This window comes from Triturus cristatus, chromosome 9, assembly GCF_964204655.1.
Source record: "Triturus cristatus chromosome 9, aTriCri1.1, whole genome shotgun sequence".
Taxonomy (NCBI): Eukaryota; Metazoa; Chordata; class Amphibia; order Caudata; family Salamandridae; genus Triturus; species Triturus cristatus.
This window is the reverse complement of record NC_140592.1, coordinates 324,498,001-324,642,179: the sequence shown is the minus strand read 5'-3', so window position 1 is coordinate 324,642,179 and position 144,179 is coordinate 324,498,001. Positions and strand designations below refer to the sequence as shown.

At 46.7% G+C, this 144,179-nt stretch overlaps 1 protein-coding gene across 1 annotated transcript; it reads left to right on the top strand.

Annotated features, from left to right (window-relative positions):
* The first annotated feature begins 53,527 nt into the window (after positions 1 to 53,527).
* On the top strand, positions 53,528 to 122,781 carry TCTA (T cell leukemia translocation altered). Its single transcript, XM_085625051.1, has 3 exons — positions 53,528 to 53,843; positions 72,033 to 72,087; positions 120,873 to 122,781. Exons 1-3 carry the CDS (start codon positions 53,633 to 53,635, stop codon positions 120,913 to 120,915), a joined length of 309 nt encoding a protein of 102 aa, XP_085481177.1. The 5' UTR covers positions 53,528 to 53,632; the 3' UTR covers positions 120,916 to 122,781.
* The last annotated feature ends 21,398 nt before the right edge of the window (positions 122,782 to 144,179 follow it).

Sequence of the window (144,179 nt, the reverse complement as noted above, 5' to 3'; positions counted from 1 at the left end):
TCTAATTGAAGCACAAAACACCTAGCACCAATAGACATTAACCGACGAAAAAACCCAAAAATCTACTGATGCGGTTTAGAAACGCTTTGATCCTGTAACGTTTTTGTTAAAATTTAGATAAGGCACCTACTGACATCGTACGAACTAGGGGGCAGTTTGTAAGAGGGCAGTGTGTGAGGGGGAATTGTATGAGGGCACAGTGCGAGTGTGTAAGGGTGCGGGCTGTGTGTGTGTGTGCGGGGTGTAAGGGTGCAGTGTGTGTGACCTAAAGTACTGTGAGTGGGTAATGTGTGAGAGCAGTGTATGTGGGGGCAGTGTGTCAAGGGGTCAGTGTGTGAGGAGGGGTCAGTGTGTGTGGTTTGTGTGAGAGGGGGGCAGTGTGTGTAATCTGTGTGAGGGGGCAGTGTGTGTGGTCTGTGTGAGGGGGGCAGTGTGTGTGGTCTGTGTGAGGGGGCAGTGTGTGTAGTCTGTGTGGGGGGGCAGTGTGTGTGGTCTGTGTGGAGGGGTAAGTGTGAGTGGTCTGTGTGGAGGGGTAAGTGTGTGTGGTATGTGTGAGGGGGGCAGTGTTTGTGGTCTGTGTGAGCGGGGGCAGTGTGAAGTTTGTTCATTTGTTAAATAAAGTTAAACAATAATTCTAATTTAAGCACAAAATACCTAGCAGCAATAGACATTAACCGACGAAAAAACCCAAAAATCTACTGATGCGTTTTAGAAATGCTTTGATCCTGTAACGTTTGTGTTTTTGTTAAAATTTAGAAAAGGCACCTATTGATATCGTACAAAGTAGGGGGCAGTGTGTAAGAGGGCAGTGTGTGAGTGGGAACTTTGTTCATTTGTTAAATAAAGTTAAACAATAATTCTAATTGAAGCACAAAACACCTAGCACCAATATACATTAACCGACGAAAAAAACCAAAAATCTACTGATGCGGTTTAGAAACGCTTTGATCCTGTAACGTTTTTGTTAAAATTTAGAAAAGGCACCTACTGACATCGTACGAACTAGGGGGCAGTTTGTAAGAGGGCAGTGTGTGAGGGGGAATTGTATGAGGGCACAGTGTGAGTGTGTAAGGGTGTAAGGGTGCAGTGTGTGTGACCTAAAGTTCTGTGAGTGGGTAATGTGTGAGAGCAGTGTATGTGGGGGCAGTGTGTCAAGGGGTCAGTGTGTGAGGAGGGGTCAGTGTGTGTGGTTTGTGTGAGAGGGGGGCAGTGTGTGTAGTCTGTGTGAGAGGGGGGCAGTGTGTGTAGTCTGTGTGAGGGGGCAGTGTGTGTGGTCTGTTTGAGGGGGCAGTGTGTGTGGTCTGTGTGAGGGGGCAGTGTGTGTGGTCTGTGTGAGGGGGCAGTGTGTGTGGTCTGTGTGGAGGTGTAAGTGTGAGTGGTCTGTGTGGAGGGGTAAGTGTGAGTGGTATGTGTGAGGGGGCAGTGTTTGTGGTCTGTGTGAGAGGGTGGCAGTGTGTGTGGTCTGTGTGAGGGGGCATTGTGTGTGGTCTGTGTGAGAAGGGGGCAGTGTTGGTTAGTGACTTGTCAGTAAACTGTATTTCTATTTTCTTTAAAGGCTGTTTTAGTATTGAAAACACAATCTGACAGTGGCTCACGTAAATGACTGCAGTGCCTTGGAAGTAAACTGTATTATTATTTCTTTGAGGGTGAGGGGGTGCAGAGTGTGAGGGGGCTAATGTGTGTAGGGCAGTGTGTGAGTTGGCATTTTGTGGGGTCTAATGTGTATAGGGTAGTGTGTGAGGTGGCAGTTTGGGGGGTCTAATGTGTGTAGGGCAGTGTGTGAGGTGGCATTTTGTGTGGTCTAATGTGTGTAGGGCATTGTGTGAGGCAAAACAGAAAAAAAGGATAAAAGTGCTGTTTGTAGAGAGAGTGACTTTTTGTTTGTTTTGCATGATAATGTAAGCAGGAAACTCAGACAAAAGCATACGTGTTTGGGTGCGTAAAGTTAAATTAAAAAAAAACATTCAAAGTAAATAAATATAATAGACGCATGCACAACTCATAGGCACAAGGTCAAGAAGTCAGTCGCACAAAGCCGAAAATCAGAAAAAGATGCGAGAAAGAAAAGGCGGAGGGGAACTACATGGAAGAGGAGAAATGCGTGGGTGGTTAAAACAAAAAAAACATTCAAAGTAAATAAATATAATAGACGCATGCAAAACTCATAGGCACGAGGTCAAGTAGTCAGTCACACAAATCCCCCCAAAAAAAAATGCGAGAAAGAGAAGGTGGGGCGGAACTACACGGAAGGGAAGAGACGCGTGGGCAGAGAGGAGCCTGTGAGAACATGCGGCGGAGATCAAAGAAAAGGCGTGCGACCATATGGAGAGTGAGGGGGTGTGCAGCCTGGTGAGCTGAATGCGTGTGGCAACAGAGGGAGAGCACGGCGCGCGCGCACAAAGTGTCTGGTAGAAAATGGAAGCTGTAAAGAATGCGCGTGGTTGTGGCAGTTGTTTTTGTTTTTTTTTGTCCTCATTCACCTCAGAAAAAGAGAAAGATGTCCATTTTTTCTGCCCTTATCGTTTATTTGGGTTACCAACCTCTTAACGGGCATACTCCAATAAACACCAACCTTTCTGCGGCTGTGTCTCATACCCGGTATTATACCGGTACTGCAAGAAAACAAAAGTTACAGGCCCTGAAGCAGTACAGGAGTGTTAGCCGGTGTAATCATTGGACGTGAAATCATACTAATATCGTAAAATATAGCCCCAACCATTTCTTCATTCACCTTCCAGCCAAACAGTTAATAGATTCCAGAAAGCCTTCTTTTTTGACATTTTCCCAGAGAGATCCATTCGAGACATATATGTTAGGGATTCCAACCAATCCGAATGCTGTGGGTTTATGTTGCTTACCCATTTACGACAGATTTCCCTTCTGGCCAATAATACAGCATACAACAACACATCTCTAGAAGTACCTGTTATCTCATCATCCACTCCAAAAATAACCAGAGAGAGGCTTACCTTTATTAGCCGACCCAAAATGCCTGTCATGGTTGTTTCTACTTTGCTCCAGAACTCTCTGATTTCTGGACATAAAAAGAACATATGGACATCGGCTGCCTTTTCCAACCCACATTTCGCACAACTGGATTGGATTCCTTTCCCCATCTTGGAAAGTTTCTCTGGTGATATGTAAGCCCTATGAAGTGAAAAAAGGTGGTTTCTTCTTAAAAAGGCGGGTTTAACTGTGTTATAAAGAGTGCGCATAGATACTTGCCAACTATTCTGTAACTGGTCGCCAGGCAAGTATTTTCCCCACAGCTTCTCCGCCAAAGTGAATTCTCCATCCATGCTGTCTTGAAGGTACCAATACCAGAGAGATATTTCTTTGCTTCCCGGTGGCTTACTTATTAGTTGATCTTCCAGGATGTTATTAGTACCCAATGTCGATGTCTTGCTTTGCGCCCAACTTTTTAATTGTAGATACTTAAATTTTGAGAGGGAGCCCATCATCAATCCATTTAAGTCATACCAAGATAACAAATGTCCATCTCTAAACAGGTCCCCCCAGATGTTTAATTTGGCTTCTCTGATTGATAGTGCCAATTTATCATTAAGACACTCAGGGGTCCCTGGGGAATCCCAGATCGGGGCAAAATAAGAATAATAATCCATTTTCAACGAGCGTCGTATATGATACCACATTGATGCCATCGAGTGCAGTACCTTCAATTTAACTTTTTTGAAGAATTTAGGATCTCCAAATTTAAAAAGAAAGCCATCAGGTTTAAATTTTTGCTCTTTTAGCATAGCTGTAAACATTGAACCTATTACAGATCTATCGGGGGTCTTCAGAAGCACTCTGGAGTTTTTTAATTGGAAGGCCCACGCATACAGTTGAATGTCGGGTAAAGTTAAACCCCCCTTCTCCCTTCTTCTGCGTAGCTTCTTCCAAGAAATCCTAATCCCTTTATTAGCCCAAATAAAAGAATTAATTGCTTGCTGGATACTGTGTATAGTAGCATTGTTAAAATGTAACGGTAATGAATTAAATATGAAAGTGATTTTTGGCAGGATACACATTTTTACCAGGCTGACTCTCCCTAAAATAGTTAATGGGAGATATATCCAGTTTTTCATTAATTGTGCAATCTCTTTGGACACTCTTCTTAAGTTTGTTTCAGCAATTTGATTAATATCCTGGACAATTCTAAGACCAAGATACCGTATCTCCTTTTTAACTAATGGATTAGAGCTAACCTGGTTCCATATCATAGCTTCGGTCTTAAGTTCGTTTACAGAGTACCCCGATATTCTTCCAAAGTCTGTCGCTATACGCATAATAATAGGCAGAGCAGCATCGAAATTAGATGAGTATGGCATGAGGTCATCAGCATATAGGGCGACTTTTTTAACTCAGTTACCCTGACAAAATGGTGGAATGTCAGCTGAATGTCTAATTCTAAAGGCCAAGGGTTCCATATATAAATTAAATAGAAGAGGAGAGAGGGGGCATCCCTGTCTTGTGCCTCTGAAGATCTTGAAGGCGGAAGATAATCTACCGTTAACTAATACTCTTGCCACTGGATCTTTGTATATGTGTTTTATAGCCTGACAGAAATTATCACCCAGATTATAACTTTTTAATACAGAGAACAGGTAAGACCATCGAACCTTATCGAATGCCTTAGAGGCATCCAAAGTTGTTATAGCTAACGGTGTATTAAGGCAAGTTGCAAAATCGATAGCCCCAACAAGCTCATAAGAAAGCTCATGTAGATATCTTCCTTTCACAAAACCTCTCTGGTCTTCATGGATGATATATCCCGCAATTTTGGCTAGTCTGTCAGCTAACATTTTAGTAAAAAGTTTATAATCTGAATTTAAGAGTGATATAGGCCTATAAGACTCACAAGATACAGGATTTTTACCCGGTTTCAAAATAAGGGTAATTGTCGCCTCATTCTATGATTTTGGTAATTGTATTCCTTGATCTAATATCTCATTTATCACTAATGTTAGGAGTGGGGATATCTCGTCGACTAAGATCTTATACATCTCTGTTGGAATGCCATCTGGCCCTGCCGCCTTGCCTCCTTTACTGGAATGAATTACTTTAGTTACTTCTTCCTTACTAACTGCTTGATTTAAAATTTTCTGTTGACTAATATCTATAGGACTAGTAGATTCATTGAGCCAATCCGCTACCTCAGTTCCTACAATATCCTCTTTTTCTTCTGTGTATAGATCACTAAAGAAGTCTTTAAAAGTCTCTCTTATCTCCGTTTCCCTGTTAAGTATGGCTCCAGATCGTTCTTCTTTGATCTCCTTAATCCTATTCCTGCTCCGATCTGACTTGACTTTCCAAGCTAAAAGTTTTCCCGCCCCCTCACCATACTCAAAGTGTGCCAACTTACTGGTCTCCCACCTTTTTTTTAACTCTTAACTGGAGAATCTCTAATAATTGATTTTTCTTAGATAGTAGCTGCTTCCCAAGCTCCTCTTGTTCTTCTGATTCAGATCCACTTATGTGTAGCTCTATGTTTTCCATCTCTTCCTCTAGTTGCGATATTTCACTTCTGTATTTTTTATTTGTATGGATCATTATACTGGAGATTTTACCCCTTAAAAAGGCCTTTAGACTGTCCCACACTATTCCATTTGATGCCGAGCCTATATTAATCTCTATGAATTCTCTAACGTCAGTTTTAAGCTTTTCCATTACTTCGGTATCCATTAATATAGTTCTATCCAATGTCCACCTAATCTCTTCACGCTCACTACTATTTTTTAGAGTTAAAAGTACTGCCGAGTGGTCTGATAAATGAGCCGCCTTATAATTGATGTCTAAAATATCTTCTCTAAGACCCCAGTCCACAAGAAAGTAGTCAATCCTTGACCTACTGCCATATTTTTTATTATGGAATGATATTCCCTGTTGAAACCCTGCTCTTTCTCTCCAAAGATCACATATTGTGTGTTGAGTCATCAAGTTTTTTAATAATGTACGTGAGTTTGGGGTTGGAATGGTTCTAGTTTTACTTGATTTATCCAATTTTAAATCTAGCACAACATTGAAATCCCCTCCCATAATTATCGGACCAGTGAAATCTAAGAGGTTAGAGAATAGGTTCGTCAAAGGTTCACAATCATCATAATTCGGTCCATAATAGCCTACTAGCGTCAATGATCTGTCGTCGATTTTAGCTTCTGCAATAATCCATCTACCCCCTTTATCTGTTTTTGTACGTGTTACCCAGACTTTTGTCTGTTTTTTTACTATTATGGCCACCCCCTGGTATTCCCGCTTTGGTCCGTGCAAAACACTTGTTGTACCCATCTTAATTTTCCAAAGATGTCTAAACACTCCTTTTTCAATAGATGCGTTTCTTGTAGGATCAATATTTGTGCGGGGGAGTCTTTTAGATATTGGAGTAGCTTAGCCCTTCGACCTTTCACCCGTAACCCATTTATATTCCAGGATAATATCTGTATGGACATAACTTTGATAATTTAATGCTAAATATAAGCACTAATACTGAGGTGTCTGAGGATTTTATTTTTATATTTTTACCCATATGCTCCCCACCCTGTGACCCCATACCCTCCCCCACCCTCCCCTGGAGAACCCACCCCTGCTTCTTCCTCTTGGACATGATGTTAGTCCAAGTTAGATTTTTGCTCCATTGGCCCCCCAGTCTCGCCAAGTCTCATTAAGTGTATGAAAATGCCTAAATTTTAGCAAAGAGAAAGAAAGAAAGAAAGAAAAAGGAACAAAAAAAAAAAAGAAGAGAGGGAATCGCCTCCTATATGTGTACCTATAGTGTATATTCAATATAAATGCCTAAAAAACCCAACTCTTCTTTCCTCCTCCCTTCTCCTCACTTCTCAGTTTCCTCCCCTACTCCCTCCGTCTCCATTCCCCCCCTTAATACTTCCTAGCAAGTCCTCATCCTCTCTTATGCTCCTAACCATATACATTTTGTTATTAAACATAACTCGTAGAGAGGCTGGGAATTTGAGCTGTACAGTTGCCCCCACTTTTTTAAAGTCGTCCATGCGCCTCCCAAGTTCCCACTGTCTATCTAATGTGGCTCGTGCTAAATCCGATCGTATTTCAAAAGAAAAATCGGGACCCCTTAGGGTTTTGAGTTTTAGCGCGGCTATCAATATTTTTTCTTTAAGAGCATACGTATGGAAGTTTATCAAGATCTTCCTTGCCTTTGTTCTCCCCGGGGCTCTTTTAAAGGGGTCCCTATGTATTCTTTGAATGTCTTTGGCAATCTCCATCTCGCTCTCCTCCACCTCAACTGCTGCTTTTATGAGAGCGACTACATAAGTTTTTAGGTCCTCCCTCTCTTTTCCTTCTGGAACGTTAAGTAACCTCAGATTGTTTTTTCTTGAGTTATTCTCCAACTGTTCAACCTTCTCCAAAAGCCCCTGTTCCTCTTTGCGCAATGCTTGGAGTTCCATTTTATTGTTGACGAGGTCCTTTTTTTTTAACTCTTCTACTGTGCCCTCCAGGATCTCGGTCCTGTCTGCTAATGTATCTAGTTTTTTCTCCAGAGATTCACAAAACCCGCGAATCTCACGCTGGTTTGCCTCTGACTTTGCAAATCCGCTCCTTATTTCCACCGATAAACTCCCCATCATTGTCTCTAGCGGGTTAACCAGAGGCATGCATGGCTGAATATCCAGATCTCTACTGCTAGGAGCTATATTGATTGCTGAATCGATGTCTGAGCTTGTAATGTACAGAATGTTAGTATCTTGCCCGTTTTCAACATTAACATTAACATGACCCCCATAGCTTATATTCGGGCTGTCAGTAGCGTTAATCACCTCATGAGGGGGTTCAGGTATTTCAGCATTTGTGAGGTCCTTATTTACAACATCCTCCTTGGGGCTCCCCTGTCCTGAATTAATACTGTTCTCCACACCACTCTTCATAACAACGGGAGTAGAATTAGTAGCCATGTTAACTCTAGTCGCTGCGGTTGTACTAGACCTTAATTTTAAATCTACTAATGTAGGTTGTGAAGGTCTTTTTAGGGCAAGTACTGAAGGCTGGACTTTAAAAAAAGAGCGTAAAGATGGTGTGATCTTAATTTTAGGCTCTATATAATCCCCTCTCTTCTTTTGTTTTTTGCCCTTTTTTTTAGTGTCTTGCTTTGCACTACCCTTGGGTAGCCCCTTCTGAGGGTATTCAGAAGTCGCAGTAGTCGCAGTAGTGAGGCTCGAGGAGGCTGAATCACATTCTAAGATCTGCCCACCTTTTTTCTCAGTACACTCACTTTGACTACTTTGATCCTCCTCTCCTCCCTCTGCTAAGGGGCCCTTTTTAGCATTGTTGCAAAACAATCTCTCCTCATTAGGTCGCCTACCTTCCGCATTCTGTAATTTTTCCACCTTGGTGCAGGAGATGGCCGATAACTGCCTCGAGGAAGCTCCAACTCCCAAGCGATTCAGATGTGTAACTGCTGGGTATGTGCTGACGCTGCCACTGCTGGTCCCGGGATAGCCTCGCGCTGCTGCCCTGCGGCTCTTCCTGAGCTCCAGGGCGGCTGAAAAACAACGCGGACCGCTGTCCGTATTCCGGAGGATACCGGGCGAAACAGGGCTCAAGGGACTCAGGTAAAACCCCCGTTCGAGGCGCATAGGAGCGGAAGGGTATACGAATATGCGGTAATTAAGTACGTTTTTTTTTTTTAGGCACAATGCATGGCTCGGCTCGACCGGGAGCTTCTGGAGCTATGACCTACGTGCTTACGTGGCCGCCATGTTCCCCCAGGCGGAGGGGAACTACATGGAAGAGGAGAAATGCGTGGGTGGTTAAAACAAAAAAAACATTCAAAGTAAATAAATATAATAGACGCATGCAAAACTCATAGGCACGAGGTCAAGTAGTCAGTCACACAAAGCCCCCCCAAAAAAAAATGCGAGAAAGAGAAGGTGGGGCGGAACTACACGGAAGGGAAGAGACGCGTGGGCAGAGAGGAGCCTGTGAGAACGTGCGGCGGAGATCAAAGAAAAGGCGTGCGACCATATGGAGAGTGAGGGGGTGTGCAGCCTGGTGAGCTGAATGCGTGTGGCAACAGAGGGAGAGCACGGCGCGCGCGCACAAAGTGTCTGGTAGAAAATGGAAGCTGTAAAGAATGCGCGTGGTTGTGGCAGTTGTTGACAATGCGCGTGATTGTGTTCACATGAACTGTAAGCGATCCGCAGCTAGGTAGACTTTTCGGACTGCTTACTATAATTTCGCCTATCCATCCCTGCGGGATAGAATAGGCGAGACCTAAAAAGGCTTGGGCACAGGGGTGGACGTCCTGGATATTCAGGAGTGGTATTCTCTTTATGTAAGTGCTGCTGCACCTTGAATAAGGAGGAGCAAGGTCAGCACCCATAAACATATATCTGTCCCCCAGAGTACTCCCACCCATCCCTAGATCCTTGTATTTACCTGAAAGACAAGAGGGACGAGTGTAAATTCACCTGTTAGGTGTAGGATGAAGTACCGGAAGTAGCAGGGCTGTGAAACCACCCAGGAGGAAAGATTCTATAAAACCAAAATACATTATGATAGCATTAGGCGACCCTTGACCCTGCCACCAGGAATGTCGCTCCCCTCACCGCCACACAGCCCCCCTGTGTGCCCACTGCTGCTGCCGATAGCAATTAGGTTTGTGCCCCGTAATTGAATTGTGCCTGCTTTTGTATATCTCTTTGCTTCTGCTGCCTTGCCCCCATTTTGCTTTGTGTCTCCTCTGTGCCCCATTTTCACCTGTCCCCCGTTTTGCCTGTGTCCCCATTGCCTTCTGTGACCCCCACCCACTCCCCCCTCCGTGTTTCCCACCACTGCGTCCCCTGCGGCCCCGCCCACCTGCATTCCCATTCGCCACCCTGCTCCCGCTTCCCAGCTGCTCCCCCCTCCCACACCCCTCATATGGAGGCCGCGCAGCGATAGAGAGAGCGAACCTTGACCCTGCCACCAGGCAGGTCGCTCCCCTCACTGCCACACAGCCCCCCTGTGTGCCCACTGCTGCTGCCGATAGCAATTAGGTTTGTGCCCCGTAATTGAATTGTGCCTGCTTTTGTATATCTCTTTGCTTCTGCTGCCTTGTCCCCATTTTGCTTTGTGTCTCCTCTGTGCCCCATTTTCACCTGTCCCCCGTTTTGCCTGTGTCCCCATTGCCTTCTGTGACCCCCACCCACTCCCCCCTCCGTGTTTCCCACCACTGCGTCCCCTGCGGCCCCACCCACCTGCATTCCCATTCGCCACCCTGCTCCCGCTTCCCAGCTGCTCCTCCCTCCCACACCCCTCATATGGAGGCCGCGCAGCGATAGAGAGAGCGAACCTTGACCCTGCCACCAGGCAGGTCGCTCCCCTCACTGCCACACAGCCCCCCTGTGTGCCCGCTGCTGCTGCCGATAGCAATTACGTTTGTGCCCCTTAACTGAATTGTGCCTGCTTTTGTATATCTCTTTGCTTCTGCTGCCTTGCCCCCATTTTGCTTTGTGTCTCCTCTGTGCCCTATTTTCACCTGTCCCCCGTTTTGACTGTGTCCTCATTGCCTTCTGTGACCCCCACCCGCTCCCCCCTCCGTGTTTCCCGCCGCTGCGTCCCCTGCGGCCCCGCCCACCTGCATTCCCATTCGCCACCCCGCTCCCGCCTCCCAGCTGCTCCTCCCTCCCACACCCCTCATATGGAGGCCGTGAAGCGGTAGAGAGAGCGACCCTTGACCCTGCCACCAGGCTGGTCGCTCCCCTCAGCGCCACACAGCCCCCCTGTGTGCCCGCTGCTGCTGCCGATAGCAATTAGGTTTGTGTCCCGTAATTGAATTGTGCCTGCTTTTGTATATCTCTTTGCTTCTGCTGCCTTGCCCCCATTTTGCTTTGTGTCTCCTCTGTGCCCTATTTTCACCTGTCCCCCGTTTTGACTGTGTCCTCATTGCCTTCTGTGACCCCCACCCGCTCCCCCCTCCGTGTTTCCCGCCGCTGCGTCCCCTGCGGCCCCGCCCACCTGCATTCCCATTCGCCACCCCGCTCCCGCCTCCCAGCTGCTCCTCCCTCCCACACCCCTCATATGGAGGCCGCGAAGCGGTAGAGAGAGCGACCCTTGACCCTGCCACCAGGCTGGTCGCTCCCCTCACCGCCACACAGCCCCCCTGTGTGCCCGCTGCTGCTGCCGATAGCAATTAGGTTTGTGTCCCGTAATTGAATTGTGCCAGCTTTTGTATATCTCTTTGCTTCTGCTGCCTTGCCCCCATTTTGCTTTGTGTCTCCTCTGTGCCCCATTTTCACCTACTCCCCCCTCCATGTTTCCCACCACTGCGTCCCCTGCGGCCCGCCCACTTGCATTCCCATTCGCCACCCTGCTTCCGCCTCCCAGCTGCTCTTCCCTCCAACACCCCTATATGGAGGCCACGCAGCGGGCGTGCCGCTGGCGCGCCTAAGGCAAGCCCGTCTGCGCCTGTCCGAGCCTGGACCGCGCCCAGCGCCAGGACCCCTGGCCCCCGCGAACCCCACAACACCCGCCTCCGCTACGGCTCCAGCACCCTCCACGCACTCAACCCCGGAAGATCACGCACCTGCTGCCTGGCCACCCCGAAGCGCATCCAAGGCCCCTTCTCCTGCCGGGACTGCAGCTTCACCAGCATCCGACCCGTCAACCCACCCACCAAAGAACCTAACTTCCTCAGATGCATCCTGCTCAACACCCGCTCCGCCCGCAAACACGCGGTTGAACTCTGCGACCTACTCGACACCAACGCCCCAGACGTCGCTTTCCTGACGGAGACCTGGCTGAACCCCTCCTCGGCACCCGACATCGCCATAGCCATCCCGGAAGGCTACAAGATCACCCGCAAGGACCGCACCAACGGAGTAGGAGGAGGAATTGCCATCGGCCACAGAAACACTCTCAAAATCATGACTGACACTGACGACACCGTCAGCACCGCTGAACACCTGCACTTCCAGATCCACACCGACCCCAACACCATCCTCAGAGGCACCCTCATCTACAGACTGTAGGAAGGTGGATATCTGACTATGGTTACCCCCAACTTTTTGCCTAGTGTCTAGCTGGTTTTTCGACTTAGTTGGCCTGAGATCCTGCCATTCAGGGTCTCAGGCTGTCTGCTCTCTCTTTAAAATGGACTCCATGTACCCTAGGTACATTCCCAATTGGTAAGGATCACCTTATTGGACCCTGTACAGTGTACCCTAGATACCCAGGGCATAGGTGTACCCTAGGCCTCCCAGGGGCTGCAGCATGTATTATGCCACCCCTGGTCTGGCCTTCCAATCAGACACAACTGGCTGATCACTCAGCTGGGGCAAGGTCGTGTAATCACCCCTTGCTTAGATATAGTATACCTATATCTACCCTTAATATAGACACATGTGTACCTATCAGTCACTCCTATGGCAGGCCTTAACAATCCCGGAGGCAGAGTGCTTGGTAACATGTAAGATGGTGCTCTAGCATGAGCTGAGCCTGTCTGCAGCTTTCGGAACCATGTCCTTATAGCTGTTCTATGATATAGCCTACCATATACTCTTAAAGTGCCTTATAATCTTAAACGGTTATGGTAACTATGGCTTGGCTTTATCAAAACATGTCGTGTAAGGTGTCTAACACTTTGGAATAATACCCCCATACCATTTCTGGTGATGAGGATATTATTCCCCCCTTCTAGAGGGAGAGACATGTTAAAATCCTACTTTGCTGTGTAACTCTAACCAAAGCCTCAGCATCACAAAATGGATGCTGCTGCCACAGACACAAGTCTGACCTCCTGCTGCTGGGAGTGATCCCGGCAAGGGAGGCTTGGACAATAGGTTTCCTGCTTGGGGAGGTGCTAGCACCTCCCCTGACAGACTTTAGTGTATTGGGGCAGGGAGGGCTGAAAGGAATGAGACATGCCTGGGGCACACAAGGTGTCCCATGCATAGTCCAGTTCAAACCGGTGCTGGGGCACTGCAGCCCCAGTCCTGGCGCGAAACTGGACAAAGGGAAGGGGGTGTAACCACCCGCCTCCCAGGTCCCACCCATAAGGCGTGACCTAGCAGGCAACCCAGCCCCCCAGATTAGTATAAGAGTGGTAGCTGGGCCACAGGAGATTAGATTATCCTGAACCTGCAACTTGAACAGAAACTCTGGACCTTCGACATTCGACGAAAGAAGAAGACTGAAGAATCTCCCTTGTGGCCAAGGAGTGGCTACCCTGTGCAAACAGGCACCATCAAGAGACTACCCTTTGCTTTGCTGAAGTTCTAAGAGGGACCGACTGCAGAGCCCGACCAGAGCCTTGACTTCCAGACTTCTCCGACCCTGATCCACATCCACAGCCGAGCTGAGATCCGTGGAGGCGACGAGAGACGTGGGACCGGCTACCTGGGAAAAGTGGCTAGTATCTTCCAGCGCAGCTTCTGAGGCACCCTCGAAGTTGTGCACCGGGGATTGAGAAGCCCCAACCCCAAGCACCATCTGCACTGAAGATCAGCCCCCCACACTCCACGAGTCCTGCGTGGGGCCCTTCTGCATTTTCCTGCTTGCCGCGTCTGTCCGGTTGCTTGCCCGTTGGCTAGTGGCCTCTGTGACGACGCATCCTGAAATCTTCACTGCTGGTTTGGCTCCTCCAGACTGGCTCCCGCTTCCTTGCAAAGGAGAAGCACCCCAGACCTTCCTGGTCTGCACCAGAAGCAAGTCCTCCGTTCCTCGTGGGCTCCGCTTGCCAAGGCTTGGTGAGTCCTAGTTCAACTTCGACACCGCCGACAGCAAGAGCCTTCGTGGGACAGCTCGCCTCCTGGTCCTGGTCGTCCTCGACGTTTCCTGGTCCCCGTGGCTGCAGCGACAAGCTTCACCTTCACCTGCAATCTTCACGACATCGCCTGGTTCCTTCCTGGTTCCATGTGGTCACTGGCTAGTGACCTTGACTCTGTCCCTTCTTCTTGCAGGTATCCTCTCTTCTTGATCCCAGCCTTGGGATCCACCGGACACTCTTCACTGACTGCCTGTCAGCAACTTTCCTTCAGGCATCCATAGAAGTCCACGACGAAACCCGACGCAAGTTCACACCTATGCACCCGCAGTCCGTGGGCTAGGTAACTTGGGTACTTCGGTGCTCACAAGGGTAGTGACTATCCTAGGGTCTAGTTTCCGAGTCTCGACTCTCTAGCTGCTTCAGAAGTGTCCTTAAACTGTTCATTTCTAATTGTATCGACTTTTACGCATTACGCGTGAGTGTTTCCACTCTGCACCTGAATCCCGTGGGCCTCCCACTTCCTAACTGTTGCTAGTGTAGTGTAGCCCCAGCGTTTCCCTAGGCCTAGGCCTATCCTATTTCCGTGACAGTGGCCCTTATACCACTTCTTTAGTATATGGTTTGCGTGGCCCCTAGGGCCTAACTGTATTACTTACCTGTGTGACTTAATGTATGCTTAAATAAGACTGTGTTGTACTTACCTCTAATCTCATAAAGAGTGCTGAGGGTTGACTAGAATAAATACACTTTATTTTATATATATATCTGTTGTGGTGTCCTTTCATTTGGTATTCAAGGGATTATATATGGTATCACAGCTGGCTTCACATGCCATTCAGAGTTTAGCCTAAGACTGCTCTTGTCCATGCTACCACTAGGATAGCTGGTCTATAAGGTTGACTTTACAACCAATCACCATAAGGGTTGTTTGGACTGATATAAGGTGTACACTAGAACTAGTGACATCATACATCAGGCCAACTTCTCACACAGACCCCCCGGACCCTGACCGCAGTTCAGCGACTCCATTGCCGACTTCATCAGCATACACGCCCTCGCCTCCACGGACTACATCCTCCTCGGGGACCTGAACTTCCATCTCGAGAACAACGACTCCAACTCGTCCACCTTGATCGACAACCTCGCCAACCTCGGACTCAGACAACTCAGACAACTCGTCACAACACTCACCCAGAGTGGTACTTTACTTGAGAATATTTTTTGGCAGCCTACGCAGCAACCCTACACACATACCTACTCCCTGCTGACGAGAGGCAACTACCTCGAAACACGTGTCCAGGGATGGCTAACGCGACACTTATTTTCATTTTAAACTTTTGGCATAGGCGTACCCGCCGACGCTACTTCATGGACCACAATTCTTTGGGGTAACACGCTGGTAGGACTAGCAGCGTGCGGCCAATCGGATTTTTGTTTACATTCAGGCTTCCTTGAGCCGGTGGGGCTGACGAGCCCATGGCTACGCACCTGCGAGCCTTGAGTGTTACTTTACCTGAGAATATTTTTTGGCAGCCTACGCAGCAACCCTACACACATACCTACTCCCTGCTGACGAGAGGCAACTACCTCGAAACACGTGTCCAGGGATGGCTAACGCGACAACTTATTTTCATTTTAAACTTTTGGCATAGGCGTACCCGCCGACACTACTTCATGGACCACAATTCTTTGGGGTAACACGCTGGTAGGACTAGCAGAGTGCGGCCAATCGGATTTTTGTTTACATTCAGGCTTCCTTGAGCCGGTGGGGCTGACGAGCCCATGGCTACGCACCTGCGCGCCTTGAGTGGTACTTTACCTGAGAATATTTTATGGCAGCCTACGCAGCAACCCTACACACATACCTACTCCCTGCTGACGAGAGGCAACTACCTCGAAACACGTGTCCAGGGATGGCTAACGCGACACTTATTTTCATTTTAAACTTTTGGCATAGGCGTACCCGCCGACGCTACTTCATGGACCACAATTCTTTGGGGTAACACGCTGGTAGGACTAGCAGAGTGCGGCCAATCGGATTTTTGTTTACATTCAGGCTTCCTTGAGCCGGTGGGGCTGACGAGCCCATGGCTACGCACCTGCGCGCCTTGAGTGGTACTTTACCGGAGAATATTTTTTGCCAGCCTACGCAGCAACCCTACACACATACCTACTCCCTGCTGACGAGAGGCAACTACCTCGAAACACGTGTCCAGGGATGGCTAACGCGGCACTTATTTTCATTTTAAACTTTTGGCATAGGCGTACCCGCCGACGCTACTTCATGGACCACAATTCTTTGGGGTAACACGCTGGTAGGACTAGCAGAGTGCAGCCAATCGGATTTTCTTTTTTTTTTTTTTTTTTTCACAACACTCACCCACTCCGCCGGCCACACACTGGACCCCATCTTCTCAGCAAGCTCCCACGTCTTCTTCAACCGCATCACCGAACTCCACTGGACCGACCGCCGCTGCATTTACTTCACCTTCCGGAAACCCACCACACACCACCATACCCAGCAGATGTCTCGCTGCAGCTGGAGCAAGGTCACCGAGGACCAGCTAACCACCGCCCTCGCCCAGAGCCCACCCGCAGACCCGACCGACCCCGACGCCACAGCCCGCAACCTCAGACAATGGATTGACGACTGCGCCAATACCCTCGCCCGCTCAAGAAACCCCCCAACACCCATACCAGCAAGAGAGCCAGCTGGTTCACCGAAGACCTCCAGGCCTCCAAGCGAACCTGCCGAAAACTCGGAAAAAACTGGATCCGTGAACGAACACCGGCAAGCTACACAGCCCACAAGAACGCCACCCGCAGACACCACCACCTCATCAGATCCGCCAATAGGACCTCCTTCAAAGACCGCCTAGACAACAAAGCACACAACAGCAAAGAGCTCTTCAGCATCATGAAGGAACTCTCCAACCCCAGCTCCAACACCAATGACATCCCACCGTCACAAGACCTGTGTGACTCGCTGGCCACCTTCTTCCATCGCAAGATCGCAGACATCCACGACAGCTTTGATGCCGTCACCCCCCGGCAACAGGGGCGTAACAAACGCCCCCGCAGCCCCCGCGGTGCGGGGGGGCCCCCAGTCTTCGGTAGGTGAAGGGGGCCCCCTCAGCTCTTCAGTAAAGAGCTGTGAGTGAAATGCTTCCTCTAGAAAGCAGGTGCAGTCTGCAGCCTGCTCAGAGCTCCATCTCGCTGACCCAGGGCAGGACTGAAGAGAAACAAAGTAACAAGTTACATTGTTTCTCTTCAGTCAGAGCCGGCCGGAAAAAGGATGGGGCCCGCACTCTTCAGAAACACCGGGGATTTCAGGGAGAGAGGTTAGACTTGTAAAGAGCAGGACAGATAACATTCTGCAGCGTTGTCGGTAAGTCTAGCAGTTTTAATTGTGAGTTTTCATTGTGAGCTCCTTCAAAAAACATGCTATGTTGTGGGTTGATAACAAATGCCTGATATGTTTTAAAGTGCAGCATTTACATTTCTACAGATAGGTTATCTGGGACTTTAATTAGTCCCAGCTGTAAATATCCTCCTGTCGCTGACCCTTTTCTTTGTCTCACACCACTACAAGTGCAGGATATGTTACCTCCTGCCAGGCCCGGTTCTAGAGGGTGTTGTAATCCTCATTGGCTTATGTGACATTCCCCATAGACTGATTTATTGTCTCTGTATAATGCGTGCTGTTATGTAAAGTACTGTGACGCTATGAGTAGCGCTGTACAACAAATGGAATGGATATGAGAGAGGGGCAACGGAGAGATGAGGGGCACAAGTGGAGGGTGGCAGTGAGGGAATCCGAGGAAGAGGTCATGGGGTGGGGAGCTACGGAGAGATGAGGGGCGCTGGTGGAGGGTGGCAGTGAGGGAGTCAGAGGAGGAGGTCAACGGGGTGGGTGGAACTACAGAGAGATGAGGGGCACTAGTGGAGAGTGGCAGTGAGGGAAGCCGAGGAGGAGGTCCTGGAGTGGGGGTGGAGCTGCGGAAAGATGAGGGGCACTAGTGGAGGGTGGCATTGAGGGAAAACGAGGAAGAGGTAATGAATGGGGTGGGGAGCTACAGTGAGATGAGGAGCACTGGTTGAGGGTGGCAGTGAGGGAGTCAGAGGAGGTGGTCACGGGGTGGGGGGAACAGCAGAGAGATGAGGGGCACTAGTGGAGGGTGGCAGTGAGGGAATCCGAGGAGGAGGTCACAGGGTGGAGGGGAACTACAGAGAGATGAGGGGTACTGGTGGAGGGCGGCAGTGAAGAAATCTGAGGAGGAGGTCATGGGGTGGGGGGGAACTACAGAGAGATGAGGGGCGCTGGTGGAGGGAGCAGTGAGGGAATCTGAGGAGGAGGTCATGGGGTGGGGGGGCTATGTAGAAATGAGGGGCACTAGTGGAGGTTGGCAGTGAGGGAAGCGGAGGAGGAGGTCATGAGATGGGGGAACTACAGAGAGCTGAGGGGCACTAGTGGGGGGTGGCAGTGAGGGAATCCAAAGAGGTCACGGGTGGGGGGATCTACGGAGAGATGAGGGGTGCTGGTGGAGGGTGGCAGTGAAGGAATCTGAGGAGGATGTTATGGGGGTGGGGGGAATTATGGAGAAATGAGGGGCACTGGTGGAGGGTGGCAGTGAGGGAATCTGAGGAGGAGGTCAGGGGTGGGGGGGAACTGCAGAGAGATATGGGGTACTGGTGGAGGGTGGCAGTGAGGTAATCCGAGGAGGAGGTCATGGGGCTCGGGGGGAATTACAGAGAGATGAGGGGCGCTGGTTGAGGGAGCAGTGAGGGAATCTGAGGAGGAGGTCATGGGGTGGGGGGGCTACAGAGAAATGAGAGGCACTAGTGAAGGATGGCAGTGAGGGAAGCCAAGGAGGAGGTCATGGGGTGGGGGAACTATAGAGAGATGAGGGGCACTAGTGGAGGGTGGCAGTGAAGGAATCTGATGAGGGGGTCATGGGGGGGGAACTACAGAGAGATGAGGGGCACTGGTGGAGGGTGGCAGGGAATCCGAGGAGGAGGTCATGGAGTGGGGGGAAATACGAAGCTATGAGGGGCGCTGGTGGAGGGTGGCAGTGAGGGAATCTGAGGAGGAGGTCATGGGGTGTGGGGGAGCTACAGAAAGATGGGGGACACTGGTGGAGGGTGGTAGTTAGGGAGTCTGAGGAGGAGGCCATGAGGGGGAGTGGCTATGGCGAGATGAAGGGTACTGTTGGAGGGTGGTAGTTAAGCTATCTACAGAGAAAGAGGTCAAAAAAGAGGTCAAAAAGACGTTTGCACCAGCAATAAAGCCGGCCCTGTCATGGCCTTTCTGTTTTCATTTTATTTAATTAACAGTCAGGTGATTAGGACAACTGTGGAGCATACTTTATCATGCATGATAATTATTTTTACTGCTATATTCAATATTTCAAGTTTGAAGGTGATGTTACTATTGTTTTTTACTGGGAATAGTGAAAGTGGAACTGAATGGTGGCTGATATGGGGCTAGGGCCCAAGGTCAGGTGTGAGATAAGGTGTGATGGAGAAGGGTGGTAGAAAAGTAGATAATCAAGCCTGTAAGAGAGTGAGCTGCAGAGTCAGAGGTCAGGTGGAGGTAGTAATGAAGAGGGTTTCTCCCTGAAGGCTCGCACAGAGGAAGCCCGGGTAGTGTCACTTGCTTGATACTCCCACCTTAGAAACTTCCTCTTCCCATCAAAGGGACATTGCATGGAAGAAAAGCAGTTTTTGAGAGTGATAACATTTAGAAAGAGACTTTGAAAAGAGTGCGTTTTACTGGGCCTTGTAAGAGTAAGGAGAGATAAAGGAGGGCCCAGAAGCAGGCCTGGCTAGATATATAAGCGATAAATCGGGCCAGCAGTGGCCCACCCGAATGTACCCTTGGCCCACCCAAATAAAAATTCCTGGAGCCGGGCCTACCTCCTGCCCCCAATTTTACCATTCCCCGTCCCACCCTTCGTGTTAGTTGGCACTAGCTTGGTTTTATTTTACCTTTGCCAATGCTTGATTACTTGCTTCACAAGCATTGGCTGCCGCTGCATGGCTCCCACGTGCTGGCCTCACACTTCGGAGCTGAGGAGACCCGTCCCCTGTTGCTGTAGACGCCTCGGTGCTGTTGCTCCACCCTGGTGTAGGCTGCCAGCTCCTCACCCTGCTCTTAAACCTCTTACTCGTCAGCTCACAGCCTCACATATACCGGGGCACATGAGCTGAGCTACCGGGAGCCGTTTGTGTTGGTCTTGGCGCTGTTCTGTGGTATTGCTTGCTATGCTGGAAGGAGAGAGGGCTCCTTCCTGTCCACCTCTAAACAGGTCCGGGGACTACAGAGAAAGGGGGCCGGGATTGACAACCCTTGTTGCATGTGACAATAAATGACCTAGTATTACATTCTCTCTATAATGGTGAGTTCAAATCAGAACATGCCAAATGTGGCCCTCAGGGTAAACGCACTGCTACTGGGCGCCAGAGACACACAAAAATCACTATTCGGCTCCCGGGCATCGGCTAAGCTTTATCCAAACAGTTCTGAAGTGCTGCTCACATGGTATTAAGAAGTCTTTTCTTGCACTTTTTCGTCGAACAGCACGTCACAGAGACCGGTCTGTGTGCAACCCATTAATAAAACAAATTGTACCTCTGCCAGTGGCATAGTGTTAACTTTTGTTGAAATAGTGCCAAGAAACACGCTTATGCTGTTTGTGAGTGCTATAAAACACATAAATTGTACCTATTTCAGCTGCACGCAAGTTACCAACTGAAGCGTGTTACAATAGCGCTTAATGGAAGGTCCTTGCTCTTCATCTGATGTGTGCATAAAATGAAAAGCATGTCACGCTTTGTTAGCACTGGAGTCGTAGAAGAATATGGAAGGATTTGCTGTCTTCGTCTTTCTTTTCTCATCTTGGTCTCTTCCAATCTTACTTTCATTAATCTTGCACTTAATTTACTAACTTTTCCTACTTATGCCTACTGCTGATTTTTGTTTCTACTCATATGTTGCATACTTCCTCTTACTGTGCTACGTAACCTCTTAATTTTACCTTTCTCTTACACCTCATATTTGTTCCCACTCTTACGTTTTATTATTCCAACATACTCTTGCTTCCACTTACAATTTATTACGCCTATTTCCTCCTGCTCTTACTCATTTCTCCTCTTACTCCTATTACGTCTTCTAACTGCTATTCTTACTTTTGCTACTGTATTTACCAATGCCCTTATTACCATTAACTTAGTCCTACCTACTCCTACTTGCACTCTTACTCCTGGATACTCCTACTTGAACCTACCTTCCACTACTTTTACATCTAAATACTTCAGCTCTTCTGCTTAGCCCTTCGAATGCCTATTCTTACTCATACTTGGGAGAGGAGTTGGCCTAACGGCTAGGGCGGTCGACCTCGAATCTGGGGAACTGGGTTCGAGTTTCAACAATGACGCTGAACATCCTGTGATTCTGGGTAAATCACTTAATCTACCTGTGCCTAACAAATATGAATGTGTCCTCATGTAACGCAACTGGTGCTCATGTAAAGCGCTATGATACCCGATACGGGTCAAGTTCGAGCTATATAAAACTCCATAAAATAAATAAAAATAAAAAAAATGAACAGGATCTGCTCGGTCGCATTGGAAGGTAAACAAGCATTTGCAATGCAATTGGTCTTGCATTTGTGAGAGTTAGAGCTATTGACATTGTAAAGGACAGTGTATTTTACCTATGTGTTTTCTGCTTGGAGTGGAGTGAATGTGTGTGGTGTCAAGTGGACATATGTGGTTTGGATTGGAATTGTTAGTTGTGGAATTGTATTGTGTGGATTGGATCTGTGTAGCGAAATAATGTAATTATGTGGATAGTAATTGTGTGGTATTGAGTGTACTGGAATTATGTGGAGTGGGATTGTGTGTCATGGAGTGGGATTGTGTGTCTTGGAATGAGATTATCTGGAATGGTATTTTGCGTTGTGGAGTAGTATGTAGTGGAGTTTACTTATGTGGTGTGCTGTTAAATATTATAGCATGATGTGGAATTTTGTGGTGTAGATTGGATGTATGTGGTGTGTTATGTAATTCTGTTGTTGGTTTGAATTATGTAGTTTGTTGTTGAATTATGTGGTGTGGAATGGAAATGTGTAGAGTTGAAATGTGTGACGTGGAAGTGTTCGCTGCTGGGTGAAAATTATGTTGAGTGGTATTATGAGGCATGGTGTGAAGTGTAGTTATGTGGAATGTTGCTACGTGACAGACTGGATTTATGTGGAGTGTATTTATGCAATATGGATGAGAGCATAATTATGTGGAGGTTAATTATGTGGTGCTGAGTGGTATTATGTGGAGTAATTATGTGTGATGAATTGTGTGGGGATGAATTGTGGAATTGTGACGTGTGGAATTATGTGGCATGGTGTGGTGTATAATTATGCGGAGTGGAATTATGTAGCATTTTGCAGAGTTGTATTTTGTGGAGGGTAATTCTGTGTTTTGGAGTTGCGTGTAAATATGTTGTGTGACGTATAATTATATAGGTTGAAGTGGAATTATATGTACTTGAATTGTGTAGTGTGGAGTGTAATTATGTGGTTTGGAGTGCTATTAAGTTGTGTGGAATGTTATTATGTGATGTGGAATTATGAGGTATGGAGTGAAGTAGAAATATATGTTTTTTCATATTTAGGATTGTAATTATGTGGTATGGAATGTAGGGTTAACTTATTTATAGTTGAATAGTGTGGCATGGAATTATGAGAGGTTCAAATGTGCTGAGTTTGGTAGAATTAGGTAGCGTGGATTTGAGCAAGCTGTGCACGCTAAGGCTTTTATGTCATGGGGTCTAAAGTTGACGATTGTCTATTTTTCTTTGTAAAAATAATTTGGGCTGTTTCTTTACCTTCCGGTACATTTCTGAACAATTTGTTTAGCTAAATTGTAATGTTGCTTTGTGTGCGTATGCAGGAAAGAACAAGTGTATGTGGAATGTTGCTACGTGGCATAGACTAGATTTATGTGGAGTGTATTTATGCAATATGGATGAGAGCATAATTATGTGGAGGTTAATTATGTGGTGCTGAGTGGTATTATGTGGAGTAATTATGTGTGATGAATTGTGTGGGGATGAATTGTGGAATTGTGAGACATGTGGAATTATGTGGCATGGTGTGGTGTATAATTGTGCGGAGTGGAATTATGTAGCATGTTGCAGAGTTGTATTTTGTGGAGGGTAATTCTGTGTTTTTAAGTTGAGTGTAAATATGTTGTGTGACGTATAATTATATAGGTTGAAGTGGAATTATGTATACTTAAATTTTGTTGTGTGGAGTGTAATTATGTGGTTTGGAGTGCTATTAAGTTGTGTGGAATGTTATTATGTGATGTGGACTTATGTGGTATGGAGTGAAGTAGAAATATGTTTTTTCATTTTTAGGATTGTAATTATGTGGCATGGAATGTAGGGTTAAATTATTTATAGTTGAATTGTGTGGCATGGAATTATGAGATGTTCAAATGTGCTGAGTTTGGTAGAATTAGGTAGCGTGGATTTGAGCAAGCTGTGCACGCTAAGGCTTTTATGTCATGGGGTCTAAAGTTGACGATTGTCTATTTTTCTTTGTAAAAATAATTTGGGCTGTTTCTTTACTTTCCGGTACATTTCTGAACAATTTGTTTAGCTAAATTGTAATGTTGCTTTGTGTGCGCATGCAGGGAAGAACGAGTGTATGCAAAAAATCATCCTATGTCTCAGTATTAACTTCCACACCTCTAAACAATAATCCCAATCCTAGAATGAGTTATCCGTTTGCTTTGCAACAGTTAGTAAAACAAGGAAGTGCTTTGCGAGTCTGTAAGTAGCAAAGGTTTTAAAGGGACTTGTTTTTGTGCAAAGTATTGCTTTTCCCAGTTCAAGGAACGGATAAAAAAATATCTTCAGATAATAATAGGGGTGACAGGATGGTGCGATAGCAGAATATTGATTTGGGTGGATCTGGCGAGGACTGCGGGCAGCAAGTGCTTGATACGCTATTTGCATAAGAAAATACTATATTTTTTTTCCGTTATCCTCCATTAGTTATTAGTAAGGAAGGGGGAAGAGAAGCGTTCACCGACAGCATTCCGTTAGTCTTAGGGACACAAAGAATGCTGTGGTCTGTGGTAGATGGCGCCCAGAAGGCATAAGTATATGTATCAGGAGCTGCCAAAGAAAGGAAGTGGAAATGCGCTTTAGACGTTGCTGGTGTTGATGGCTACTGTGCGGTTGCAGACTTCACTGGGCTGACAGTTGGTGGGGAAATGCTACGTTGTCATTGTAGGTTTAATTCATGAATCACTCATTCTCTCTGGTGTTTGTCCTTGGGGTTCTTGTTGACTGGTGCTACATATGGGATCTGGTTTGCCTTTGACAGCAGGTATGGTTTAGTGGGGTACATAGTGTAAATTAATGTTGGCGTGAGGAAACAAAAATCTGACCCTTTGTACATTTGATATTATTGTGTGCATCATGCAGAGGATGAAAAGTAGCAGGAACGGCTTTGATGCCGTATAGGCTAGCAGGAAGAAATGTTTTGAGGTGGTCAGTTGCAGAGATTGTTCAACATTTTTAAAACTTCCATAGTGGCATTGGGGAGGCCAGCAGCTGAAAGGCTCTGTCTTTACTGGTAGGCAGTGGTTAGATGGTGACCGGTCATCAGTCTTTTTGTGGGTGATGGACAGGGGAGCAGTAGGCGGCGGTCACAGGTTTGCAGTGACATCCGAGGGGTGATTTTAAAGGCGGGCAGAAAAGCATAATTGCGGGTTTCATAGGGGTGAGAGTAGAGTGTAATGGATGCGTTAGTAGCAGGCACGATGGAAGTGATCTGAGTTTGGAGGTGGTTAACTGAGCAGGCTTTGCTTGAAGGTGGCTCATCAAGTAGGAGGATGTGTTTGCTGGGCCGGCTGGAGGCAGTGTTATGTAACTTTGCTGGAGGGCGCAGCAGCATTTACTGATGTATGTAAATCGCTCGATGAGAGGGCGGATGTGACCAATAGAGGAACCAGAATCCTTTTTTTATGGCTGGGGTGAGCCCCTGCAGTATGGCGGGTCGCTGGCCTGAGGGCTCTTGACTGGCGAGGAGAATGGGGGGCCCCCTCCATGTACTTTGCAGGGGGGCCCCCTCAAGTTTCGTTACGCCACTGCCCGGCAACCAACAAGACTCCTGCTCCCACAACGACCACCACCCACACCAACCGCCTGCTCACCTGGACCAACATCAACGACGACAACACCATCAAGTTCATGAACACCATCCACTCCGGATCCCCGAAAGACCGCTGCCCACACCACATCTTCAACAAAGCCAGCAGCACCATCGCACCCCATCTCCGGAAAACCATCAACATCTCCTTCGAGACAGCGACCTTCCCGGAGAGCTGGAAGCACGCAGAGATCAATGCCTTACTCAAGAAACCCAAGGCGGACCCCAAGGACCTCAAGAACTTCCGACCCATCTCCCTGCTCCCGTTCCCGGCAAAGGTCATCGAAAAGGCCGTCAACAAACAACTGACCAGCTTCCTCGAAGAGAACAACATCCTGGACCCATCCCAGTCCGGGTTCCGCAACAACCACAGCACCGAAACTGCCCTCATCGCCACCACCGACGACATCAGGACCCTGCTTGACAATGAAGAAACCACGGCCCTCATCCTCCTGGACCTGTCAGCCGCCTTCGACACGGTCTGCCACCGCACACTAAGAACACGCCTCCACGATGCCGGAATCCAAGAGAAGACCTTGGACTGGACCCCTGGCCCCCGCGAACCCCACGACGCCCGCCTCCGCTATGGCTCCAGCACCCTCCACGCACTCAACCCCGGACGATCATGCACCTGCTGCCTGGCCGCCTGAAGCGCATCCAAGGACCCTTCTCCTGCTGGGACTGCAGCTTCACCAGCATCCGAACCGCCAACCCACCCACCAAAGAAGCTAACTTCCTCAGATGCATCCTGCTCAACACCCGCTCCGCCCGCAAACACGCCGTCGAACTCTGGGACCTACTCGACACCAACGCCCCAGACGTCGCCTTCCTGATGGAGACCTGGCTGAACCCCTCCTCGGAACCCGACATCGCCATAGCCATCCCGGAAGGCTACAAGATCACCCGCAAGGACTGCACCAACAGAGTAGGAGGAGGAATTGCCATCGGCCACAGAAACACTCTCAAAATCTTGACTGACACCGACGACACCCTCAGCACCGCTGAACACCTGCACTTCCAGATCCACACCGACCCCAACACCACCCTCAGAGGCACCCTCATCTAGAGACCCCCCGGACCCTGACCGCAGTTCAGCGACTCCATTGCCGACTTCATCAGCATACACGCCCTCGCCTCCATGGACTACATGCTCCTCGGGGACCTGAACGTCCATCTCGAGAACAACAACGACTCCAACTCCTCCACCTTGATCGCCAACCTCGCCAACCTCGGACTCAGACAACTCGATACAACACTCACCCACTCTGCCGGCCACACACTGGACCCCATCTTCTCAGCAAGCTCCCACGACTTCTTCAACCGCACCACCAAACTGCACTGGTCCGGCCACCGCTGCATCTACTTCACCTTCCGGAAACCCACCACACACCACCGCTCAAGAAATCCCCCAACACCCATACCAGCAAGAGAGCCAGCTGGTTCACGAAGACCTCCAGGCCTCCAAGCGAACCTGCCGAAAACTCGGAAAAAACTGGATCCGTGAACGAACACCAGAAAGCTACACAGCCCACAAGAACGCCACCCGCAGACACCACCACCTCATCAGATCCGCCAAAAGGACCTCCTTCAAAGACCGCCTAGACAACAACGCACACAACAGCAAAGAGCTCTTCAGCATCATGAAGGAACTCTCCAACCCCAGCTCCAACACCAATGACATCCCACCGTCACAAGACCTGTGTGACTCGCTGGCCACCTTCTTCCATCGCAAGATCACAGACATCCACGACAGCTTCGATGCCGTCACCCCCCCGGCAACCACCAAGACTCCTGCTCCCTCGATGACCACCACCCACACCAACCGCCTGCTCACCTGGACCAACATCAACGACGACAACACCATCAAGTTCATGAACACCATCCACTACGGATACCCGGAAGACCCCTGCCCACACCACATCTTCAACAAAGCCAGCAGCACCATCGCACCCCATCTCCGGAAAACCATCAACATCTCCTTCGAGACAGCGACCTTCCCGGAGAGCTGGAAGCACGCAGAGATCAATGCCTTACTCAAGAAACCCAAGGCAGACCCCAAGGACCTCAAGAACTTCCGACCCAACTCCCTGCTCCCGTTCCCGGCAAAGGTCATCGAAAAGGCCGTCAACAAACAACTGACCAGCTTCCTCGAAGAGAACAACATCCTGGACCCGTCCCAGTCCGGGTTCCGCAGCAACCACAGCACAGAAACTGCCCTCATCGCCACCACCGAAGACATCAGGACCCTGCTTGACAATGAAGAAACCACGGCCCTCATCCTCCTGGACCTGTCAGCCGCCTTCGACACGGTCTGCCACCGCACACTAAGAACACGCCTCCACGATGCCGGAATCCAAGAGAAGACCTTGGACTGGACCACCTCCTTCCTCTCCGGCAGAACTCAGAGCGTCCGCCTCTCCCCCTTCCGCTCCAAAGCCACCAAGATCATCTGCGGCATACCCCAAGGCTCATCCCTCAGCCCAACGATGTTCAACGTCTACATGGCACTTCTCGCCCACGTCGCACGACGGCACGACCTCAACCTCATCTCATACGTCGACAACACCCAGCTGATCCTCTCCCTCACCAAAGATCCCACATCGCCAAAACAACCTCCACGAAGGAATGAAAGCCGTCACCGACTGGACGAGAAACAGCCGACTGAAGCTGAACTCCGACAAGATGGAGATCCTCATCCTCGGACCCACCCCCTCGGCCTAGGACGACTTCTGGTGGCCGACCGCACTAGGAGCACCCCCTACACCCACCGACCACGCACGCAACCTAGGGGTCATCCTCAACTCCATGCTCTCCATGACGAAGCAGGTCAACGCCGTCTCTTCCTCCTGCTTCAACACCCTCCGCATGCTTCGCAGGATCTTCCAGTGGATCCCCACCGAAACCAGAAGGATGGTCACCCAAGCCCTCGTCAGCAGTAGACTGGACTACGGCAACGCACTCTACGCAGGAGCCCCGGCCAAACTCCTGAAACGGCTCCAATGCATTCAGAACGCCTCCGCACGCCTGATCCTCGACATCCCTTGCCGCAGCCACATCACACCCCACTTGAGAGACCAGCACTGGCTCCCCATCAACAAGAGGTTAACCTTCAAGCTCTTCACCCACGTACACAAGGCACTCCACGACACCGGACCAGCGTATCTCAACAGCCGACTTAGCCTCTACACCCCCACCCACCAGCTCCGATCCGCAGACCGCGCCCTCGCCACCGTCTCCCACATCCGAAGAGTGACCGCCGGCGGCAGATCATTCTCCCACCTCACCGCCAAGACATGGAACACCCTCCCAATCCGCCTACGGCAGACCGAAGACCTTCTGACCTTCAGAAAACTTCTCAAGACCTGGCTCTTCGAACAGTAGCAGCGTCCCCCCCCCCCCCCCCCAAGCGCCTTGAGACCTTCATGGGTATGTAGTGCACATTATAAATGCTATGATTGTTTGATTGATAGGCACTTGGTCTTCCATTCACATACATTCAGACCACTGGGGACGTACCGAAGGATAATGACCTTGGTATGATAGTATTTCTTGTTAGTTCAGAAACCCAAAGTTGAGACTCAGTTAAGGCTTCACTGAGTGCTGTTCTTCCAAAGGCACCCAAATGTGTGTGCTTGTAGTTCATTGCTAAGGGTAAGTGAAGAGAAGTAGTGCAAGAGTGTGCTAGAATTGAGCTACAACCAATCACATCAATTGTGTATGCATTGATGTGTGTCTGTCTTTACGAAGCACACTTCCTGTGCGTTTTAGGGATAGTAAACAAACTGAACAGCATTCCTAGTGCTGCATTTAATAGCATTTGGAAATGTACAGAAATCGCCCCCCAAGCGTGTGTTTCCAAACAGCAAGGAAGTCTTGTAAACCACTCCATGCGCGTGATTAATAACCAAGTTGTGACTCAAACGTGCTCCATGCGCGTGATCAATGATAAACAAGCAGTGTTTCAAACGCGCTCCATGCGCGTGATCAATTACAAACAAGGAAGGTTTCAAACGCGCTCCATGCGCGTGGTCAATTATAAACAAGAAGAGTTTCAAACATGCTCCATGCACATGTTTAATATTGGTTATTAGGTTTCTTAAACATGCTACAAAAAACCCTGCAAAACTGGTAGCCATCTTTAAATGCCCATAGATATCGGTATGCCTCATTTCTTGAATCCTCCAGAACTTATAAAGGCACCACTTAAGGGGTCCCCGGTGAGAAGAATGCTCTATTCTCCACAATCAACCTTACCATGAACAACTGATAATCACAAATAATCATGCTTCTACAATTTGCATACCTTTTTCTACCATACAATTTTTTAAGATTGGTCAGAAGCACCATCCACGACTCTACACACCTGTGGAGGTACCTTCCTGCAATAAACAATTGACACAAAACTGGAACCCTCTGGCCATAATGCCTTCACTATTAAATACCCCCCAAACACCAATTACTCAAAACCCATCAAGAAACTCTTATCTAAAACCCCTACTTCTGCGCCAGCAAGGGAACTCTAAATAATGACCTCATCTTTTATACTAAAAGGAGAGCCCAATGGAGAAATGTCTTATTCTCCATGTTGCACATCACCGGCATCAGGAAAATATCCCATCGACTTAGACTATCCATCTCTCCCTCTCCATTCTGCAGGGTGAACGTTACCATATCTATATACAATAATGGGAACATTCTTATACAGTCTCGAATGAAAATCTGATTTTACTCTACAAGATCTTCCCTACCCTTAAAACTGGGGTGTACAATACGATCTATCTTCCCTCCCAAAATCGCCCTAACAATCTTGATGAAGCACTCTCAACCTCTTTAATGCCCATGGCTACTCCCATTTCAATCAGCCTACATCCTGTCACAAGTGATTACTTCCCAACCCTCTCTACCACCACTCCCACTCCAGAGGCAGCATGTCAGACATGGCTGGAGAATCACTCTAGGACCAGCCCATCCATCGCATCGGCTCCTCCCCCACTACTAGAGCAAGCATAGATTCCTCCATCACTGAACTTTTCCCCCCACATATATTCCTTCTTGCTTCCCCGTGGCTCCCCAGCGAGGTCCCCCCAGGCACTCCCACAGCGCTCCACTATGCATGGAACACCCACTTATACAAACCTATATCTCCACACCAAACTAACCTTAGGTCACCCAGATCCACTGTCCACCCCACAATACTCCTCTCCAACCCTCCTCCCCCCACATCCAGTTATCCTCACGCATACCCTCAACAAGATCTTTCAGACTCACAAGCATGCCAGGCCCCCATTAACGACCTCTCCTCTCAGCATGACGTCTCTTATTGATTCTCCCCTCTCCTGGACCTCCCCCCCAAACCATAACTACCTGTAAACATGATTATTGGGAAATGTGATTCAACAAGATCGATCGTAGCCTACTATGCCATCTTAAGGATGATCTCCAGAGACTCATATCCATCACATCAGAACTATGGCTCACTCATAGACCAAATAGCACCATGATGACTAGAACCGCTTTCCACGCAGATACGCTTCCATTCCATGTCCCACACATATCCAATCTCGGAGTGAAAACTCCACCATTCCCCAATGCCTCCTCTTGCCCGAGGAGAGCGAGTGAAGATCTATCGGACATCTACAAACACCTCCTCTCTTACCAGACCGAGAAAAATACTAACAAGACTGGTCCGAATCAAATCCAAACCATCCAGGCTAACCCATTCAAAGAACCAGGCTACAATCACAGAGATGTAATAATGACAACCTGAAGCGCGTTAATATATCCCGGACAGCCTCTCATGGTACTAATAATCATCTAAAGTGCCTGCTCCTCATTTGCAGATCGGCAAATAAACATGCGTCTGATATTTACGACCTCATCCTCTCACATAAGTTTGATATAGTTATCCTCACGGAAATGTGGTTAAACAGCTCCTCTCATCCCATTACAGACCTACAAGTCCCCTAGTCACAGAATCATTCGACTAGATAGACCTAAGAAATCTGGTGGGAGAATAGCATGCATCTACCCCAACACCCTCTCAGTATTCCAGTCTGAAACAATCACACTAACTACATGTGAATATCTCTGCATCAATATCTCTTGAAACAATAAACCCAGTTGTAAACTACACGCCTGCTATCACCCTTCTGGCGATAACTCACCATTCATCGAACAGATCATGGAAGTCATCACAACTAACGATAACCCTCAAGAGCCCCAGATCTTCCTTGGAGATTTTAACCTCCACTGGAATGACCTGAACGACCAGTCAGTGAACGGCCTAAAGGCCTTCCTATCAAAGCATGAGTTGACCCAAATCTGTGACAGTCCAACTCATAACAAGGTTGAGACTTTGGACCTTATAATTTCAAAGACGGACAAAATCAACTTGGAGTTCATTAGCCCCTGTGACTGGACAGACCATTACTGCATCACCTTCCTCGTCAACTTAATAGTGATCCCGAAGAGAGTGCAAACGAAGAAAACACAACAATGGTAGGCATCTTCGTAATATAAACCACAACAAACTAGCCACTCTCTGCAACAACACCTTGACTCCACAGACCAACATGGATGATGTCAATGACCTGACAGACTTCTACAATACATCCATATTGGAAGTCATGGACTCAGTCGCTCCTCTTTAGAAAACAAATATACCCAATAAAGACTCTCAAACCTGGTTCAATGACAACTTGAACTCTGTAAGACGCAATCTAAGATCAGCAGAAAGAGCATGGTAATCCTCTCCCTCCTTGGAACTTCTAAAATGCTTAAGATCAATGAGGAACACATACAGAAGAATAAGACAAGCAAAAGCCAATTTCTTCAGATCACAGTTTGACCAAGCAATAGGCCCAAAAAACTATTCAAAATAGTCAAGCAGCAGTAACGCAACATATCAAATCAGACCCAGCACTCTCCCAAACTGTGAAGAACTGGCTTCCTTCTTCATAGAAAAAGCCACAAAGATTGACAATGAACTACAATTAGCGAAGGAACTACTACCGGCTGCCTCACTCAGTTTTTCACACACCATCCAGTATATTGAAGGGAGTGATCCATCCAGGCACCTCTCAAAAAACTTGGCACACTTTCTCATCAATCAATGAGAGTGACATCTACAACATTCTGTCATCACAGAACCCATCTAATCACTTCACTGACCCTCTGTGGAAATGTGCTTTTTAATGAGCACACCGGTGCAGGGGTCACCCTTCTCTGTCCACGGGTCCTTAAACCAACAAAATAGAGATTGGCACTGAAGCTGGAATTCAAATAACCAGTTTATTAATCACTCATGAGTTGGACTACGTCCACACAGCACTCTCAAGTGCTGCCTGAGGTAGTACATTGAAGTCACACAACACAGGCCTTATAAACAGCTTTTTCTGCACTGGTAAGCATGTGGATACAAATAGAAGGTACAGGCCTACACAGGAATAGTTACCGACAAACATGAGCAGATGGGAGATCACTTAGTCAGCAAAGTGGGAGGGGGAGCAGGAGTGCTTATGGCAGCAGTAAGAGTCAGGAAGTGAATTAAAATAGATAGCACAGGCAGGGAAAAAGATGAGCAGCAGAGGATGGGAGAATTACAAAGCCAACAAAATGGATGCCACAACCAAGATGGCATCAGCTTATGCTAACAGAAATTATTCCAGATTTCCACAGACGACCTTTTTAGCATATGCTGAAGACATCTTCCTATGCTTTTGAGGGAGTACGGAAGCCATTGTGCACATCTATCTGCATTAATTCAGTAATTTCTTGGTCCATTGCCTAGCGAGCATTTACATTTGTGACATTTAATTTAGTCGGTATACATGAGGTACAAGTAGAAATACATAGGGAACAGAGCATTGGGCCCCATTGAATACATAGGCAACAAGTGAAAAGAATAGCAAAAATTATACATAGGGCTGACAATAATTTCCAGCCCCATACAGTAAACATGTTCCATAGCCACCCAGTCAAAGTCCATGTCCCTAAATCCTGGTGGATTTCAGTGGCTATTTTGTGCATCTTGGAAATTGCATCAACACCAGAAGGAGCGTGGTCAGGTATATAAACGCAGCAGCTACTTTCGATGATGCAACATGCTCCACCACGGTCAGCCAGGATGACATCAAGGACCATCCTATTTTGGAGTGTCACAATTCTCGCAATTTGTAGTTCTTCTGTGATATTTCCAAGCGCCATTGCTGTATGATTGGTTACAGCCTCTACAACACGTGTCAAGCGTCGGATCTTTCTGCTGTTTAAGGCCGCACCAACAAAGAAGAATAGTCCGAAATTAAAGTCAATATACTGCTGTAGTGCAGTATCAGTTTGATCCACCTCATCTTTGTTTCTTGTCCTCTTGAATCGACTCTTAGAAATGTCATTATACAGTTTATAGTCTTTATAGCAGGATGCAGGTGCCAAAAACACAGGTGAAAGCAAAAGGGACACGTAGCAGATGCCGGACCAACCAATAGGTAGATGATAATAACCTTTACTTCCGCAAATGAAATAGGTGTTGTGTGAGGACAAAAAACTGCTATTGCTCATTCCAGTAATATTTAACAACAAAGTACAGTCACGTTTTCCCACAGGAATATTGCCAATACTGCTCACACAGGAATCCGCTCGAGCTCTAGTAACAACAGTAATAACAGTAATAACAATAACAGTAATAATAATAGTAGTAACAGGAGGCCCATTTCCCTTGATGGTTCGAATGTTGGGGAAAACATAGTGTGTGGAGGAATTTCCTCGACGATACTTCTCCATTTCCCATACAGTTTCTTTGGCTTGTGGGTCCCCATCTTCATTGGGGTCACAGACTTTGTTCATTAGAGGCATATAGAAGTTTGAACCAAGCTGGGCATGAATCATTGTGAGAGAATGGCAGCCGTGACAATGGTATTCCTTTTATGTTCTGATGAGGAGGAATCTTGTCACAAACCCAACAGTTAGTAGCATTGCTTAGCTGGTGTGTCTGATGCAACATTTGAAGAAATGCACTGTTTCTCAGATTTTGCCGGTATCCCTTTTCATGTTGCGGCAAATCAAAATGATGTGCTTTTTGCAGCATATGATGTAACAATAATGTTAGGTAAGGATGCTCCAGGCATTACTTCCTCCACTACCCACATTACAGTAGCGATGATGGCAGTAGAGAAAGTCAGACCAAGGATGTAGATTCTACAGCCGTTGCACGTTGTCACAGCGATCTCCTTCTTCTTAGGCGAGGTCATTTTCATCGGCAAACAACAAAACAGATGGTGCCCTAAGGTCCTGGGCAGGCGTTGGCTTCTTCACTAACGTTGAGACGAATAGTCACTAAAAGACTACCCCCCTTTGTAGTCAGTCTTTAACCACCAAGGACAGTGGCTCAAACAGTCTCTTTCTGCGATGAAATGTCTTTCTTCCTGGATCAAAGCAGATATCTAGATGTCCCAGGGATCGTGTGGTCCGGGAACACTTCCTCAGGTCTTTAAGGTGACCCAGCTTGTCCTCTCTCGATGACCAAAATGTCGCAATGGCCTGTCAGCACAGCAGGGCTGACGAAGGAAGAGCTTCCTGTACCTGCTGATAAATAGAAGACAAGCTGTCAGTTAACTGGGACAAATAGTCACTCATCAACATGTCTGCGGTACCTAATACTGGTGCAAAACAAAGAGCTTGGCGTAACTGTTGGAAGGCGCTCTGGCACTCACTAGTCCATGGGAGGGGCATCGAAGTGTCTTTAGTCAAAAGGGCCAACAAGGGTTTAATAATGTACGAAAAACTAGGGATCCACTGCCTACAGAAAGAAGTAAGGCCAATCAATGCATGGACGTCCTTCTGAGTACGGGGCACAGGTGTGTCTAAAATGGTCAGAATGTGATCTGGTGTGAGTGCACGTCCCTCCTTAGACAGGAAGTGACCAAAATAGGTAACCTGATGTCTACAAAATTGCAATTTCTTCCGAGAGACTTTGTGATGATGAGAAGCAAGAAATGATCATAATTAGGGCTCCCGGTTTTATGGTATTTATTGTTTTGCCATTTCCGTCTGTATTTATCCATATTTATTTTTTGGGCATTTTATCTGTATTTATCCACATTTATTTTTGCCACAAGCAGAAGGCAACGCTGCAGCTAACTTTTACCACATTTATTTAAATTGACAATGCACACATGCATTCAGTTGTTATTGGTCAACACAATACATTCATCGGAAAACTTTGCCATTCGCAGAATGTCCCAAGTACGCTTAAAAGTGCTATCACAATCCATTTGTCACAGAGCCTTGCAGTTTCTGTCATCGGCACAGAGTGCTACATCCTCTTCCCCACTGAACACCAACCTGCCCCACTGAGAGAAACTCACACTCCCTTCAGCTACAACCCAATTGTTTCCCGCTATAAACACCTTGAAGCAACTCAATTCAAACTATGCACTAGAGAAGAGTAATTTGCTGCCTGAAAAAAGTAACAACATTCTGGCAAAATTAAACACTCATAGGGAATACAACTGAAAGCTTTTACACTCATTATTCAGAAAGCTAAGGACATGAAAAGAAAAGTAGCGCTTGACTGGCAAACTCTGTAAGGTGGCGCTATTGTGTTTGGGTGTGAATAAAACCAATCTGGGCACTTTGCAACTACTCTGTCTTGTTTTATTTAGTTATGTGTTTATTGTTCGTATTTTAAAACCTTTTTTCTCTCCTCCTGAGGATGTGTTTTTGGAATAGAAAAATGTCAGAAAACGACTTTTGTAAGACAAGTGTCCGCTTTATTTGGATCCATTTCACTGGGGAACAAATGACAGAAAGGAGAGGAAAGAACAGTCATGGTTTTCTGCAAGTGAGGAGGAGCACGACAAAGAGAGGGAGGAAGAGGAAGAAAGAGGGGGGGCAGCAGAATTGGACACTGTCCTGGTCTTGACCGGGCAAGAAGGAAAAGACAATAATGGTTATGGGCTATGCAGTCCGGTTACAAACTCTGCAAATAAATGTTTCTGAGTCTCACTTACACCCTCTTCACTGTGTGTGTCTGACTGAGCCCTGCCTTCCAGTGCAGCCCAGGCTGAAAATACAATGATTGGGTTTCTTCACGCCGCTGCCCACTCCCCCCTGTCCACCACAGGCGTGTCTGCGAGAGAGTGAGAGCGCAGCCCGAGCCAAGGGAAGGGAGGGCGGCTGAGAGAGTGATTCACCTTGCGGAGGTGGGGTGCTGAGAACAATGCAGGCCTCCTGGCGCTGGCAGCCGCAGATCGTCCGGGAGCTCAGGGCACCGCGCCCCCTGCCACGACCCCCCCATTGTGCAGGCACTTACTGGGCGCGAAAACAATGAACAGGAGTAGCAGGCATTGTGAGGGTGAGACAGAGGGAGGGGGGCTACACACAACACAATCCGACGAGCTGAACAGGACAAACAGCAGCGCTAGAGTGAATTATTTAGAAGTGGTCCCTGTGATTAAAATCGAATCTATGTGCCTCGGGCTCCGCTCTATGCGCTACCTATTGCTACATAGAGAAGGGGGTGGTGCTGCATAAATTACTGTGCTTGTGTTGTTTCAGCTGGCCGATCAGTGTTGGGTTTTCACTCTCAAATTTCCAGCAAAACTGAAGCTGGTGTTTCGCGTTCCTGAAGGCAGCCACAGCCCAAGAATCAGCAAGAGGGCGTGGCGAGGCAACTCTGCTGGAGCGCAGTAGCACGGCAAAATGTGCTAGTATTTTCCAGTTTTTACATATAAATACAGACAAAGGAAAACTTGTTTTCCGTCTGTATTTATATGTAAAAATCAGTTTAAATGGAAAACCGGGAGCCCTAATCATAATGACAGTGTTCCCGCTTTAGACTGTTCAGGGGTATCGGCAGCCAACATGATGTCATCGACATATTGAATAAGAGCCACCCCTTTCGGCACAGGAAAAGAATCAAGCTGCCTTTTTAATGCTTGACTATAAATGCTAGGACTCTCTGTATACCTTTGTGGAGCTCTACAGAATCTGTATGATCTATTACTCAAAGTGAAGCCGAACAAATAACGGCTATCAGGCTGAATAGGTATTGAAAAAAAAGCATTTTTCAAATCAATTACACTAAGGTGCCGATTCCGATCCTGTAAAACCCAGGTACGAATGGTCGTACAGAGCGTATTCTCCGTGCGACTCGTACCCGGGAAAACCACCTTACAAACCCGCAAGTACGATTCGTACAGAAATGCCATTTCCGTACGAGTCGTACAAAACACCGACCGGCTAAAAAATACCCACAATTCCGATCTGGGACATCGCATACATGACGTCCGGACGGAGTCAGGCAGCGTTTTACGGACCAGCAAGTACAATTCATGCCTACGTTACTCCGCAGGCAGCATTTTTTACGGGAGCCAAAAACTGACGTGAAATTGAGGACGACGCGAACAAGGAGCACCGGTACGCGACGGACAGCCATGGACCCAATCCTACGTGTCATCCCGGCCCTCCTAGCCTACGGCCTGGTGCACCAAAACCGACGCAGACGCCGCAGAAGGTCAGAAAAACACCCAGGGGCTAAGGGGTGGGGGGCGAGGGGCAGGAAATATAACCCCCCCCAAGTTAAAACATATATATCCTGCACATAACTTACCCCCATGGTCTGGTCACTTCGGGGGGCGTGTCCACCAATCCCACGTACCGCCACAACGGAAGTGCATGTGGAAGCGTACCAGTCACCACTACAATGGTGGTACGGCCCGTACCCACGCTCTGGGGGGTGTGGGTACGCGCCGTACCACCATTGTAGTGGTGATGGAGGTGTACGCGCCGTACCCACGCTGTGGGGGTGTGGGTACGGGCCATACCACCAGTGGAGTGGTGATGGAGGGGTACGCGCCGTACCCACGCTTTGAGGGCGTGGGTATGGCACGTACCCCTCCATCACCACTCCACTGGTGGTACGACCCGTACCCACACCCCCACAGCGTGGGTACGGCGCGTACACCTCCATCACCACCCCAATGGGGGTACGGCCCTTACCCATGCCCCCACAGCGTGGGTACGGCGCGTACACCTCCATCACCACCCCAATGGTGGTACAGCCCGTACCCACGCCCCCCAGAGCGTGGGTACGGCCGGTACCACCATTGTAGTGGTGATGGAGGTGTACGCGCCGTACCCATGCTGTGGGGGCGTGGGTACGGGCCGTACCACCATTGTAGTGGTGATGGAGGGGTATGCGCCGTACCCACACCCTCACAGCGTGAGTACGGCGCGTACCCCTCCATCACCATTCCACTGGTGGTACGGCCCGTACCCACGCCCCCACAGCGTGGGTACGGCACGTACACCTCCATCACCACCCCAATGGTGGTATGGCCCATACCCACGCCCCCACAGCGTGGGTACGGCGCGTACACCCTCCATCACCATTCCACCATTCCACTCCATGAATGCGGGGTTAGGGTCCGTCCCACCTGTACCCCTACGGCACCAGTACAGAATGGATACAAGGTGTACACACGCCACGAATGTTGGCATAGGGCCTGTTGTAGCATATAAGCAGTATATTGGTGTGTGTGTATGCACAGGACAGCAGTGTACTGTACCAAGGGGGCGGGTGGGTGGGTGGCTGGCTGCAGAGGACTCCCAGCAGTGGACAGAGACATGGGGGAGGGTGCATATCACTCCCAGGAGTGCCCAGACATATGAGGGGTGGGTGCAGAGGCATCCCAGCAGTGCCCAGACATATGAGTGGTGGGTGCATATCACTCCCAGCAGTGCCCAGACATATGAGGGGTGGGTGCAGAGGACTCCCAGCAGTGCCCAGACATATGAGGGGTGGGTGCATATCACTCCCAGCAGTGCCCAGACATATGAGGGGTGGGTGCAGAGGCCTCCCAGCAGTGCCCAGACATATGAGGGGTGGGTGCAGAGGCCTCCCAGCAGTGCTTAGACATATGAGGGGTGGGTGCCGAGGACTCCCAGCAGTGCCCAGACATATGAGGGGTGGGTGCATATCACTCCCAGCAGTGCCCAGACATATGAGGGGTGGGTGCAGAGGACTCCCAGCAGTGCCCAGACATATGAGGGGTGGGTGCAGAGGCCTCCCAGCAGTGCCCAGACATATGAGGGGTGGGTGCAGAGGACTCCCAGCAGTGCCCAGACATATGAGGGGTGGGTGCAGAGGACTCCCAGCAGTGCCCAGACATATGAGGGGTGGGTGCATATCACTCCCAGCAGTGCCCAGACATATGAGGAGTGGGTGCATCATCCTCAGATGACCACAACTCCATGGGTCCATGAACGCATCCCCAATGTGTGACTATGTTGAGAGTGCCATATCAACACATCACTGACAGCAGTGTCCCACTCCCATGAGGATGGATGTCATTCCCCCACTGCATGACACACCACATGTGGGTGCGATGACAAATGACACATGCATACCCACCCCTTGCGGAGACTGCACAATACACACACTGAGATCATGTCACAAGACTGTATAGTCATGTGAAACCCACTAAACTAAGAGAGCCAAAGGGAACACACACTGTCACGCACATTCCAGGACTGATAGGAATGTACAGGTGCTGGCACAGCCACCAAGTTGTTGTCTCCCATGGAAGGAATAGGGTGGACCACCCACAGATACAATGCCCACAATTGTCAGTCAGGTGACCAAATACCCTGCAGAACAAGTACAATATGTCTGCTAGGCTGGGAGTACACACATGCATAGTGTGGAAAAGGGACCATATCCCCATGGAGGCATGGCAACATACTCTATACACAAGTACAGTGACTACCAAGGATGGCACAGACGATGCAGCCGGACACATTGCTGAGCTGGCATGGACATAGTTGAAGGGATCCATCAGCCACCAAGGGAATGTAGACACAGGTCAGCACAACAATGGTGCAACTCCCTGCAGGGAAGATGTCAGGTGCCACAGAGGAAGGAACACTCCTTGGGACAATGTCTCAAAACACAAAGAGCATACACGACCAAAGATTCATTGCAGAGACTTTGTGATGCCATGCAGATACCAGGGTCCACCCCATGAGCAGCAGACTACTACATTTCCCAGATACCCAACACATGATCACCACCCCAACTCATGGAGCATCAGCACCAACATCAATACCTGAAAAGCAATTGTGTGCAAAGTAAAACAAAATGCTTTATTCAGCACGAAAACAAAAAGTAGAAAAGGACACTATTTACAAAGGCCATAGGCCAGTCCAGACACGAAGTCCTGGGGGGACACATGGCCATGCGTCTCCCCTAGCTTGCCTGCACATCAGATACCTCTGGTTGATCGACTGGGGTGGGGGCATCATGTGGGGAAGGACCAGGCACCGCAGGGACAGGAGGGGGTAGGGCAGGTGTTGGGGGTGCAGGGACGGACGACTCCACCACAGGGGGTGGGGCAGCGCCAAAGGTGGAGGTCAGTACTGCGCTGCACACGTCCGCAAGATCTTGCAGCGTCTCCCCTGCACCCGAAGGAACCACAGGCCTCAAGGAGGGGGGGGGGGGAGGTCGGAGGGATGGGTTGCAGTGCTACTGGGGGAGGTGGTGGACAGGGGGGGGGACTCTACTCCCCTATCCGTGGAGTGCCTTGCCCGTTTGTGCGCAGGTGAAACAGTGGGGCTGAGGCCCAGCACAGCCAAGTAGGTTTCCTTCTCAGACTGTGGGGCAGGGGAGCCGAGGGGAGTGACATTGGAGGGACTGGGGAGTGAGGCATGCGGACTCCTACTTTGGCTGCGTGTCCGCCTGTGTGCCCTAGACCCAGTGGGTGTGCCTTCTTCCCCCTGAGTGTGCGTGACAGGAGGTGTGCGCTTGCCCTTCCCTGTTGGTGTGCTGCCTGTGTCTGGTGTGGTGCCTGCCTGGGAAGGTGTGTGTGTGCTTGGGACAGGAATGGGAGTGGGAAGTGCGGATGGCGCAGGGGTAGGTGGGGGGACGGAGCGCTGCAGGAGACTCACTGCTGCCGTCAGTGACGAGTCCATGGACCTCAGCAACATCCGTTGGTCAGACATCGCTGATGACATGCCCTCCATGTACGACACCATCTGTGTCAGCAGTCTGGTGTGGCCATGGAGGACAGTCAGGATCGATGTCTGCCCAACCTGCAACTGCCGCTGAATGTCCACAGACTCGGCAGTGAGGGCAGCAGGGGAGACAGGTGCAGGAGGTGCGGTGCCTGGCACGAAGGAGACACGTTGTTGCCCTACATGGACGGAAGGGACCCGAGCAAGTGGGAGGGCGGTGATGGGAATGGAGGGGGCGGTGACAGTTGCAGTGCTGCTGCCAGCTGTTGGAGCAGCCTCCGCCCCCTCAGGGAGTTCAGCCTCGGACCCGTCTGCGTCGTAGTCGGTGGTGGTACTATCCAGGTCCTCCGCCGCACTCCCCTCGCCCTCCGTGCCACTTGATGCTGCCGACTCGCCAGGTGAAGTGGCACTGGTGCTGGATCCCACCTCCACGTCCGTGCAGGTGTCTCCCTCGGTGTCCCCCGATGATGCTGTGGGCAAGGTGAAGAGACAGGAAATAATCAGTCACCTGTGTACATCTGACACATGAGTCCAAACTAAATAGGTCACAGTGCATATCATGAAAAGCATCATGAGGAACATCTAGAATACCCAGCACATATGTAAGCCCTGCACTCCCCAGTTGGTTCACCCAACATGCCCCCTGAAATAATGAAAATCAGGACACCACAGCAAATAACTGGAAATCCAATTATACAGAGAAGCTAGTGTCTGTGAACAGTGGAGCACAGGCAGACCATGACGGCATGCCACCTCCTGGTCACTGTGAACGAAATAGTATTGGTGCACCCAATGCCAAATAACAGACGCCAATGCTAAAGGGGTCCCCACACTCATAGACCTGTGAGTACTGTAGAAAAGCAAATGTAATACTATCTGATCCATTGGGAAGCACAAAACTTTACACAATTGACATATTTGGAATGTGTGAATGTCCCACCTGTGGAACAGAACACACATGTGCATGAATATCAGAAGTCACACAAGGAGGTGCACACAAAACTACATTTACACAGTCATAGTATGAGCTGCCCGCATAATGGCAAGAAGCCAATGTTAAGAAGAAATGTGGTATCAGGAAGTACACATACATGGCACCACGGTGGTCGGGATGACTTGACACCGGTAAGTTGCCTTCAGCAACAACCAAGGACTAACCCAAATGCTAACACACTGTGGGAACATGGATATGTATAAATCCTAAACAACTTTTGGCCTGAAATGTGCCCATGTTCAAATTGTGCCAGCGTGTACCACAAAAGTGTAAAAGTGGTACTTGTGCACTCCCTTGGGAGACCTCTGTCATGCATGCACATCATTGTCCTTCACAAAAATCAAAGTGAAGCATATAAACTATTGGGACATGTTGACAAGTGTAGTGAGTGCCAGTGCACATGCCGTCTTGAATAACAACTTAAAACATGCCACCTGTCCCCAGCACTGGAAGGATGATTCTCCCCCTAGACTGTCTCCTTGGAAGAAGGCGTTGGACCGCTGTATGATTGCGGAAATCGCGGTCTTTCAGGCCCGGGGGTGCCCAGCGAAACACGGGAAAATTTGGTCCAGATGGGCTACATATAGAGGTATAGACCTGGCGTTGTTGGAACAGCCCGACTGGGGAGACCCCATAGAAAGATTGCTGAGAACCACGTAGCACAACTCGATCCAGGAGGTGTCTAAACCCTACAGTACTGTGGTAATTGTCATGTTGTGTAATGAGGAAGCAGCAGGTGTGGGCATGAGTTGGGAGGGGAGGGGGTGGGTTGGGTTGGGGGTCTGATGTTTGCATACCGGGGAAGTGGGAGGAAATTGCAGAAAAGGGGCTTATGTGTTCCACTCTATTACGAAGTCGCCTTTCTTGATTGACCATTGCACTGTACAAAACAATAAAATTTGTTGTTAAAAAAAAAAAAAAACATGCCACCTGTCACATGGCCATCCGTACAATGATGACACAGTTGGCAACACATCTGACACACTATCTGTCATGTGGAGTGGCACACATGTCCAGACACAGGACAATGCATTAGCAAATGGCCCTGAAATTGTGTTGGAATAAGGAGCACCTGCACTGAGGAGACACCCTGATGTGAACGAAGAATGTCCACACAGATGTCAGCACACACAGACCAAACCACATAGCATCTGGAGCACACACCCGTGCCAATAATGGATGAGCAGGAAACTTGTTTTTTAACTTGTGACACATGCTGCAAAGCACAAACATGACACCCTGCACAACATGCCTGGGTCACTGCACGTTGAGTGCCTGTCCAGACAATCATCACACACTGGTCAGACCTGGCAAGGAGACATAAGGTATGGACATGTAGTCCTTGCCCGCAAAAACAACCCATACCTGAGACAATGTGATTGAGACAGCTCAAAAAGTGACACCTCTCAATCTGGGTTTTCTAAAAAGTGCATCAGGAAATCCTAAATGTACTCCAAATCACCTTGTGAGGCTGCCAACACATATTTGTGACACAAAACCTCAACAGATTGTTGGACATAGACACACAGGCACTGGCCAGTGTGAGGATGCAGAAGCAAAATGGGGTCAGCCTGTACAATGGGCACATGTAGCACACTTTAGATAAATACAAATGAGGCCAGGGAACAATGCCACAGAGGCAAAACTATGCTGAACACATTGAGAATGGGCACAGTGTTGGATGACACACATGATACCGAGGCAAGGGTGTCTTAGGGTACTGAAGTGGGCACACTGCTCCATGGGCTTGGAATTATCTGACTGTAACATGAGCTACCGTCCCGGCACTATGCATATCTCCCACTCATGCACATCATGTCTGAGGCAACAACATCGGTCATGCATGCTGCAAGTCTGTTCATTTGAACACTCACACTCCTATGTTGAGACTCAGCATCAGTGCCAACTGATATGGACCCCCAAATGACTGAACAGGACAGGGCACAGGCAAGGTAACAACACATGTCTCCGACCCCACCCCCACATGATGCAGACAGCAATGTGCACTTGGATCAACCGCCAGCCTAGATGAGCATGTGCAATAGTGATTACACACAGACCAGGGAACACATGTCAAGGAGGGGAAAGGAGGAAGAACAGCAGCGGATGACTTTGGGAAACAGGAAATGCAATGCACATATTAACCCTGCCAGTGTATCGATGCGACTGGGCACTTCCCAAAGCTGGTGACACACAACAAACACATATGTACCTACCCCCTTGCTGCTGCTGCATCGCCTGTAACCGCCTATCCATGTCAGGGAAGACCACCGCCAGGACACGCTTCATTTGGTGGATCAGGCGCCGGCGCCCGCGGTTCTTGCCTTCTGGTGAGTCCCCCAGCATGAACCGGGCGATCCTCCTGGTCCAGCACCGGATGTCCTGCCAGCGTTTCCTCACCTGTGCCAGGCGCCGACTGCGACCCTCCACAGATCTCACGGCTCTGACGGCCCGCTTCCATATCTCCCCCTTCTCGTAGGCGGTTACCTGTGAGGATGACAGAGTGAGACAACATCACTACACCTGCTCCATGTCACAGAGACACACATTTGAACATCTTTGATATGTTGAACAGGGCATAGTATGCTGCCAACGAATAGCACCTTTGTCATAGGGACATTAGGCTCAGTGGAAGCCCCAATGCACTACATGGCATTGAAAGTACACAGGTGGCATGAGGGGTGCGACACACTCCCTGATCATGGCACACACTGGACATCACAAGCAACACAAAGCTGATGGCCGGCACCTCCAAGCAGTCACATGCCCCAGGCCACTGACCCAACAACAGCAGACTACACAGACACACACAGGCACAGATCATTCACCTGCCAGTGGCAACAGCCGATACAAACATCACTCTGCACATGTGCCACTTGCCTGGGGGGTGTTACAGGCGTGTGGCTAGCCAAGCAAGTCAGACACACAGCACGGCTTACTTCTCACATCAGATGGGTCGAACTGTTGCCTCCATGCAGCTGTGGTGCAACACTCCACATAGACACTCACCCACATGACAAGGAACATTCACACACATCAATGTCCAGATCATTTGGACACTCTCACCACAGCTCAACTCAACTCACACACATCTGTGGGTACAGTAACCTGTCACACGGGGGGAACACTGAATCCCCTTAGGACTATAGAACAAGAAGGGCCAAGAGGATAAGCTATGCTGAATGTGCCATGCAGCATGCAGTGAATGTCGCAGTAAGCACAATGCAAGTGAGGATTGCACATATGAACCACATCATGCTCTGCATGACAGACATAAGCCATTCCCCTGTGGTACTGTAAATTCTGGACCCATGCTATAAACATCGTCGTATCATGACGATTTTGGTATCAGCAGACCGGGAATGATTAGAATACCATGCACAAGCATTTTCGTCATATTCAGGTGACGAAATCACCCGAAAATCATAGTTTCCGTCCTGAACCCTCGGGTTCCATTTGGACGGCAGCCATTTTGTGATTGCCCTCACATAGGCCAATGTGACTAAAGCCAAACACGAGTCTTAAGGACACGTACACCTTTGCTGACTCCTCTGTGACCTGGGCAAGCTGACTCCACTGCCTGAAGCCAAACCTGTTCGGCCAGTTCCTTTCCCAGTGGCCGAATGAGATTAGTATCAAGGCACAACGTATCATAAAACCTTTCATCACACACAAAGCATGCCTAATCTTACACACACCTGTCCCTGTTCCTTTCTTTATGACTTGCTTTACGAGGAGGAGGTGCCCGTTTTTATTGGGGGTCCATCGATATCTGATGAAAGTACTAAGCCTCGCCGGGTAATTGATTGAGGGCTGGACAAACTGAAATATGGGCTTGTCATCATGACTCTGCTTTTTCTTTGTAGTGAAAATATGTGAGTGGTCAACTGTAAAATAAGGAATGTTTGCCTAAAGCATAATATTTTGTATAAAAAGAGAAGGCTGGCTTTGTAAGGTTGAGCAGTCTCCTGAGAATATACACCATGTTGTACTTCTAGGATACCTGTTACTGGCTGCAGCCAATAAATACGATCTTTGACTTCACCAAGAAGACTCTGTGTTTCTGTAGTCTGAAACAGGAAGTACTCGAAGACTTTGGGTGTGTTCCCTGGCACCGCTGGGTTCTGAAAAACCCAGTACTTCAGTTGGCGCCCAACGTTAGGCGATTTCAGCGGTACCGGTCCAAGCCAGAGGTTCGTGAGGAGCTTCGTGTGAAAATTCTGGAGGAAGGCCGCCACTTCATCGACCCCTGTATGTCGACGTGGTCCGAAAGTCTTTGCTGCGAGGTTCCCCGCTTCCCGACGGCTACGAAGGACTGCTGCCCTGACTATCGCCCTGTTTTGGACCCTTGATGATTGGTAGAGCGAAACGATAGACGAGTCTTCTGGTGACGTCATCGATACCTCAGTTAAGTATAAGTGGAGCGTCTCCCAGTCCTTAGTTTGGTTCTTAGTTTGGTATCCCCTTGGGATCTTTGATTTGGAACTTGCAAGTACCAAAGCCGAGGGACTCGTGTATTCACGAGACTATCGTATTCGATAATCCTTTGAAGTTTGAAGCTAGACTAGAGAGCGAAGATGCCTGGTCTTAGCAGACTTGGAAATTTGTTTTGTCTTGGTTGTAATAGGGATTCCCGATTGGAGGACTCGTGTCCGGTTCCTCCGATTGGAACTCCAACTTATGAACTATGTGTGAAACATGGCATAGGCCCCCTCGCATATAATGAAGTATGGATCCGGTACACCAGGAAAGATGGTGTTTTAAAATGGCCCCAATATGGTAGTTTTGATACAGAGATTCTGGATAATCTGGAGGTTAAACTTTTTAAGAAGAAAGCCCGGCCGGCAATGTTTGACTCTTTCCGCCTATGGCGTAAGGAAGCCAAACAGAAGGAAATTAAATTAGCAAAGAGAAATAAGAGAGAAAAGGGTATCACGATAATGCAAGCTGCTATGCAGTTTAAAGATAACGAAGAGGAACAGATGAGTGAGCAGTTGCACAGGCAGCGTAACATGGTGATCGATAAATGTTATCCAGTTTTGCCGCTTCTTCAGCAAGATGCAGCAAAATAAATTGAGAAAGATCCTTTAATGTCACACTTGTTGAGTTTGCCACCCCCTTATGCACAGAGTGCTACAGCACCTCTGCAACCTTTAGTTGTGCAGCCTCCGGTTATTTTGCCTCAGGTTCTTCCACAGCCGCCAGCTCCTCTTCAGTTGGCCCCTACTCCTATGGTGCAGCCCCCTCAAGGGCCGCCGATTTTGCTACCTGCTCCATCTGTACTTCCTACGACTTTGTCTACTACATCGACTGCCTCTTCTGCTGTTCTTTCAGATACTGCCTCTGCATCTGCATCTTTCTTGCCTCCCTTTGTTTTTCCTCCTTTTCTTTTGTCAACTTCTCCTTCTATCTGACAGAGAATGACTGATACTGTTGCTAGCCTTATATTTCCTCTCTTCGGGTCATCTGGTGTGTCTCCTGATTCGGAGCGTAAGCAGTCGCGTAGTCAACTGCCTAATTCTCGAGAGAGAGAAATGTTTGACCGTATGGCACGTAAATGGGTTACTTACCCTTCAAGATATGATGTGGAGTCTGTTATGGATGTCTTCCGCCAATGGGAAGCACCGAAACAAAGATACGTTTTTTAAAAAATGTGTGCTTTCCTTTGTGAGGAATTAGAGGATAATGATTTGGAAACAAATCCACAGGATTTGTGCCGTGTACGGTTTGAGTTTTCGAAGGGCACGATTGTGGGTTCCGATGTTGAGAAAGCAGTTGCGACGTTGTTGTCCTTTAGAAATGAGGATCCTTCTCAGTCACTGCTTGAACATGACTCCTCTGTTAAAAAAAATGTGCGACAGTTCCCAATGAGAGAAGTCCCTCCGGTATGGAAGGACGCCGTTGCGGCTGATGCCGCTAATCAAATTGCTGCTATTCCAGCTCATTTTCAGCGTGTTTGGGTACATGTTCCTTGGAAGCGAGCTGAAGTTTTAGCCCTTAAGCAGACTTTGCCTGACCCCCGTAAAAACCCTGCAGGGTATTATAAGGAATTATCACAGACTGCAGACTCATGCATCATGAATTTAGCCGACATAGACATGTTATTTGGGAATGTTGTTCCACAGCCTTTGTGGGGATTGATTCGCCATACAGATCATGCGCAAGAGTTAGGTGACTCATGGGCTAATATTAGTGCTGCAAATGATAGACAAGTTGGTGGTGCCAAGCCTGAGCCTTTGGTAGCAGAACTTCCTGCTAGGATCATCACTTACATGAAGACTTTAATGCCTGCGATGCGTGTGAATTGGGATAAATTGTCTGCGTGTAAGCAGAAGAAAGATGAAACAGTGTCTGATTTCTTCGCCAGGTTTGAGGAAACGTTTATCGACCACAGTGGTTAAGATATGAGTACAGAAGGTGGTCAACGGTTGTTCGTTGACAAATTTGTGCACAATTTGCTTCCCGAGCTGTGTAAGAAATTGAAAGATTCCGAGAGTTCTTGGGCCGTTTCCTCTTCAGCACAAATATTGGCTACTGCACAGTACTACGAAAATAGGGATAAAGATGAGAAGGATAGAGCAGACAAGAAAACTAAAGAATTAAAGACGAAGGTTCTTTTACAACAAGCGTATCCGCCACGTGGTGGTCAGAGTAACTATCAGCAACCTCAACAGTTTCAGAGAAACTCGCAAAGGTTCGAGTTTTCTCAACCACGTGTTCCTGTAGGTCCCAATCAGTGTTCATATTGTAAAGAAGAGGGTCATTTCAAGTATAGTTGTCCTATTTTGTTACAGCGTACAAATGGTGTTTCTGGAGCAAGAGGTCGAGGTGTTCAACAAGCTCCTAGAGGTAGAGGACGTGGAAGTCTCCCCCAGAACGCACGTTCCTTTCCGTCTCAAAATTCAATGAATAGTTTTGACCAACAAAATAACACGTCTGGTAGGACGGCTCAGTACTATGCTGACGACTACTATGCAGAAGATGAGAATACGGAAGGTAATAGTTGCTAGGACAGCCATAGACAAAGAGAGGGAGTTGTTTCAGTTCCAGTAGATCAGAGTGGACCTTATGTTAAGGTGATTACATCAGGTGTGTCAGACCCTTTTCTGTTAGATACTGGTGCTACAAAGAGTTCTATTATGCACTTAAAACTCCCTGGCGCACCTTTGTCTGGCAAGATGAATGTTTCAGTAGGTTTTTCTGGCGCCCCGGTTAGGAACCCGATTTCTAGTCCTATGTCCCTTTCTGTTGGACTTTGTGAATTGGAAGCACCCCTTATTCTGACGACAGGTTGTGCTGAAAACTTGTTAGGATTGGATTTGTTGAAAAGATTGTATGCGACATTATATTGTTCTCCTTCGGGAGTACAACTTACACTGGGTAGGAAAGTGATCTCTTCAATGTATTTGTCGAAGGATAAACTCCCGACCGAATTGTCGTTTCTTCCTGATACTCTTTGGGCTACTGGTCCTAATGATGTGGGTCTTTCCATGAGAAAGAGGGTTGTGCATTATCAGTGCTGACACAGTCTTTTGGAGACAAGCAGCGTCCATGTGCGTATTTTTCGTCGACTTTGGATCCGGTAGCTAAAGCATTGCCGAGTTGCTTGAGAGCCACAGCGGCAGCAGCTGTTTCTATTCGACAGTCTGCTGGGTTAGTGATGAATAATATGTTGATTGTGATGGTTCCACATGCAGTGGACACGTTGTTAAACAGGACCAAGACACAGCACTTAACTAGTGCTCGATTGTCAGGTTATGAGTTGACACTGTTAGCGAGTCATGTGCACATAAAGAGGTGCAATACGTTGAATCCAGCCACGTTATTGCCGATTTCAGTAGAGACAGATGATGTAGAACAGCATGATTGTTTTCTCAGAACAGAAGAAGAAACGAAAGGGAGAATAGATCTTAAAGATACTCCTCTTGTAAAGTGTGATGGTACCTTATGGGTGGATGGTTCATGCTTCAAGCTTCCGAATGGTGATACGACTGCAGCATATGCTGTCACGACCTTGCATACGATTGTTGAAGCTGCACGTATACCACATAATTCAGCTCAAGCAGCAGAGTTAATTGCACTTACGAGAGCGTGTGTGTTATTGAAAGGAATGAAAGTGACCATATATACCGACAGCCAGTATGCGTTTGGTGTGGCTCATAGTTTTGGACGATTGTGGAAAGAACGTGGGTTCCTGACTTCGCATGGAGCTAAGATTCAGCATGGTCAGTTGGTGAATGAGCTTCTTGAGTCACTGACCTTGCCGCTACAAGTCGCGATTGTGAAATGCAGTGCACACAAGAAGGTTACTGATGATGTTGGTCGTGGCAATGCATTCGCTGACGAAATCGCAAGAGAAACAGCTAAAGATGTGATGAATCGAATGTATGTTGCAGGCCCTGCAAGATGGGTTGGTGATGTTGGAATGTGCGAAGATACGATAGAGAGTGTGAAGTCTCTTCAAGCTGAAGCTTCAGAGAAAGAGTTGAGTGTGTGGAGAGAAAGTACGGGTAAATTGGATGAAAATGGTGGTTGGGTTGACTTGTCAGAACATCAGCGATGGTTGTTACCCGATGCGTATGTCCTTGCAGTGGTAACAATGGCTCATGGAATGGCCCATATCAGCGTGAAAGGGATTTGTAAGTTGTTGGCTCCAGTATGGCAAAATGCTGGAATTCCTAAATGTGCAGAGAATGTGGTCAAGAATTGCATGGTGTGTCTGAAATACAATCCTGGTAGGGGAACCCCAACTCCAGCTGGTCATTTTGCACCTCCAACGTATCCGTTCAAGGTTTTGCAGCTAGATTTCATCCACATGGAAAGGTGCAACAATTTGAAATACGTACTCGTTGTTGTTTGTGCCTTTTCAAGATGGGTAGAAGCATATCCCTTAAAAGACAACACTGCCTTATCCACAGCTAAAGCCCTTGCCAAAGAATTCTTCCCTAGGTTTGGAATGCCGAGAATGGTCTGGAGTGATAATGGGAGTGAATTTGTGGGTCGAGTGATGAAGAAAGTATGTGATGGGCTAGGAATCCAGCAAAAATTCCACGCAGCAAATCACCCCCAATCAGCTGGACTAGTAGAGTGCTATAATGGCACGTTAAAACCGAAATTGGCAAAGATTCAAGCGAGCTCTGGTCTTAAATGGCCTGACGCTCTGCCTCTAGCACTCCTATCAACAAGAATGACTGTGCATTCGCGAGTGGGACTTAGTCCTTATGAAATTGTGTTCGGCCGACCGGCCAACATATGGGGAGTGCCAAGGCCGACAAAATTCAGTGAGATCGAACACCCTGTACTGCTTGATTATTTGTATGAATTGACGGCTAAATTGCGTGTTTTACACCAACAGGTTCATGATACTCTGCCTCAGGTCTCTGAAACTCCAGGACATCTTATCGATCCTGGATCATGGGTGCTGGTCAAAAACTTCCAGCGGACAAGGAATGACCAGCCCCGTTGGACCGGCCCCCATCTCGTCCTTCTCTCAACAAGATCAGCTGTTCAAGTGGAAGGGAAAAAGAACTGGATCCACGGCGTACACTGCAAGAGGGTCCCTTTGCCTCTACCGTATGACCGGTGGGTCCAGGAGGGGATCGCCGACTTTGAGACTGAGACTGTGCCTCGTTTTCTGCCTTTTAGCGATGCACGTGTAAAAGGAACAATTTCTGAGCAAGAAAGTGACAATATTTTGCAAGAAGCTGTGCCATCGTCAATTCGATTGAACACTACAGAGCCTGAACTTTTGTTCCAGGACCAGACAGTACCTGGAATAAGCCGTTATAATTTTAGGCCGAGAACTATGGACAAATAAAAAAAAATTCTTTTTCTTCACTATTTTTGAAAGTGCAGCTCTCTCATCTGAGAAACTTTTTTATTTTTATTTTTCGAACCGCCATCCGGGTTCAGCTGTAGGGTCGTGGTTGCCCAAGTCTTTGGAGTGCAGCTGAAGACGTTAGGTCGACAGTTCTGGTCGGTCTAAGGGAGTTGCCCTGGACTGACAGACGCATTCCTTAGCATAGAACACCCTACCACCACGAGCAGCAATTAGAGAGGATGGAGTTTTTCGAGAATGAGAGACCTGCCAAACAGATGAACTTTAAAGCCAGAATGTGTATAATGATGACAAAGAAACGATTTTTGATATTATGTATTTTCATGTTGCTTAGTGGAATAACGTTTTTAATAGGATATGTTTTATTCTCTTTTCAAGTAACATTTGCACCCACTACACAGCCCATACCTCCTTCTACTGTTTCCTCGCATTCTTTTCACCCTCTGCCTGAACACGAGTCCGCTAGAAGATTAGAATTTGTCAATAATTCATTTATTCAGCTTCTACACCAACACCAATTAGTAGTGAACACAACTAACTGTTGGGTGTGTGGTCTTATGCCTCATACTACTGATAAAGGTATCCCTTATCTGATCCTGCCTTTCAGCCATAATGGTTCTGTGTGGGCATATAGAACGATGTTCATATACGCTCATGAGGTCCACCCCCTACGTTCTGTGAAAGATAATGCTAAGAATAGTGCTCTAGTTAAGGGTATAGTAAATATGATTAAGGAAGACATTTCCTATGAGACTATCCCGAGAGATGAGACACTAGCATATATTGGATGGAACATAACACTAAAAATGTATTTGAAAAAATAATAATACACGTTATAATCGCTGGTTGTCCCGGCTCATGGTCCATGATGCTAATTGTGCCAACGCAAAATAATCAAATACGTAGCATATAAAAATCTGCCTAGGGTTAAAAAAAAGTGCAAGGTGGTAAGCGGGCAGAAATATATAGATATCGTTCATTAATGTCGAAAACATATGCAAAATGTTGTTCCTGCAAGGGCCGAATTTCGAATTTTTGCGCACACGTACATTACAACCCAAGTTTCGCCCATCCGCCTAGAGAGGTTTTCCCTACAATGGCCTATTGTGGTCGATTACAGGAGCAGTAAGGCTAAACCTTTTCGCGAAATAGAAAAAGGACCAAACCAAACAAAGCCTCCTGAAAATAAGGAAATCTGGCGGGTGTTTTCAAATGTTTTGAGTTATCCCCAAAGCACAAAGATATTTTCCGAAACGGATATTTTTTCAAAGTGTACGGGAAGGTGGAATTTCCTTCCCGGACAAAGCAACACAAATGCAATTTACCAATGTCTAAATAGAAGAAGTAGTTACATTCATATTTTTCAGTCCGTCATGGTATGATGGTGCAAGCAAGGCAGACATCTTGGAATAGGACACTCTTTGTAAAATGCAAACGTAGCTCGATCAGAGCGCCTTAGTCATGATTACATCTGTTTTGATAGTTACATTTTCAAAAATGTTTACCAAGTGTTCATAGTACCTTTACATTTGTACAAACAAAAACAAAAATCAGCAAAATATTGTACTTATCCGCAGACACTGAGAAACAAGCCTGCATAATGTAGTTATCTATATGTATGTTTGTGTAGGTGTCTAGATAAATATTGTGGTTGTGTCAGTGCTACTCTTTCTTTCTATGGCAGTAATTCCACAGGTGAATTAGCAGTTTCTTTCACTCCTCTCTCAATGTATTTGCCATTGCCACGCTAGTCCTCTCTTTGTGTCTAGGACGAGGCACGGTTGCACAGATGGGTGTTCCACCGTAGCAGCTGGTGGATGGAAGTACTGGCTTGACAGCCGGTGCTGCTGGCAATGGAGGAGCCTTGGGATTTTGAGCTAGGATCAAGGATGCTGGAGTACCTGTCCTCACTGGGCACGGAGTTCCTACAAGACTGGGACCAGAATGATATGAGGGTTGCCATCTTCAAGTTGTTGCTGGGCTGGCTACTGCTCAGCCTGCTGGCCATTCACCTGGCTTGGAGGGTGTACGGCTCCACCGTCAACAACATGTACTACCGTCAAGGTGAGCAGGGGCAGTACCCAGGGCTGGGAAATTACAGCTTTCCACAGCAACACTCCTCTGAGGCATGTATTCTGCAGAGTATCCTTCTTGAGACGAGAGCTGTTTAAAGTACTGTCTGAATGTCTCAAAGTATTAGTTTAAAGTTTTAGGCTGTCGAACAGGGCTCCAGCTCCAAATCGGACAAGGCAGGGGCATGCTTCAGATTTAAAAAGGACACACAGTGATGCCAGAAGCTATTTTACAGGACTACTTTATGAATGTTCTGTACTCTGGGGGTCCACCCATGCAAACCAGGGTCTATAACTGTAGCTGGTGAGCCATGGAAGAGATAATCTACCTGTGGCCCGTGGGTCGGAGAGAGTTGAAGCTACATGTTTCAAAAAAGTTGGTAGATCGGGGAGAAAAATAGATAAATGACAGAAGAGTACAGCTCCGCGCATAGTGGTGTGGCTTTTCTTACTTTTGTAAAGTAATGCATTTTGTCTGCCCAATAGCACTTTAGGCTACTTCAAACATACAGAAATGCTAAAAAAGCGGTAAAAGTGAGCATAGTATAATAGGTCATTGAGCTGAGGGCATGCATCAACTTCCTTTATTCTTTACTTTGACAAATGGAAATTTATGTCAGGAAAAAACACCAGATCCATCTTATCTGCACGTTTTCTGGCCGAATTCAGAACCTGAAGACGATACTTGTTCTGTAGTTTTATTCTAGCAGTCCATGAACTGCAATTTTGTGAACTGAATCTTTTTTAAAGGTTTATCGTAGAAATAGCTGTAGCTCTTTACCCTACTCCTGTATTTCACATGTTTTTAAATGATGTGTTGGTCATGTGTGTTAATACTAAGAAATGTCATTGGATACCACACAACAACCATTTAGCACTTATTAGGCATAAAATTAAGGGTGCACACTAAACATTTAAGGACGCCAAAATTTGATTATAAATTTATCTCATTTCAGCAGTTGACCATACAAGGAAAAGGTCCTCCGTGTATGGTCTGTATGTAAATGTGTTTGCTTTTTTTAAAAAACGATGTGATTTGTACATGCCAATTGGCTGTTTATTATAACTAGCAGGGAAAACACAGGTCCTGAAGAAAGCCAATTGACCTTTCGGGACAGTTTATGGCTGAAACGCGGCGGATTAGACATTTTGGACCATTATATCCTAATATAGTGTCACTTTTAATACTTTTAATTTAGCCCCTAAACCTATGGCATTACCTAACTTTTTAGGTTTCAGAGGTTATTTTAAACTCGCCAAGGTCCCCTGCCTTCACTCATAGTTATCACAGAACTCCGCTTACAAAAGCGATGCGTCCACTCGCACACCTTATGTGTGTGAGTGAGGGTCCAATGATTATATATATATATATATATATATATATATATATATATATATACATACACACACACACACACTCTCACTCGTCTTTAACCTCACACAAGTCTGAGAGAAATGTAAGGTGAGCACCGATTTACCTGGGTGCCCTTACTTAACAGTCTCTGATAGACCATATACATGCGCTTTATGATATTCAAGATATTTCCTCCTTTAGTTTGTTGAAGCATTTTGTTTGGGAAGATGAGGATATATCTTCTGTGAAGATTTATCAATCCTTAAGTTTTGGTGGTGACAATTATTGTACAAACATGCTCCTACATAGTTAGGAGAAGGCAAGTTAATCTACTGTCTGCACAGATTCTGAGTTTAAATGTGGCTGCCAGGGGAAGCGCTTTAAAACATTTCCGTTATAATAGCTGTCGCAATCTTAATTTCTGGGGGTCTGCTGATAAGAATCCCCTCTTACTTAGCTAATACGATGTAGGACAGACTAGAAGGTCTGCTTATATAGCCCAATTAAAACGTTCTTCAGAATAATTGAACATGTAACATCCAATCAGATTGAATGTAATGCAACCCAAAGCTTCAATACTAAACCTAATCTGCATTGTGTGCAGGCTCTGTTCCCAGGAAACAATCTGTGAAGAAGCAGTGGATTTTCGTGTGATTGTAGTTACCATCTCTGTACCAAGGATTCCAGCATTCAGGAATGGCTGCTTTTACCACTACACCAGCCAATTCCCATCACAGACCCTCACTTCCGAGCATTGTTTATTCCCTGATCTAGATAGCCTGGCTTTTCACAAGCAAATACCACTCCTTTCTGCATCCAAAGTAAATTACTGAACTGTGGGTGCTCACTGCTAAACTGCTGGTACTGACAGACTAGTAGTGATAAGTTACCTTCCCTGGCAACGTGCAATCAATCCCCTGTGGATTGGGTTGCATCTCATTGATGGACAGATATAGCACCTTGTATTTTTTGTTTTTTTTCAAATAAACTTTGAGTTTGGTAGATAGCAAAATATTCATGATGCTCTTGTGAGCATTACAATAAAAAGCATAAAATGGCCAGACACACGGTAATTCCAGGATGTACATTATCGACACTGTCTTCAAGATTCAACTGATACAGCACATAATAAGGCAACACAAATGTAGCACCTTGTTGATTGTTGTACTGACCAGCATTTCGCATCATTTGCTTTATCATGCTTGAAAATTAAAGGGATGATATCATAAGGCTGAACCACTAACACTAACAATCAAAATCTCTAGCAAAACCACGATGAGAGAGAGAGAGACTGAGAGAGAGAGACTGACTCTCTGACTCTCTTCCCAGGAAACCATGGTCCATGGAAACCGAGATCCTGTGGGAACATGAGACAGTGGTATGGTCCCATAAGGCATACAGTGCCTGATGTGGTATCTTTTCTGGAGAAGATATGATGCAAGTATCGTCCTCTGGTACATTTTTTGGGGCGGAGGTTGAGGAGTCATTGTCTTCTGGACCTAGGTTGCCTACAGTAAAGGGAGGTGATGGCTGCAACGCTCAACAGCATTTGTGACGCCTACGCAAGACATAGATAGATAAGAGAGAACTCCGTCAGGATCTTTTTACCTCTTCTGAAAGAAGATGGGGAACGAAGGGATCCCTATAAACTAAAATATGAATTTATAGGGTGAGTTGATCAAATCCGCATGATCAATGGAACCTGCTCTGGATGCAAGGTGAAATTTAGCACAGTTCTCCATTTGAGAAATGGCTGCAAGTTGCCATGTTGGGGCGCTAACAAATGAATACAAGTAACTGCAATAATATATTCTATACATCCACACATAGATTCAAATCCATTTGCGAAGAAAAGTCACTTTTATATGGTTTAAGTGAAAAATGCTTTTCAATAGAGAGGTCAAAGTGCAATAAAGAATTAGATATACTTGTTTCCGACAGTAAATATTTAAGAATAATTCTACAGTTGGAGTTGCAAACTTGTTTAGATAGTATCCAGTGATGGATAGCTGATTTAAGAAATTTAAGAATCTCGGTATAACTTGATTCGTTCATCATCATCAAAGGAAACCACACGAGCGCTCTTTTATTCCTTTTTGAAGCGTTAATGTGTATAAAGGCATGCATATATGTTTAGTGATGGCAGTAAATAGTGATCACACAAGACTCCAAATAAGTCTGTTATGGTAGCGAACTTTTTCAACAAGTGAGTTTTTTGTTGAAGTAGTAGCAGTGTGTGGCCGACCAGTTGATAACATTCCCTTATGCAGAAAACTACCTACTTTATGGGTTTGCTTGCACACTGTCTTCCTTTTTGCTACTCAGCTCTCAACTTTGAAATTCATTGCCAAATCGGATAGTTTCAAAGGGATAACTAAGTATAAATCGGCTGTAAACATATGCACATTGTCAGATGAAGTTGTGCTACAAATGGATGGAAACGTCAATTAGTCAGTATGTTTATGTACCAAATATATTTATTGAAATGTGCAACTTACACATACGACAAGGCCAGCAGACAATACTGTCAGTCCCACTCATTGTGTCACAATATAGGAAATATAATTATAACATGAAGGCCAAAAGCTTCTTAAATACTTGTAGCAGAACCTACCTCTTGTACATTACTTTTTCTGGGATGAAAGTAGTGGCTTACTGGCAACAAAGTAATGCATCACCAAATCATGCCTTCTCCAAAAAGAGTACTCCAACTTCGGTTCCAGAAATAGGCTGTACAGAGGGCTGCCAAACAGAGGCCCGCAGCCATCTCCTCACCCATCTCTCTGTAGACCGTTCAAGTAACAATCTGCCGCTTCCACCTTGGCAACATAGAAACACTTTCACATCATTCACCACCCATAAGCATGCTGGGGATAGGATGGATTCCTCCATATGTAGTTTCATCAAGTGTATATGCACCGCTTCTAGTTTCTGTCTCTTGACAAAAGATCGTGGACATAAATCGGAGGATATTTAAAATTGGTTTCATTGGGAGAACACCTTTTTTATTTTTTCCCGAGATGTAGCCCTTCAAATAATTTCCTGCAGGTCTTCCTCTCGTAGTATTGGCAAGTATTGTGTGGTCTTTGCCTCCTCCATGCATTTCCCAGTGATGGGCCTCACTGCCTTTTCCAAGCACACAGACCCTGGTCATCTCAAACAACATTCAAGTGTATGCCGTAAGGTTTGGAAGTCCTCCTTAACTGACTAACCCAAGATTCTCAGATTATGTGAGCGGCAGGAATTTCCGAAGCATTCTATTTGTTTTTTCAAGGTCCAACGGAGTGGGCAGTGCACAGTTCTGTAACTCTGTGACCGAGAAGTATCCTCCATCATGTGCTGCAGGGTCATCAATAATTTCACCACCTTTTTTACGAGGGTTCAGTCTCAGCTCTGCCTACTTTCATTTGTGCCCCACTTGTTCATCTTTGGCCCCACCCAGTAGTCCACGGTTACTTCATCATGTTCTGATGTCCTTCTTCTAAAAATTAGTTCTGGAGGATGTGGGAGGGATTCCTTAAGTTGTTTTGTCAAGTTCCCACTCGCCCCCATGCTCCACTTCTTTGAGCTTTCTTTCATTGCCTTCATGCAAAGTAAAACTGACCCATCCGCAGGACCCTGTTGGAAGTCCAGTGTCACCCGCACCACTTTAGCGGAACACTGTTAAAATAGTAGGGCATCTGTATAGGAAGTTGTAAAGGGCTTACCCCTCCCTAGTTCCCTGTGTTCAATCTGCTCTCACAGGGTCAGCCCAGATTTCTGTTGTCCAGTATGGTTGTCATCTTGATCCTTGGCATACAAAGGGAGGGGGCCTCTTCCAACGCTTGTGTTCTCTGCTCATCCCAAGATACACACCTGATTCATGGCACACAAATGTATCCTCTACATTCCCAACAGTTGAACTGTAAAGACCCGGCCTGTAGCAGCAACTGGTCTTGAGAATGCTACCCCTCCGGGCTGTGCATGGTCATGCATCCTGGCCAGTATGTTTAAATACCCAACTAAACCATATGAGAGTACCTAGGATGGAATACAAGCACAGTAAACATTTTATCAAGATTCATTTCCTAAAGTAATAACAATTACGGAAGCTAATTTTAATTGAAATGGCTCAAATTAGACTCAAAAGAAACAAAAAATATAATAAGTCAGTCTTAAATTAAGTTCCTAAATGAAAGCATGTTTTCTTATTTGAGGACATTTGTTCATCTGTACCTCCCGAAAATCATTGTAAGAAATTGCAGTAGGAGTTGGAGTGCTGGTAATAATCACAATCTTTGTCCGGTTGAACCACAAAAGTCACTAAATGATCCTGTACTTACAGAGTCTAACCCTTTACGATTTGTCCACTGGTCTCTGAGTCCCTAGGAGTTACAGTGCTGAGCTATAAAAATACTGATTGAATTGAATTGTGTACCTTGCATGCAAGCCATATTATCAGAACAGGAACAATGTGAGTGGCTGACTCTATGAACGCAAATTGAGAAGTGTCCAGAAAGAACCCAAAATCTGTGAAACTGTCATTATCCCACTTACGTTCACCGTGATACCCATCAAAAATAAAACATAAGTGATGAATACAAATGTAAATAAATGCTATGTGCTCAAACAGGCTCTCGATAGCCTAAAAAACTACTGAAACCAGCATTCATCACTGTGAGCCAGTTGTAGAAATGTGAATACACTCACGATCAATGCGTCAAACAAATGTCTTTATATTAGATGCTGGGTTTAAAAATCCTTCAGGAATAAACAGGTGCTGTTGCGAGTGTTGAAAAACTTGACCTAAAATTAATTGATCGTGATTTAGAAACAGCAATTGGTAAGTGTACATGAGCTACAAATCTATGTGCTCAACCAGTGCGCGATGTACAGTAATGGAATACCTGAAACGCGAGTGACAATGTGATACAAACGTTCTGTATGCATGTGAGTGCCGAAACTGTTCTCAGTGGTTAGACAAGAGCCATGGCCAGCAGTGTTCTCATCAATCAATCTGGGATATTAAATAATAGCAAACAGAAAGGCAGGGGCACTCCAGTGTTAATGGATGGTCTGATCTGTTTTATCCGTTTTGATTGCGTGCAATAAGGTATCGTAGGTGTAATGAAAATATATAGCAGTGCGCTTCCCACACCGGGGAAAGCGTCTCCTAATCGCAACACTTCTATCCCAAACAAGGGATTTAGATAAGTTCATCAATGATTCCGTGAAAATTATTTCAATAGTTTCTCAAATATACTTTTTTTAAATTCATTTCAACAACGATGAAATTAAATGCAATCCAACTGATTCTGTTTACATGTAAATCAATATTTACATTTTCAGTCTTTTGAAAATCCCAATGCATTTCGAGCTGTATGCCCTTCTTCAGGGGATATAGCTGTATGTAAGGTAATAAAAAGGGGGTATTGAAAACTAAGCCTCAAGTGGGTCCAGGGGCTTTTATAATCAGTTCGGTGTAGTGAACATAACCTGCATCGTGTCATGATATTAACCGGATGGTAGAATATTGCTTGGGAACACGTGCATCAATAGGGACAGATAGTATGCGGTGAAAAGTACTGAAATAAATGAGTGATCCTAAGAATACAGTGCTGTTCCTATGCCTTCAAAGTTGTTAAGAAGTGCAGCTGTAAGCGCGACAGAGTAAAGAAACAGAAATAATAAATACAAAATAAAATTTGTGGTTGGGTGCACATGATATTGAAGTGCCTAAAGGACGCCTGTGGATACCAGGTGTATCTAAAGTATTGAATACTCATTCGCGTCCGGATACGTGATCGTGCTGCAAGTGATATAAATGAGTTTCCGATTAAACTTTCCAAAGTGCCAGACAAAATGTTGCTAACAATATCTAACAAGACTCCCAAAATGACATGCCTCTTACCATGTACGTTGTATGCGCAGAGTGTGAAACCTTGTCAAGCGTTCTGGTCGTTCGTCATGTTAAACAAGTGAGCCTGGGTGCCTTGTACAGTGAATATGTGATTTATAAGTCAATGACACTAATGAAGGACTAACAATAAATTAGCAAAATGGTTGCCGCCTTGATAGAATGGTGTCATCTTATATTGTGATTGTAGCACGTATGTGACATTCCTAAGAATCGAATGACAGGAATCAATGGAGTGTCGCCCAACATTCAGGTTTTTCAAAATACTTTAGAAAGGGTAATTTAGCAACATGGTGGTACTTTGAATCGTGTAAATTAATAAAATGTGATGGAATGGTGTCATCCAAAATTTGAAAGAATCAAGTAACAGGATGGTGGTGCAAACAATGGAAAGGATCAATCCAGTGTTGTTCAACATTCAAGTACTTGTAAATGCATTACAAGGGAGGTAGGTCAATAAGGTATCATCCGGCATGCAAGTACTTGCAGATCCATTGTATTCATGTCACTATTGATGGACTAAGTTCCTGTAGCAGTGAATATGATGAAGTGTCAGAATGATATATCCTCATGAGTAATGGAGAGGTCACCTGACATAAAAACATATACAGATGTAATCAAGTGTCTGAATGTAAGGCATGTTAGTGTGAGAATGAATGTGAATGCTGAAGTGTTTTTCTTAGTGATTCATGTTAAGCTAGTTGCACGGTGTGTCAGTAACCTCTCAGTATGATTTGCTATTATGTGTGCGGTGTATGAAACATCATTAAACGATGGGTTTATGGAGTATATCTGTCCAATTGAGGGCTGTGTCGTGTGTGCGGTGTTTACAAGAAACAGCAGAATTCATTACAATTATTTAGACCATTCGGGATTAATGTTTCTAGTCTCTAAATCCAATATGTTTCTCTTTGGAGTATTTCCTGTTGTGCACTTCATCTCAAGATGGTACCACTTATAGTACCATAAACTGCAGTTGTCAGATGTTGTGACCATGTGTCATAAATTATGAAGCCACAGTAGATTTGGTGTTTTTATTGCGATGCTACTTTTGTGTTCATTGACTCGGATTTTGATTTTGCGCTCTGTTTTCCCAATGTACACGAGGCCACGCGGGCACTTCAGTAAGTATACAACATTCTTTGATTCGCATCTGGCGGAAGTGTGTAGCTTGATTTTTGTACCTTTCAATGAGTGATTAACAAAGTTTCCTCATATGATGTAATTGCAGTTTAAGCAAGGGGTCGTTCCTTTGTATTCAAACTTGTCTTTGGAATTATCTTTGGCTTCTAGTAGCTCTTTGAGATTTTTCCCCTGTTCCTTTGAAAAAAACAGAGGCTCTGAGAAAATTCCCCTGAAGTCATTCTCTGTTTGGGACAGTATTTCAAGATAACTCTTTTGTGTTTTGCACTTCTGGTTGAAAATGTTGAAACATATGGCATACTCTTGGTTTCATTCTGAATGTATTTGAGTATCAATAGTTGTGATTGGGTTTTGATGCTGGCTCTCTTGATGACTTTGTTGAGGATAGCATCTGGGTAACCACAGAGTTTAAACCTTTACTTTAAATTGTCCTGCTTAGATATTATCCTTTTCACTCTCAGTAATTGTGAATATGGTTGATGAGCCTTGAGTGAATTCTGAATGAAGCTGTTAAAATGTAACAAATTGTTAGTCTGTACTCTTCCTGTATATGTTAGTCTCCAGTGAGTTATTTTTCCTAGTAACCAGTACATCCAGAAATGTAATGCTGTCTTCACTCATGTTGTAGGTAATGCCAATTCTGTTGTTTTATCTTATTCAGTTCTTCAATGAACCTTGTAAATTCAGTTTTCGACCCTTTCCATAAAATGAAAATGTCGTCATTGTACCTCAGATATATCATGAGATTGTTCTGCCATGCTTCTCTGGTAATAATGTTGTTTAATTCAAATTTATCCATGAAGAGATTTGCGTAGTGCCAGTACATTGCAGACAATATTCATTGTTCCAGGAAAAGTAACTGTGGTATAGTGTGAAATATAGGAGCACCAGTAAAAAAACTTTAAGTTCTTCATCAAGGTTTGTTTCCATAAGAAAATATTCCACCGCTTCAATACCAAGGTCATGGGGGATCAAGGTATATAGTGATCTTATGTCAATGGTAGAGTATCAGATTGCTATTTCCCTTAAGTCTAAGGTCCATGATTTTGTTCAAGAAATCCGTTGTCTTTTATATAAGTTTTCATTTTTTGGACTGATGGTTGCAAATGACGGTTAAGGTATTTCCCTAAAGGTTCGTCTTTGGATCCTCTGGTCGAAATTATAGGTCTAAAAGAAGGCGATCTTAGGTCCTTATGAATTTCAGGTAGCATGTGGATGCTTGGACTTTTGGGTGGTCTTGCATACAGTGCCATTCGTCCTCCTCTGTGATGGTTCCCCTGTTTGTGGCTGAGTCGGGGATGCTCTTCTAAAACTTACTAAATACACCACTGTTGTTGAGCTCAAGTTTCATATTAATGGAGGGGTCAAGAACATGGTTAGCGATTTTCTGAGTATAGAGTGAGGTGTCCGTGATCACTAACGCAGCCCCCTTGTCAGCTTTACAGCACATGATTTCAGGGTTTGTGGCAATTTGATTGATAATTCCCCTTTCTTTGTTGGTCATATTTAAGAGTTTAGTTCTCTTGGTCTTGAATATGTTAGTGATTTTCTTTTTTGATGATAACCACAAATTAATCCAATATCTTGTGGGTGGCATAAAAGAACTCTCGGGTTTCAATCCCATCAAGGTGCCTTCATTCTTGGGAGGTCGGTCCCGTACAATGTTTTCAAAGAAATTTCGAAGTCTGAGGGTTCTCATAAGTTTGAAGAAATTAACCTCCTGTTCCAAATCTTTAGAAGGATACGTAGGGACAGAAGAGGTCCCATTTTGCAACTTACCAATTTGAATATTTTGTGGGCGTTTGGATACGTTGATGACTAAGCATATTTTAGTTAGTCCTTCTGACTCCTGGTTACTCTCTTCGAAGTTGTTTCTTTTTCTGTTGGGACCGTGTCCCCTCCTGTTTCGTCTTTCGCAATTGGGCCCATTTCTAAAAAAAAAAATGAAACCCTCTGATGTTTGGCTGTGTGGTTTTCTTGTGTAGATGAGTTTGAAGGAGACTTGGAGGAGGGGAAGGTTCGTTCCTCAATTCTCTGACTGCGTTGTCCTCGTTCGCTGTCCAATGAGGGTGTTTTGATTTCAGAAGGTCTGGTGGGGGGGTTTGTTTTGTCGTTGTTTGGCATAGATTACTGCCCAATTGTAGACCTTTCCTAACTTGTATTCTTTGGTGTCCCTCTTCAATTTCCTTATTTTTTTTGTTTATTGATTTCTCTTGTGTAGTGCTCCAATTGAATGTTGATGTCAGGGAGTGTTTTTGTCAACTCTTCGCTTTCCATTTTGCTGGTTAGTGCTCTCTTTAACTGATTGACTTCACTGTCTAGTTCATCCAGTAGCTTCCATAACTCCTCAACTATGAGGAGGATCAGGTCTAATGAGCATTTACTTAAGATGGTGTACCACCTATCGATGAATTTGGATTTACCTGGTATCCATTGGCATCCTTCAAGCAGTTCAATATTGATTTTACCAAACCACGAATTTTATTTTGTATTGATTATTTATGTTTCTTCACACCATCGCGCTTAAAGCTGCACTTCTTAGCAACTTTTCCAGCACAGGGATGGCACTGTATTCTTTGGATCACTCAGTACTTTTCACCGCGCACTCTCTGTCCCTATTGATGCATGTGTTGCCAAGCACTATTCCACCACCCGGTTAATATCATGATTTTTGGATTGGATACAGACCTCTTGATCTGTAGTAATTCTCTTAATACATAGGAATTGTGAAAAATGTAAATGTTGTTTTAATGATGGAGGATGAAAACTACTAAAAAGTAAAGAATTGTTCGGCTCCGTAGATGTCCTGTGTACTCTTGTTGACAGACCCAATGATGATAAATCTAGTTAAACATCCAAATATGTGATGCTATGGTTGCTGATTGTGTACGTAAATTGTATCCTGGGATTCTTCTGGTTAAGTTCTTTGATGTTCTGCTCCAGCATAACTATAGGACCCTTCCAAATCAAGAAGATATCGTCAATATACCTGCGATGGATTACTTAATTCTCATGCCATATTTTAGAGGAGTAGACGTTTTGATCCTCAAAAGTAGCCATAAAAATAATGGCATAGCTTCGGGCTCCTGAAAAGCTCATAGAAGTGCCATTCGTCTGTGAATAAAAAGTACAGTTTCAAGAAAAATACTTATGATACAAACCGATGTGGAGTAATTCCAAAATGAAAATCTTATTGGTGCTAATATCATCTTGCTGTAGTAAATCCCATTCTACAGCCTCTATTCCCTCTTCATGTGGTATCAAGGTATAAATTGCTGTGACATCAATGGTACATAACCACCAAGAATTAGGTTCTTTGACTGATAGTTGTGCCAACTGTTTAAAACAATTGGTTGTATCTTGTATATAGATCCTCTGTTGTCCGTTTTGCCCTCCCTACTACAGCAATTAAAATAACTACATGGGTGCCAGAGACCAGGGGGCTTGCAGTAAAGCTGTTGTCAGTGGGAGACGGGCCTAAAATCCATATGCTTCTGCTCTCCTCTCTTTCCATGACGAAGTCACGTTCATGATGGACCACATTTAAACTGTTTACTGCCAGTGGTCATCTTTTAGTCAAGCTATGTTTGGATAGTATACCTTTTCAACATTCAGTTCCATAAATGACAAAAGAATGTAATTCAATCGGGGAAATTCATTTCCCAAAATGGCCTTGATTGTTTGTTTTTTTTAAACACCCAAAGACTTTGAAAAGTAAGCTAGCAAAACCTGCTCCTCTTGCTTATTTGACTTAAAATGTCATGTGACAGGGCAGCTTTATGTGTTATTCATGGGCAGAGTAATTGATTTGCACAGAATCGCCTGAGGTGATGAAACGCAATCCATAAATTCACCTTTCCTAATGAGAGCACTGTAGTGCCGTCTTAAGTCCTTAATTGATTGCTGTACAAGACTTTGAACAGCTTAGATTATCTGCTGACACCGTAGCCCCCTTTTTAGTTCTGTTACACTTTAACTTGTTTTGTGCTATTAGTATTTCCTTACAAATATAACATTGATGTAAGTTTATATTCATTTATCTTGAGCAACTTTACTGTTGAGGCCAAGGTTCACTGTATAGAAGACATAATTGAAGAGATTAGCTGGTCAGTTATCTCAGGCTCAGGAATATCACCCTTCTGTATGAAAGTAGATAAAAGTAGGCCTAAAGGGTGTGAGGTATACTTAATGAATATTAGGTTTGAATTGAAAGCTAAGTGTGAGTGAAATATTTAATTCCTCGCCTCCCCACCTGGTTGCTAACCCATATGTGATTCTGGGTTTAACAAGCCATATGGATCAATTCTTGGCTTTTGAGAAAGTAATACATGGGTCCTTCCTCAGAACAGTTTTAAATTTAGGATTTTACTAGGAGGAGAGCATTTCCGCAACTGCAATAAGACAGAAACTGTATCACTTCGTGAGCTACCTCTTCTACCCATAGAAGAAAAGTAATGAAACATTGTAATTTGTTTTTAAATTGGACCCCACATTATACAGTGTTGAGAAACAATACATTTGATGGAATTAATTACATTTTGGTTGGGTGAAATATTACAAGCAATGACCCAATACCTTAACACTCTCGTTATCACAGACGTGTTTCATGTCACAGTTGGAATTGACAGCCGTTACCTGGACATGCCGAGTTCATGGCCCTGGTTCCCCATCCAGTTAGCACGATAGCGGTTAGCTTAACACAATGGCGTGTTGCTGACTGTGTGCATCAGCTTGTGGCTTGCTTTTTATAGGCTGATGGGCACAGATAGTTCTTGATCAGTCAACAACGGTGGGTGGATAGAACATTCCGATGCGCCCCGTACTCTTAACACACTGGAGTGTTTAAATGGAAGTGCAGAATTGCAATTCCAGCCAAGTCTAAAAACAAAGTGCTCGGTGTAGTAGTTTTTCATTCACTAGAACAACCAGTAAACTTAAATTGAAAAGGCTGAAAGTCTAATGTGGCAGGAGGATGGCATGCTGGTGCACAGCAAGCTCTACATCCGACCATTTTGATTGATAGAACTTGTAGAATACACACAGTATGAACATGCAAAAATCTGGAGACGGAAATAACTGTAGGCTTTGTCAATAAACATGCTATACATTGGCTTGGTTTTACAACAGCTGCAACTGGTGCATTTGATTACTGAAACAACGGGTGTAGGACTCCGGGCTTAATTTGCAAAAGAATAAGGCTGGGGCCCAAAGTTCTAATCAGAAGTTTGCAGTTGGTGCTATTGATTTGATGGTGGGCCCAACACCAATGCTGTGTAGTCTAGATTCCACCACATGCCTCTTTAATCCGCCACCAGATACTACCTGCCCTTTTATTGTACTCTTGTGGGCTCCTGCCTTCTCTCCTTGTCACAGTTTTACCTCTTTCTCTTATTCCATTCCCCCTTCTATGTTTTTCGCTCTGTTTCTATGGGTCAAAGTCTGATGAGAAGAAAAAAGTGCCAGTCCCCAAAAATGAGTGCCGGGGGGCCCCACCTGCAACCATTGGCTCAAAATAAGCGCTGGTGTAGGTGAACATTTTTGGGGAAGACCAGCTATTTGAGTGAATCTGTTAAATGATTCATCTAGGCCAGGGACCAGCAGCAAATTGGGCACAAGCTCTGGACCCCTGTGTTCATCCTTTCTTGAACCAAAGCAAGTCCAGCAGAAAAGCTTGTGTCTTGAAATGTACAATTTAGGCCTCACAAAGGGTATGAAAAGTGATATATAAATACCAGCACAATGCAACCCATGAATAAGGCACTCTTGCCAAAGCTGCACACCTGAATAAATAGATGGATTACCTGCCTACTCCTCTCCACCATCACCTCTGTCTTACTCTGCTGAAGAAGCAAAGACCAGGTACAGCTCCCTATTTGACGGAAAAAGTTGGTCTGAAGTCAGTCAAAAACAAATCAGTGACCGTTCACTGTGACAGCTGTCTCCTGTGGAGCTGTATTTCATTTGAAGGAAATCTACATTTGAGTGATTGATTCCTGCAAAAAGCTTGGGACTATCTTTACATCTGAGTGCTCTGCTAGCTAGAGTTAATTTGCCTTTGAAGTATTAAGATTTAACTTTTAAACTTGGAAGAGCTCTTTAAACATGTCCAGAAACAGGCTGAGACCAGAGGCAGGAAATTTTGTCGGTCACCCTAGAAGTAACAGGGAACATGCTTATTGATTTGGGATAAGACTTTGCTGCTTAGGCTTCCCAAAGAAGAGAATAGACTGCCTGCAATGTAGATAACTTGTCTTAATTAGCCCAGAGCTTGAGCTCCGCTGTTGAGTGTGCTGCTTTGAGGAGCTTGGTGTTTCAGGGATTGCCAAGACCAAAGGCCTGTGGCAGTTGCCTCGTCTGACCAAGACTGCAGCCCTTGACTGACCTGCAGTGTTGGAAGAGAGTAAAGTAGCCATTTCCCCTTAGCCTCCATTTCTCCTGGTTTATGTGCAGACAAGGAGTTGCTGCCGGCAGCGACCTTTGTATAGTGCTTAATTTGAGCAGTTGGTATCTGCTGCACGGCAGCAGAACTCATTTTAGAGCACTGGGACTTCATTTAGGTACTTGGATACTTGATTGCGCTGACTCTACAGTGGCTAGAAACTTTGCAAGAAATAGCCAACAATTACTAATTGTGAGTGAGATGTAGCCAGATTTAGTTCAAGAGTGCGATAGCTACCACATAAAAGCAATGGCGACAAAGCCTCACAAGACCTCTCCCGGACTCCACTACACTCCCAAGCAGAGAGCAATTTTTGGCTAATTTACCCCGGCCAGCACACTCCTCCTTCTGTTTCCTGCTGGCACATTCACTGATGTGAGAGCCTCTGCTTGACCTGGCATTGGTGAAGGTCTAATTAGATATATTTTTAAACCCTAACCAAAAGTATCCACACAGCTTAAAGCTTGCTTTTAATGGCTATTAAAGGGGTCCAGTTGATTTCACATACTCCTAGTCATGCTCTCAAACCAGGAAATGAAAAGACACTGGCTACACTTTGGTTCATAGGTTTAACAAGCTGTTTTTCTTAAATCATGAACAAACACAGTGCATTACTGATCCTCCCAAAATCATTTGATATGAGAAAGTGTCTGAGGGCTCTTCAATCTGCCAAGAGTAAATGGGCAGCAACTCGTTAAGGTACTGAACTCAGAGAAATTGTTTGCTGGTGGAAAGGCAGCACCTGTTTGCATGGTTGAGGGCAATGCTTATGATGTACAATGATTCACCACACTAATCTGTGGTGGTAAATGAAATGGTGATGAGCTACTCTAACCAAGCATCACTGTCCTTTGCTTCCCTGCTTTTTATATTTGCTTTCCTGCTTTTTACATTTGCTTTGTAGCTTTAGTCAAAAATGTCGATTTGCCTCCATCTTGGAGAGAAAAAACTATTTTCACTTGCGTTTTTTTTTTTTAAATGGAAGTTATAGATTTTGGTCCAGAAAGCTGAAATGAAGTTACACGTTCTGTATATTCTTAAAAAATCTTTCTTATCTATCTCAAACAAAGCATCTCGTATGTTGAGCGAAGTATATACTTTACCATTGTAGCTTCACCACACAGTTCCAATGAAGAACTAGAATGCTAACATTCTAATTTCATGGCAGAGGGGAGGCACACTTGCACTCAATATTAATAAACCTTAAACTATGGAATACACTGCACTTGCTATTTGCAGACTGCCTTAATTTAGCCAAGTATGACATATAATTCTACCGTTTATTTCTGATGCAGGTTTGAACTGGCTATTAAAAAATGTGATGGGAAGTTTGTACATTTAGTGATTTATGTCTTTTAGTAGGATAACAATTGTTTGAGTGTACCCCACCTATTCCCAAATTCACATTTCTAAATTTTTTCATTCTAATCGCATTGCACCTTGCCTCTTAACTGTTAGATTTTGAATATTGGATCATTTTGTTACACAAAAAAGGAAAGGACCTTTTCACATTTATTTTAGAGTGGATAGTTTAGAGGTGTAGGAAACAGCATTAAGAATGACCCCGATGTATAACATGTACATTTTGTGGCAAAATATACATATGGACCAAAAAAATAAACCACATGTAGGAATTCCATTATCTTTATGTCTACAGTTTCCTTATTCATTTTTTTTAGTTTTTTTTTTTTATGCACCAGCTTGCATTAAAGTGCGTTGGTTTCAGTCATTTTTATTTAATTTAAAACGTATGCCAATGTGTATTATTACATTTAAAATGTATCTCTAAGCAAGTGTTTGTAAATATCCCATTATAAATTACTATGTTCAAAGTTATACAACTACTTTGAAATAATTAACAGGCTTTATCAAATAGGGATATTTAGATCATAGAAAAATCGCGCTCCAGCACTCATTGAAAATAATACTGCTTGTAGTAAGCCAATGGTATTGAGGCCCACTGTTGTTTTCTTTTCTATTTCTTCCATATACTGTACCTGCTGTAGTACACTTTGTTACACTACAGATTGGAGTTCATTCCATGATGTGGTTCTGGCTATGCTTTATTGTACAGTACTGAACGTATCTGAAAGAGCCAACAATGTTAAAAAAAATTATACAATTTGATAGATTACACAGTTTAAACACTTTTCTAATACTGTTAGCACTTTAAAAATATCAGACTAAATGATGCTAGGAGAAAGAACCCATTCTTTACTTAAAAAAAAAAAAAGCTGTTTTATTCTATATTCTACCAAGTTCAGGGAAGTGAGGGATTCTGAAGTTCTTAGCCAGCTGCACGTCTCCCAGTGCTGCAATATTCTGTGGCCTGGTTAGCACAATTGCCCTTGTAGATATGGAATACTAGAAGCAATCCTAATGCAGCATTGTGGAACTGTATTGTTTTCTAACTTACAATATTCAGTACGTAATAAAATGTTTGTGCCATGTTTATTCAGTAATGAAAAGAAGCATAGACAGTTTAATTCACAATTGAAAATAATGTGAGCTCTTTGTGCACTCTACAAAATAAATGAGGTTTGTTTTATTTCATAATGAAAAGAAATGTACTCTACAAAAAGACACATGAAAATGTGTGATGCCACACAACTGTCTTCAAGACGAAAATCTTAAAGTTGTCTTAGTTTGATTTCTCGTTGTAATATGGAGAACTAGGCAGGGACAGTGTTCAAACCCTCGAATACTGAATTTGTTATTTCTAGTTAACAAAACATATTCTAAATTTGGCAAAAATTATCCAAGCATGCATCTGGTCTGGGAGTTGTACAGCACGCAGTTTACTTCCAAGATGATGTTTGCTTTCATTATGAACGTTGAACTCCCATCATTTGTCTGGTTAATACTGTTTGATGAAATGGAATGAAATTGTCAGGAAATATAATACATCATTGTTTTTCTGGTATATTAGCTCTAGAATATCATCACAAGTGACCAGGAATTGACAACTTCTAAATGGTCCATTACACGTGTTTGAAAACCAAATTGCGGAAATATTGGTTGAATTGGTAATTGTGTAGTGCAGGTAAGTTTGCTTTATGGAGGTGATTTTAGGATGAACAGTCTCTTACCTAATTAGTTTTGTTCGTTCTTAAGCTAGGGGATTAATTGTTAATGAAAAATTGATTTAAGAAAAAAGGTTGAGCTGAAAGGTTCATAGTTAGATGTGTGTGTTCTGAATGGCTGGAGAAACTTCCCTTTAAAATGTGATCTGAGTTTGGCATGAGTTTGCAACTATCCTTAGCCATGGCAGCCATTCCATTTCAGCAACATCTTCCAGTCAGCACCAGTGGATTTGTGCTAACCTTTCTTCCTTCCTTTATATTTCCAGGTATGGGGGGACAGAATGGAGGGACCCCTGACTATACGACAAATTTTCCCATATGGTGAGCAGCACTGCATGCATTTCACATTGGCTACCTATGTGGCGGAATTGTGTGATGACTGACATGTTTTTTTACATTCTAATGTTTATTCATAATAAAATCATTACTGTTTCGTGTAATCTTTAAACTTTTTTGCTTCTTTCGAATAAGGCTATTACATAAAGGCAGTGTTGCCTAGAAGGTTCTTACAATTGTGTAAATCCTATTGTTCATAGTGTAGAAATGAGACCGGATGTACCAAACCTCTTACTGGAAGCATCAAAACACTCCTACTTAAGCCCCACTTATTCCATTTATTTATTTATTTTGTACCACAGTTTTGGCCTTATTCCAGAATATGGTAATTGACAGTTTTCTGCCTATATACAACAGAATTTGCTCTAGTCGTGTAGTCGGCTGATCTCAATTTGTTTAAGCTACATCTCAAATCACTTGCATTGTAGAAAAAGATGTTTCGCAAAACTCGTGCTAAGTGCTCGATATCAAGATTGAGTGCATCTTTCCTAGACATTCATCAATACTTAATGCCTCCTCAGATAGTTTTCTAAATGTTATGTGCTTTCAAAGACTGTGCCCATCTTCTCAGCCCAAGAGTGTTTGGACCACCTATAGTGGCATTCAGAATGCAATGTCCTTTCAAACCTAGAAGATTGAATTCCATGTATACTTGTTACAAACCTTGGCCAGCTACATGATTATGATTAAATCTAGGCTACAGAAGCTATATTCATTAATTATTTGGGCATAGGGCGAAGTAAGAAATGATGTAGGGCAAATACACCTCTATTCAAACTCCAAATGGTGGTGGACAACGTTAGATTTGAGCTCCACAAGACAGCAAAGAACACATTGCTATTGTACATGCCTCCAAGTCACCAAAGCACACCAATATCTCACCTAACGTGAGTACAGAGGCATTTCATAGAGACATATTAAAACTCAAGCACTTGCGTTGGTTCAGACTGCTCCGAATCAGTGCTGTAATGAGCTGAACGCTCTAACAACGTCTTTTGAATATATTGTAGAAATTGTTCAGAAAAGCAATGCTTCGTCAACCCATTGTTTCTCTTATAATGGACATTTCCTGGAAAACTTTTCTTTAAGAATCACAAAAAGATAAACAAAAACAAAAGGGCGACTGCTCTGACCGGTTGTATACCGAAAAATCATCAACAAAAATGCAGGTAATTTAAGAAAATATATAATAGAAAAATATATTAAAAGGTTATACCTTAGAAAAAAATATATTCTATTCTTTAAAGTCTTCACAATTATAATTAAAATAACATTTACAAATATTTAAACATGAATAATAAAAATGTATTGATTTAAAGATATGACAGCAAAATTATGAATACAAACATTATACTAAAGTAACTTTTAAAACTAAAACAAATATATTTAGTAAAACTAATCAAAACAAAAATTTCAGATAAAGTTGCACTTCAAGGGTTGACATTATAAAATATCTTTAAAATAATAAACATTCAATAACTATAAAACACATTTAATAAAATTATTACAAATAAAATTAAAATTATACTTAAATTTAAAATATTTTCAATTAAAACCCTTCGCACGTCACTACCATAAAAAACTAACTGACCATCAATATAAAAAATAAAATTATAAATTATTACATTAAAAATAAAATACAGAAGCAAGATGGCCGCCGTGGTGTAGGCTGTGCACAGCCCAGCTCCCTCTCCTCACTCTTGGAGAAAACCTCGGAAACCTCCGAACGGCGTTCAACTACCGAAAAAAGGACTGGAGGGATTTCCGTATGGGATTCCACATTTAAATAAACCTTCTATCTAAAAAATCAGCATTTGAACGTTTCTCGGCGTTTTTAAACCCTCCTTTGCCGCCAAAATCTGCAAAGGTTGGGGGGCGCCTACCGGTCGATGCTGGAGAGAACTATACGTTTGTCTCCCTACGGTTCGTGTGTGGCGTCTTCGCTGGACCTCTGCTGGTGAACGTGACAGTAGCACCCGGTTCAGGATGCCGCCAAAATCAACTCGGAGTGCGAAGGCTCAGGTAGGAGCCATGGAGAACTCTCTGTCAGGAGAGCTTACGGATGGTGTGGCGGGCACCCAGCGCCCCAGCAATCCACCTCAGAGGAAAGGAGAACGAGGTGCAGGAAAGGAGAAAGCCCGAGCAGGAAAGCACGGAGGATTGACACTGCCGGAGCTGTTCGGTAAACAGATGGCCAAAGGGGATACTTTGTTGCAGACCGAATCGAACGAACAGGCAGGTGAGACACATTTGTCTTCTTTTGATTCTGGCAACATTGTGTCCGATAATACCTCATTGTTGGTTGAATCGGCTGTTTCATCTTTATCTATCCTGGAGAAAACAGCGTTAGTGGTCGAACAATCCACAGCCGAAAACCAGACATTATCAGAACTTGGCAGGGGGGTTCTGGGAGTTGTAGGATCTGATATCCCTCCTTCTAAAGGCTCAACTGACGGCTCTGTCACTAGAATAGCTGAAACACCTGCAGCAGAGCAGAACAAGGAGGAATTATCACAGGCTAATACTGGCTCGCAAGAATTAACTGAGAATTTTTACTCCTTATCTGATTTATCATCAGACGAAAGCAGCAAGGAATGGTCTGAGGATGAGGCAGAATATAGCACGGATAAAGAAGCTGATTTAAGCAAGATTTCTCCGATTACTACGGTTAAAAAAACTAAAAAGGGGAAGGAAAGCCCTGCAAATGGCAGTATGTCTATAGGATCTACAAAAACTGGCCCAATTTTGGAAGAAAGTGCCATACAATCATCTGAGCAAATACCTGATCATGGGATAACACTGTCAACAATTTATAACACCATGCTGGATCATAGGGCCGAGATTAAAGCAGAGAATGTTCGTATGCAAGCAACTTGCAGGAAAGTGCAAAACTCTGTGCGACGTGTAATTAAGATTTGTTCGGACACAGCGTTAAGAGTGACTGAAACAGAGTCAAGAATATCGGCCCTAGAAGACATAGTAGCGGCACAGAAAACTGAAATCAGTACTATATCTGGTCATAAGGATGATGTAGTATCAAAACTGGCAGAATTAGAAAATCAGGCCAGGAGAAAGAATCTCCGTATTTTGGGCATTCCAGAGAAAAAAGAAGAAGGAGCTGATGTCCGAAAATTTGTTTGTGACTTATTTTCTGAAGCCTTTCCGGAACTCACCTCATGGGACTGGCCTATAGAGATCCAGAGGGCACATAGGGTTCCGTTTAATGTGAGGAAAGTGAGGCCGGGAGAGGCAGAGAAACCCCGTGCTATCCTGGTCCGGTTTAATAATTTTTTGGCTAGAGAGGCTGTCTTTGGCTTGGCTAGACCGGATAAGAAAAGACTGGCAAAAGACTGTTATTTTTTTGTCAGACCGGATTTTTGCAGAGAAACTGTGACAAGACGCTGGCATTTACGACAGTTGATATCTGGGTTTCAGGAGAAAGGTGCTGTCGTTTTTCTGCAAAACCCTGCTAAGCTTAAAGTCATACATAAAGGCCAAACTAGGTTTTTTTTCTCAGAGGTTATGGCCAGTGAATTTTTACATTCCTTGTAAACATACGATCTAATATGTGTGAGGGATTTGATTCCTATTAAGTTTCCCCTTGTAGCTGGGAGAGGGAAAGCGGTAGACCATCTTATTAGGGTTGCTCATCCCTATGCTTCATGTGGTGGTTTGGGTGGTTTGGGTGGGATGGGTGGGAGGGGTGGTATGTGGGGGGCGGAGGGGAAGTGTGGATTTTTTGAGTTGGGGGGGGGTGTTGAGTGTAGTGGGCACAGGGGGTGAAAAATCATCAATTGCCTGGTCACACGAATTCTTTGAGCTAGGAAACCTTAATTCTCATGTTAAGGATAGTAAGGAAAAAAAGGAATAAACAGTATATCATCTTAATCACTATCGCCAAGTATTATGTGAAGAGGTTGGTCCTTTTTTGGCTTTTCAAATTGGTCTCATGGCTAAGAAGATAAAAATTTGTTCACTCAATATTTGTGTTAAATCAGCAGAGGATAAATGGGGGCGTTGGGTGATTAGCTTATGCCAGATTGGGCAATGTAGATTTACAGTCTGTAATCTTTATGGCCCTAATCTGGACGATACGGAACTTATGCATTTTCTCAATCTTGAGCTTGCTCAATGGCCACAGCCCCTGGTGTTATGTGGGGACTTGAATATTCACCTCGATGCCAATTTTAATATCAGGACATCCTCATTATATAAGGGTAGGAAGCCCGGTTTGTTTACAGCACTAAGAGAGGTCATTATAGATCACGGCCTGTTTGATACCTGGAATGCAATTCATATGAATGATTTGGGATATACTTTTTACTCTGCTCCACACAGAAAATTTGTTAGACTAGATTATTTTTTTGTTTCTTTAGAATATCAAGGTAAAATTGAGTTAGAGATCTTACCTAAACTTATATCTGATCATAACCCACTAGTTCTGGGATTGTCACTTGATCCACAAACAGAGAATAGACAGCATTCATGGTCTTTTGAACGGAGCTTGATTGGGGATAAGGAATATCGTCAATTTATGATCAAAGTGATACAGGAGTTTTTCTTGCTCAATAAAGGTACAGCTTCTATACAAACTATATGGGATGCTTTTAAAGCAGTAGTCCGAGGGGAAACCCTTAGCTTCTCTCTATCACGACGTAAACTATTGTTAAGCAAATATAAAGAAGATTTTAGGTCGGTTATGCTATCCGAACAGAAATTGGCTGAGACAATTAGGCTGGGTAGGGATCTGGAAGGGGCCCAGAAAGAACTTGCTGTGAATAGGGCGAGGGTGTATTCTAATCTGGCAGATAAAATAGCCTTAAAATATAAGCAACACAAGGAGTTGGCATATGAATTTGGCGAAAAAACTGGAAAAATTTTGGCTAAAAGAATAAGGCAAAAAGCTGTATATAATGATATATCTAAAATTAGAGATGTAAATGGGGTTTTGCAAGAAACGAGAGAAGGGGTTCTGGGGGCTTTTCAAAGCTTTTACCAATCTCTTTACAAACCTCCGGCATCAGAGATTTTAGATCATGGGAAGGATTATCTGTTGGGAGTCCCTACCACAGGACTTACCGAGGCACAGGGAATAAGCTTAAAGGCTCCAATAACATGGGAGGAAGTTGAAAGAGCGATATTAGCTTTAGCTTTGGGTAAAGCTATGGGTCCAGATCAAATCCCCTTGGAGTTTTATCGTACGTTCAGGAACATGCTAAAAAATGACTTATTGTTAGTATGCCAACAAGCTTTTCTAGGCAATCCCCCGGCTTCTTGGTCAATGGCCACTATAGTAATTTTCTTGAAGAAAGGCAAGCTAGATACGGACATGGGATCTTATAGACCTATATCCCTACTTAATGTGGATAGCAAAATTTATTCCAAAGTTATTGCAAACAGATTAAATAGTTTTATGTCTTCTTTGGTATCTAAGAGACAACATGGGTTTATCTCAGGTCGGGATACGACAGATCATATTAAGAGGATTATCTCCTTATTAGATTGGGCACAGGCTACGAGCTCTTCTCTTGCAGTCGCTTTATTGGATGCTGAAAAAGCGTTTGATCGGGTATGCTGGAATTTTTTGTGGTCAACGCTAGTTTGGAAGGGCTTTCCGATGGAATTTATCGAGGCTATTCAGGCTTTATATAAAAACCCAAAAGCAACGCTTCGGATAGCAGGCCATTATTCTGGCAATATAATAATCACTAGGGGGACAAGGCAAGGCTGTCCTACATCGCCTCTGCTATTTGCGCTGTATATCGAGCCCTTCTTAAGTAGCTTGGATAATAATGCTGGAATAAAACCAGTCTGCATACATGACATAGCTTATAAAGTTTTTGCATACGCAGACGATATAGCTATTGTTACTTCAGATATTAAGTCCGCCCTTCCCAAGCTAATACAAGCTTCGGAGAATTTCGGCAAGCACTCTGGATATAAGCTTAACGTTGCTAAGACCCAATTGCTTCATTCAGAGTTCGGACGTCCACAAGACATGCATTTTGAGGTGGAATCTATGTATCTTGGGATCAAAATAACCGCGGATATTGATAAAATTGTCCAAATAAATACTGATACTGTAATAGTTTCTACTAATAAAATTTTGGAGAAATTGGATAATTTACATTTATCATTATATGGTCGTAGCAACGTCTTGAAAATGCTTATTTTTCCTAAGTTTTTGTATTTATTTAGAACTATTCCACTGCTATTCCCTATGTCCATATTCAATCGGATTGAAAGAACGTGCTCCAGGTTTCTCTGGAGCTATCATAGATCTAGAAGAGCTCTAAAAAAATGTACTTTATCTAGAGACAGAGGGGGCTGGGCAATTCCTAATTTCCAGTTATACTATTGGTCTATTTTTTTACAGAATATGGGTGTCTTATTGTTTAAAGAAGCTTATCTGGATGAGGCTATAAGACCTTCAATCTATGAGATGCTACTGGGACAGGAAGCTCGTCAATGTTTAGTTCGCATCATTGAGCCAAGTTATTACAAGAAAACGAAATTTAAAATTGTTTTAACCGTCTTTGAGATCTGGAAGAAAATTAAAAAGAAAATTGGATTTACTACTAATTTAAACTATTATACACCTCTAAGTAATTGCCCTTTGTTACCTGACATTTTTAAAGACCCTATTATGTATAGATGGCATCGGGCTGGGATAACCCAAGTGGGTGATTTGATGGAGGGCCAATATATAGGGTCTTTTTCGTTTTTACAACAAAAATATGGTCTTTTACGATCTGAATTTTTTAAGTTTTTACAAATTCGGAGTTTTCTAGATAGAAATTGTTTTGAAAGCCAAAATGTGCTTCAGAAGGTTAAAATCATTGAAGCACTTCGGAAACGACCAAGAATCGGCCATATTTACCAATTGCTGATGGAGCATTATCCAGATGATATTTTGATGTTAGAAGACAAATGGACAAAGAAACTTAACGTGCCAAGTTTAGACATGCATAGAGTTATAGATATTTCTGTTAAAACATTATATAATGGATCATTAATGAGCCAACATTTTATGTCTATATATGATTTATACTATACGCCTGCTAAATTGGCGAGATGGGCACCAGGCAAAGTGAACAAATGTAACCGCTGTGATTTAAATGCAGCAGATACGATACATATGTTTTTTTTGTGTCCAAAGCTAAGTCATTTCATTCGTGATATAGAGGATTTTTTGTCAACTTATTTAGGTGTCCAAACGCAAATTTCAGCAGAACTGGTTATCTTAGGTGTACAAACTAGCAGTGTTTGCTCAAGAACTGATTTGGAGGATAGATTCTTATTTATATGCATGTCTATTTTTCGTTGTTGTATTACTACACATTGGCTAGATGTTGAACCACCTGTTTTTAGTTATTGGCAAGCCAAATTATTGTTTGTTTATCATCTGGAAACTGCTGTTTATAAAACAAAGGGTAAGAGTAGAAGGGCACTTGGGTTAAAATTATGGTCTCCAGTTCTCAATTGGCTATGAATGGAATTTTACGTTTTTGTATTTCTTATGTTGTGATTTATTTGATGATATTACTAATTAGTCTATATGCTATATAATGTTTGTGTCCTGGCTTTTTGATGATATAAAATCAATAAAGAAAATTTAAAAAAAAAAAAAAAAAAAAATACAGGGGCGTGGCCAAAATGGTGGATGAATAGGACGTGCCTGCTTGCTGCTCCGTCCCACCATCTGGGCCCAGCTGAAATAGCCTTGAGAAGCAGGCTAGGAGGGGTGCCAAAGTCTGATATTTTACCCCACACAACCTCGGCGAGCGACTGGAATCCTCATTGACCATGCAGGACATCGGGAAGCCCTGAAAGTGGCACCCGCTTGAACGGCGCGGCGGAACCGAGAGGAGACAGGCTTGAAGCAAGGGAAGAGGCGGAGCTGCGTCCAGGCAGCGAGGGCGAGTGAGTCTGGCTCCGACCTCCCAGAGAGAGAAGGGAAGCGTCGGAGACATAGTGGTGCCCGAAGGGCACTGAGAGGGCTCTTGGAGACAGCGTCGGGGCGAAGAAAGGAAGAGGCCTAGCTATCAGAGGCGTGACCGACCCAGGGGACGAGTATCGGGATTTGAGTGCCCTGCAGAATGAGGCGCCCAGGACCCTTAAACCCGTAGAGAGCCTAAGCGAGGATCCAGATATCATGGGGGAGGTGAGTGTAGATTCCTCAACCTGATATTATAAGTATGGGCACCCGCCCAGGTAGGACCAGAGTCATCGCCCCCCCCCCCCCCTTTTGAAGCCTAGTCATATTGAGGCTTTGTCGTGTGGAGGAGCCGGGAGGCTGCGGGGAGAGGGGATCCCAACGGTGATAGGCACGATCAGCTCTTGGATCGGGGAGCAAGCGCTGAGCTCTGCACCACCTGAGATACCGCCACGACAGGAGTGAGAAGAGGCCCTCGTGGGGTGAGACGCGCCTGGCCCTTGAATCGAGGGACAAGCACTGGAATCCTCGGTGCTGCCAAGGGAAGAATACATACGCCATGACGCCCACTGAGAGACCTGACCGCAATCCAGACAACATGGAGTGAGTGGTGATCCCTCCCACTAAAGGCACATCTACACGCATCTGCTACGGGGGGGGCCCTGAAATCGCCAACACACAAGGCAACAGGCAAAGAAAGGTACGGGTGGCTCCTGTCTTCCGATACTGTAGAAGCAGCCGGACACCCGGCCCAGCAGCACCGTTGGGGCCCCAAAGCACGTCTATTCCGGAAAGCCCGAACTTTAGGCTAGGCCTCGCAGATCGATAGGCCTACACGAATGTTCCTGGCTAAAGCTCTTCCCTCTTACTGCAAACCCGGCCAAGCCCAGAAGCCCTGCAACCCCCTGGGCTGCCCGGCTAGCAAACTAATGGCCGCATAGGCAGATTTCGAACTGAGAGCGGGGGTCCAGGGGGAGACCAGGAGAAAGCATCTTCATCAGCCCAAGGCAAGTGATTCCAGCTTTGACGGAGAGGGGTGGCGAGACCTGGCTCATCGTGGATGCCGCTTAAACCCCGGTAGGAACTGGGACATTGCAGGGACACTAGGAGAACAAGTCTGAATTAGTGAAAAAAGTGTAAAGCAAAGTGAATCACTGTGTTTTAAAAGAACCCTCACTCACCAACCTAGTTGGTGACATGCTTCATCATTGGGTTCCCACCGGAGAGACCGAATGTCTCCCCGGTGTGCTACGACGCCTGATTTACAGCGGAGCTGGTTTTGTTGTGTGGAGACAGTGCAATCTGTGAAGGTGCTGGTTTAAAAAGTGCCACAATTTTAACCAAGAGGTAGCTTTAATGGTGGTAAACTGGACACTGTTAAAAGGAGTGAGGTGGACGTGTGAACTCTGGTGATAATTGGACCAGCTACGTCCTAATTAAGGTGCAAAAATGGTCAACATGTTTCTGCTTCTAACGGTATTACATGAAGCATTCTTCAGGACCTAATTGTGGACAACCACGGCGGTATACGCTCGCTAAGGCGCACCCTAACCAGTGGTGTCTAGAACCGCTAGCACTTACGGTTACCAAAATGGGGCCTTCAGGATTGCTGAAAGCTTTCAATTCTGTTGAAGCAAAAAAAGGGATGAGGAGACAAAACAAAACAAACAGTGATTCACAACATACATGTATAATAACAGAAAACAAGGCAAGGAAAAAGCTTTTGTGTATGAACACACATTATGTGCACAACAAAGTGAATTGCGTTTATACCTGGACAGGTGGGAATAAATGCTCGTATCAACCCATGCCGGTATAGTGAATTATCGTGGCACAATTTGTGGTGGTGCTGGTAAAACTAACAAAGAAGCTACTGAGCAAAGAGAGCTACACCCTATTTATCAGTGATTATTGCAGCGGTGAACATTTTTCACGTGGCGTGCGCTCTATGTAGGTTGGCCCTCAGACTAAGAATCAGCGACAAACTTTGGCTGACTGTAGGAGGCAAAGTGAAAACGCTTGGCTATAGAAATGGAGAAAAAGGATTATCACACTGATCCGCAAACACCAAAACGGAGCAATGAGTTTGGTGATTGGCGCTTACGTGATGTTCGATTAAACGTCACAGCATGAGTCCGGGTGGGGGGCGAGACTTATAGTCAAACTCTAGGTAGAGAAAAGGGAGTAGTCAGGTTGGACACAAATTACGTGGTAATGGCGAAGCAGCAAGGTAAAGGAAACCGAAGTCTTTACTTACTACGCCAAAGCCTCCAACCCGCAGGAAACCTACTTGTCCCTCCTTCGGACTCGAATGTTGTCAGTCGCCCCGTGAGCGATGTTAATAAAGGAGGTGCTTAGCTCCGGGGACGTGTAGCGTCATCACATTAGTCACGTGGTGTGAGATCGAAAACTAGACCGCTAAGGTGGCCATTGGGGGCGGTCTCGTGATCGGAGCTTAGCTACCGTAACTGCAGGAGCAATTAAAAACCGTGTGATGTAATCTCATTAAAGTGGACTAAAAAATTATTAGTGAAAACGGAAAATACACCAAGAGGTCTATAGGTGTGTCTGTGTGTAGACTTTATACGAGGGCGCTTCAGTGTAAGCATAACGGTATCGCATTGGTCAAATGTTATATCTAACGAATGATGACTAATGGAGATAGTCTCATAGTTAGAGTGTACATTGTCCGGACCAATAAAGCTTTGGCTGTAGAACATGGAAAAAGAGAAAGGTGTCTTTTTTTCTTTTTTTCTTGTGAGAGCTGTTAGTAAAGCGCCAACAGGAACTGCAGTTGTTATGAGCTAATTCTGAAGGGGCACATGTAAAAGAAAGGTTTGCACCCATGGTCAAGAAAGGGCAGAAAGGTGACGACCCTGATAAAGGAAGGCAGAAAACAAAGTAGTGCTTCATACAAGATCAATAAAGCGTCAATGTGATTTGAGCTGACTACTTTCTGCAAGTGTAAGTCAGATCAACCCATTGTGTTGTTGATCACTTAGTAAGATCCAAGTATGATAAATCAGTTAACCAATTGCAAATGATCAGATTCGGGCATGCTGGTGCCTAAACAATTGAGGGTAATGCGATGTTCAGCGTTTAAACACTGTGCCCCAAGGGATGTTATCGTTAAATCCCATAGTGTGAGTAGAAAGGCGGTAAATCCATCTTTGTTCTTTTTCGAACAAGAGGTTCGCTGACCTATTTCCTGGTCTGATTTGCTCAATTACTGTCCAGTTTAAATCATCTGGGGTATGTTTGATGCGGGCATAGTGCTCAGTCATTTTGGTGATATTTTTCCCACATCGGATGTTGCTCCTGTGTTCAACAATACGCTGTTTAAGTTTGCGTGTGGTCATGCCAACATATCTGGTACCGCACGGGCATGTCAACAGGTAAATTACGTTGGATGAATTGCAATTTGTATGCGCACGTTGAGTCCAAACTTTGTTTTGTTCAAGAACTAGAGTTTTACTGGCTTTAGTTAGATGACATACAGTACACTGACCGCATGGATAATGGCCCGACACTTTTGGGAGCCCCCAGGTCTGGAGTACAGAGGGGGTATTGTCATTAAAAGCAGGCCTTGGTCTAGTGTGCACAAGGGCATCCTTGATGCTTCTTGCTTTCTTGAATGAAAAAAGGGGTTTCTCCCACTTCAAGTTATTGCTTACAAGGATGCCCCAATGTTTGCGGATGGACTTGGTCACAGCATTAGATGCAGTGCTGTAAGTGGTCACGCACGTCAGTGGGACTTCTTCTACTGTTCTTCCTGATTCCTCAAGGAGGGCTTGTCTGTGTTGGTTCTTAGCCCTCTTGCAGCTCCGTTTGAGGATGTTATCAGGGTACCCTCTGTTTTTCAGTTTTTTTGATAGACTGATGGACTGAGTGCGATAGTCTTCCATGCGGCTGCAGTTGCGTCTGATACGCAAAAATTGCCCAAATGGGAGATTTTCTCTCAAGGGACGTGGGTGAAAGCTAGAAAAAGCCAAAAGGTTATTTTTCGAAGTTGGTTTGTAATGAGTTTTTGTCAGCAATTTCCCTTCCGATTTGGTAATGACCAGATCCAGAAATATTATCTCCTTCTGGTCATAGGAATTAGTGAATTTCAGGGTGGGATCACATGTATTGATCCAGTTGAAAAAATTCAGAAGTTGGTTCTCGGGTCCTTGCCAGATCACAATGATATCGTCTATATATCTTTTCCAAAAAGATATATAGGACGAGAAAGGGTTGTTGGCGGTCAGGATATACTTCCTTTCGAAATCGTAGACATAAAGACCTGCCACACTAGGGGCAAAGGTACTCCCCATCGAAGTACCGGTGGATTGAAGGACCAGGGTGATGTCTTGTAAAAGTACCAACAGACTTTTAGTGTCTTTAAGGTAAGTTGGTGTGACCTTAAAGACACTAAAAGTCTGTTGGTACTTTTACAAGACATCACCCTGGCAGATGACCCAACTTTCTTGGTCTCTCTAGATATTGAAAGTCTGTATACCAGCATACCCCAGGAAGACACTATCAGGGTAATCCATGATACTTTGGAAGCTACCCCCTGGGAGTTCCAGACATCAAAACAATTCATCGTAGACTGTGCCACCCTGGCTTTGGAAAAGAACTTCTTTGAATACAAAGGGACCCTGTTCCTTCAATCCACCGGTACTTCGATGGGGAGTACCTTTGCCCCTAGTGTGGCAGGTCTTTGTCTACGATTTCGAAAGGAAGTATATTCTTAGTCTGAGGGCCAACCTACATAGAGCGCACGCCACGTGAAAAATTTTCACCGCTGCAATAATCACTGATAAATGGGGTGTAGCTCTCTTTGCTCAGTAGCTTCTTTGTTAGTTTTACCAGCACCACCACAAATTGTGCCACGATAATTCACTATACCGGCATGGGTTGATATGAGCATTTATTCCCACCTGTCCAGGTATAAAGGCAATTCACTTTGTTGTGCACATAATGTGTGTTCATACACAAGTTTTTTCCTTGCCTCGTTTTCTCTTATTATACATGTATGTTGTGAATCACTGTTTGTTTTGTTTTGTCTCCTCATCCCTTTTTTTGCTTCAACAGAATTGAAAGCTTTCAGCAATCCTGAAGGCCCCATTTTGGTAACCGTAAGTGCTAGCGGTTCCAGACACCACTGGTTAGGGTGCGCCTTAGCGAGCGTATACCGCCGTGGTTGTCCACAATTAGGTCCTGAAGAATGCTTCATTTAATACCGTTGGAAGCAGAAACATGTTGACCATTTTTGCACCTTAATTAGGACGTAGCTGGTCCAATTATCACCAGAGTTCACACGTCCACCTCACTCCTTTTAACAGTGTCCAGTTTACCACCATTAAAGCTACCTCTTGGTTAAAATTGTGACACTTTTTAAACCAGCACCTTCACAGATTGCACTGTCTCCACACAACAAAACCAGCTCCGCTGTAAATCAGGCGTCGTAGCACACCGGGGAGACATTCGGTCTCTCCGGTGGGAACCCAATGATGAAGCATGTCACCAACTAGGTTGGTGAGTGAGGGTTCTTTTAAAACACAGTGATTCACTTTGCTTTACACTTTTTTCACTAATTCAGACTTGATGGATACACTCTTCTTTTGTTTACTTATACTAGCCCCGGGGGACTAAGAGTGGCTCCAATTAATTTCCCTGTTGTTAAAGTTATACACTAGGAGAACACACAGAGTCCCATACGCAGGCCAAGACCCAAGCAACAAGGCCAAACTGAACCTCCCTTTGGAGGCCATAATTGATTTTACGTTTTATGAACAGCAGAGCTGCCTGACCTTTATAGGCTAGATAAGGGGGGAGGGGCACGCATGCAGAGCTTCCCTAAGCCTTAGTTGACCCAGAGGGGAGATCAGTGACCGCATAAAGTTAAGGACCTGCGACCCGTGCGGGTGAGAAAGGCAACTATAATTGTACTCCATCTTGGGGGGGATGAGTTCACTTAAGGATGTGGGAGCAGGAGGTCCTGAACCAAAATGACCCACGAGAAGCGAGTGGAACCCTGTTGGCAGTGACACAACATCCCATCCATCCGTGCAATTGCATAGCCCATATTCGAAATGGCTACAGGCAAAAACAAGAAGGAGCGCTCTGTTAAAGATCTACTTAAGTCTGGCACTGGCAACATGGACACGACGCCGCCTCCATCTGGGGGCGCTGCTGACCCAGGGGGGGAGCAGAAGCGCCTGTGACACGTGCTTTTCTCGAGACACTGTTCGCCTCTCTAAAACAAGACCTGCACTCTGTAAAGAAGGAATTGGCTCAGGAGATACGAAGGACCTGGAGTCAGTAGGGGACAGGGTGGACACAGTGGAAACACAGGCATCCACTCGAGACGAAGAAATACTTCAACTCCCGCAGGAAGTCCTCCACTTACAAGATCAGCACCTAGATCTCCACGCACTCGCCGAGGACCTGGAAAACCGCTCCCGCCAAAATAACATTTGAATTCGGGCAGTCCCTCAAGGAGAGGTCGAACATCGAAGCATACGCAGTGGATCTCTTCCGCTTCATCTTGGGCATCAACGAATCAAATTAGATCGTACACATAGGGTAGGACCAGCGAGAACGGCACCAGCTCCACTCCCGGACATCCTCACTTGTGTCCACGACTTCTAGCTTAAGGAACGAAGCACAAGACAAGTAACCTATGGAGTTCTGGGCAGCACACCCCCTCTTATATCAGGATTCGGCTGCCTCTACACTGCAGAAGAGAAGGGGGTAAAGGCCAGTAACTGCTCACCTGCAATCTAACAATGTCACATATTCCTGGGGACACCCGTTCTGACTGATCTTCAAATGGGAAGGGAAAACGCACCATATCAGATCACTATGGGAGGCTCAGCAACTGTTGAATTTAACTGAGGAAGACCTGGGATCCGCTTCCCGAACAGACTCTAGCAACAAAAATCAGAGAGCAGGGAGGTGGCAGAGAGTGGGTCGGACCCTCTTGCACCTTCGGTCAGACCCTGAGACTATTGCTAAAGAGCTGAAGGTGGTCATCGCCACCCTTGGGGAGGACACTCCATGCAGACTGATAACTGCGTGACTAAGCCTCCAAGGAACTGGTTTTTTTAAGAATCTTAAATAGTGGATGCTCCTGCCCTTTAAGATGCTAGGCCCTGGGTGGGGCGGGGTGGTGACATGGGTCTTGCTGACATCTCACGCCCCAACCATTGGGTCTTCCACCCAGGACTATTGTGCTGTTCTTTCATTATGTTTATTTTTACTTGAAATGTTTGAGGGTTTCACATTCCTCCTCCTCCCTCAATTCTTCTCCTTAATGCATACAAACACTACTCAGGAATTGGAGCGTCAATGCACAAATATTAATATATCCACAGGCCGTTTAAACCTAAGGTTCTTTTTAAAATGCAAAACTGACCATAGCGAAGGGATCAATCCATCCACATGACCACTACTCTTAAAATTATTACGCTGAACGTGAAGGGCCTTAACCCAGTAAAAAGACAGGCTCTTCTTTCATACCTGGAGAACTCGAATGCACACATTTGTCTGCTCCAAGAGACGCACCTCATGTAGAAAGACGTCCCCAGACTAAAAAATAGGGTGTTCCCTCAGCAGTTTTTCTCGTCTCATTCCACTAAGACAGAGAGGGTGGCCATTCACGTCTCCTCAAAGTTCCAGGGTAAAGTTTGTCCCAAACAAGCCGAGATTAAAGGCAGATTGTTGGCCCACACATTCACGCTAGGCTCCCACTCTTTCACTGTAGGTACAGTTTATGGTCCAAATGAAGCTCAAGAGATTCCTACGAGAAGTAGCGCTAGACTGATCAAAGTCACCTGATCTCTAGTTATAGGGGGAGACTTTAATTTAGCTTTTGAAAAAGAGGTGGACAGGTCAGGCCAGCGATTTAGGCAGACTGGTTCCCTCTCTACAGAGGAACAGAAATACTTAGCAGAAGCAGGGCTGACAGATATATGGAGAGCTCACCATCCAACAGACTGGGAATGCACTTTTTACTCACATCCCCACAAGACTTGCGGCAGAATTGACTACCTCCTAACCTCTAACTTGATACCTCAGCAGACACACCAGGAAGAAATAATCCCCTGCACAATATCTGATCACTCAGCAGTTAGTATGTCAGTGTCTTTTGTTGGCCCCCAGACTACACGCCGCATCTGGAGGCTCAAGGAGACCATACTCCAACGCCTGGGGGTTGTACAGCGGATCATGAAAGCAATAGGTGACTACCTTGCTATCAATGATACCCCAGTCGCAGCACTATGGCATGCCTTGAAGGCGGTGATCAGAGGAGAATTTATAGCTATCACCTCATTCGGCAATACAATCAGACTGGAAAAGCGGAGCAACTAACTACAGAGGTAAAGGAGTTAGAACGTATTCATTAGAGGACAGGTGCCCCAAGAGTCTGGAGGCAGCTTAAAGTGGCACAAACCCAATTGGCAGAATTGGACATGGACAGGGCAGAATATGCTGTGTTGCGCCTTAGGCACTCCTTTTAAACAGGGGGGATAGAGGAGGGAGACTGCTGGCTAACAGACGAAGGGAACAGAAACAGACCTTTGAATATATCTACCATTTTGGACAGCACAGGACAAGAGCAGAGGACTGACCAGGACATTGCAGAAGCATTCAGGCAATATTATGCAGCCTTATACGAGGCACAAAAACTTCCAGATGACCGCCCGGTCCAATATGTGTGTGGAGTCAAGACAGCCAAACTCTCGCCCACACAGGCGGAGGACCTAGACTCACCGATTAAGCTAGAAGAGGTTATCTCGGCTATCTCTAAATTAAAATCACTTAAATCCCCATGCCCGATGGTTTCTCTTCCCTTTTTTTATAAAACTTTTTTGCAACATACTAGCTCCGATATATGCACGGAATTGGGACCTCCTCACCTATGCCACCCACGATGCTGGAGGCATTGGTTACAGTCATACCAAAGCCGGGTAACGACAAACAACAATGTGCGTCCTACCGCCCAATCTCTCTTCTTAACTTATACCTAAAACTGTTCACTGGGATTCTGGCGCAGCGACCTTCCCCCTGTCTCTCGCGGCTGATAGACCCAGATCAGTCAGGCTTAATACCGGGGCGTCAGTGCTCCGATAACACTAAATGTCTTTTGCACATCATAGATAAAGCTGAGAGGTTCGAGACAGAGCGCATGATCCTTTCAATAGACGCTGAAAAAGCGTTTGACAGAGTACATTGGCCTTACTTCACAGTGACAATGCGGCACTTCGGTCTGTCAGAAAGATTTATAGCTGGGTCCTCATCAGTTATACTGACCCCACTGCCTCTGTTCGCGTAAACGGCCTTACTTCAAAACCTTTCCCTATTCAACAAGGAACGAGACAAGGCTGTCTTCTTTCACCACTTTTATTTGCCTTCTACACAGAACCTTTGGCTCAAAACGTCTGAGACAACCGAGAGATATCTGGGGTAATGTTTGGAGGCAAGGAACATAAGATTAACCTGTACGCAGATGACGTGGTCGCCACTTTAGAAAACCCCAGAGACTCTTTACCCACCCTTATGACGGAACTAGGCAACTTTAAAAAGGCCTCTGGATTCAAACTCAATATCCATAAATCCCAGGCCCTTGACCTGTCCCTCACTCCAGACACATCAGAGTTACTCAAGCGCACTCACCCTCTTCAATGGGCTCAAGAGGCCATTCTCTGCTTGGGTATTCAACTCACATCCAGCATACAATGTACCACCTCCTTGAATTACACAATGCTATTACGACACATACAGAGACCACACTCACTATTCTGGTTGGGCCGCATAGCAGCAGTAAGATGAAAATCTTACCCAAAATAATATTTTTATTCCAGACCCTTCCATTGGCCCCTCCATCGGGGGTATTACACTCCATGCAACGTGACCTAGAACGCTACATTTTTCGAGACCAACGACCCAGGTTACATAGGGAACTCTGTTACAAACCCCCGTACGAGGGAGGTCTGGGGATCCCAAATTTGCAGGCCTACTACTGGGCAGTACTACTGAGGCCCCTAGTGGAATGGTCTAGGTCGGAGTCGGAAAAACACTGGCTGTTGATGGGCAGATCTCTAGCTAGACAGCCTCTATGGGAGTCCCCTTTCTTTTTAAATCGGAGCGACCGATTTAACCTATACCTATCAAAGATTACACACTCAACACTATCGGCATGGGATAGAGTGGCTATAACTTGTGAACTTTCGACATTCCCCTCCCTATCACACCTATCGTACACAAACCCGCGTTCACCCCTGGTCTCGATACAATTGCATTTGATCAATGGACTAAAAAAGGCCAATGGTCCATAGGGCATTTCTTTGATGTAGAAGGACCTTTATCGTTCACAGATTTTCGCACACAAAAGAACCTCCCAGAGGCACAACGTTTTCACTACCAGCAAATTCGGCACTGGGTCATGCAGTCTGAAATTCGGGAAAAGGCACAAAGGGCTCTTACATCTTTTGAGAAGTGGCTAGTGATGAAAAATACTGATTCACATCTGACCACAGAACTCTACGGTTTCCTCAGATGTACCCCCGGGGCAGATAAATCACCTGGGCAGCCTAGGTGGGAGAGGGAGTTGGGAAGGACGCTTTCACAGAAAGAATGGTCAGACATATATTATAGGGGCCGACACACGGCACGTAGTGTAGCGAGTATAGAGACAGAAACGAAAATAGCAACCTACTGGTACCTCACTCCACCATGCCTTCATAGAGGTAATCCGATTCAATCTCCTCAATGTTGGAGAGTATGCGGCTCCTTGGGTACCTTGACTCATTTACTATGGGAATGCCCTCCGATATCAAATTACTAGTCGCAAGTGTTAGATGAAAGCGATACACATTTCGACAACCAGCTCCCTCCTTTCCCAGCTTAAATTTAGCTGGGGCTCCCGAACCCCCTCAACTTCGCACTCCGATCACGAAGGGGTCGGCACACTGCACTAGCACTAGGAGCGGCCCTTCAAAACCTCTTATCATGCTGGGGGACTGCCACTCCACCCACATAGCTGGGTTGGCTTCATATGTTTTGGCAAGTATTACGTGGGCATGGAGAGAGTCTCGCCCTCGCCCTCTCCCTCTTTTCCCCCCCCCCCCCCTCTCTCTCTCTCCCTCCCCTCTAAGCCTCAGAATTTAAAGAACTCACTTGCCCAAGGTACTTGAGGTTGTTGCATCTAACAAAACTGGCACACAACACCACCACCACAGGAAGGGGAGTCACACTAGAGGTTTTAGGTCACAAAAGGCCAGAGGTTGCTAGCCGGGAGTAGGTTTGAAAATGCAGATCATGTAGTGCTATATTATAGAGGGAGGGGGATTGGGTTTGTTTGTTTTCTTACCATATTTTTCTCACATTTAAGCCATCCCAATTGACGAGGCTCACAGCCATACTTGCAGATCGCATTGTATTTTGGTTATTGTTTGATTGTGACAAAATCAATAAAGAAATGTAAACATTAAAATAAAATACAACAATTAACATTAGTACAGTTAATAAATAAAAATTATATAATACAATTACAAAATTAATTAATTGATTGGCCAATTAAAAATTAACAAATAACTACAATTGCTATTAATTAGCATGATTGCCAGTTAGAATAAGTTCATTAAAAATTATTTATAAATTCAAAATAATAATTTACATATTAAAAAATGACCCAGCTTTATCCTGTACAAACCCAACAGCCAGCTGCTAAATTAACAAGGTCTAATTAAATTAATAAAGAATTACATTTCATATATAAATGTATAAAATATACAAAAACAAATTAAACATGAATATTATTACAATACCAATAACTTCTAATACTGATATTTATCAAATGAATTGAAAACAATGTTTTAAACAACTATATTTTAAAAAACAATATTCTATACTTTATTAAAAAAAAAAAATATTTAAACACCTAAAAGCACAATGTTTTTACTTTATGTATTCTGTCCCACGAAATTCTTTACATCACATTATTTGTGTCTCCCCAAAAAAATTTAAACCAGGTGTCTTCAACCAGTCATGGCGAGCCAACGGTAGCTGCTAGACATATTCAGAGTAGTTCACAGGCTTCAGTTCATTCTTAAATAAGCAAATGGTCAGATTTTCTTTGTAGAGTTAAGGGAAGGCTATGTTTATTTTTTTTTTATAAACAACTTTTTATTGAGTTTAAAGGATCACTCCTGTAGCAGTACACAGCTTGTTCGCCTACAACCTCAGGGGCCGGCAGCTACCACATTCAGTTAACAAAGGGCGAAGGCCCAACCGATCAAGAGTATATGCCACGACCCAGGTATAGCTGTAATTGTAGGTCTACCATGCACAAGGTCCCTTGGCCCCGAAGCTCCCCACCCAGTGACATCCCCAGGGTATACCAGCGGAGACAGACAATCACAGGGTTGCCGTAGGCCAGCAACAGGCTCAAAGGACGGCTACATCCCCTGCTGTAGGACCTGCTCGTTGCAGGATATCGGTATCTGAAACCCCTTTGTGCCTCCTATGCCTGACGTATAGTTACTGTAGTTGCGCCGCCACCCCGCCCCCTGAAGAGAAGCAGCGCCCAAACAAGCCATCTCCGGGCGGGAGCCCCACCCTTCCCACCTCACTTCCAGCCGCTCATGGTCACACATCCAGCATGCAGTGGCGGGGGCCTAGGTCGATGGGAGCACAGCGTCGTTCACCAGGGGCCTATAAGGCAAGGGGTGGCTTAACCGCTATTAGGCGAGGCGCGCCTGTATGAAGCCGGCAATATGGCATTTCAGATTTGACAGCGATAGGGTGGTGAGCGAGGCCCCCGGGGCCATCCCTGAGACCAAGAGTGCCCACAATACAGTCAACTAACCGGGGGGAAAACTGAGACAAAATGGGGAAATAGGAAGGATACCAGGGGGAGGGGGGGGGGGGTTTCCTAGGCGGGGGGAAAGCTGGAAGCGTCCGCTACATTACCACTAGACGGTGAGCACCGCGGCGTCCTGGCGCTGCAGAGACAGGGTCTCCTCGCCAGTGGGATGAGGGGCAGTGGCCGGCTCTCCCTGCCCACCACCCGACAACCCCCAATGACCTCCTGGATCCGCCGGGCATACAACATCGTCAAAGAACCACAGGGCCCTTAGCCGTGGCGGCTGCATTCGAGCATGTTCCAACCGCCCTAGATGATCCACCAGGGGCGTCCAGAGTCTCCTAAAGTGAGTATCTCGGAATTGAAGACGGGCCGTGAGCAACTCCATCGCCATCACATGCCACAAGCGAGTAAACCATACGTTTATGGAGGGCGTCTCCGCCTTTTTCCAATATAGTGCCTTCGTCTGTTTGGCGGCGCACAGCATGTGGAGGCTAAGATGCCGGTCACGCCCCGTCATGGCTCTCGCAGTCGCTGGCCGGAGGCACAGGACCGCAACCAGCGGATCCGCAGGTAGAGGGTACCCCAAGACCCGTTTGATATGGCTGAGGATCTCTTCCCAGAAAGTAGCTATAAGGGGGCAGGTCCACCAGATGTGAATAAAATCTCCCGGCGCCTGAGTACAGCGCCAGCAAAGGGAAGACGTCTTAGGGAACATCTTCTGAAGCCGAACCGGGGTGTAATACCATTGAGTCATCACCTTATAAGCTGACTCCTGCTGCGGAATGCTGCGCAGAATTTTAGGGATGTCTCTCCACAGCCTCGCCCATTGAGAAGGGGTGACACCCGAGCCAGAGACGGACTGCCACTTCGATTGGTATAAGTGAGGAGCTGGCCGCTGCGCGTGTTGCAATACCCGGTAGATACGTGAGATCAGTCCCTTGTATGTGCCGAATGTGCGCGCTAGCTGTTCGAACGGTGTGAAAGGACGTACGGCTGCCTGTGTCAGGGAGGAGCCCTGGATCCAGTGGCTAAGCTGGATGTATTGGAATTTGTCATTCTCCGATATCCCAAATTCATGCTTGCATTGCGCAAAGGATTTAAAACTACCCCCCGTGAAGAGGTTCCCTATCGTTCTGCAGCCAGTCTCCGTCCAATTGGCAAAAAAGGGTGGACGGCAGGCTGGTGGAAACTTCGGATTGCGCGCGATGGGGGTGTGGGGGGATGGAAAAGAAGTGAGTCCCCTACGAACCGCCACCTTGTCCCAGATCTCCAGGACTGTTCTGGTGGGGACAGCCATATATGCGCTGCGATGACGCGCCCCTCGAGGCAGCCAGGCATGGTCCCACAAAGGGCGGCAGGTGACAGCCCGATCCATGTGGAACCACACCTTTTCACTCTCCCATGCCCCCCATTCCAAGACATATCGGAGATGTGACGCCCAATAGTAATCAAGCAGATTCGGGCACGCTAGGCCACCCCTGTCCCGGGGGAGCATCAGGATTGTGTTGGAAAAGCGCGGTTTCTCCCCACCCCATATAAACGCCACTAACTCCCGTTGGAGCCCCTGGATCTGGTGTTCCGGAATAGGGGTCGGCAGCGTTTGGAAGAGGTACAGGATCTTTGGCAAGATAGACATTTTCACCGTGTTGAGTCTGCCAAGCCAAGAGAGTGGCAAGGCTCTCCACGCACGCAGGTCCGTCTGAACTGAACACTTATACTCTTGCCAATTGGCCTGCGTCCAGGTGGCCAGGACCGGAGTCAGGTTGAGGCCGAGGTAGCGCACCGAGTGAGTCGCCCACTGATAGGGGGTGCAGGTCCGAAGCGCCAGCAGATCCCCATCCGGGATCGTGATGTTGAGGGCCCATGGTTTCGCATGGTTGATTTTGAGCCCGGACGCCTGTTCAAAGTCCTGGAGCAGCAAGTGGATCGCCGGCAGAGAGCACAGCGGGTCCGACAGGGTAAGAAGGAGGTCGTCCGCGAAGAGGGCGATCTTATGCTCCACCCCCCGGAGGGAGATACCCCGTACGTCGGGGGACCGGCATATCATGATGGCGAGGGGCTCCACCACAAGAGCGAACAGTAGGGGGGACAGGGGGCAGCCCTGTCGGGTACCTCTACAGATGGAGAAGGCCTGCGTGAGCTGACCGTTTACGCGCACCCTAGCTACCGGCGAAAGATAGGGGGCCATAATGCGCGCCACCATCTTCGGGCCCAGACCCACCCTCTGTAGCACCGCGCGGAGGAACAGCCAGTCCACCCGGTCGAACGCTTTCTCTGCGTCAAGTGAGAGCAGGCATGCCGGTATCCCCCAATGTTTGGCTGTCCTGATGATGTGCGCTATTCGGCGTACATTATCTGCCCCTTGACGGTGCTGGATGAACCCTACCTGGTCCGGCTCGATAAGATTGGGCATGTGGACACTAAGCCGTTTAGCCAAGAGTTTAGTATACAACTTAAGATCTATGTTTAGCAACGTGATGGGCCGATAAGAGGAGCAAAGGGTATGATCCTTCCCGGATTTCGGGATGAGAGCTATTTCCGCCATTGCCATATCAGTCGACGGGCCAGTCAACTCGTCGAACGAGTTAAAGAGACGCAGAATATATGGTTGCAGTTGTGGCCAGAAGGTGCGGTAAAAGGATACCGGCAGCCCGTCCGTGCCAGGCGCTTTACCCAACGGAAGATCACGCAGAGCGCCCGCTATTTCCTCCGATGTGATGGGAACCTCAAGAAGTCCCGACTGGCGCTCACTTAACGGTTCCCAGGCACAGGCCTCCATGGTAGAGGCTATCAATTCCGGCGCGGGGGGGTCAGCGGCATAGAGAGTTGCGTAGAAGTCGTGGAACAATTGGAGCTTAGTCGACTCTGAGGTGGCCCAGGATCCGTCCGCCCGTTGCAGCTTCGCGATGTGGGCCTTGGCCGCCCGCGTGCGCAGGCGTCGTGCAAGCACGGCACCCACCTTGTCGCCCCCTGTATAGTACCTCTGCTTAAGCGCCAGTAAGGCCCGCTCCGCCTTGTTCGTTCTGTGGGCTCGGAGCTGACCTCTAAGGATAGCCAACCGGCGTTTGTGTGCCATCAATGGACGTTCGTGGTCCATTCTCTCGAGCAGTTTGACCTCCCGTTCGAGTTTTTGCTCAACAGTCGGGCCCCCCCGTGCTCTCGCGGCCGCGATAGCGGTGAGGGTACCCTGGATAGTAGCCTTGAAGGCGTCCCACAAGAGGGGGAGGGGAGTCCCCGGAAGATCATTTGACGCAAAGTAGGCTAAAATAGCTGCCTGGATTTCCTCCTTGTCCACCGGGTCCCTGAGGACGTGTTCCGGGAACCTCCAGCGACACGAATGCGGGGGGCCAGTGCTGCGCTTGTGGAAACTCAGCTCCACGTGGGCGTGATCCGAGATGGAGATGTTGGAGTGCGTCGCCGAAATAGTATCCTTGAGCAGGGAATGAGAGACAAGTAGCAGGTCTATGCGGGAGTAAGAGCGGTGCGCATGTGAATAGTACGTGTAGTCGCGCAAACCTGTGGAGTGGTAGCGCCAAACGTCTACTAAGTTGAGGGCACTGAGGGAGCTCTTCACTGCCGCAGACATGGCCCCCACCCCGTGGAAGGCCCCCCCACAGCGATCCAGCTCCGCATACCACACCAAGTTGAAGTCGCCCCCAACTATGAGGTCCGTAGTAACCTGGTCTAAGTGGTCCCTGATCAGCCTGCGTAGAAAAAGATCCTGACCCTGATTGGGAGCGTAGAGGTTACATATGGTGAGTATGCGATGTCCCCTCCTGACCTCAACCTTCAAGAACCTACCCTCGCTGTCCCGAAGCACCTTAGACGCCCCTGGTTCGATTCCCGCCCGGCAGAGAATAGCCACCCCTGCCGTTTTAGTGGTCGCCGAGAACCAGAACTGCCTAGGATAACGAGGGTGCGCCATACGGGCCACATCAGCCTTAAGGAGGTGAGTCTCCTGGAGGAGAATTATGTCAGGGTTCTGAAGCAGGAGGTACCGCCACACTTGGCGACGCTTGTTGGGCGAGTTGAGCCCCTTCACATTAAGGGAAAGGACCTTCCAGCACGGCTCATACCTCCATACGCCAGCACCCCCCCCCCCCCCCCCCGCAAGAAGGGCACCAAAGATGGGGAAAGAGAAGGAAAGGGAAAAACGAAGGAAAACCACACAAGTTCTGAACCGGCCAACATGGCCAACATGTCCTATTCCAGTCTAAGGAGTAGCCAGGCCACGCGGCACAAGCTATCCCAGAGATGTCACTCTCCCATGGATAGGCGTGGGGGTTTGTCATCGCCCGGCCAAGAAATCACAGCACCAAGAGCCCGCTCCGGTAGGTACGCGAGTCATAGCGAGAGGCAGGCCCAATCGCATCGGCGGGGCGCCAGAAACAGGAAAAGTGGAGTCCCCAAAGCGGCCACCGGCCCAGAAGACCGGGAGCACTCACAGAGGAAATGCCAACAGCCCGGGGAGTTGACCATCCCAGGGGGTCTCATTTGGGGGGCGAGACCTGCGAGCCCATCAGCCGCGAGCCGCCCTCTAGAGATTTGATGTGTTTGATAATGTCTTGCTTATCCCGTGACGATCTGCTGCCATCCGGAGAAGAAGGGTGCTGGGAACGGCGCACTGTGGACCACTGCGGCTTCGGAGGGACCCTACGAGCAGTCGCAGGGCGCCGCGTCGGGCTGGCTGATGGGAAGTCCGGGATCTGGAGCAGCTGGGCCGCCTCGCCATAGGAGCGGAGCACTCGGCGCTTGGATCCCCACTGGAATATGAGAGCGAAGGGATGGCCCCACTGATAGCGGATGTGGAGCTCCCGCAGTTTGTCCGTAAGGGGCCGAAAGTCCCTGCGGCGCCGGAGGGTCGTGGAGGCCAGGTCTTGGAACAGCTGAACAGGCGTGCCTTTATATAGGATTTCAGGTTTGTCTCTGGCAGCTTTGAGGATCGCTTCCTTCTCCACAAAGAAGTGGACCCTCATCAGGATGTCAGGGATGAGTCCAGGTCTCCCAGGCGGCCCCGAGACCCTGTGCGCCCGATCCAAGGCTGGCGGCGAAGCATCCTCATCCCCGCGAATCTCCTGGAGCAGGTCCGCCACAAATGTCATTATATCTTCCCCTTCAGCCCCAATCGGAACACCCCTGATGCGAATGTTGTTACGGTGCCCTCTATTTTCCAAATCCTCCTGTTTGATCTGAAGCTCAACGTGCTGTTCCTCCAGGGTCGCCAATCGCTGCCAGAGGTGTTCCTGGTCCTCCGTGCGGGCGTCCAGGGTTTTCTCCATGTCATCCACGTGATCTCCCAGGTCTCCCACCTCCTTCCGGAGGTCCTTGACGCAAGCCTGGACTTCAGTGCGAAGGGACCCAATCTCCGTCTTGAGTTCCTGCATGAAGAGCGCCATGAAGGACTGGGTGACCGGCTCCGTGGCGGCACCCCCTCCCGATGAGGCCGCGCCCGACTTTCCCCATAGGTCGACGACTGAGGTATCCTTGGAGGTCGCCGGGGGCTCCTTCCCGGACTTCGTGCGAGTCATGCTGCAAATCTGCCCGTGCCAATCTTTTCCGAGAAGGCCAGGTCCCCCGGCAGGCAGGCCGCTCCCAGGCTATGGCCGCTGAGCGCGGCGAGACGAACAGGGGTCTAGACACACCGGCCCGGCAACCTCTCGCCCTCAGGGGCCCCTCCACGAGTCCCCACCGCGCGCTCCTGAGTCGGCGGGGTCTCCACAGCGCCTTGCGTCCGATCAGCCACAAGACCCCATAGGCTGCTCTGGGGCCCCGGCTCCCAGTCCAGTCTAGACCAGGGCCCCACAGTGTCCCACGGTCTCCAGTCCTCTCATCCGTGGGCGCGATGCCCCTGCGCAGAACCCCTCAGCTCAAGCAAGATGAACAACAGTCCAGAGGCCCGTAAACCACCCCCGAGAACAACTCACTGCGCACAAGCTGGCGTCTCTGCGGGGCTCCGTCGCTGGGTCTCCACGGGCTCCTGCCCCAGTCGAACTGCTCCCGAGGTTCAGCGTGGTGGAGCAGTCAGCCGCAGGTCGTTCCTCAGATCCCCAGCGCCGACCAACGGTCCCAACAAGAGCGTAGCAGGCCTCCAGTGATCACGGGGGCAGCCCTGTGTTCAGCCGCAGAAGACGCAGGCCGGAGCTCCAAGGCACGGCTCCCCACCAACTCGGGGCCCGACGTAGGCTCTCAGCCAGCCCCCAGGCTCCAGCCGCCAATCTCGGGGCCACTACTCACACCCCGGGAGGGCTCCCAGGGCCGCCACACCGCCGGATCCAAGCTGCCTCAAGGGGTCAGGGGCGCGGCACCTCTCCCGGCCCGCCACCCAGTCCTGCCCCGAACCGCCAATCTCCGGAGGCAATGCAGGCAAGGCAGCCGATCTCTAGGCAAGGCCCCAGAGGCCTCAATAGTCACCAGTAGTCCGGCAGGGGGCCCCCGGCGATCCGGGGCCGCCACTCCACCGGGTTCTCTTCAGGGGCCGACCTCGCCGCCCAACCTCAGCCGCAACTGTCGCAGCAAATGGCGGTCAGGCCCTCCTCCACAACGCCCAGCTGTTCGGGCTAAGCAGCGCCGTCCGAGTCCCGCAGCCCGGATCTCCTCACGGGCCTCGAGCCCCGCCTCACCTCTGCAGTCCCCGTCGCCGCGGGCCCAGCTGCCGCGCCACTGCTTGCCGCCTCTCCGATCCGCGCCCTCAGCAGTCCGTCAGGTGGGAAGGCCAGGCCGGGGGAAGATGGCGGCCACCACTCCGCAACTCCGCCCGCAGGGACCCCAAGACCGGTATCCCAGGCGGTCCGGGGCCTGTGGCACCACAGGGCAGCTCCGAGGCAACGGGAGGGCAGCTCCGACGTAATCCGCCCGGCCCACCGGGCCTCCAACCTCGCCCCCACCACAGATGTCAGGCGCTAGTTGCCGTGAGCGGGCAGCAGGCAAAATGGCGGGCGGGACAGCGATCTCCGGGTCTTCGCCGCCGCAGAGTCCCGAGCCCTCCGCCGTCCCGGATCTCCTCTGAGCCCCTCGTCGGTTGCCCATCGCCTTCAGCCCCACTCGGGCGTCAATCCGGGCCCAATCGCTGCCGTAGAACCGCTGTAAAAATGCAGATGATCCCAGCGGCGGCCCGGAGCTGAAGCGGCGCACGTCTCACTCCATTGCCTGGCGAGACCACACCCCGCTATGTTTATTTTACATTATCATCAGCCTGTGTATAGCTGGGCCTGATAATGAGCAGTGCTCAGTCAGATTTATGACCCAGGCCGGGTCACAGAGTTAAACAACTGAAGCACGGAGGTATTTAACACTTAAATATAAGTAATTTTCGGCTCAGTATTTGAGCTTTGAACAAAATGTTTCCCAATGCTTTAAAATGAAAGAAAATAAAAATGGAAAGTGACCTTAATGATTAAGTTAACTCTTCATTTTAATTTTCTCCCATTTAAAAGTGCCGCATTTACAAAGAGCAAGCCCCTTACTCCCAATGGCCAGTAGACACTGTCATAAGTATAACTGAAAAATACTGCCATTTTTCAATATGAAAGAAATTTAAAGTGCAGATTTGTTTTCCAAATTATGAATATTTTTGCTGAACATTTTTCTGCACTTTAAATTTCTCCCATTAAAAAAAAAAAAGTATGTTTGTGTTATACATGGCAAAAGGTACGTGCTGTGCTACAAGTACATACAACACAGGCTTTGTTACCCATACAGATATATTCCATTCATACGCACTCGTGTTCATACATCCACAAAGATGGCGCTCTCGCTGACACACATGGCAGCCCTGTCATAGTGCCCTTGGTCAAAGTATTCTGTTCAAACTATAGTATCTGGCTCTATAAACATTAGGCTCAAAGTCAAGGAAGCTTGGCATCAGGGTGTCTGGTAACCATGCACAAGTTGTTTCAGTAGCTCACAATCATTTTCACTGATCACAAGTGGCTCTCACTACAGAAAAGGTTGTTGGAGACCCCAGTTGTAATCATTATTTTGTCAGACTACCCTCTGATCATCAGCTGGCAGATTGTTGGCACACTGTACTGTAGCGTATTCCTGCTATGGAACCTTGGCATAAAATACCTGTAACTCGCTTTAAACGGGGAGCAGTGGTAGCTGTAGACAAAAAAAAAAAGCAAATATGCTCTGTTGAAAATAAGTTGCTTCCTGATCAATCTCCAAACTTATTTGCTCTTTGTCAAGAAAGTGGTGATCTTGATATTCTTACTCCTGCTTTAAACAAAACCCATGTAGGCATATATTCTGGTGGTTCACAGGACAAAGTTCATCGTCTTCATTCATTACCCGCACCCTTCTGAGATAATGAAGCTACCAGCTATTTGCTTTTCCATCTTGCTCCTCTTGTCAACGAGGGACTAAACTTCATAGCAACACTCTGAGACAAATGTGAGCTTGACATTGTCAAGCCTAACTGTTTTGATGGTAAGGACAGGGTGTTACTTCACTACGTAAATCCTGTTACTGTGAGGCAAAATGTAGGACCAGTGAAGGTTAGACTGGCCCCATGGTATTCAATTTCGGTCAAAGGTCTGTTTCACTCAGAGCTTCAGTAGTAACCATATTGTGATCATTTTTAGTAACTACAATAAACTCTACAGTATACTTTATACTTTTTAAGTTCAAAAGAAAAAAAGAAAAATGTTATTGAAAACATGGGTGTCAATATACAATACATATGTGTTCAACAATCAATACATCATATACTCAATCAATAAGTAATACATGAGAAAGTGTTATATAATAAAACAATAACTTTAAAAAGGAGCAAAATGGAATAAACAACAGATAAAGTAGAAAAGATGTGAATGTCTGGAGGACTCATGGGGGTTTAAGCACTTCTTGTTGGGCAGGAGATAATGAAGATCGTTTAGCACAAGTATCAAAAAACGTTGTTACAGGTGACCATAATAGAAGAAGTTTTGTGGGCAAATGCGTGGGATAGATAAGGAGAGTGTCCAATCAACTTTATACTTTTAATCATGGGGAAATGTCTTGCATGAGTGCAATATTTTCACTATGGTAAATCCACTTTATAGCAGCACTCATTTGGGAGGTATTTTCCTCTAGGTCCCATTCACAAAATGTATCCTTATCCTTGAAAGGAGTAATCTTTGACCCTCCATATTAAAGAACAGTAGATGTTTCAGCACCCAGGCTAATATACTGCATTGCTAAATACATATAAGTTCGCAAAGGCGAGACCGATGCATTGCAAATGCTTGTTACTCAAGCGTCCTATGCATGCTAGAAGACTGATTTACTAGGGAGTTGTAGTTGTAAGTAGTAAAGTTTATTGTTTCAGGCTACAAATATATAAGCCATACAATATAAAAAGCCTGGAGTAAATCCTATAAATTGATACTTGTATAAATCCACAAAGTTAATACATGGAAGTTTCACTCTACGGTGTGACTACTAAAGTGCCAAGTGTGTGAATCCAGTGTTTCGATCAGTCATTCATTACATCTGATTGAAATAATTGATGGCAAAAAAAAAAACTTTAGAATACATGCTTGTAACCCTATTTAGAAACAATTGAATTTTCCACCCTAATCCAGGTTCATTGTTTGCTGCAGACAATTTTTATCTGAAAAAATATATGCCTTGTACCCATTTAGAACCAAAAAACAAGAAACTATTCCATCTACAAGAAGAGGTGGAAGTTGACATGCAAGCACAAACTGCAAAGACAGTGTGCTTGTGACCAGCTCTTTCAGCCGCAACCAGTGGCCAACATGGACTGATTTTCTTAAAAGCACCGAAAGTTGTCATCCGCAGCCGTTTTTATGAAGGTGCTCGGCTTTTTTCCATTCCCATTCCCATTTCTCTACAGCCAGCCTGCACTCTGCTTTTTAGGTCGAGGGACCGTCCGGTCTGCCGAAGGCAGAACCGGAAGTCCGGAGATCTTATGATGCTTAGAGTGGCTATTTAGCCCGCCTCTCTTTTTGGCTCTCCTCCATTGGCTGGCTTCCTAAACGGAGGTCAGCCATTGGAGGAGAGAGCCGTCCCTCCAAATAGGCTCCGTCTTTATCAGATTCGGGGGCCTGTTCCGTGCTCTTCTTTCCACTTTTTAGCCACGCCCTTTTTAGGTCTCAGCTCGAAGGCTGCGCTTGCGCAGTCTCGCTCCGAGATTTAATGTTTTGGAGAAGAGGGGCTTGAACCCGCCCCTCTTCTCTCCTCTTCTCCATTGGCTGGCCTCTTAAATGCTGGCCAGCCATTGGAAAAGAATCTTTGTCTCGCAAAACAAGCCCCGTTCTTTTCGGATTCGGGGGCGTGTTTTTTACGCTACTTTTCGCTGGGCGTGTTTTTCTCTCCTCCAGCCAATGGCAAGAGGAGAGAAAAGAAAAACACGCCCCCGAATCCGAAACCGCCGCTGCGTTTCTCCGAGGCATTTCTGCTTCGCCTCGGAGAAAGGCGGCGGTGTTCATGGCTCTCGCTGTCCTATCCTCACAACCTGGAGCTTGTGGTGAGGTGTGCTCTGATGTTTACGTTTCCAACTCAGGTCACAAACCAGAACACGTTTAAATCCTGGTTTCTCCACTTGACACCAACCGTGTGATCTTGCGCAAACCACTTTAACTCCCGGTCCAAAGTTCCGGATTCCCCGGGAACGGTCTAAGCTCCAATATTAAACCTTATCTTGGAAGACTGCATCCTCCTGCACTGGAGCCGCACTGTTGGGGTCCCCCGTACCCCAGGATGTCCTCGGTGCTGGCAAAGCTGTAGAAAGGAGGTCCAAGGGTCCGTCCCTGTCGCGCCACTCCTTATGCGCCCTTGGCTCCTCTGTGCACTGCACCCTCAGCTGCAGCGGGTGGACAACGAAGGATCCGCTGAAGTGGGCGCGGTGCCCTGGCACCCCCGGGTCCGCACGGGTCCAGCTGGGAGTGCGAGGTGAGTGTGTGGGGTGCCACAGGTGCACTCTTCTTCCCCTGCAGTTAGCCTTGCGGAGCTCTCAGCTATGGCACAGTACCGGTGCTTGACACGGATCCTCCCCACTACCTTTAAGTACAGTGCATCCGCCCTATCCAATTACAGCGCCATTTCCACCCCCCGCGGCCCCTCCCGGCCCCTTTTGCGCTCAATTGTTTGCTAACAAGCTTCTGATGCAATTTAAGAGCCACCAGACTCTGCCAGGCCGGGAGGATGTGCCTTATTCATGAGGCGCTGCGGTGGAGAACCTTCAAGTCTTGGCACCTCCCACAGTGCCCTCGTGTGATGGGCAAGGCGCTATAAGTCACCCCTCTAAAGGCAGCTCAGTGTGTTGGGACCCTACTGCAAAGAGTACCGTTAAACCCAGGCTGTCATGATTGGGCAGATATAGGCCGCAATCCTTATGAGGTCGATATATTTACAGCCATATGTGAAACTCAACCTGTTATCCTTCGGAGATCTATATAATCAGGGCCACTTGAATTATGCGATTCTGCAGCCGCAGCGTTTTCCACATAATTATAGATTTGCCCCATTTGCCACTTGATCCATCCACTGCTGTATCTGCAGATTTTAACCAAACAATGCGTCTAGCTGAATCGCATCAAACGTTACTAAATATGTGGTGACCCCTGTTTCCGCACAATAGAATGCCACCCGCAAAGGTTGACTGGTTATCCATCCTTCAGTTGTTTATGACCGTATTTGGTTGTTAAACTGGTACCAATGAGGTCAAATCTTTGGCCAGAAAGTGTTAGCAAGTATAAAAAACCACAAAATAATGAAGCAATACTATAAAAAAGTGCCTCATTATACTGCATAGTTGCCTTTTTTGCCTCCTAGTTTGGTCCTCCCTTTCTGCGTCATTCGAGTGGCCTAGGAGATAATAAATATCATAATTCAAATTAGGCATGTCATCTTTCCGAGGTCGATAAAAATAGTCCTGCAGGTGACACAGCCTTTAATCCTTCTGAGGCTGCTAATGTGAAGGACATTCTACTCACTCCCTCCACTGTTCAACAGCAATCTAGATGATACCATGAAAGGGGCGGGGGAGGGGGGAAATAAATGCTCTATAATTGTATTATCTTAGCTTTTATTTGTCTCGAGGATTGTATTCACAATGTTAGCATACACTATACATTGGTTCTTTTCTCTCCGGCAGATCTAGCATCTTTGAGCTTACCCCTTTACTGCACCTCCTTTCAGCACTGAAGTTGGCAGACATAGTGATTGTGGTGCAGCTGTGGTGGGAAGGAAACGTTTGGGAGTACTTGTGAGGGGGGAGATTAAAGTTAACAACCTCTGACTGTTCGGGGCAACGCGTTCTGCTTACATGATGAGTGTGAGCTCAGATGCAGATGGGTCGTGTAGTTTCCTTGGTCCTTGCGAGGGTAGTTAATCCTACCCAGATTGTATTTTTGTTACAGGTTCGGATTTATAATTCTCCTGTAAGAATGAGTTAAAAGTAGGGCTACAAGTCTTAGAAGGCACAGCGAAAAACATGAACTCGGCGAGCTGCTCGCGCATGCATCTGGGCACACAAGAACTTAAACAAATTCGCCTTCAAAGTCTCCTAAGTGGTCGAGGTCAAGAGGCAGGTCAGTGGGTCCTATAATTCAAACAGAGGACGTAGACTTAGAGCTAGAGCAGCCGACTTTGGAGCTGACGCACAGGGTTCGAGTGTCGGCCTTGGTTCAGCATCCTGTGATATCTTAATCTTCCCGTGTTTATAAAAAATGAATGTGTCTTGTGTAAGGTAACTGGTGGTCATTTAAAGCGCTCCAATACCTTCGGGTAGAGGTTGCGCTATATCAACCTGCAAAAAAATAAACAATGGATTTAGGAAGAGAAAGGGGCCGCAGAGGTGGGTGTTCATATCTCTTTGACTTCACAGCCTGTAAGCGCTTTGTGAATATACACATCGTTAGTTTAACCCCTTCCCTGCGCATGACGGAGCCGCTCCGTCATGAGCCACGGTTGCCGTGTGCTCATGACGGAACGGTTCCGTCATGTCACGGCCGTTGGCGGCCGCTCCGCCTATGCGGCGCTGTTTCCCCGCCTGTGCGGGGGGACAACGCAAATGGGCGGAGTCATGACGGAACCGTTCCGTCATGAGCACAGCTCAACCGTGGGTCATGACGGAGCGGCTCCGTCATGAGCACAGCGCCACCGCGCTGCCCCCCCCGCACCCCCCAGCGCTGCGGCGGAATTCCCGCCGCAGCGAAAGGGTTAAACAAGCGCGTGCCTCGCGCTACAAGTGGGAGGGGTGGGGGGGAGTGCAAGAGCACACAAAGCGTTTCCCTTGCAGGAGCATTTGAGAGTGATTAAGCTATTGACATTGTAAATAACAATGCCGTTTCTTTAAATCTTTTAAAAACAACAACATAAACAAAAGTAATGTCATGAGCAATGCCAATAGCTCTAACTTTAACAATGCCGAGACCATTGCATTGTAAATGCTTGTTTCTGCCCTGAAGTCCAGTCCTCACTTCTACCTTAGCATGAGTGTGGACGGTACAGCGAGTGCAGTTCTTCACCAGACAAACATACCCTGCACTAAATGAACAGACCAGGCCACGGAGTCTTCTCACAGAGTTCTCCATTTGTAATTCTTCTGCTATTGTACTGCAGTCTTCAGTGAACTCTCCACGCCTTTATCTTGCTGTCTGTCTATGGTCCTTTTTATCATGAACAGGGGTGTTCATCTTCCGGGTATGCATTATATTGTAATGGAACACTCCGAAACCAAAGTGACTTGGGGGGGGGGGGGGGGGGGGGGGGGGGGGATGGGGGTCATTGTCAAACTGTATTGCTTTCTTGGCGTTTATTTTTATTCCTGACAAGGGTCAGCTAGTAAAAGCTCACAAACGGAAACACGGTCATCTAGAGCTAACGTGCAGCAGGAATTGCTGTCTGTGGTCCGTTTTGGATGTAACTGGCAAAAATAACTGGATAGTGAAAACATTGACACACCTTCATCATCACTAGTAAATGCAATAAACTTCGTGATGTGACGAGGCAACGAATCTCCATAAAGCTAAAGGCAATTACATTGGGAAATCCACACACAGCTTTGAAACTGAACACAGCGATTAGCCTCACAGCTACACTGTAACTTGTTTTTTAACTGAAACAAGATTCTTAAAAAAAATATTAAAAGCCTCACTGAGAGCATGCATGCCTTAGCTCTGCAGTCCAGATCTATTACACAGTGTTTCTGAGCTTACAAACATCGCGCTCCGCTCATTATCGGGCAAAGCTTAAGTATTTAGATAGCAGTGAGATGAGCAGTCTCCGGGGAATTTAATGACCCGGGGCTGGAAGCTACGGTGTACACACAAAGTTATAATTCGAAACAAAAACGTGGAGAACACAGCATCGCTGAAGAAGGCATTGTCACAAAGGTGGACTATTACTTGTGGAGGATTTGGCATTATGGCCAGAGCTGCCAACTTTGGACCTGGGGAATCCGGTTCGAGTCTCCGCATCGGCTCAACATCCTGTGATTCTGGGTAAATTACTTAATCACCCCATGCCTAGAAAAAAAGAATGTGTCCTTCTGTAATGTAACTAACTGGTGCTTGTGTAAGGCGCTCCAATACCTCCAGGTGGAGTTCCCGCTATATAAAACTGCAAAACCTAAAAATGTGATGCAAAGAGGGCTCCCTGGACAACTCTGAAACACTGAACACAGACGTTTCTACCCTGCAATCTTTAGCCTCTAATCAAGTCTCTACTAACCCCCTCGTGATCGGTCACCCTCATTCCGGAAAGCCAAGGGAGTTCCACTCATCAGATTGTGGGAGATGCAGGTCTCCTCCACGGAAAAGACTGATAGCCTGCCCCTTCCTACCTGACCCCAGTGTAAGACTCTCGCAACCTACGCTCCCTAATCTAATCCGAGCCTTTGGATCACAAACTGCTGGAGGCCTCACTACACTCTGCACAAGCTCAGACTTTACTTTCGCGCTCACTTTGGGACCACCCTCATAAGAACTCATGGCCTGTCTTGTCGCTCCAACTATGGCACTGCTAGTACTAAATTACAACCTGTAACACTTAAACGTCTCGATCTACCGGTAGAAGTAGTGAGCTTACCCTCCCGTCCACTCTGCTAAGACCCCACTTGTGTTACAAGGCACTGGTCCCCAAAATGCGTAATACCCTCCAACACAAAGTACGCTGCATTCGTTTGGCCATAACCACCAGGGTGACTATGACTGGCAGGGCCCTCCGTTGTGAGCAAGCAACATGGGCCAAACGGTGCCAGTGATATGCGCGGGACTCTGACCGGAGGAGTTACCAGAGAAGAACAGGAGGCGGCAGAGGGACAGTACCTGCCAGCATGGTGAGGAGAAGCGGGACAATTCCTCCCACTATAGCGCGTCTCCGCTACCTCACGGCTCTCCGTGGTGTCCTGCATTGGCTGCGGCATTCCCATCTCGTGGCAGCTTTCTCTCTATGGTTGCGGGGGTAATGTGTTGGGGCCTCTGTCAGGCTCCACACGGCTCCCGCAGCAGCACGATCGCTACACACAGGAAAGGGACAAGCAGTCCCTGCATTGGAGACCTCTTCTGGTCTCAGGCGTGTTCGGGTGCAGCACGGAGCAAAGTCTCCTGTTTAAACAAAGCCCCTGAACTAGGCCATATGGCCTTAGCCGAGGTAAACGGTGGACAGATGGCACTGCTCCACTCACTGAGCCCCGCCCACCAGAGAGGCACTTGTTCCTTTGCAGTTTCCTGGATCGTCAGGGCCACGGATGGCCCGCAAAACAGAACAGGTGCTGTCTCTGCCAGGACCGCATCGGTGACTTTGGATCGGAGCCCTCGCGCTCCAGGGAAGGGGTGGGGCTACCACGGGCTTCTCCTTGGCATTGCCCCAGCAACACAGGGCTAATCTACGCTGAGTAGGGTGCGCTCAAGAGGCATCCAAAGCGCTCACCATGCGAGGACTTAAGATAAAAAACAAGCTTGTGCAATGCAATAGGACTCGCATTTACGAGAGACCTGTTGCATTGGAAACGGGAGTGCAGGCGGGCGCGAGAAGGCACGAGCACGACCGGGAGGGGGGTGAGGGGGCCCCAAGAAGTCACGGACTGAGGGAGGGAGGGAGCGGGAGGGAGGGACGGGAAGAAAGTAGTCTGTGCAGTAAAGGGGCCAGTAGCCAATGGAAGGACACAAATGACGACAGTGCTGTCATGGGGAGGGACTAACAAGCCTCAAACCAATCGGAAGGCAGCATTTAAGACACAAGCCAATGAAGATGATGGGCAGACAGTGGGCGGAGCTTCCACAAAGCTTCCACAATATAGTGTATACTGCATGTCTCAACGAGACAGCGCAAGCGTTGCCTAGGCGAAATCTAAAAAGGAAAATTAGATGGCTTGATAGAAAAATATTTACTCCTATGAATTAAGGATTGCCAGTGTTATAATAAACACAAACGTTGTGTTTTAATTGTTTAAATCTGTTTTATGGCACCCACATCATAACATAACACAAGGCTATCATAACAGCAATGCTTAATTTCGAAGCACCACTTCTCCAAAGCGTGCCACAGCATTAGAAGTATTCACACTATCCCATCTCCTTGCAAAAGAGATTGGGCATCACCGTAGGAAAGAAAAAACAAAATCACAAGATTGCCTCTCTACATTCCTCAGCACCATATGGTTGGTAGAAGCACTTGTGTGGGTCAGATAGAACACATGTGAGTAGGACATTCAAGTAGCAGAAGATACTGCATCTAGGTCATCATGTTGTCTTCATCTGGGTTCCAGAAAGACCAGGGTGATTGAACCTTAGTGAATAGATTAATTGTGCCACCCTCTACCACTTTGTTTGGCTGGGTACCACAAGGAAACTGCAAAGGACATGTGTATGATAACTTATTCAATGTTCTTCTGTCCTCATCTCCGTGTCATGTGACTCTGATCTGAGGATATTCAAATGATACTGTCATTAAGCAAAAGCTTACTTTGCTCTGCAGAAGCATGGGATTGTGTCTCCCTCTGGTAAGGGCTCTGCAGTTCTGTGATGATAGTCTTGAGGATCCTCTCTCACTAGACATTTGTGGCTATTTTAACTTAATTGCTTTGGAAATTACGAGAAACATCTATGTCATATAGTAAACAAAATGCAATGTGCCCTACCTCGGGAATCTGGGGTAAATACCAGCATTTGTATTCGAGCTACTCTTGTGACATATCATGACCAGGGAAATGCCATCACTGAATGCCAAATATTGAGGTTGCTCATCCATACATATTTGCCTTTGAGGAGCCTCCAAATTCATGATTAACTATTCCAGTCTTTTTACTTTTTTTTTTCAGTCCTAAAAGTACAACTCCCTTTTGTGCACCATCTATTCTGCTGTGGCCACGGGCATATGTATATTTTTGAAGGAATCCATAATGAGAATCTCTCCTTTTAGGTCTGCTTCCTCATACCCTATGGTAGGCATTCATCTAGTAGAATAATGGCACAGGTGAAAAAATATTTCCTGTCCTTGAAGACCTTGGTAGTATGTTCTCATGGGGGCATAGTACATTGAATGTGAAAGATCTGTGCAATCCAGATTCCCCTACAAAAAGCCATTGTACTAGCTTTACGGGAACACACACAGACACGTACACACATGTGTATGTACACGCATATGCTTCCATGTTCATACATCAGTGACAGCCACCTCATCATCCTCATACTCTGTTGGGTTGTAGTGGGACACCATAGGTGGTTGCTCCTTTTAGCATTACTGACCACCATCCCTGTTACAAGGCCATGACCTAACCAGTGGCTTTTAGCAGCTCATTAATAGTCATACAGTACACAACTTTGTAGACGCATCCCTCACTTTCCTATGTAAATTCATGTTGTGTATCCTATCAGAGGCCCTGATAGATGCAAATATATGTAGTGTGCATGAGTATATTAGAGGTGATCTATCTACCCAAGCCAATATTCTGTAATGCACAAGAGGCCCTGTTTATGGGTCAGGATCATAGCAACACTATCAGGATGGTGCTTTCTGGCAGACCTAGATCTGAATAGGTCCTAGAGGCGGTTGGTGTTGGGTGGTAATTGCAGGTGTGTTGAATAAGTGCACAATAGAGTTAGATGAGATTATTAAGATTAGCCCGTTTGTGTTGTGTACATTTGTTGGGAAAGATGAAATCATTGGAGGCATTTCTTTGTGATAAAGAAGTAACAATATCTGTGCATGAGGAAGCATAGGTTAGAGGAAATCTGTTCCCGATATAGACCATAGATATGAGGAGGTACAGCAGGTGATGCCAAGGAAGCGATAATAATGGACAAACCAGTGGAGAGCACTAGTCAGTGAGCACCAAAGCCAAGCTTCACTATAGGCAGCTGAGGATCTAGTGGCCATATAAAAACTGTTCCATTTATGAATTTTGATAGTCTAAGCTTTGCAGGAACAGGATCACTTATAGGATAGTTGCAACATTGCTTGGAGAACGTAGAGGCAATTGATCCTGTAGAGCCCGTTCTCATGCTAGCCCTAAACAAGTGAAGGTTATGATGGCTCATCTGAGGGTGACTTATGAAGTGAAAGATCAGCAAACTGGTGACATAAGGGGCTGATTACGAGACTCACGGGGGTGGGGCGGTTTCCCAACCACCCGATTAGAGGGCGGGCGGTCTGATCGCCACAGCCCGCTGCAGCCTCCAGGGAACCGCTGTTTCCTGGCAGTGGAGAGGGATCTATATGCTTGACGAGACTGCCGCGGTCCTGCAAAGCAAATTAGGAGTTTTCTCTTCGCTAGGGTTTTCATGGCAGTTCCTCCTCCATGAAAACCCTGGCAGAGAGGAAACAAAGGGGGCCCTACAGGAAACCCTGGTGCCTCCGCTCCCTCGGTATTCACACAGGATTCACAACATGTAACCTCCCTGTGTGCATGCACACTAGTTCCTGCACGACATGGATTTTTCAGTCCTTGCTGTGTAGGAACTGTTTCTGACTTTCACATTGCGGTGCCCGTTTCTGGAGGCACCGCCGTGGGAACGCCAAAAAAAGCCCTCCAGACATGGGGAAACTCCTAATCTGGCGGGCGGCCCGACCATAGTTCGGGCGGTGCGGCGGCAGGGCGGACCCGGCACCGCACCACCAGGATCATAATCGGGTGCTCAATCTTCAGCAAACTAGCTTGCCTCTTCCTAAGCTCTGAAGTGATGCTGGGAAATTAGTGTTGGAATCCAACAAAACTACAGAAATGCATCTTACAGGTCATGGTGTTGGTATTTTAAACATTTAGGGTTTACTGCTGCAATAGAGTTCCAGAGGGTGTATTCAAGGTAGTAAATATGAACCTAATAATCTGGGATATTTGTAGAAGTATGGCGTAAAAGTGATGAAAGCTTATAAATTATGCTGCTGGACAACAGTGGTGATTGTCAAGTGTATCAATCGCGAATTACTCATGGCCTAGCAGTGAAGATGTAGAATTCTGTTTAAAAATCTAGCATTGTCCTTAATTAGGCAATGAGGGAAATGCTGTGTTATAACTTTCAAGATGGCCACTGTTTTAGACTAATTACCTTGAAGTGGGTGCTGCCCCAAGTTAGAGCAAGCAGGTAGTGCGAGAAGATGACTTGTCACTACCAAATGCAGAAAGGCTGTCATCTATGCTCAGTTCGATTTGTGTCACCCAGAAGAGCCTCTACGAACAACACCAATAAGCGTGAGGGTCTGTCGTCCTTTGCACTCATCCAGACCCTGAGAGCAACTACGAGTTAGCTTGACTCTGCTTGAGGGCCTGTGTGCCTGTACGTCTGCCAAGTCCATTGGGAGTGTCTGCAACACAAACAACTGTGCATGAGGGCCCCTGTGTCCCTTAACAGGATACACTCTTTTCCTCTGACATGATTGAAATGGCTCCGCCCCATCCTTTGGTTTGACCATTATTTACTTACCTTTAAAATAAAGAAAACACTTGTCCAGTCTCCTAAGCAGTATATGGAGCGTACTAGTAGTTTTAGATCTTTTAATCTTATGACCCCGGCGGCCCTAGGAGTTTTTCTTGAGGCACACCCGCTTTGCCTTAAGGATAGCCTTACGCATGATGCTCTCACTTTAGAGAGCTGGTTGGAATCCTGTGTAAATGAGCTTGCCCCCATTAAACTCCGGGTGGCAAATGGAGGCAGAGCATCTGCACACAGGTTCACGGAGGCTCTTAGGAAGAGCAAGAGCCTTTGCAAACGCTTAGAGAGAATCTGGTGGAAGGATTTTAACTCTCTGGCTAAACAAACGTATAAGACGACACTAAAAGCATATTACACTCCAGTTCGCCTGGAAAAAAAGAACTTTCTTAACGGAAAAGTTGAGAAGACAGGCAATAAAAGTAAAGAACTTTTTAAAATTGTTAAAGATTTTACGGCCCCTTGCGCAACAAAGAATCCTTTTACTCCTTCAGAAGAATGAACAGTGAGTATAGCGCAATACTTCTTTAGAAAAATCTCCTCTATACAAGCTTCTTTTGGAGCGGCATCTTCTAGTTTTCCCGGTCAACTCGGAGAAGTCCCTCTCTCTGCTACCTAAGGCCGAGAAACGTCTGCTGCATTTTCCGACGATTGTCGAATTGTCGGGATTGTCTAATCCCAAAGCTGCGTAGTCTTGATTCTAGCTCACACTTCTTTATTACACCGCCATACACCCTTGACCCTTTTATTTTTCTCTTATATTCTTTTTCATCCCTCCTTTCTCCTATTGTCACTATTTTTCTTTCTCTTCCTCCTGTTTTTTTCTCTTTTTCTTCTGTGTCAAAGTCTGATGAAGAAAAGTACCCTTCCTCAAAAATGAGTGTGGCTGTGCGTCACCCGCACTGCCATCTGAATTAAGAACTGAATACTGTTCTCAAAATATGTTTTTTACCCCAGTCACAAGGCGTATTTTACATTCTATAATCTGGTCTGCTGTGAGTTGGGACCTATTTTTAAACTTTTTGAATGGGCTTGTGTTAAACAGGCCTAGTGACTTCTTGTGAAACTTGTGTTCACCAGTCAGTTTGAGAAATTCAGCCAACCTCTTAACAGTAGCAATCTTGAACCAAGAGGTTGTCAAGTTACAGCTTTAAACACCTGTGGAATAACAAACGATTTCTTGTACAAGAGGCAGGTGCTTAGAAAGTATATTTGTTCCCAGAACTTGGCGTAGGGATATGAAACCTGTTCAGTTAAGATGTCAAACATCATACAAATTATCTCGAAGGACATTGTCTTTTATCTGTACAGTGCTAAGTAAACCTTCTCGACAGTACAGTTTTTTTTAAATGAAACCCATGTAGCATGTAAGAGCTGTTAAAAGGTTAGCCAGGTGATCTCATTACAAGAATCCTCTGTCCAAGCCCTCCACGTGAGGCCCTCTGCCCTCAGAGTCCTCTTCTGCCAAAGCACACGCAATGTTGATGCTCCTGTCCTAAAGCCGGATGGTAGACTGGTAGTATTCCATCCTCATTAGCCCAGTTTTGTAGGTCTTGTAGGAGCAAGCTTGCATGTGCCTTTTGCCTCAAGGGTTATCATCCTGTAGTTGGTTGGACCTCTGTTGTCACCTTTTGTATGGATTGATTGTAGTAGGCTGCAGGGACTGTTGAGTTAGTCATACAAAACTTGTATAACTGGGTGAGTATTGTTGCCCAGAATGCGAAGTCCTCTTTGAAAAGTTGTCCAGGGAGGCCGTTGGGCCCCGGGGCTATGTTGCTTCAGATGTTCTTTAGTATTATTAGCACACGGTTGTACACATCAAGAGGTTCGCGTGTTTCTTCAGTGGTAATTTGATTTATCAGGTTTTTGTTACCAGTGACATTTTGCGGGCTAGTGCTCGTGAGTGGTCTAGAGGGTTGTTGTGAGAAGTGTTGCACTATAGTGTTTTCACATGGTTAATCAATGTGTGACTTGGAACTCCATTTCGCCTGTTGATGTATAGCCCAAATTCTGCTTGTCTGCTTGGGATTAAAAGACTATTGATATGCAGCCATTGGGAGTCTTTTTGTTGCCTTTTGAAGTTTCATATGTTTCTCCTGTGCGTGTTTTAGCATCCTATTTCATCTCTCGCCCGCTTGTGGTTGCGGTTTGCTTGTCTCAGTGCCTTCTTGCTTAATTAGATAATTTTACACTGTGGCTTGGGTTGGCAGCACACCCTTTCTTTGGATTCTGGCTGATCATTAGGTTTTGAGTCTAGCAATGGGCAGTACAGCTCTGGGACCAGTTTTGACCATTTCGCAGGTGTATTCCCTTCAGCGTAGTCGCCGTTGAGTGCAGGCCAATTGTTTTTCCAGGCTGTCAGGCCAGATGGGTTGATTTTATTCCATTTCAGTCATCTTGGGAGCGTACGTATTTCCTCCCCCTTAGGTGCACCCAGGGGGGTAGTGTGCTTAAGAGTAACCGTTTGCAGAGAAATAGCTGTGAACAATGGGAGGTGGTCGCTGGTTTGCTGTACTGGCTCTTGAAATTCCACCACCTGTTCTTGGAGGCAGAGGCTCATAAAAATATGATCTATAGTTGATTTGGGTTTCCCCTGGCAATCTCTAGCCATTACATGATTTGCGACTTGTACCTCTTGTGCGGACCTTAGACTATAGGTGCAAGTAGCCAGCGTGGTTCCTAGGTCGGGAGTCATCTCTTTCTGATCCCAAGTTGTGAGTGTGGTAGTTGCCGACCATTATTATCCCGCAGTTTGGGTAAGTGTTGAGCAATACTTCCAGTGTGTCGACCAGTTCCCTCATCTTGCTTTATCCCGGGCTATCTTTGCAGTTAAAATAAATGTTCAAGAGTAGGATCGTTATGGGGTACCCGTTCAGTTTCAGGCCTTGCAAGTGTAGTGCTTGGACCATGTCTGTACTTAATGGGGATTTGACTGATGTTATGGAGATACCCAAGTTTACATATATAGATAGGCCCCCTGATGGCCTTCCAAATGCATTGTGCTTTTTTGCTGGGTGTTGGAATTCCTCGAATCCTGGTATGACCAGGGGGGCAAGTAGCCAGGTTTCCTGGAGACACAGCAGGTCCCCATTCTGTAAAAATTCAATGGCGCCCCTGTTCAGTAGAGTGGTTTTCAGCCCGAACACGTTCCATGAGATTATTTTTATGATCTTGTTTGTTCCACTTGCAGGCCCGTTGAATCTCTTTGAGCTAGGAGCAGTTTGATCGCTGACCTGGCAGGGTTGTTGCTGTTCCGTCCTGTAATTGTACAACTCTGCTTTACCACCTTCAGTGATTTTACATCCTGTTGCAGCAAAGGTAGATGAGAAATGTATTCTCAGGTTGGAGAATGATGTAGGATAGGCGACTTCGGTAGTGCCTCTTAGAATGGACTTTCGCTGTGGCTGTGTTTTCCTGTTGCTGTATCTGCTCGTTAGTATGTGTGGGTTTTTTCCTCTTCCGGTTCATGTGCTTTAATCCCCTTTTGGGAATTGAGCCTTCTCTGCCATGATCATTTGGGCCATCGTGCTGGTTTTCCATGTTGTTATTGGCGATTCTCTTGTGTTGCTGTTCAGATCCTTGAATTGCGCAGTGTATGTGTTCACAATCAGGATGCACGGTGTTCGGTTTTATCCGATCTGCTCCTTTGGGCCGACTTCCAGTTGTTTCCTGCACGTATTATCTCCCCTCTTGTTCCATTTAACATCCTCTTGCTTCAAAACCTGCAGGAGTAAGCCTGGGATGAGTTTACGTGCAGCATGAACTTCACATTTATGGAACACTACTCAATACAAGCGTCCATAAAGCTGTTACGTCTGACTTATTTTTTAATATATACATGAAGGCAGAGCCGACCCTTGCTCAGATAGCGCCCTGGGTGTGGGCGGAGATCATTTAGCGCCGTTGCTGATGGTTATGAATTAAATGAGGCAGCAGGGGTTTGGTCCCTTTTGTGTTCACAGGTCAGTACCTGGATGAGCAGGGATCTGGCCCTTGAACACAAACCTCCCCGTGCCCTCCCCTGCTCACCTACATCTCCGATAGCTCCGCTGCCTCACGTAGATGATGGTTTTGTAGTGTGCCAGCAGGGGTCAGAGGGTGAAGGGAGGGCAAGAAAAGGGGCTAAAGGGTTGTTAAAAACATTGCTGCAGTATGATAATGAAGGACTGAAGCCACTTTAGACTGGCAAATCGGACAGAAACGAACAGGCAGGGACGAGCACAAGGCTGGCGTAAGAGGAGAAGGAAGCTGCTGTTGGCATAACCTTAATGCACACAGCTCCATGCACCTCCAGAGAATTGGCGGCCCGGGCCCTGCTCGCCCACACTATAGGCCGGCCCTGCATGAAGATCTTTGTTGATTGGCACGTCTTTGGATGTGTGGATGCGAAGGAGTCGTCAGTGGGTGTTTAGAACCAGACTGATCTGCCTACCCGCCAGTCGTGGTCCAGAGGTGCTTATCGTCACAATGGTAGCGCTCTTAGGCCTGCCAGGTTGATATTGCCTGCTTGGAATTGAAGGGTGGAAGATGCTGACCCATTTGAAATAGTATTCATTGCGTAACTCGATGGGTCCCATTACTCACTAATTTTAAGTATGTGCTTAAATTGCCCATCAATCAATAATTTAGTCCGCGTTCACATTTGCTCCGGAAGCTCTGTATTCCTTTGTGCATGTTGAGATTTGCACCATCACTCATCCTAAATGCATGCTTAGCATGTACTAAGTACAATCCAGGGTACTGCAAATCTATTTGCCCCATTACCTTGTAATGTTTGGTGCGTGTTTTTGTATTCACCTTCCCTAATACTCAAAAACCCAGATTTGCACCATTGTTCAGAAGTCAGGAGTTTATGGCCTGATTTGCACCATCAATCAGAAATCTTGATTACACGCTCAGACTGCAGCTCTTTGGAACAGGCTCAGATTTGGTTCATTACTCGCCAGTAATGATCAGAACAACAGGAATTGCAGGCCTTGCTCTCCATTGCCGCCTCATTCTTTTTCTGCACATTATGCTGGAATAATAAAAATGGCAGGGATTCTTGATCAGGTGAAGTACAGCTGGACGGTGTGGGCATATGAGTGGTTTGTGATTTTACTTTGCTTGTATATCCTGGAACGGTATACCTTTGGCTTTAGTACAGCTTGCATCTTGTCAACGGAGGTACAAAAAACCCTTCAGCAAACTGTATCTTCTAGCCAATGACCAGCAAACTGCTACATCTGGAATCTGAATTCTTTTTCACCACAGCAGAGAGAAAACGGGCATCCTGTAAAATATGGCACATCAAGGGATGCCCACCCTGGCTGCACCGGACCTCTCCCCGTCCGTCCCACACTAGCTGGAGGAGCCCCTTTGGATAAAAATTAATTGAATTGCTCATGCAAGTTTATCTGCAACTCAGTCATGATAATCTCACACCTCATTTTATAGACAGATGTGCTCTGCTATTTCTCACAGTGTTTCTATAGTGCTCAAATACTCAACTATAAAAGGCGGCACACTTGACTGTCTTGAAAGCATTATACAGAGGCGCATTCTCACCCACAGCAGACCTTTAACCTGCAGCACCCCTGGAAATAGCTGAATTGAAACTGGTATTTGCAGGAGCTAACCTGTACATTCCTTTAAGGCTGGTGAATGTGGACTGATCAATACGCGACTCATTAGCTAATCATAAAATATCTCCACACAAGTCAGATATGAAGCAATGGAAGACTCTATAATCTGGCACCAAGGAAACAACATCAGCAACAAGTGGCCTCAGCATAAAATATCACTCGCCTATCAGAGTTAAGTATACTTTGGAATTGAAGTTGCTTTCATCAAAACACCAGCTTGTCACGTTCTGAAAAGTGATACTTTATGAAGCAAAAGCTCTTAATTTCGGTTCAATACATATAATTCACCCCCCAAAAAGGCATTCATTTTTATTTAGAAACACAATATTGATTTTGAAATACTAACTACTAATGTTTAGTAAATACTCAAATGTTCCACAGACATCGCTTATAATTTTTATTTTAAGCTCGGATGTACTAACGCCAAACATTGATGGATTTTGTCTTTCATGATTCCATCCGGATGTATGACGTTACAACGCACACTTTTACAACGCATGCACTTACAACGCATTTTTTACAACGCACAATCCATTACAACGCATGACATTACAACGCATGACACTACAACGCATTTTTAAAAAACTACCTTTACAACGCATTCCATTACAACGCATACTACCATTACAACGCATACCATTACAACGCATAATATTAAATTGCATTTAAGGTAAGTATTAGATAGTATAGGGGTAAAAATTACTTTTCTAACTCCAGGGGGTGCAACAGTAGGGTAAGTGTTGGATAGTATAGGGGTAAAAATTACTATTCTAACTCCAGGGGGTGCAACAGTAGGGTAAGTGTTGGATAGTATAGGGGTAAAAATTACTATTCTAACTCCAGGGGGTGCAACAGTAGGGTAAGTGTTGGATAGTGTAGTGTAATATTATGCGTTGTAATGGTATGAGTTGTAATGGTAGTATGCGTTGTAATGGAATGCGTTGTAAAGGTAGTTTTTAAAAATGCGTTGTAGTGTCATGCGTTGTAATGTCATGCGTTGTAATGGATTGTGCGTTGTAAAAAATGCGTTGTAAGTGTAGTGCGTTGTAAAAGTTGCGTTGTAAAGGTTGTTCCCCTTCCATCCCCACACGTGATTCAAGCTGAAGCCAAGGTCACTCGTAGTAACATTTAATGTAAGGTAGAGGGAATTTTGTATTACTTCTTACGCATGGCCACACCTTCAGACCTCGCGCAAATCTCATATTCTTGGAGTCTTGCTGCTTCACATGGAAAAGATAGTATGCTTGCAGATTTGAAGAATAAAAGTGGAGTCGCAAGGGCGAAATTTAACATACCAAAAATAAATTTGTAGCACAAAATCTAAATTAGTTTAATGTAAATCAGATCAAACATCTCGCCCAGAATGAGCAATAACATGCGGAGGAATTCTCTTTCCTTTAATAAACTATTTTCAAAAATGGACAAGTTGGCATAAATCTCGCTTTTTTACTCATCAGTGTTCATTTAAAAAAAACAGAACGATGCTCTGTGGCCAGCCTTTCACTTTGGCTGGTGGCTGTAGTAGCAGGCACTATAATGTTGCAACTCAACTCCAATAATGTCTTTTTACAGGTACCCAGAGACATCACAGCTCAACTTTAATGAGACCCTTTGTTATACTGGGTTAGCAGGAGTCCGTGTATTACATTGCAGTTACATACCAGGGACATCCACTTCATGCATTCTGGCCACGAATATCTCAACCGTGCCTAAAGCATGTCAGTCTTGGGTACCATCATTCCAAGGATGCCCTTATGTTCGGGATTGTGTCCACAATGTAAAAGATGCCCGTACTGTGCCCTTCCTCCTCCTCCTCCCCCATTGTTGGTTAAAGCAAAAGTCTCTGATTGCCCCATGTTCTCTTTTCTGTCAAAGGTTACTGTAAATAGGTAAAATCTGCACCCAGGGGTAAAAGCTGCACCTTAATGCAGTTCCTCTCCTGAGTCAATGCCACCAGCCCACAATCTGGAGTTATTTGCAGATGAGAGCTGACGAATCTCGTTTTAGGCATATTCTAGGCCTGGCAGAATTTCCCACATTCTGGATACTTGCGTATAGTCGGGCAGCTGCTTCTCCCATTTAGATATACCCTTTTGGCTCCTATATATTTCAACATTCTTTTGAAATAGTCTTTCTATAATATTTATTGTCCACTGTTTAAATATATTGTGTGTATTGTATTTCTCTGTTTACTCTGCCTGTAAACTATCTCTGATATGTAGTGTTTAGTGCAATAAGTATTTTCAACTTAATGAACTTAAATTAGTCTCTAGTTGTTTCCAGGTACAGCATTGTGTATTCATGTATATGCGCTTGGTAGTCTCCACCCTAGAACTCTCCTTCCGAATGTCACTCTTACCCGGCATTTCATTCAGTCTTCTGGTTTGTAGTGGGACCGGTAGATCTTTGCAGTCTCCTTTTCAAGATCGTTGATTGAAAACGAGACCAGCTGCTGACTTGTTTTTCTGTTTCAACAGGGAAACTTCAAGCACTGATTCTTCAAAACGCCATCGAGAATGAGCCACTGGTGGTCGGACGCCTCCTTTTGGGCTACACTACAATGGAAAGTGGTCTCTTCACCATCTTCATCGCCTCTACAACCCATGACATGAGGCTGAGACATGAGCACTGCAGAGGACATGCGACCGGCCTGGTTTATGTTCAGAGATTGTTTTTTGTGTGGTTGGACAGACGAAATAGGCATGGAGCCTCAGATTCGGTATTTTGTGCATGCTTAGAGCGCAGTATCCTGTCACCCTCTTTAGTTGCCGCTTCAAAGTAGGGCTGGATGTAGGAACCAGAAGAAGACGGGTGATGCCTCAATGGAGACCGACATGCTCCAAGAAACTCATCTGAAGAAGAATTTGGAATCTCTTCAGGCTGGCCATGGAGATTACACAATTATCCTGTTCTGAAGTCCAGCATAGTTGGAGCACATTCTGCAGTGCATTAAAATCACTTCATTTACTACGTTAGATTTTGTGTGAATGATAGAGGTTTACAGTTGCCTAGCGACACTAAAGTTGGACTCGGTCCTGCTGATTGAATCAAAAAACGGGCTGCTTGATTTAAAAAAAAAACCAAAAAAATAACATAAAAAGTCTAGTCCCCATATTTTGAAAATAATTTCCTTTAGTTCACTTACTCATCTAAATTTTTTGCAGCTTTTTACTAGACTTAATTAATGAATTTTACAATGTCCACAGACACTCTAGCAGAGATGCAGTTTCCTGAAATGCATTGCCTGTTCCCCTGAGACCCGCCCAGCCAGCTTGATAACCAGCCCTCATTGCTGTGTTGTGAATAGATCCATCAGAGCAAGTAATGCTGACGCCCAGCAAATCTGCCTTTGGGCGGTGGGCCCAAAAACCCTCTTTGCACCTCCATTGTATGCAAGATTCCTGCATTAAATGTTTAAATTTGTTTACTCTTCATTCCGTCCGTGTAGCTAATTTTGAGACCCTACAGGTTTGTGCTTACCAGAGTAGGTGGATAATAGTAAGCGCCATTTCAGGATTCCAATCAAATGTTACACTTGACAAGGGTTATTGAAGAAAATAGTTAATAGACTATGTACATCGAATTTCATTATTTCACATTTGTAAGAGCGTATAGTAGTTTGAGCATTTGGTAAGATCCTGAAAAAGAATCCATTTACTCTTTAGTGTAAAAGTAATCAAAAAAGATTATCTTATACAAATTTTGCATTACTTACCATCCCATTTCCCACTGTACACTCCCTCAACAGCCACATGAGCTCTGTACCTTTAAATAAACAGAGCTTGCTCTGGCTAACTTTTCCAAAGTTTTTGAGTAGTAAAATCTGTATTTTAAATTGAATTCTTGTGCAAATCTCCATGCACTTAGTGTTTTGCATAGCTGCTATAGTGCACAGTGCATGGGACTTTAATCCCCGCCCCTAACTCCAGAATGTATGAGTAAAGCACAGGCTTGAGGATAACTACACATTGTTCTAAAGTCTTCACTCCTTATATGACCCCTACTTCCCACAACATGAGGGTGAACATTTACTGAGTTTGTCTGTTTCACCCAATCCAAAAGAGTGACCGTTCAGAAGGGAGCTCAGATTTCACTTTGCCCCACTCTGTTACCACATAGTTGCTGGTAGCCGCTTAGAATGAAAATCGTTCCCAATTTGTCGCTCCACTTCAATTAATTATTTTGTAGAACCTGCTAGAAAACATGGTGGCCCCCCATCAACAGGCTGCTTTACTACTCAGCGTGGATCTCTCATTTGAACATGTGCCTTTGGAACTGCCTTATAGACAGTGTCTGTTTCCTCGTTTGCTTCTAAGTGCGAGTCAGAAGGATTGTATGTATAGTTTTGATGTGGATTGTAATCTAATAAATGCTATTGTAAATGCAGCGTCCTAGGAGTGTCATTATTTTGAAGCTTTATGTTCATCCCCAGATGATACATTCTCGTTCAATTAAAGTAAGATGGTTGTGTGTATGAAAATCTCTCATGTGCCAATATGAGTCCCCCTGTTCTAAGTAAATAGTGTTATCACTTGGAGTGGAGAGATCATATATATCTCCGGACAGTACCATATGGATGGCAAAAGACTACATTATAAACCAACTTTGAATTCCACCCAGGTGCAAGTAAACCGCACTAATCTATTTAGCCATACTCCTGAAACCTTCTAGTGTAATACAGAGTAAACCTTCATTCAGGCTGTGGTGAAGCGTGATCTTTAAATTCTGCTTCCAGGACAAAGCAAGTTACTTACCTGTAATGGTAGTTCTCCATTGTGGGTATCGTCCTTCTGTCGATAACCAGAACTCATGGAAAAAAAGTAAAAAATGTTTTTAACATGCAGAAAACCTTAATAGAAGTGCATTTTACAGAAAGCTGAGTGATGTTCTCAGAAGTACTGTTTGGTTGTGCTAGAATTTATTTTTCACTATACACCCTTCTCTTATATTGACTGGAGAGGGGTGGGTCTTGAGGAAGATGTCCAAGATGCCTATGAAAAAGACCCATCTTTAAGGGTAATTGATTTTTTCCCCCCTTCCCAATCATGGGATACCCGTTGCATTCCTAAACGTCTGAATAGAATACTTAGTATCACCATAAAGTTAGGCAGAAGGTGCCTTGTGGCACTGGAAGACCTGACCTACCTGGGATAATATTTATGGGATATTAATTGATCCTCCAAGTTGTCACTTTACAAATGTTCCCAGAGGCATGTTCACCAAGAGTGCTGCCGTTACAGCTTTACTCTAGGCAGGGAGACCAGGCAAAGTCAATTTGCCATTAAGCAGCGTAACCTTGTAAGTGCGATTGCTCACATAGACTTGGCCTGCTGTGAAACAGCCTTGCCAATTTACACTGTAATCCTCAAACCATTTTTTTCAAGATATTTTCAATTGTTTGAATTAATATAAGAGTACGAGTGCTTCATAGCAGGCAGGTGATATAAGCACAGGCATACATACCATTTTCAGTAATATTGCATGTCAGCGGAAATTCAGATTCTTACTGGTGCAAAGAAAAGACATTGTTGGCTTTTAAGTACTGTAATTTAAAGACCTAGTTTAAACAAAGATAACTAATAACGGATAACTCATGGAAGGAAAGAGTGATTGGCTCCAATACTAGCACTTAAGTGTACTTCTTTCTAAGTGGATGTGCACATTTGGTAAGAGGCTTTCACTCACCGTGCAAAAGAGAGGAAAATGCTGAGATTGGCTGATCCGTCTCCCCCCTGGTGTATGCTCTACTCACCAGAGCCAAATATGAAAGATGATTGAACAGACGGATGGATGTGGAGGGCTAGCCCAAAGCCCCTTTAAATCAGTGGTCGAAGTGGGCGGGATCGGAGGGGCATGACTGCCCATTCCTTTTTTTAATTTATGAAAAGCATTTCCCCTACTTATTGTGAAAAGACAACCGTCCCGGGACGGTTAATTCCCGGAGTTGAAATGCTTAAGCTGCAATGTAAGGCAGGGAGTCTCCTCTGCTCTGAAACTGATGGAGGGTCAGACAACTAAACACGCCTTCTTGCCAGGGTGTCTGCTTGCTTGAAAGAAACGTAAATGTGTGCAACTGGTCAAGCTGCATATATAAAAGCTGTTCAGAAGCCCTTTTTGGCTTTAATTGATGGAATGACTTGAAGCTTCCTGATGACACAGATGTATTCTGTTTAACTGGTATTGCAAGGCTGTAAAGTGTGTGATTTTAAAGAGCAGTTATAAAAAAAATTGCACAGTATACAGCCTGGGTATTACTAAAACCTATATTTTGCAAACTTTTTTTTCATCTTAATCCTTATTGCGCATTTTGTAGCACCCTATTTTATATTGTGTGTAATGCAAGTTTAGAATGATGAATTAAGTAGACAGTACTTTGTCACAGACTGAGACCTCTTAGCACTAAACATACACAAATCACTATTCTCAACTGCTCCAACCAGGATTCAATTCTGTGGCTCTCTGTTTACAAACAGACTTCTGCAATGCATTAACTAATAGATGTTGCATAAAGTACGATAATGCAGTTCCGACTGATTAACTTAAATGCATTCATTTTTCATTTAAGCTGTATGTTATCTTATATGTAGCTCCCTGAAGGTGAAAGACCAACATTTTTTTACAGAATATTTATTTTTTTAGCTACGCCTTTGACTCCACACCCTAATTCACCTTACCTCCATTGCGCACAGCATCACAGTTCCAATACTTTTTTCTAATGTACTAGGTCCGCTGCTCTAAATATTCATGTGTATGTATCATTTATTAATTTGTTTGATTATATGAGGCTGGCAAGAGAGTCAGAGCTGTCCATAGGCCATACCTAAAAAACACACACAAAAAAAACCAAATTGATTCACTTGCTAATCTTATAATACATTGAAAAAACTAAGTGGTTCATTTGCAGCACCATTGAGGCCTTTTCTTGAGATCTTCTGTCTGGATTTATCTATGGTATCTGGTGGGGTATGTCATTGGCCAGTGATGTTCCAGGGTCAACAGCCTTATTGTTCTCTTCATAGATAACCACATTACTCCAGTTAGGCACTTGACTTCCTGGAGGTAGCAAAGTCTTTCATTCTAGGCTTATTCTATGGGGTCCTAAGCTTGGAAAATTCAGAATTAGGATGGCGTAGTAAATAACATATTAAACATACTTCACGTTTAGGTAGCGGTACACCTTCAAAGCAGGATCGGTTTTAATAATAGGTAAGTAAAAAAAGAAGTTTCAATATAACAGCCAACAATAACTAGATGGTGCTAACAACTTGTGGGACAGAGATACCACATGAGGTTTTCTCACATGGTGGGGCTATGGCCTATGAAATACTATGCAGAAGTGCACTGGTTAACTTTGAGGGCTTCATTGGCTTTTAAAAAAAAATCTTTGTTTTTTTCTTTAAACAATAACAAAACCTCAACTGCAGTCGCACAGTATCATACTGAGCCGCCTGGAAGGAGTTCATTTTGTCCGTAATACATTCATAATGCCATATACAGTTTGGTTAAAGGCATTTAGAACATTGCAATAGGATTTCCCCCACCCCACAATGCCAAATTGGTTTGCCATTTGTTCAACTCACTGTTCCCCCTTTGTGTGTTTTTTATATTGGTGGCTGTTATATTTCTGTTGTGACACGTCTAGTTCGTATCGTCCATCATGTCCAGTCCATGGTGTTTCCTCCAGCAGTCCCATACCTTATGAAATGTTTTCGGGCAGCTTCTGGTCTTATGTGTGACCCTCTCTGCGGCCATGTACATGTCCATTCCCATTCTCCATTTGTGGGGCATCGGCATGGTTGTGTCTCCCTAGCGCCTCGCTATATCCCATTTCACCACCACTAGGCCCAATGTGCTGAGTAACAGTTGTGGTCTGTCTATATCTATGTAATGCGGGATTCCTAGTAGTAGAAATTTCGGGTTTGGGGGTATATCCGTCTTCATTACTTTATTGAGTTGTCCTATGACAGTCTTACAGTAAGTCTGTATATTTGTGAAAACCCAAATTGCGTGGTAGAAATTCCCTGCCTCCTGTCCACATCTATGGCATGTTGGATCTATGTCTCGCCCAATCTTATGTAATCTGGCCCGGTCGTAATAAGCCCTGTGAAGAATTTTATATAGAATAAGACGCAGTCGTAACTTGATTGCAACCTCTCTAGGGTGCATCAGGGCTGCCTCCCAGTCCACATCTTCCTGTGTGCCCAGGTCTCTTTAACTGGCGCTCCTTAGTTAGCCTATACTATCTGGCGCGTTGTTATTTAAGGTTGTATAATTAACTGATACTGCCTTACTCATAAGATGTTCCTGCAGTAATCTTCCTTCTAGTGGTGCACTTCAGGCAAGGTGGGCCCCCCTCTATGTTCTCTGCTTGCCAAGTGTGTCTTAGCTGGGCATATTTAAGAAACTGGGATAGTTGGAGTGAGAATTCAGTCGTTAGGGCAGTGAAGCTTTTCAAAGTGCCTTTGTCTATAATATCTCCTATCTTAGAGATGCCTACCTTTTTTCATTTCCTTTCCACAATCGTGTTTCCCTGGTAATTTTGTGATCCCATCCCATCGTGTTGTTTTGGTTGCCCTACCCCAAGCCTCTATAGTGGTTTGTGTGGCTAGGAGCAGTTCTCTGGCGCCCTTACTGCCATATAGATAATGGGAGGAATGTTTGATGTTGCATAGTCTCTCTCTCTAATCTGTATGTCAGGTGGTTTCCCGCTGTGTGTATCTAATCATTTTTTGGTGTTAAGTGTTCAGCCCAATAATATGCTTCCACATCGGGCAATGATATCCCCCTATTATATTGGTTCAGTCACAATGTGTGTAGTGCAATTCTTGGTTGTTTCCCTAGCCACAAGAGCGAGCGTAGTCCAGTCTCTATTTCACGGAATATCGTTATTGGGAGGGGGTGGTATGTGTTTTTTAATGCATAGAGGAATTGCGGAAAGGTTATCATTTTGAACATAGCCGCCCGTCCCATTATGGTGAGGGGCAATGTTTTCCATCTTTGTGCATCATCTCTAAATTTCATCAGTATCCGTTTAATGTTATGTTGGTGGCATAGATCACTGTCTGTAGTAAGGAATATTCCTAGGTATGTGAATCCGTTGGCTGCTACCTGTAAATCACGTGGAAGAAGTGGCAATTCCGTCACCTGACCTGGGCTATAGATCACTGATTTGTGCCAGTTAATTTTATAGCCTGACTGTTAGAAGGCGACCTCAGAGGAGCCCGGAGACCAACCCTCGAGGTATCGTAGCCGGGCACTGGCGGGAGACTCCTCAAGGGAGGAATCTCGTATCTAGGAGGGCCTCTTTCATGTGGTTGTAGGAGGTCTGCATGGAGGTCGGTAGGTCGAGCAGGGTGTCTCTCCCTTCGCTCAGGAATCGTCCCCACAACCCGGCCCCCCAATCCTTCTGCGGGACCCGATGGGAGGTCATGGCGACCTCGTATGCCCTGAACCACTGTTGGATGTCATCGTTTTTGTAATATTCTTTGACCACATCCTTGGGAATGTGGACCTTCTGCTCCGCTGGGGAGGCCGCCTCTCGGTTCCCCGGGGGCCGCGCTTCTTCGCTTTTTTGCTTTTAGCTCGATTTCCTTCAAGCTGCGTTCGTGCTCCAGTTGGAGTCTCCTTCCTTCGTGTTCCCGTTGGAGTTTCTTCTCTTCTAGTTCTCCTTGTACTCGCATCTGTTCCACTGCTATCTTTTTCTCTGCTAATTTCAACTCGCCCTCGATTTTAAGTTTGGCCAATTCGTGTTTGTGATGGCGACTTCTCTCTCTGTCTGCGAGTTCCTCCGGGGATAGGCCCCCGTCTGGTACGAAACTTCGCACCTGGTTGCTGCCGCGTTCTCCTTGGGAGTGTCCAGCGTCGTCGTGGAGTTCCACCGCTCCTTCTGGGCGGGGGGCTCCAGAATCCACCCAAGCTTTCAGTGCCTTCTGCATATCTTCTTTGGTGTTGAGACCAGTGGTAGCGATTTTTAGTTCTTTGCAGAATTGCTTCAGTTCTCTGTGCGTGTATTCCTCCAGTTGTTCCGCCTGGACCACGGTACTGGTGTCGTTTTCTGTGAGACTCATGGCGTTTCCTTCTGCCATCTTTGCCGGTAGTGCGTCAGCCGTTCACGGTACGATCTCTAGATTATGGGCCCGAATCCCGTCGCTTGCCACCAATGTTAGAAGGCGACCTCAGAGGAGCCCGGAGGGGGCCCTGACTATCCTGAGACCAACCCTCGAGGTATCGTAGCCGGGCACTGGCGGGAGACTCCTCAAGGGAGGAATCTCGTATCTAGGATCGCACACTCGGCACCACACGACAAAGAGACGCCACACCGTGAGTTCTTAAGAACAAATCTTTATCAAATCGGAGTTGTAGGATCGTTATGATCAGCACGGCAAGTATATACAAGTAGAGCACGGGCTCACAGAGTCTCGGGGAGGGGTAGGAGGTAGCGGGACAGTCTTTGGGGTTATGGATCAAATGCAGGGGCGTACCCAGCGCACAGCTCACAATCCTCGAGCTGGGGGATACGCTTGTCGTCGTCGGGGTCCGGCGGGACCAGGAGAGTCTGTGGGAGCCGCGAGTCACTCAGCAGGGCTCAAGCACAAGTTCGGAGGTCTTACGATCTTCAGGGAGACGCGAGTCACTCAGCAGGGCTCAGGTGTTTCCAAAGGCGAAAACTGCCGGATTGTCCCAGAGCACCCCTTGTTATAGGTCGACTCCCCTTTGATGTCCGGAGTCTGTGCAGGCAGGGGTCTTGTCACCTGGGGGTCGCTTGTCGGGGTTTCCTGCCATTGTCTTTTGATCCTTTCAGGGCCGGGTCGGGAGGAGTCCCAGACACCCAGCAGGCGTGGAGCCAGCCCTCGGGGAGGCCGGAGGGCCGATCGAAACCGACCTTCCCAGGGGAGCTCAGAGGTGCGATGGAAACTGCTCCTCCCTCTCTCATCCCAATGGGAGCGCGATGTCTTCCAGCCGGAGTGGCGCCTCTAGGCCAGGGTCGCGCTGGGGCCGGGCGGCCATCATGGTGCATGAAGTGGGCACGCGGGCCCGGCGTGGCCGAATGGAGGACGGCCACGGACGGGGAAGTCCGGGTCGGGTGTGTGTGTCCTGGTGGGAAGGATCGGCTAGGCCGTGTGCCCGGGGGCTGCATGAGGTGCGTGGGTCAGGGTGTGTGGTGCGGGGACAGGGATGGCCATGCCACGAGGCCGGGTCTAACACTGACTTTTGTCCTTAGGCATTTATTGTGTGGAAGAGGATGGGGATCATGGTGTCAGGTTGTGTAACAAATAAAAGAATGTTGTTTGCATATAAGGAGATCTTCTCCTCCATGTTGTCCCCTGGATTTATTTGGAAACCATGTATCTCTGGGTGTTGAGGAATCATATAGGCTAGGGTCTCCACCGTCAAGGCGAAGAGTAGGGGAGACAGGGGCATCCTGCCTCATCTCACACCCTATATGAAAGTCAAGAGGAGTTCGCCCAGTCACAAGGACTGTCGCCCTTAGGAGCATTGTGTGCCCGGGGGCTGCATGAGGTGCGTGGGTCAGGGTGTGTGGTGCGGGGACAGGGATGGCCATGCCACGAGGCCGGGTCTAACACTGACTTTTGTCCTTAGGCATTTATTGTGTGGAAGAGGATGGGGATCATGGTGTCAGGTTGTGTAACAAATAAAAGAATGTTGTTTGCATATAAGGAGATCTTCTCCTCCATGTTGTCCCCTGGATTTATTTGGAAACCATGTATCTCTGGGTGTTGAGGAATCATATAGGCTAGGGTCTCCACCGTCAAGGCGAAGAGTAGGGGAGACAGGGGCATCCTGCCTCATCTCACACCCTATATGAAAGTCAAGAGGAGTTCGCCCAGTCACAAGGACTGTCGCCCTTAGGAGCATTGTATAGCAATCCCCCCCCCCCCATTTAGAAAATTTCGGTCCCAGACCAAATTTGGTCAGGACGGCCTCTAAAAAGGGCCAATGAACAGGGTTGAATGCCTTCTCTGCGACCAATGACAATAGCAGGTAAGGCTGTCGCGGTTTTTTACAGCCATCATCCAGTTGTGAGTTCTACGAAATTTCCACCTGGTAGCCCGACCATGCATAAGTCCCGATGTACTAGAGTCGTTATGACCTGGCTTAATCTTGTGGATAGGATGGTCACCAGTATTTTCACTTCCATATTAAGTTGGGAGATTGGCCGATAGGATTCACATCTATCTTTTGGTTTCCCTTGTTTATGTATCAGCACAATTGTGCCCATGCGGAGATCTAACGGAAATATGCCCTCGTCATATGCGTCTTTAAAAACTGTCACTAGACGGGACCTGAGTATGTCGGTACATCTCTTGTAAAACTCAGCAGGTAGACCATTGGGCCCTGTGGTCTTCCCAGGGTGCAGTTTAGCTATGGCTGCTTTCACTTCCATTATGGAGATATCCCCCTCCTACCCAGATCTGTCTGTAGGGTCTAACGTCAAGGTGTTCACCTTTGCCAGGTAGTCTTCAATTTCGGACAAGTTACTTAGGGGGCGGGTTTCATAGAAGTCCCTATTATATATAGCAAAGGTCTTCACTATCTGGTCATCATTAGCGTGTGTCACTCCGTGTGTCTCTCTGATGCAGTCTATCCACCTGATTTCCACTTTTCTACTAAGCCAGGCTAAATGCGTCCCTGCCTTGTCTCCCAAGTCATACAATCTGTGGAAAGTAGTTAGGGCCTGTGCTTTGGTAGCTTCCCAAGCTGTATCGTTATATTCTTGGTGCAGGGCGACCAGTTGCTTAAGTACTAAGGGGTTCTTCTTTGTGACATTTTGTTCTTCTAAAGTTAGGATCTGTTTCTCTTGTTTTGCTAGGTCTTCCTGCTCCTTCCTTTTTTTTCCACACTATGCGATTTTGGGGTCTGTCTCTTAGAACTGTTTTGTATGCTTCCCATATTGTGACTCCAGTTTGTACTGTACCTATATTTTCTGCGAAGAAGACTTTCATGTCTGCCCTTATGCCTCTTAATAAGGTCCCCTTATGTAGGTCCCATGCATTGAGTCTCCACTGTGGGTGTGTATCCCGGTTTCTACCTCCTACTTGTACGTGTAGTGGAGAATGATCGGACAGTCCCCTAGCGAGATATTCTGCTTTACTAATCTCCCCCACCTCTCCTTTCGGAAGGAAGACGTAGTCTAATCTGGAATAGACTTTATGGGCCCCTTCGATTACTTTTTTATGACCATGTTTCCAAACAGCTTTGGTTGCTCGACTTGGTGGGACAGACATGTTTGAACCTCTGCTTCAATGGCTCTGATTACTCGCTGGGGATGAGGCGCCTGCCGCTGAGTTTCCAGTCACATAAATATCAAATAGCCCCTGTAGGAGAGTAGGGTAACTTCTCACAGCCCCTCTCCCAAAAATCCTACTGCTCCAACAGAAAGGTGTCAGGGCTTGAACACTGAGCTGCTTTTACTAATTTAGACATGTCTTTAAAGAGAGCTTCAACAGTAATCTATTGTGGAAATCGTACAGACTTCCCAACTGCCGGACATCATAAACAAACATTCAAATTCCTTCACATGGAACATACTGAGCCACTGGCGTAGCAAGTGGGGGTGGGGTGGCGGTACACCCCGGTTGGCACGAGTTTTGAGGGCGGCGGCCTCCCCCAACTCTTACTGTCGTTTCGGGGCAGCAATCGCCAGCACTAACCCCCCCCCCCCCCTTCGTTGTGGTGGGTGCGGGGCGGCAATCCGTGGATTCACCAGTACACCCTCCCTCCTCTTTTAATTGAGCACTCCGAACCAGGTCTCGATAGATTTTTAAAGAGACCATGCTTCATTATCATGAAACATCACACGGGCTCCCACTAACTGTATTTAATGTTGCAGTTTGGGGTTGTCAGTGCCTCTGTGTCCAAGTCAGTGGAGATCTGGGATCTGCTTGCCAGTTAAAGCCTACTAAGCTTTTGTTTTTAGCAAGTAGGTAGATGGAATAGAATCAATAACTGCTATTAAGACTGCAGGGTTACTTTTATTATAGGGACTTATTACTCAGAAACAACCGATCGATGTCACAAATTTCTGGTGACAGAGACGGAAGACTAAGGGCATTTACTGGGCCCCAATGCTTCACAATTTTCTACTGGGAACTGAACTGTAGGGCTATAGACAAGAGCTACAGCGACTTGCAAGAGTGTAACATTTACAGTAATGGTTCTAAGAGGTCTGGAATCAGGGCAACTTATTCCAGACGACATGGCCACCACCTCCACCCCACATAAATGCTTTGAAGGTACCCTCAGAGTCGAGTGAACCGATATACGCACCCTAAAGTTACAGTGTGGCTTGCATATGCTTAGGCTCAGCATTGTAAAGTGTGTCTGCAACTCCATGACCTGGACAGTGCCTATCTTTACCTTCTCTTATCTAAGTTAGCTTGGCCATACCTGTGCAGGTTGGTCTCCTGACTCGGGGGGGGTCTTGGTTCCTTTCGGTATCCACAACAACTTTAAATCCCAAAGTCCAGGCCTCCCCTTGTGTAGGAAACCTTCAACCAAGCAGGGGCCGTATTACACAAAGTACCCCCAGTGCACTTTGGTATTACAGAAGGGGCCGCAGACGCTTGTGCGGCCCCTTCTGTAATACTGAAAGTGCTGGCGCACATACAGCACCAGCGCTTTCTCAAGAGGGCGATCCCTCATTTGCAATGGGGTGTGCCCAATGCAAATGAGGGAACGCCAAAAGTTATTGCTCTCCTCTTAAGAGTCTAGTCATTAGACTGCTGCTCACAAGAACTGCTCTGGAAACCTGCGCGACCCTGCTCAATTTATCTTCTAGTAAACTTGATGGCCTGGGTGTACACTTGAGGTGCTCAACATTTTGGCTGTACTGTTCATAAGCAAAGCGCATAGTTCCACTGACGGGGGAGGCGGTAGTCACCTGAAGTGAACCAAATCCCCCAAGTTTGGTAGCTACATGTTGGAAGGGGCGATCTCAGGGGGGTTACGGAACACGTTCCTGACCACCCCGTGACCCACCTCTCCCAGAATCAGGCCGAGCACCGGCGGGGAGGCCCTTCCAGGAAGGGGACTCGTACTTTAGGATCGCACTCGCTGACTGGCACTACTTGACAAAGGGACACCACACAGTAGGGTTCGGTAAACGGAGAGCTTTATCTAAGATTCTTTGGAACTTTATGATCCGCAAGGTAGTCTTTGGTCAATATAACAAGCTTGGTAATTCCTTGACAATGGGGATTGGGGTAGCGGGACAGTTCTAGGTTCAGAGTCAATGCCGAGTATCCTTCGCACAGCTCTCAATCCTCGAGCCGGGGGACACGGTACAGGCGTGGGCCCAGCCGGACCAGGGTATTCTCGAGCCGCGACCACGTCCGCAGGGCTCCGGTAGGAAGGAACTGTCAATCGGGAGATCTTCGGGGAGCCGCGATTCACTCTGCAGGCTCAGCTGGTCTTAGAGTTGGGGGGAGCCGCGAGTCTCTCAGCGGGCTCCGATGGTCTTCGAGTCAGGGGGAGCCGCGAGTCTCTCAGCAGGCCCCGATGGACTTAGGGTCAGGGGGAGCCGCGAGTCTCTCAGCAGGCCCCGGGGTTCGTAGTGTTCTCGGGAGCCGCGACGACGTCAGCAGGGCTCAGATGGTTTCCAAGGATCAGGTAGTCCTTCGTTGCAGGTTCGTCGAGCCGCGACCAGGTCCGCAGGGCTCTTAGTTCCAGGTCTTCACTGCCCCAGTCCCCTCAGCACCCCCTGTTATACGCCTCAGTCTCTTTGAAGTCCGGCGTCCACACAGAGAGGGGTCTTGGCTTCTGGGGGCGGTGTTGGGATTTCCTGCCGCTCGGTTCTTTGATCCTTTCAGGTTGGCCTGGGAGGGACTCCAGACACCCAGCATGCGGGGAGCCAGCTCCCTGGGGGTCCGGAGGGCGATCGAAACCCTCTGTTGAGAGGAGGTCAGAGGTGTGACAGAGACTACTCCTCCCTGTCTTGCTTGGGGGGCGTTCCCTCTTCCTTGGCCGGGCATGGCGCGTTCAGGTCTAGGTTTCGCTGGGGCCCCGGGCCGGCCATCGAGACATCGGGACATGGTGGCCAGGGGTCTTCGATGGCTACGGGGTGGGAAGGACGGGCGGCTATAACCCGGGTCCATGGGTGGTGTATGGGTTGGGTCTGTGGCTAGTGGTCAAGGAGGCCCACGCCACGAGGCCGGGCCCCACACTCCAGTTCACTCACCACAGGCGTTTGGATAGGATATGCCTAAAGCATCCTTGTTTCACAAGGAACACAAAATGTTTGTGTCTATTTGATACACGGTGTGCACAAGATGGTGGCCTCCTTGCAGGCTGGACTTTGTCCATGGTGGCTACAACAGTGTGAAACAAGTTGCACATATTGGATGGGAGAGGCTTTCCATCCCAGTGTTTTGGATAGTGTATAGGTCCCTTATTCTGGCGAAATGCCCCCTCGTCAACATGGGTTCCTGGCTGCTGCTTAGCAATGGTATTTCATCTGCAGACAATTCACAATTACATCCTGACAGTTTGAACTTGCCTGACACTGGAGTCTTCTAAACTGGCTAAGATCAAGGTAAAATTCATTTCTCCAAAATGAATTGAAGTGCTTGAATTTTGAAAAAGGGCTGCACCTTGACAGAGGCAAGCTTACCTTCTGTGCTTGCCAAAATGATAGAAAAACTGGATTTCGGCCATAGTTTGTTGTACATAATTTGGACATCCAGGGGACTCTACCACCAACCCTGATCAAATGGAATATAAGAAACTGAACACCTGGAGCCCTATTATGTATAAGGCACACTTTCCATGTTTGTGCCCTTGTGCACCTTAAAACAGTTGCGCCAGGTGCAAACAGAACAAGCATTTGCAATGCACTAGATCTCCCATTTATAAGAGTTTGAGCTATTGGCATTGTAAAATTACAATGCCTTTTATTTATGTTTTGGTTTTAAAACATATAAAAGGCATTGTCATTTACAATGTCAGTAGCATAAACTCGCATAAAAGCAGTGTGCGGCGTGCAGCAGTGTGCGGCGTGCAGCAGTGTGCGGCGTGCAGCATTGTTTTGTGTAGCAGTGTGCGGCGTGCAGCAGTGTGCGGCGTGCAGCAGTGTCGTGCGGCGTGCAGCAGTGTCGTGCAGCATGCAGCAGTGTGTGGCGTGCAGCAGTGTGTGGCGTGCAGCAGTGTGTGGCGTGCAGCAGTGTGTGGCGTGCAGCAGTGTTTCGTGTAGCAGTGTGCGGCGTGCAGCAGTGTTAGACTCCGGGGTCTCTGGTTGGCGCAGGTATGCACTTGCGACAAGCAGGGACCCTTTCCTCTAAGTCAGGGCAAGGGATCACTCTTGAAAAATAACCCCTGCTCACCCTCTAGGTAACGTGGCGCGAGCAGTCAGGCTAAATTCCAGAGGGCATAAGGTTAAGCATTTAGGATGTCCCACAACAATCACCTACCCACCACACAGACACCAGACTGTATTTATAAAAATAAAGCTCCTTTATGTAAATTTCTCAAGCAGGCTTTAAATACAATCTTCACTTTCACATGGGATTCCAGTTACTTGGTTGCAATGTCTTGGGAGTGCCACAGTTCTTGAAAATGCACAATTTGGGTGCAATCTGCACCTTTTGGGGGTCTGTGCGCTTCGAAGCGCCTTCCGTACGTGTCGTACCGGCGTTGGTACGCGTCGTACAGGCGTTGGTACGCGTCGTGCTATTCCTCACGCTTCCCGCGTGAGCAAGCGTACGGGGACTCAAGCCGTACAGGCCGTACCGTCGGAGGTACGCTTCATACGGTGCTGGTACGTTTCCTACTACTCTTCACGCTTCCCGCGTGAGCAAGCGTACGGGGACTCAAGCCGTACGGGCCGTACAGTCGGAGGTATGCTTCGTACCGGGACGGACGCTCTTCCGGACGTTCCCTTCGATAGCTCACGCTTCCGGCGTGAGCAAGCTTACGGGGACGATGACGTACAGAGCTGTACGGGCTGTACAGTTGGGGGTACACTTCGTACAGTGTTATTCGGGGCGCACAGTACCTCAGATCTTTGTGGAGAGTTCGGGGCGGCCTCGGCAGTCACAGGAGGGGCGTCCCACGGCGCGTTGCAGTCCCGCTTGGCAGAGGACAACGGTGCTTGGTGGGGCGCCTCGGGACTTCACGGCTCACCTCGAGGTGGGAGGAAGGAGGGCCGACTCGGGGGGGGAATTCAGCGTGGCGCTGCAACGTCGTGCAGATCGGCGAACCTAGGTGGCGTCAGTCTTTGTGGTGGGCTCTACGGCTCGGGGGCCACAGAGGCTCGGTGCTCAGAGCCAGACAGTCCTTCTTTACGGTGCGAGCTCCAGCTCGAGGGGGCAGCAGCTTACTTTGTTCAGGCCAGGCGGGGCAGGCCGTCCCGGTGCTCACAGCAGCACTGTCGTGCAGGGGGTCGCGGTGCTCGGCAGGATGGGGCACATAGGTTCTCTGGAGTCAGGAGGGAAATTCACCAACAGCAGCTTCCTTTTCCTCTTGGGAGGGGTAGCGCCCACTGTTCCTGGGGCGCAGTTCAGGGGGCAAGTTCACATGCAAGCCCTTGGTGATTGTTCACAAAGCACAAGTTGATTTCAAAGTCTTTCTCAGTCTTCTCCTCTCCTGCTTGCAGCAAGGCACCCACCACAGGCCAGTCTCTCAGGCTTAGAGACAGTAGTCCTCCATGTAGCTTTCCCAGGTCCTCCTCTTCAGGCAGAGTTTCTTCTTGGCGTAAACAGGATCTGATTTCTTAGGAGCAGGGCTCCTTCTTTTATAGCACAATTCTTTTGTTCTTTGTGGCCAGGGGGCCTGTGCCTGGCTCAGTCTGGTTTTGGAGCACTTTGTTGTGGTTACTCTGCTCTTTCCTTTCAGTGCACAGGGCAGAGACATCAGCCGCTCCACAGGGGGCGGAGCCAGCATTGTGGTGGCAGAGCACATGTCTATTCAGAGTCAAGGTGTACTCCTCTCACCCATCCTGATGTAATCTCTCTACCCATCACCTGGCAGCCAGCCTGTCTCCTGGAATTCCCCAGCCCTGCCCCTCACTGAAACTAGGCAGCACACACACACAGCAGAGCTTCTGGCAGGTTCTGCGGACCAACTGGGCTACCCCACTGGTACTCCTCAGCTGTCCGCGGCCAGGACCAGGCCCTAGGCCATCCAGGTGCCACTGGTCCTTGCCTAACCACAGAGTGGGGGGTAGTAACCCCTGGCACATAGCAGCCATTCTCCACTCTACCCCTCATCAGGGCAGTTCTAAACTGCCACTGATCCTCCAGCCCAGGGTCTGTACCCTCGAGCTGACCAACAGTCACGGGCGAGGCTCTCCTCCCCTTACCTCTTCTTCTAGGGTTCCGCCCTCTCTTCCTCCTAGAGGCGACCTTGTAACACAATTCACCCACCAGCTCAGGACCTCTCCCTGAGAACTGGTCTCCCAACCTAGGGTTTAACCCCTCAGGTTGCACCGGGGTCAGAGGCGAGGACTCCCTCCCTCTGCACCCCCTTCCAGAGTCCGGCACCCTCCCAACTGGAGTGGTGCCCCTAGCAGCTACATCGGTCAGGACACTGCTTACAGTCGTCCTTCCCTCCAGGTCAGGCTGAACCTGGCCTCCCAACCAGGGGTCTAAACCCTGTGGCTGAGTACTTGCCTGGCACTCCAGGACTTCTGGGGACTTACACACCATCCCCCTGAGGGTAACATATGCCTCGTATGTTGCGTGACAGTCTGCCTGGCGCAGATCTCCCGTCCCCCGTCCCCTGTCCACCTGACAGGGCGTGAAGATCCCCAGGACAGACGTGTGGTCACATGGTCACTTCTGGGAGACTCAGCCCTCCCGGCTGGTCCCTGACCCACTGGCTCCTCCACTGGGGAACACAGCCCCATGCCACCCCTCTCGCTGGACTTCTGTACCCTCCCTACTGGAGCGGCACTACCAGACACCAGAACCACTGGAGCTCTACTTACAGATGCTCCAGGTTTTCCATACACTAGGTGATCTTCCTCAAATGGACTAACAGGACAGCCTAGGCCCCCAACCTGATGTTCCCTGAATAAACCCTCCAGGCTCTGAGACTGGGTTTCGGGCATCTGGGGACTCTAAGTCACACACTCACTCCTACTCCACTGAGATAGGTCGTGAGCCCCTACACCCCTCTCTCTACTCTGGGATCTAGCTGGGCTACTCTGAACCTCTTTCCCAATACAGGACGGGAAGATACCCGAGCCACTACTGTTGGAAGTACTCTCCCATACCTCATCAGAACCTTGGGCACTTTCCCAACGGTCTGCTTCTATTGCAAGGACCCAAGGACAAAAGGACAACAGGTGTTTGGCGCAACCCGGGATAACAACTACTGAGCATCTGCTCTTTGAGAACCAGACCAAATAGTGCGGATTAACCGCGTTCCGGGTTAACCCTCACCCAATCGGTCAGTGTATCATCACATTCATCCACAAACTTCTCCCAAGACTGTTGAGACAGCCGCTTCTTACTGTCCCTGAACTTCAACCTGTACTCCTCCTCTCGGGAACAAGGTACCATACTTTGGGAACTGGAAATGGGACTTCCTGCACTGAAGTCTATATCGCTGCCACCACTGGACTCTACCCTCCCTGGGGAATCCAGACAACTACCACTGTGCTCAGGGGACAATCTACCCTCCAGAGCTAATGTCTCCTTGGCGAAGGCCCTCCCAGCCTCCGCCATCTGCTTCTGCGCTAGGACCCTCTCGGTCTCCAGCTTGGCATGCTCTATCCTGAACTTTTCCATGGCCAGCTGATGCTCCCTCTCTTCCCTCCTATCTACCCACTCCTCTGGGTACAGGAAAAGGGAGGGGGTGCGGCTCCTGACACTGGACCCAGCAAGGGACTCCCTATCTATGGAGTCTTCACTATCTACTGGCGTCCCTGTCCTGTCACTTTCTTCCTCCACTTCCGACTCCTCAGGGCTCCCCTCAGACCCACCACCCTCTTGGCGTGTGGCCCGGGCCCTCTCCTCCTCACTGCGCTCACGTTCCCATTCATCCTTTTGCCATAGGATCAGGTTGTCCCTCAGTTTGGACTGGGTGTCTGACTCACCCACCTCTATGTCTCTCTTCACAGAATCTGACCAACTCTAACATACTGTATCTAAACAGACCACAGAAATTAAAAGCAGGCTCCATTTTGGCGGACGTTCTCGAGAAAAGTTCAACACAAGGAACCTAGGTGTCTGAGCTAAAACAGGAGTACACAATTCACAAAGGACACCTTTAGGAGAAGAAATAATGGAACTCAAAACAATAAACCCCAAATACGTGATTATCTAAAATGCAGAGTTTTGTAGTGCAGCCAGTTGCTGCTGCGGTACAGCGCAAACGCAAGTCCTATCCCACCGCTGATCACCAATGTTAGAAATGGGATTTCTGGTTGGCTAGGGCTTGCACCAAAGCCAGGCAGAAACCACCACTCTAAGTCAGGGCTGGGGAGTTACACAGCAAAGATAACCCCTGCTCACCCCCTTGGTAGCTTGGCACGAGCAGTCAGGCTTATCCCGGAGGCAATGTGTAAAGCGTTTGCGCGCGCACCCAGCAACAACACCCAAGGCCCACCACAAAAGAAACTCCACACAAGGTTATATATAAAAATAGCCTTTGTATTATAATAAACACATTAGATAATATTCACACAATTTATACTGTGCCACTGGCACTGGGCGGAATTTACAGGGGACTATTTACACAAGACAGGGCCACATGGACCACTGTCAGAATTAGCACAAATCACCAATTGTAAATGTAGACATGTAGAACAAATAATAAATGTAGCGCACAACCAGTAACCACTGGTAAAAGGTAAGTACACCCTACGCAATCCTAAACACCTTAGGCATATAACACGCAGGCAACCTTGAACTCACTAGCATAATTTCTACTAGAAAAACAATCTCCTATGAATAGACAAAGTTAGGAATAAAAAATAGCATAAAGGCAACGCACATTAAATGTAGAACAAATCAGAAATGTAGCGCACCACCAGTAATTGTAGCACAAATAATAAATGTAGAGCATGACCAGTCACTACTGGTAAAATAATGACCTAAGCATTAGACACCATCCTAACATACCCTGGCCTGATATTAGGCATACAACACATTAGACCTATAAACCATTAGTATAATCACATTACGCACTAACCTCATAAACATCACTAGAGGCATGGATCAGGGCATACAGGTATTGTACATAAAATCAGCAATGCAAACCTTTGGGGAAAAAGCATCAGGCATAATCATGATCAGCAGTGCGCACATTAGCATCATAGAGACAGAGCCCACCCCGCATCTGTACCGCTTTTTGGCATATTTAAAACAGAGGGTGCCCACCCCGCTGTTTATGCTGCCCCGGAAGTTGTAGTGCAAGCGGTTGCCCACCCCGCATTAGATCTGAATTGGCGGCGGGTGCCTACCCCGCATTGTTGCGACGTTGGGCGGGTGCTCACCCCGCCAATATATTTAATTTACACGAAGGCGGGAGCCCACCCCTCACTTCGGCGAGGACAAGCCGCCACATTGCCGAGACCGACCCGGAGGAAGTCCGACGGCCGTGCCTGGTTGGGGGCGTGGCCTGCTTCCCCTGAGCCGGAAGCTGAGGGACCCAGAGAGGTGCGTCGATCACCAGCGGAGCTCCTGGCGTGTAAGGGAGCCCCGCAGACACCCCGAGGCCCGCCAAGGAAAGAAGCCGGCAAGTCTGCCCGGGCTCTCGTGAGCTGAGAGAGCCCCGCTTCCCCAGAGAGGTCGGAGCGTTGTATGCTCCGTGTCAGCCGCCCGCCGCAACAGGAGCAGCCTGAGAAGCCCCGGTGAGTGGGGCTGGAATGGTGCTTGTTGGTGCGGTTTGAGTGCCGGGGGGGGGGGTAACCCAGGCACTTCCTACTCCGAGCCGCGTAATCGCTATCTCTGCCCTGAAGGGCTACTGGCTGTGGGGCCCAGCCTCGTGGCGTGGGCTTCCTTGACCACTAGCCCCAGACCCAACCCATACACCACCCCTGGTCCCGGGTTATAGCCGCCCATCCTTCCCACCCCGTAGCCACCGAAGACCCCTGGCCACCATGTCCCGATGGCCGGCCAGGGGCCCCAGCGAAACCTAGACCTGAACTCGCCATGCCCGGCCAAGGGAGAGGGAACCCCCCCCCAAGCAAGACAGGGAGGAGTAGTCTCTGTCACACCTCTGACCTCCTCTCAACAGAGGGTTTCGATCGCCCTCCGGACCCCCAGGGAGCTGGCTCCCTGCATGCTGGGTGTCTGGAGTCCCTCCCAGGCCAACCTGAAAGGATCAAAGAGCCGAGCGGCAGGAAATCCCAACACCGCCCCCAGAAGCCAAGACCCCTCTCTGTGTGGATGCCGGACTTCAAAGAGAATGAGGCGCATAACAGGGGGTGTTGAGGGGAAGAGAAGACCTGGAACTAAGAGAGCCCTGCGGACCTGGTCGCGGCTCGAAGAACCTGCAACGAAGGACTACCTGATCCTTGGAAACCATCTGAGCCCTGCTGACGTCGTCGCGGCTCCCGAGAACACTACGAACCCCGGGGCCTGCTGAGAGACTCGCGGCACCCCCTGACCCTAAGTCCGTCGGGGCCTGCTGAGAGACTCGCGGCTCCCCCTGACTCGAAGACCATCGGAGCCCGCTGAGAGACTCGCGGCTCCCGCCAACTCTAAGACCAGCTGAGCCTGCCGAGTGAATCGCGGCTCCCCGAAGATCTCCCGATTGACAGTTCCTTCCTACCGGAGCCCTGCAGACGTGGTCGCGGCTCGAATACCCTGGTCCGGCTGGGCCCAAGCCTTTACCATGTCCCCCGGCTCGAGGATTGAGAGCTGTGCGAAGGATACTCGGCATTGACTCTGAACCTAGAACTGTCCCGCTACCCCAATCCCCATTGTCAAGGAATTACCAAGCTTGTTGTATTGACCAAAGACTACCTTGCGGATCATAAAGATCCAAAGAATCTTAGATAAAGATCTCCGTTTACCGAACCCTACTGTGTGGTGTCCCTTTGTCAAGTAGTGCCAGCTCAGCAAGTGCGATCCTAAAGTACGAGTCCCCTTCCTGGAAGGGCCTCCCCGCCGGTGCTCGGTCTGATTCTGGGAGAGGTGGGTCACGGGGTGGTCAGGAACGTGTTCCGTAACTCACCTGAGGTCGCCCCTTCAAACACTGGCCTACCTCATTTGGGTGCAGAAGGAGCATCGAGGATCTTCCCTCATTCGTCCCGCCAAGTTCAGCCACCCGCATGATCACGGGTGTCGGCGCACTATCGGGGGCACTTGGATCGAGGTGGCATTACGGGGTGAGCCCAGGACAGGGCCCCCGCGTAGAGAACACTGACTGGGGGGGACTGTAACCCTGTGGTAGGTGTACTACGGGGTCCCGGCTGCCGATTAGGTTTAGGCCCCAGGTGAGGCTGATAACGGCCACTGCAAATAATGTTCTGCATAACTGGCTCCATTAGCGCGCCTGAAGGCTATCCTTGACCAGTAGTTACTGGTTGTTGCGTTATGTATATGCCATAGGGAGAGGGGGGGCTGTCTCTATGATGCTAATGTGCGCACTGCTGATCATGATTATGCCTAATGCTTTTTCCCCAAAGGTTTGCATTGCTGATTTTATGTACAATGCCTGTATGCCCTGATCCATGCCTCTAGTGATGTTTATGAGGTTAGTGCGTAATGTGATTATACTAATGGTTTATAGGTCTAATGTGTTGTATGCCAAATATCAGGCCAGGATATGTTAGGATGGTGTCTAATGCTTAGGTCATTATTTTACCAGTAGTGACTGGTCATGCTCTACATTTATTATTTGTGCTACAATTACTGGTGGTGCGCTACATTTCTGATTTGTTCTACATTTAATGTGCATTGCCTTTATGCTATTTTTTATTCCTAACTGTGTCTATGCATAGGAGATTGTTTTTCTAGTAGAAATTATGCTAATGAGTTCAAGGTTCCCTGCGTGATATATGCCTAAGGTGTTTAGGATTGCTTAGGGTGTATTTACCTTTTACCAGTGGTTAGTGGTTGTGCGCTACATTTATTATTTGTTCTACATGTCTACATTTACAATTGGTGATTTGTACTAATTCTGACAGTGATCCATGTGGCCCTGTCTTGTGTAAATAGTCCCCTGTAAATTCCGCCCAGTGGCACAGTGTAAATTGTGTGAATATTATCTAATGTGTTTATTATAATACAAAGGCTATTTTTATATATAACCTTGTGTGGAGTTTCTTTTGTGGTGGGCCTTGGGTGTTGTTGCTGGGTGCGCGCGCAAACGCTTTACACATTGCCTCCGGGATAAGCCTGACTGCTCGTGTAGGAGAGTAGGGTTTTTGACATATTCAGGCTGTGGGCCTGCTAATCAGACCCCCAGCCTGCTGTTCTCTCTAACTAAATTGACACTATGCACCCTAGGTGCATAACCAATTGGAATTGGATCATCCTGTGAGCCCCTGTACCAGTGTACACTAGGTACCCAGGGCATTGGTGTATCTAAGGCCACCAGGGGCTAAAGCATGTATTATGCCACCCCAGGCCTGGCCTAACAAATTTGACACAACTGGCTGATCACTCAGCTGGGGTAAGTTGGTGTAACCACCTCTTACTTAGGTGTAGTATACCTATACCTAACCTTAAATGGGACACCTGGTAACCTATAAGTCACTCCTATGGCAGGCCTTAACAATCCTGAAGGCAGAGTGCTTGGTTCCATGTGAGATGGTGCTCTGGCATGAGCTGAGCCTGTCTGCAGTGGTCGGAACAACTTCCTTCTACCGTTTC

Bases quoted from the DNA above. Each gene is read 5' to 3' on its own strand.
- TCTA (XM_085625051.1), top strand. From the start codon at position 53,633: ATGGAGGAGCCTTGGGATTTTGAGCTAGGATCAAGGATGCTGGAGTAC. The intron at 53,844-72,032 runs GTGAGCAGGGGC...TTATATTTCCAG, and splicing joins CAACATGTACTACCGTCAAG to GTATGGGGGGACAGAATGGA. The intron at 72,088-120,872 runs GTGAGCAGCACT...CTGTTTCAACAG, and splicing joins ACGACAAATTTTCCCATATG to GGAAACTTCAAGCACTGATT.